General features: G+C 36.6%; 9 protein-coding genes across 16 annotated transcripts; 4 read left to right on the top strand and 5 right to left on the bottom strand.

Annotated features, from left to right (window-relative positions):
• Nucleotides 1-4,055: 4,055 nt before the first annotated feature.
• Nucleotides 4,056-4,746, top strand: LOC147565574 (histone H2B). The gene has a single exon (XM_086652073.1). The coding sequence runs from the start codon at nucleotides 4,128-4,130 to the stop codon at nucleotides 4,563-4,565; it is 438 nt and encodes a 145-aa protein (XP_086508199.1). The 5' UTR covers nucleotides 4,056-4,127; the 3' UTR covers nucleotides 4,566-4,746.
• A 10,854-nt stretch (nucleotides 4,747-15,600) lies between these two features.
• Nucleotides 15,601-16,296, top strand: LOC147565573 (histone H2B-like). The gene has a single exon (XM_086652072.1). It carries the CDS (start codon nucleotides 15,687-15,689, stop codon nucleotides 16,122-16,124), a length of 438 nt encoding a protein of 145 aa, XP_086508198.1. The 5' UTR covers nucleotides 15,601-15,686; the 3' UTR covers nucleotides 16,125-16,296.
• Nucleotides 16,297-25,050: 8,754 nt separating this feature from the next.
• LOC147565572 (histone H2B-like) lies at nucleotides 25,051-25,694 on the top strand. The gene has a single exon (XM_086652071.1). The coding sequence runs from the start codon at nucleotides 25,121-25,123 to the stop codon at nucleotides 25,556-25,558; it is 438 nt and encodes a 145-aa protein (XP_086508197.1). The 5' UTR covers nucleotides 25,051-25,120; the 3' UTR covers nucleotides 25,559-25,694.
• A 5,940-nt stretch (nucleotides 25,695-31,634) lies between these two features.
• LOC147565571 (uncharacterized) lies at nucleotides 31,635-41,264 on the bottom strand. 3 transcript variants are annotated; one of them, XM_086652069.1, is made up of 20 exons: nucleotides 40,879-41,264; nucleotides 40,642-40,783; nucleotides 36,348-37,843; nucleotides 36,188-36,256; nucleotides 35,896-36,100; nucleotides 35,660-35,768; nucleotides 35,334-35,429; nucleotides 35,148-35,229; nucleotides 35,014-35,073; nucleotides 34,748-34,800; nucleotides 34,484-34,650; nucleotides 33,847-34,048; nucleotides 33,676-33,733; nucleotides 33,484-33,540; nucleotides 33,130-33,369; nucleotides 32,919-32,983; nucleotides 32,769-32,825; nucleotides 32,595-32,688; nucleotides 32,306-32,446; nucleotides 31,635-32,216 (listed from the first exon to the last, which is right to left on the bottom strand). In XM_086652069.1, exons 3-20 carry the CDS (start codon nucleotides 37,803-37,805, stop codon nucleotides 31,965-31,967), a joined length of 3,465 nt encoding a protein of 1,154 aa, XP_086508195.1. In that variant the 5' UTR covers nucleotides 37,806-37,843; nucleotides 40,642-40,783; nucleotides 40,879-41,264; the 3' UTR covers nucleotides 31,635-31,964. The 3 variants fall into 3 exon arrangements, with proteins under 3 accessions (XP_086508195.1, XP_086508196.1, XP_086508194.1); XM_086652070.1 differs by having other exon boundaries at nucleotides 40,642-40,795; nucleotides 40,879-41,095; XM_086652068.1 differs by lacking the exons at nucleotides 40,642-40,783; nucleotides 40,879-41,264 and having other exon boundaries at nucleotides 36,348-38,296.
• A 16,692-nt stretch (nucleotides 41,265-57,956) lies between these two features.
• On the top strand, nucleotides 57,957-63,411 carry LOC147565570 (uncharacterized). 4 transcript variants are annotated; one of them, XM_086652067.1, is made up of 8 exons: nucleotides 57,957-58,069; nucleotides 58,629-59,867; nucleotides 60,857-60,975; nucleotides 61,264-61,857; nucleotides 61,986-62,289; nucleotides 62,455-62,620; nucleotides 62,808-62,907; nucleotides 62,994-63,411. In XM_086652067.1, the coding sequence occupies exons 2-8, from the start codon at nucleotides 58,728-58,730 to the stop codon at nucleotides 63,109-63,111; spliced, it is 2,541 nt and encodes an 846-aa protein (XP_086508193.1). In that variant the 5' UTR covers nucleotides 57,957-58,069; nucleotides 58,629-58,727; the 3' UTR covers nucleotides 63,112-63,411. The 4 variants fall into 4 exon arrangements, with proteins under 4 accessions (XP_086508193.1, XP_086508191.1, XP_086508192.1 ...); XM_086652065.1 differs by having other exon boundaries at nucleotides 57,957-58,306; XM_086652066.1 differs by having other exon boundaries at nucleotides 57,962-58,069; nucleotides 58,582-59,867.
• Nucleotides 63,349-70,406, bottom strand: LOC147565569 (uncharacterized). 2 transcript variants are annotated; one of them, XR_015230236.1, is made up of 9 exons: nucleotides 70,076-70,404; nucleotides 69,052-69,249; nucleotides 68,827-68,949; nucleotides 68,525-68,562; nucleotides 68,273-68,441; nucleotides 65,295-68,165; nucleotides 64,737-64,870; nucleotides 64,229-64,500; nucleotides 63,349-63,835 (listed from the first exon to the last, which is right to left on the bottom strand). XR_015230236.1 is itself a non-coding variant. In XM_086652063.1 (8 exons), the coding sequence occupies exons 1-8, from the start codon at nucleotides 70,157-70,159 to the stop codon at nucleotides 64,281-64,283; spliced, it is 3,837 nt and encodes a 1,278-aa protein (XP_086508189.1). In that variant the 5' UTR covers nucleotides 70,160-70,406; the 3' UTR covers nucleotides 63,977-64,280. The 2 variants fall into 2 exon arrangements, 1 of the variants encoding a protein (XP_086508189.1); XM_086652063.1 differs by lacking the exon at nucleotides 63,349-63,835 and having other exon boundaries at nucleotides 63,977-64,500; nucleotides 70,076-70,406.
• Nucleotides 70,407-87,290: 16,884 nt separating this feature from the next.
• LOC147565568 (O-methyltransferase family protein) lies at nucleotides 87,291-89,570 on the bottom strand. The gene is made up of 3 exons (XM_086652062.1): nucleotides 88,651-89,570; nucleotides 88,139-88,203; nucleotides 87,291-87,701 (listed from the first exon to the last, which is right to left on the bottom strand). The coding sequence occupies exons 1-3, from the start codon at nucleotides 89,372-89,374 to the stop codon at nucleotides 87,402-87,404; spliced, it is 1,089 nt and encodes a 362-aa protein (XP_086508188.1). The 5' UTR covers nucleotides 89,375-89,570; the 3' UTR covers nucleotides 87,291-87,401.
• Nucleotides 89,571-92,134: 2,564 nt separating this feature from the next.
• On the bottom strand, nucleotides 92,135-114,865 carry LUT1 (Cytochrome P450 superfamily protein). 2 transcript variants are annotated; one of them, XM_086652060.1, is made up of 9 exons: nucleotides 114,209-114,865; nucleotides 113,091-113,387; nucleotides 112,808-113,005; nucleotides 112,348-112,449; nucleotides 111,747-111,887; nucleotides 111,533-111,640; nucleotides 111,197-111,279; nucleotides 110,732-110,894; nucleotides 109,888-110,042 (listed from the first exon to the last, which is right to left on the bottom strand). In XM_086652060.1, exons 1-9 carry the CDS (start codon nucleotides 114,707-114,709, stop codon nucleotides 109,980-109,982), a joined length of 1,656 nt encoding a protein of 551 aa, XP_086508186.1. In that variant the 5' UTR covers nucleotides 114,710-114,865; the 3' UTR covers nucleotides 109,888-109,979. The 2 variants fall into 2 exon arrangements, with proteins under 2 accessions (XP_086508187.1, XP_086508186.1); XM_086652061.1 differs by lacking the exons at nucleotides 109,888-110,042; nucleotides 110,732-110,894 and adding an exon at nucleotides 92,135-92,228 and having other exon boundaries at nucleotides 114,209-114,838.
• A 1,595-nt stretch (nucleotides 114,866-116,460) lies between these two features.
• On the bottom strand, nucleotides 116,461-118,499 carry NCS1 (permease, cytosine/purines, uracil, thiamine, allantoin family protein). The gene has a single exon (XM_086652059.1). The coding sequence runs from the start codon at nucleotides 118,286-118,288 to the stop codon at nucleotides 116,552-116,554; it is 1,737 nt and encodes a 578-aa protein (XP_086508185.1). The 5' UTR covers nucleotides 118,289-118,499; the 3' UTR covers nucleotides 116,461-116,551.
• Nucleotides 118,500-136,328: the final 17,829 nt, after the last annotated feature.

Raw genomic sequence — 136,328 nt, 5'->3', positions numbered from 1 at the left:
GGAATGTGATTCCCAGGAATCACATTCCCGACTACTGTTTGGCTCGCGGGAATACAGGGGTATTCCTATTCCTGAAGGAATAGGATTCCCTCCAAATGGGGTAATAGCAAACCCAGGGAGGGGGGTGGGTTTGTGATTCCCATTCCTGGGAATGATTTGATTTAATATTTCTGGACAAAATAATCCTTAATAAAATATTAGAATGACTAATATTAAAATCGTCATTCTCATAATATTTTTACTAAAAAATTAAAAACCTAGGGTTTCAACCACCACCATAGCAACACACACACTCTCTCTCTCCCACCCTCTCGCTCGAACATAACTCTCTTCCTCTCTCTCTCTCTCTCTCCATATCTCTAGTTTTTTTCTTCTCTCTTGCTCTTTGTTCATTAAAAATCGATCTCATAACATTTAAAAAAATTAGTCGAGACCTTATTTATTTTAAATAAATCTTTATATACAAATTAAATTAGTATATTACGTTACTATTTCATATCTATAAATTTGAATATATAATACTAATTAACATATATATAACAAAGTTGACCTATAATTTATGTAGTTTAAGTAAAGGATATAACAGGACTTTCGTAAAAATTTACATTCCTCTTCCTACACAAACCAAACAACAAGTTAGGAATCCATCGGGAATGGAATTCTTATTCCTGGTTGAACCAAACACTAAACCAAAATAATCTGATTCCCGGGATTCGCATTACTGGAATGGGATTCCCGGCAATGACATTCCATTCCCGCGCGCCAAACATGGCCTAAATGTTTCTCTTATATTCGTATCAAGTGGTAATACATGTTCTTTCAACATAAAAAAAAAAGGAAAGAAGTGGTAATACATGTGTTTATAATACAACTATAACTACTTAGGGTAAATCTCTATGTAAGGGTTGATGCAACAACTATGCTTATCACTTAGTGGGATCGGTTGGAGCAAGTGGACCGGGTGCCAGGTGCTTATACCGGGTGGTCGGTGCTTATACCGGGTGGTCGGTGCTTATACCGGGTGGTCGGTGCTTATACCGGGTGGTCGGTGCTTATACCGGGTGGTCGGTGCTTATACCGGGTGGTCGGTGCTTATACCGGGTGGTCGGTGCTTATATGGATCGGTTTGCCGATCAATATCCCTAATAATCCCCCTCAAGTTGGAGACAGAATGTCGATGATGCCCTTGCCAATAATTCTTCTGAATGCGTCTGCACCAAGCGGCTCTGTAAAAATGTCATCGAGATGTTCAGATGAGGGAGTAAAACACAGAGAAATGAGGTTGTTTTTTACCTTTTCACGAACCAAGTAGCAGTCAATCTGATGTGTTTGGTTCATTCGTGAAAGACTGGGTTTTTCGCGATATGAATAGCGGCACGATTGCCACAATGAACATACATGGGAGAGGAGTGAATAATGCCAAGATCACGAAGTGGGGACTTGAGCCATTGAAGCACACAGGTAAGAATAGCGAGAGCTCGATATTCAGCCTCGACCGAAGAACGAGCAATGGTGTGTTGTTTTTTAGACTTCCAGCAACTTGAACCGAGCATGGTAAGATATCCAATGGTAGATCTTCTGGTGGTGGGCAACCAGCCCAATCAGAGTTGCATTACCTAGATATAAGTAATGCCCTTGAGGAAGATAAAAGAATTCCTTTGCCAATGGAACCTTTCAGGTAGCAGAGAACCCTGTGTGCAGCATCTAAGCGGGATGTGTGAGGATTCTGCATGAAATTGGCTAAGATTGTTAACTGCAAAAGTGATATCAGGACATGTAACTGTGAGATAAATAAGACGACCCATAAGGCGCCAGTATACGGACGGATCCGGGGGAGGTCGACCATCAGTAGGGCCAAGTTTGGACTTTTGATCCATAGGGAAAGGAAAAATCTTAGATGCAGTGAGACCCGAATCTTTTGAGATATCAAGGGCGTATTCTCGTTGACATAGAAATATCCCTTTAGATGATCTATGGACTCCAATAACTAAAAAATAATGGAGACGATCAAGACCTTTTAGAGAAAAAGTTGTGCTAAGAAAAGATAGAAGATAAGATACGGCCGCATCATTATTGCATGTGATAATGAGGTCATCAACATAAACTAAGACATATAAAGATGTGGATTGGTTTGTGTAAGAAAATAAACCAGAAAGAGACTGAACAAAATCCCGTTTGATAAGAACAGACGAAAACTTGGAAAACCATCGACGAGAGGCATGTTTGAGACCATAAAGAGTTTTTTTAAGGCGACAGACACGGGACTCCTCCTTGGGCAAAAATTCAGGGGGTAATTTCATACACACTTCTTCATCAAGGCCGCCTTGAAGAAATGCATTATTGACATCGAGCTGGCAGAGGGACCGACATTTCATAACTGCAATGGATAAAAGGACCATAACTGTGACTAGTTTGGGTACGGGAGCGAAGGTGTCGTGGTAATCGAGTCCCTCGATCTGAGTGTAACCCTTTGCAACGAGACGGACTTTGTAACGTTCAATGGAGCCGTCAACCCGAAATTTAATTTTATAGACCCATTTACAACCAGTGGGTCGCTTACCACGTGGTGAATTAGTGAGTGTCCATGTATTGTTGGACTCGAGAGCCTTGATTTCATTAGCCAGTCCTTCCCGCCAACGAGGATAAGTCATTGATTGTGTGAAAGAAGTTGGCTCGTAGGCAGAGAAAACCAGTCAAAAATATTCGATGAGAATGAGAAATGAGAAAAAGAGTCAACCGAAAGATAATCAGTGATAGGATATTGAACGTCTGAATTATGATCGGAAAATGGGACTGAGATGTTAGGCAAGGTGAGTCGGGGCCCATTATTGACGTGTTGGCCGATTGAGTGTAGGAGTGGCGAGTGGAAGTGTTGGAGTGGGTTCAGGTGTGTTTGTATGATGTTCGCAACTACTAGATGGGGCCAGGGCCCAATGGGGTGACCGAGTCAATCACAGGCACCACTAGTGTGAATGAAGAAGAAGCGGGAAGAACAGGCTGCTCGGTCATGGAAATGGGTTGCAACAAGCCCATTGGAGCAAGTGGTGCCGATATGGGAGGAAGCTTTATGGATTGTCGTTTTATGGACTCCGGTGTATAACTAACGAACCATCATCCAGAGTAAACAAGAAAGGAAGGGAGGAATAAGGAGAAACCGCCAGACGAAATGTTACATAAGGAAGCAGTTTTCTCAAAAGGTTACATTACGTGATGTGTAAATTTTATGACTAGCCAAAACAAAAATGTGATAACTTTTTTTAGCATGAGAATAGCCAACAAATATGCCAGGGGAGGCACGAGGATCCATTTTAGTTCGGACATTCGTGTTATGTGCACAACAGAGACATCCGAATACACAGAGATGATCAAGAGAGGGAGGAGAACCTAGGAGGACTTCATGAGGGGAAAGGCCAGTAAGAGCGGAGGTTGGGATTTTATTAATTAAATATATCGCCATCAGAACGCTCCCCCTAAAATTCCAAGAGTAAGTGGGCTTGAAACCGAACAGCCCGGTCCACATATAGTACATGAAAATAGGACCATCTCGATAGGAAAGTGATGTATTTTATACCATTAATTAAATATACTGCCATCAGAACCCATATCCACGTCCCTAATACTAATCCATGAAACCCTAATCCTTCCTTCCCGAATTACCCAAATCATGTAGTCCTATACTCCTATCATATAGGACCATCTCGATAGGAATGTGAGAGGACAAATAATTATATTTTAAATTTTACATCGGAGATGCTCTAATCTAGAGAGTCCCCGGTTACCCACCTTGACATGTTCTCATCCTTCCTTGCATTAAGTTAATACAACGTGGCAGTCGTTGATTGGCATTCATCTGACGCACTCGGATGGGAAATTCGAAACTATCAGAACAATAGAAAATCCAAACTCCCGCCAACTCCCACCAACTCATCCTTACCGTCCTTTTCAGTTCTCATAAATCAACGGTCAAAACTCATGATCCGCGTCAAAATAATCTGGCCAATCAAATCATAAGACCTAAAGCTATAAATACATTCCTCTCCGCTCAATCCACTCCATCCAACTACTCATCTTCCTCTCTCTCTAACTTTTACCAAAATCCTGTAACTTTCTCTCTCTAAGTTTGAGTAATGGCACCCAAGGCAGAGAAGAAACCCGCGGAGAAGAAACCAGCAGAAGAGAAGAAAGCAGAGAAGGCACCAGTCGCAGAGAAGAAACCCAAAGCCGAGAAGAAGATCCCAAGCAAAGATGGAGCTTCTGCAGACAAGAAGAAGAAGAAATCAAAGAAGAGTGTTGAAACATACAAGATCTATATCTTTAAGGTATTGAAACAAGTTCATCCTGATATTGGTATTTCAAGTAAAGCTATGGGTATTATGAACAGTTTCATTAATGATATCTTTGAGAAACTTGCTCAAGAAGCTTCTAGGTTGGCTAGATACAACAAGAAGCCAACTATTACTTCTCGTGAGATTCAAACTGCTGTTCGTCTTGTTCTTCCTGGTGAATTAGCTAAGCATGCCGTCTCTGAAGGAACCAAGGCTGTGACCAAGTTCACTAGTTCTTAATTTCTAGGGTTTCTGATTTGGGGGAGCGAATTTGGGTTCTTTTGATGTCTTTTGATGTGTTTCTGGGTAATCGTTTGAATTGCCTAATTTCTAAGTTTCTAGGATTAGGGTTTTAACGAATGTAAAGAAATATCAGTCCTTTGATTCTAGTGTTATTAATACAATTTCTCTGTTATTGAAATTATCCCCAATTTTTCTAAGTACCATTTCTGTTTTATGACTCTTAATTTTGAATTGATTTTAAAGAAGTAAAAGAAATTGGTGAATTGAAATTAGTTCTTTGTTGAAATGAACTTGATCCAACTGTGTTCATTGTCATTGAATCTTGATAAAAACATGATATTTGTTTTTAGTTATTTGAGAGGCTTCGTTGACTTGGGCCGTTGGATTGGAAGTCACACTCTTTTATAGACCTTTTCACCCAAAGTCAAATTAAGGTTATTAGTTTAATCTTAGAGAGATTGAGAAGTATAACAATAAGATGTTTTTAAAAGAATCAAACAACTATGGGTAGAAAGAAAGAAGCTGAGAGATGTACGAATACAAAAATAGTGAAGGAGATGGATGGGATCTTCTTGATATCAATCAGTTTAGCGGTTTGATCAGGAAACCCGTCCGGTCAGTAGGATGTATCTAACATTGGTGCTCCATAGAAACGGGAATTGGCAATGATCTTTTGAAAAGTTTCAGAGCCAAGTGGATTTGTAAAAACGTCAATCAGCTCTTGTCTGAGTCGATTTCAATGTGCTTGGCTTGTGCGTAGAAGACATGGTTGTGAACAATATGTAAAGTATCACGAATAACATAATCCATGGGCTTTGGAAAGGAGCTGTCCATATCGAGATTATTAAGTACGGGTTTGAGTCATTGAAGCTCAAATGTTAGAGTGGCTAAAACCTATATACCACTACATTAATTTCCACTTTGACCCCCTAAAGATGAGGGAAGTCACCAAAATGGCCTCCTATAAATGAAAAAAATCTATTTTGTGTTACAAGTGATGTGGCAGACCAAAACAAGTGATTACTCTATCTAACTAGTAGGAGGTGGAGTTTAGTATGAGGCGGTATGTTTACCTCATTTCCTTACAAGCTAAGAGATGCCGTGTCCAAGGGAAAGAATGAGAATGCATGTAGACCTCCACCTCACCTGCCCATGCATTCCATCTTATAGCTTATTGAGTATTAGTATAAATATTCATCTTGTTCTTCACATCCTTGTACAAAAAAGGAAAATAACAAATACTTGAGATACTTATAATACCATAGCCACTTTAATTCAAGCTTGTTTTGTACTTTGAATCTTACTATCTCTCCTTACCTAGTTTATTACACGTTATCAGCACGATAGTCTCTAGTCGTGATACAAAGGAGATTCCATCAAACTCAAGGAGATTATCAAATCTACAGGTAATTCGTAATTTTCAAGTTTAATATGTCGAGTCTGACAAGTATTGATTTTGCAGCCCTTGACTTATCGGGAAAGAATTATATCACATGGAAGCTTGAAATCGAAGCACATTTAGAAGCCAAACAACTTGATAAAACAATTTGCGATGGAAATAGTGAACCTCTTTTCAGACGCTCAGCGACCCTCATTGTAATTCGCCATCATTTATGTGAAGAACTCAAATCAGAATGCTTATATCAGAAAGACCCACTTGTATTATGGAAATGTTTAGAAAATCGATACGGTCATTTAAAAAAGGTTATTTTACCGAAGGCCCAGAATGACTGGATAAACCTGCGGCTACAGGATTTCAAAACAGTTTCTGAATATAATTCTGTCTTAGTTAAAATAACTACAAAATTAGGTCATTGTGGTTATCCAGTTTCAGAGGAACAAATGCTAGAAAAAACGTTTTCCACGTTTCATATATCAAATATGAATCTGCAAGAGCAGTATAGAAACATGAATTTTAAATGTCATTCGGAGTTAATTTCATGTCTTCTTGTAGCAGAACAAAATAGAGAAGTAATCATGAAAAATCAAGAAACCCGTCCAACGGGATATACTAACTTTTCAGAAACTTATTCTACATCCGTCTCTACTGAAAGACGGGAACAGAACCATAAGGGTCGTGGTCGTGGCAACTACCACAATAAAATTTTGGAGGAACATGATCGTAGTAACGATCAAAATAAAGATACCAGAAGTGGTGGTTACCGTTCTGGGGGGCGCGGTCGTGGCAACGGCCGAGGCCGATGGGCAAATAACTCGGGTAACAGATACAAGCCGTATAATCGGCAAAATAAAGGAAAGAAGGTGATAAATGAACCTTCTGAAATGAAGAATCAACCCTGTTTTAAATGTGGTATGACAGGGCATTGGCAAAGAACATGTAGGACTGCTAAACATCTAATAGATCTTTATCAAGCATCCTTGAAGAAACGTACTGCCAATGTAGAAACAAGTCATATGGAAATCGATGATTCTTCATATAACACAAGATTAGAGGTATCTGACTATTTCACTGACGATGTTGAAATATATCTTACTGATGTCAGGACCGAGTCAAAAATCACAGATTATGGGATTAATCTGAATACCGGCACATCTTTGTTGCAATACCCCATCGAAGAAAAGGATATCTATGGTAATGGATATGAAAATCTTACTAATAATGAATTCGATCAATTACTCGATGATGAGTTTGACGAAATGATTGATCGAATTCGTAACTCTCTCCTTAATAGTGTTTTTATAATATTTTCAGTTATTGTAAATTTTGTATTATATTAGTGTTTTACTTTTTATTGTATAGCAATGTAATATATATAAAACTTTACATGTTTTCTATCAGTATCTTATGTTTATTCTCATGTTCATTAAGGTATGGATTCTAGAAGTACATTTTTAAGAGATGATGAAGATATTTGTCTGGCAGACAGTGGAACTACAAATTCCATCTTTCGAAGTAAAAAGTACTTCTTGACTCTGAAATTGTTTAAGGCTAATGCGATTACTATCGCTGGTTCATCTAGTCTCATTGACGGCTCTGGTAGAGCAATTATAATATTACCAAGTGGTACAAAGTTAACCGTTGACGATGCATTGTATTCGAACAGATCTTTAAAGAATCTTTTAAGCTTTAAAGACATACGTCGAAATGGTTATCACCTCGAGACTAGAGATGAAAATAATGAAGAATATTTATATATTACTTCAACTGCTTCGGGCCAGAAGCATGATCTCGAGAGATTGGCGACTCTCTCCTCTGGATTGTATATTACAAGGATAAAAACAGTTGAATCTTATGTTGTCATAAACCAGAAGTTTTATGATCCAAGTGTGACGACCCTTTGGCATAACCGTTTGGGACACCCAGGATCTACCATGATGAGTAGAATCATTCGAAATTCTCAAGGACACCCACTACAGAATCCAAAGATTCTAATAAGCAAGGATTTTGCTTGTACACCTTGCTCATTAGGGAAATTAATAGTAAGACCATCTCATACAAAAGTTCATATCAAATCTCCTAAATTTCTTGAAAGGATCCAAGGAGATATATGTGGTCCTATTCACCCACCATGTGGACCGTTTTGATATTTCATGATATTGATAGACGCCTCTGCTAGATGGTCTTATGTTAATCTTTTGTCTACTCGTAATAATGCATTTGCAAGGTTGCTTGCCCAAATTATTAGATTACGAGCTCATTTCCCTGATTTTCCGATTAAGTCCATACGCCTTGATGGGGCAAGCGAATTTACATCAAAGGCTTTTGATGCGTACTGTATATCGGTTGGTATTGATGTTGAACATCCTGTAGCTTATGTTCATACACAGAATGGTATAGCAGAATCATTTATAAAACATATACAGCTGATTGCACGACCAATGTTGATGAAAACCAAGTTACCAGTTTCTGCATGGGGATCTGCAGTATTACATGCTGCTGCTTTGATCTGGCTACGACCTACTGCGAATGATCAACATTCTCCTTTGCAACTCGTTTTGGGCCATCAACCAAATATAGCGCATTTGCGTATTTTTGGATGTGCGATGCACGTGCCAATTACACCTCCTAAACAGACAAAATTCGGACCTCAACGGCGTATGGGGATATATGTTGGTTTTGATTCACCATCTATTATCAGGTATCTATAACCTACAACAGGTGATACTTTCACCGCAAGATTTGCAGATTGTCATTTTGACGAAACAGTTTTCCCGCCATTAGGGGGAGAAAATTCGTTTACAGTGAATAACAAACAAATTGAATTGTGTTGGAATACACAAAGTTTATCTCATTTTGATCCTTATACAAATCAATCTGAACTAGAAGTAGAAAGGATAATACATTTGCAAGGCATCGCAAATAATCTACCAGATGCATTTAATGATGCAGCAAGGGTAACAGAATCATATATCCCAGCCGCTAATGCTCGTGCACGAATTAATATTCTTGAAGGACCAGGAGAAACTGCTATAGCGAATGAATCATCTAAAATACGTCAGAAGCGTGGACGACCAATTGGTTCTAAAGATACTATTCCTAGAAAGAGGAAGAACCAATCACAAAATAATAGTTCTTTAGAAGAGACTATTAATGATACACCCACACTTTCTGAACAAATACCCCTTGAAGAGGGTAAAGTCCTTGATGAGGCAGAGATACAAAACAATGAGGAAGTCTCTATAAATTATGGATGTTCGAAAGAAGTATGGGACCGAAATGAAACAATTATCGACGAGGTATTTTCTTTTACAGTGGCAACCTCAATTCTGAAAGAGAATGATGATTATGAACCACGCTCTATTGAGGAATGTCGACAAAGACCTGATTGGTCGAAATGGAAAGATGCAATTCAGGCAGAACTAGATTCACTCAATAAGCGTAGTGTTTTTGGACCAGTGGTCCTTACACCCAAGGATGTAAATCCAGTTGGGTTCAAATGGGTTTTTCTAAGAAAGCGAAATGAAAATAATGAAATCGTTCGCTACAAAGCACGACTTGTGGCACAGGGTTTTCTACAAAAACCTGGGATAGATTATGAAGAAACATATTCTCCTGTTATGGATGCCATTACATTTAGATATTTAATCAGTCTAGCCGCTCAAGAAAGACTCGATATGCATCTACTAGATGTCGTTACTGCATATCTATATGGTAATCTAAATACTGATATTTATATGAAGGTCCCTGAAGGATTCAAGTTACCTGAAGGAGAACCACGTATCATGTATTCATTTAAACTTAATAGAGCTTTATATGGTTTAAAGCAATCAGGGCGAATGTGGTACAATCGTCTCAGTGAATACTTGACCAAGGAAGGTTATGTAAATGATCCAATTTGTCCATGTGTGTTCATTAAGAAATCTAATATTGGATTTGCTATCATTGCAATATACGTTGATGATATAAACCTAATTGGGACAGTTGAAGATGTCTCAAAAGCTGCAGAATATTTGAAGAAAGAATTTGAGATGAAAGATCTTGGAAAAACAAAATTCTGCATTGGTTTACAAATTGAGAGGAACACAAGTGGCATACTTATTCATCAAAATTTATATACTGAAAAAGTCTTGAAAAGATTTTACATGGACACTTCATATCCTCTTAGTACTCCAATGGTTGTCAGATCTCTAGATACTATAAAAGATCCTTATCGCCCCAAAGAAGATAATGAAGCACTACTTGGTCCTGAAGTACCATATTTAAGTGCAATCGGTGCTTTATTATATTTGGCTCAATGTACTAGACCTGACATTTCTTTTGCAGTAAATGTATTAGCCAGGTTCAGTTCGGCACCAACAAAAAGACATTGGATGGGTGTGAAACAAATTCTTCGATATCTTCGGGGAACTACTGATATGGGATTATTTTATCCAAAGAGTCCATCCAATGGTTCACAAGTAATAGGATACACTGATGCAGGGTATCTCTCTGATCCACATAAAGGAGTTTCACAAACAGGTTATGTTTTTACTAGTGGCGGTACAGCTTTCTCTTGGCGATCAAGTAAGCAAAGTATGCCTGCTACATCTTCCAACCACTCAGAGATTATTGCTCTTCATGAAGCTACTAGAGAATGTGTATGGCTAAGGTCCATTATTAGCCATATTAGAATATCATGCGATATTTCTGGAATTACAAAGGTACCTACCATTATTTATGAAGACAATGCGGCTTGCATTGCTCAAATCAAGGAAGGATATATTAAAGGTGACAGAACGAAACACATTTCGCCTAAGTTATTTTTCTCGCACCATCTACAAAAGAATGGAGAAATTGATATTCAGAAGATTCAATCATGTGAGAATTATGCCGACTTGTTTACCAAGTCTTTGCCTACTACGACTTTCAGAAAATTAGTACAAGGCATCAGAATGAGAAGCTTGAATAACCAGATGGTGTAAATCTACACCAGTCCGCGATATGATTTTCATCAGGGGGAGAATATTATCATGTGAAGATTTTCACATCACTAGTACTGGATACCAACGCTCTGTACTCTTCTTCCTTCGACCAGTTTTTGTCCCATTGGGTTTTTCTGGCAAGGTTTTAACGAGACAGCATTTTGCGTATCCATCGCCACTCAGTATCTCTTCCATTGAAGTCTCTTTTCTTTATCAGATTTTGTCCCGCAAGATTTTCAGACTAGATTTAATGAGACAATTATTTCATGAGATGGTCATCCAAGGGGGAGTGTTACAAGTGATGTGGCTGACCAAAACAAGTGATTACTCTATCTAACTAGTAGGAGGTGGAGTTTAGTATGAGGTGGTATGTTTACCTCATTTCCTTACAAGCTAAGAGATGCCGTGTCTAAGGGAAAGAATGAGAATGCATGTAGACCTCCACCTCACCTGCCCATGCATTCCATCTTATAGCTTATTGAGTATTAGTATAAATATTCATCTTGTTCTTCACATCCTTGTATAGAAAAGGAAAATAACAAATACTTGAGATACTTATAATACCATAGCCACTTTAATTCAAGCTTGTTTTGTACTTTGAATCTTACTATCTCTCTTTACCTAGTTTATTACATTTTGACCATTTTCTTTTCATATTTTTGTTACTTGTGTGTTTGTCAACTTTAACATTAGATTTTTTCTTTCTATCTTTTACCCTCGTATGCAAAACTAATAACCTCTCTTTCCTTGATTGCTTTCTTCGTCAAAAAGTTGTCTTCCGTGGATGAACGACAACCAACTGAAAGAAAAGAAGGGTTTTTTCTTCTTCTTCCTCCTATACCACTTGCATAATTGCCACCACATTTATCGCTTTTTCTCCTCTTATGTTTTATCTATCCAACTTTCCAAGTGATGAAAACTCGTGTTTTCTTGAATGCATAAATTGTTAAGAAATTCATGATAGGGGTAATTAAATCTCTCCTAGAAAAAACCTACATTAGGGATTCGACCTGTTCGTCGGCGAATGGGTTGAATCAACCAATCCCCAAACAAAGGGTTTGCTTGAATTAATTCCCCGTCTCAAAGTTGTTCAACCAAATCTAGAGTCTAGACTAGGGAACTATCCCCATATCTTGGATTTGGTTGGATAAATAGAGAGATAAAGAAAGACAGTGAGAGTGTTAACAAAGAGGTAGTCGTCGACTCCGAGGGGTCCAAATCGCACGTCAAGAAATAAAAAAAAGTCTAGTTGTTGACGGAAGTCAAACCGTAACTCATACTTATTTTAGAATCACCCACAACTTTTTTGGGCTTAACCTACGACAAGAAACATAACACACGTGACAGTAAGAACTTTGGACACCAGGATGGTGTCGGCCGAAACGACTCTGATGGTCAAGCCAGTAAACTTGGATGAGAAAATTATAAAACATAGGGAGAGCTAAGAATAGATTTGGATAGGATGGTGAAAATTATTTGTATAAAATGATCGATAGGAGATAAGGCGATACAGTGAATGCTTGCCTAACTCTTTGGCCGTTAGGAGAGATAAGCTAGTACAATGTGTTCTCTTGGGTCATCCGGAGAGAAAGAATAATAGAATGGCAGCCTCGCGCCAAGAGAATGATCATGGTATCCTTCATATGCAGTATTTGAGAGAAAATAAGGTTGGGTTCCTTTTGTATGTATGAGAAGAAAACAAAGTAGACAGTTGTTGTTTCTCTGGTTATCAATCGATAAGTAGATTTCTCTCTGTCTTGGCTTGATTTAGACAGAGTTTCCTTTCTCTAACTTATAGAGAGATAAACTATTAAAGAATAATGATTTATCAATATTCCTTCTTTCGGACTAACCGAGATAGATGTTAATGTAGTGGAGGCAAGAATAAATTCTCTTTCCTTAAGAAGTTTTACACCCCCCGTAACAGTACCAAACGTTAGGGTGTATGTCTTCGGGATACAACGACTTTCCTTTCAGAGTTTTAAGATGGTACTTCTTTATTCTGAAAGCGGACGAACCTTTGTAAGTATTATGAGCTCTTGGACTAATGCGGATGATCTTCTAGATACTTCGGAGATTCAAATTTCACTCGAAACTTCTTTCTTCCTTTTTCTAGATATTCTAGTCAAACCAGAACCTCTAGAAATACTTCCTAATTAGATATTCTAGACAAACCAGAACCTCTAATTGTTAGAAGGGAAGAGAAGAAGAGAATGAATTGAATTGATAAAAAATGAAGTGGGTTTGGTGGGTTTATATAGGAATTGAATAGGTACATTAGTTTGGGACACATCTCTTGAGTTTTGGGGACAAAACCCTTAGTTTTTGGGACACAACTCTTGACAAGGAGTTGGTTACATAACTGGGATTTTCGGCAAGGTTTTGGTACGTTCGATCTGGCTAAAAAACAAGGAAGAAACGCCCACCGTTGGATTTCCTTGGTTTGATCCCGAATTGTGCCCGAAGCGGTATGAACGCCCGGCGTTGGATCTGGCGCAATCCCGCGGAAGGAACGCCCACCGTCCAGATCTGAGCGCGTCCTTTTCGCGCAAATGCCCCCCAACTTGACTTGTCCTCTTTGACAACTTTAACCTTGAATTTCTCATTCATCCGGAATCGGATCTGAGTGATTCTTGGCTTTAAATTGAAGAGCTCGACGAGACGAACGCACTGGTACGCTCCGTTTCTGAGTTTGACGAGTCGGGTCGAGCCAAAATTGGCTCCGATTCCAACAGTTGTTTGATAGAGAACGGGATGCATCACATGTCGCTTTCCTCGTTGTTTTATATTGTCCTTTGATAGCTCTAACGCCCTTTTCACAGATATCTTGGTGATACCCATTATTAAGTTGTCGCCTTAAATGACAGTAGTACTTCAACGCATATAGAAGCTCGTGCATATATATATATATATATATGTTGTCAGTGGTCATTTTGAATGTGGATAACGGTAACACCTGCACATGATATACTGGCGATAGAGTGAATCGTCTTGGAGGATTACTATGAACTCGTTTAAAAGATACCAACTAACCTCTTCATCCAGGGGTGTCCTCCTCGTCCAATCTATGCGCACTTTATCGTATAAGTCGCCGGAATCTGGTGAAGATCGCCAGAGTTCTAGTTGAGGCAAAGGAGATGAAGAACAAATAAAAAATGGAAAGGGTGATGTTTGGAGGAAACAAAAAAAATTTGTTTCCAGCCAAAATTTATTGCCTCGAAAACTTTGCTAATTTCCCCAAAATACTAACCTTTTGTCTTTGATAAAAGTTTTTTCCTTAAAAAACACAATTCAGGAAAAACGGTCTTCACAAAGTAAAAAAGTTTTTATTAATTTTCAGTTAATCTAAAAGACGGTTTTCGAGAAAAAAAGGGTTTGGAGAAAAAAAAGTTTGAAGGGAAAATACTTTTTCGGGGAAAAAATCGGATTTCGGAGAAAAATCGATTTCTGGGGGGGAAAAACACAATTTTCGGAAAATCTTTCAAAACCCTTTTCGAATTTTTTTTTTCTTTGAAGAAATAATTATTTTGTAGAAGGATTTTTTTTTATTTTAACTTTGAAATCTAGATTTATTAACCCCAAATCCTAGCAAATCCTAGGGGGTAGGGTGGGGTTTTAATCCAGTACAAATTTTGGAATTAGGAATCCTTAGGATTCAAGAGTCTTAGGATTCTTGGTAGCCAAATAGACCAACGATTCTTGAATCCTACCAAATCTCACTTTTGATAGAAATCCTACTTAGGAATCCTGCAACCAAACACACCGTAACTTTTTTTATACTATTAAGGTTAAAATAAATGAAAAAAATAGAATAAAATGGAAAATAATTTGATGGCATACATCAACCTGCGTTGTTGTTCAACACGTCCAAACCGGTCCAACACCTAACCAAGATTGGGAGTATAATAGAATAAGATTTGTGTTTGGGGGAAGAAGGAAAAAATTTCGGGGAAAAAGTATAAATTTATTCTCCGAACACACTCTTGGAGTAGCCGAAAGAATGTCACCGGTCGGAGTTGGACGACGACGACCGACAATTTTTTCTTCTTCCCTTCCTCTCTTTTCTCTCTCTCTAAATTCCAACGAAGGAGAGAGTCCCTTTGTCGGGATTTAGAAACAGAAAGTGGGAGATGCTGGGAGAGAAACAAAAGAGAGAGAAGAAACCAACCGAGCGTGATCTTCAACTGGTTAAATTTAGTCACATCAAGAGAAACGCTAATATCCAGACAGACAAACTCGCTAAATAGACTTGAAGGAAGGAGAGATCTAAAAGCTTGGAATTGTATTCCTTATTTTCTTTTAAATATGTATTGTAGTGCCACTTCGAATGCTTAGTCTAATATATTTATCCTTAAAAATAAAAGTTAAAAAGAAAATGAGAAACCAACTAATTTTTTGTCTTATTATTTGTGGAAAATATCTACCTGGAATAAAATTGTTGTATGCTAAATGTCACATGACTTTAATACGACGTGGCAGTCATTGATTGGTGTTCATCTGATGCACACGGATGGCACAATCCGAACTCCCGCTGCACGTAAACTCATCCTTGCCGTTCTTTATGGTTTTCGTAAATCAACGGTCAGAACTAAGAATCCGCGACAAAAGGATTCAACCAATCAAATCCAAATCCCTAAAGCTATAAATATATTCCTCTCCATTCACTACTCACTACATCCAATTTCATCCAACGACTCGTCTTCTTCTTCCTACTCTTCTAACATTCTTTCAATTTTCTCTCTCTAAGTTTGAGTAATGGCACCCAAGGCAGAGAAGAAACCCGCGGAGAAGAAACCAGCAGAAGAGAAGAAAGCAGAGAAAGCACCAGTCGCAGAGAAGAAACCCAAAGCTGAGAAGAAGATTCCAAGCAAAGATGGAGTTTCTGCAGACAAGAAGAAGAAGAAATCAAAGAAGAGTGTTGAAACATACAAGATCTATATATTTAAGGTATTGAAACAAGTTCATCCTGATATTGGTATTTCAAGTAAAGCTATGGGTATTATGAACAGTTTCATTAATGATATCTTTGAGAAACTTGCTCAAGAATCATCTAGGTTGGCTAGATACAACAAGAAGCCAACTATTACTTCTCGTGAGATTCAAACTGCTGTTCGTCTCGTTCTTCCTGGTGAATTAGCTAAGCATGCTGTCTCTGAAGGAACTAAGGCTGTTACTAAGTTCACTAGTTCTTAATTATTAGGGTTTCTGATTTTGGGGGAGGAAATTTGGGTTCTTTTGATGTGCTTCTGGGTAGTCGTTTGAATTGCCTAATTTCTAAGTTTCTAGGATTAGGGTGTTAATGAATGTAAAGAAATATCAATCCTTTGATTCTAGTGTTATTAATACAATTTCTCTATTATTGAAATCATCCCCAATTTTTCTAATTAACATTTCTGTTTTATGAACTCTTAATTTTGAATTGACTTCAAAAGAGATTGGAGTTAGCTATTTGTTGAAATGAATTTGATCCAACTGTGTTTATTGTTATTGAATCTTGATTAGACTTGATTTATGTTTCTAGTTAGCTTGGGAGGCTTCATGGAATTGGATTGGATGGGAAATCACACTCTTTATGTCTTTTCTCCCTAAGTCATATTAAGCAAAGTTTGATCTAAGAGAGAATGAAAAGTATAACAATATGATGTTTAAGGAATCCAATAACTATGGGTAGAAAAACAAGCTGAGAACTAGAGAGAGAAATTGAGAGATGAGATAGATAGAAGACCTAAATAGATTTCAGGTATCACACAAGTATACAAGATGTATGTACCAATACAAGTATATAGCCTAAATTGGTTAAACCAAATCCAGACAAGAGAACGATCCACAGATCTCAGATTTGGTTGAAGAAAATAGAGAAGCGCTGACAGTGAGAGGTCAAATAGCAGGTCAAGAAGTCAAAAAAGTCTAGGTGTTAATTGGAAGTTGGACCGTAACTCGTACTTATTTTATGGTCACCGACAATGTTATTTGGCTTAACCTCTGAAAAGAAACATAAAACACACATGACCTTAAGAACTTTGGGATACAAGGGTGCTGGCGGCCAAAGCGACTCGGATGGTCAAGCTAGTAAACTTGGATGAGAAAATATAAAACATAGACAAAGCTATGAATATATTTGGATGTGATGAGGAAGATTATCTGTATAAAGTGATCGAGAAGAGAGAAGGTGATACGATGAAGCGTATACTTGCATAACTCTTTGATCGACACGAGAGATGAGGTAGTTAAGTGTGTGTACTCTTGGGTCGCCGGGAGAGAGAAAATAACAGAACGACATCCTCACACCAAGAGAAAAATTATAGTATCCTTCGTATGTAGTATGCGAGAGTAAACATGGTCGCCCTCCGCGGTAAATAAATTAAGGTAGTCTTGGTATGTATCAAAGTAAAAGTAAAGCTGTCCTCTTTTTGTATGTATGAGACGAAAAGCAAGTAGCTGGTTGTTTGGAACAGTCCAGGATGCCTCCTATATCGCTTTCTTTGTTATATATTCCTTTGCTATGAGGTCACCTTGGATAGGTGTAAATCCCCTTTCAGAAGATAACTTGACGATATTCTTGGGGCATTTCCAACGTGCATGGACTGGGCCCCTAAATTCAAATTTGGGAGTCCTAACCCAGCCCGAGAGTGCTCCAAACCGAGAACTGAATTTGGGAGCCCCAGTCCAACCCGAGAGTGCTCCAACCCGGGAGCTTGGGAGGCTCCCAACGGCTAGTTGGGAACTCTCAACATGTTATTTGGGGTGGGTCCCCAACCCCATTTAACCTTTTTTCATTTTTTATATGGAGTATCTATTTTTTTTTTTTAAAAATAATTGTTAAAATTTTTTTTTCCAATTCTCTCTCTAAATTTTTTTTTTCAAGTCTTTCTAAAATTCTCTATCTATCTCTAGAACAATATCGAATTTAAAAGATTCAATTTCTTTTGTTTCTTGCCCTAATTTAACATCTACAACCATCCTAGTAGAGTTTTTTGAATATAGCAGAGTGGTATAACCATCTTCATCATCCGACTAACCATTGTCAATTGTCACTGAGGGAGGAGGAAGTGGGTAAAGGTGGTGCTTTCTTAAGGTGATTTGGTGGTTCTTCATGCATAGTATGGCACCACAATTCATCCATTGATGAAGATCGGCGATTCCATTTACTATCAATCCATAGTCCACGACCCAACCGATTGCAAGTGCAAGAAAGAAAAGTTCGTGATCGCTTTTACAAATTTCAGTGTCATAGACTCGCTCGATCTCCATTTCTCTACTTAGTTTAAAATTCTTAAACGATGGAATGTTCTGGATTGACTTCCTACTTATGAATGAAATTCTGATTTAATTCAAAAAAATATCGAATTTAAATTTTATATTTCAAATTAATTCATAGTTTAAATCAAAGTCCGCACACGTACATTACACACATATAATTTAGATTTGGAAGCCCCTGCTAGAAGCTTGACTTTGGAGTTGAGAAAAGCCCCCGGACTCCCAAAATTTAGGGGCTCCCAAAATTGGGAGTCTGAGCCTCTACATTGGACTTGCCCTTAGCGAGTCAACGAATATAGAGGATCGTGCATATTTATTTTGTCAGTGGTCATCTTGAATGTAAATAGTCGTAACGCCTCCACATGGTAATTTACGGGTGGGAATCACGGTGGGCTCTTGTACTCGTGGGTTCCCCTTGTCTTGAGTCCGGGCGTTCAAGGGCACCTACACCTAATGCCTACGTACCTTAGTGAGTCGGTTCGGACCGGACAGATTTGAAAATTCTTTTTTTAAAGCCGCCATGGACACTAGTCCGTTGGTTTCCTGACGAGGTTCGGGGTGGGCCAGGCTCGAGCACAACACTACAAAGAAAATTAAAATTAAATTAAAACTACCTTTCACATAAAATGATTAAGTATCGATATAATAAAACAAAAGGGAAAATCATTGACAGGGACAAACATCCTTTTTTTAATAAAGAATATTGTCTAGAAGCCCTTCCCAAAATTTAAAATTTAGTCGTTCTTAGAAATAAAATAATCTATTAAAAAAATAGTTGTCTCCTTCTTAGAAATAAAATAACTAATTTAAGAAAAAAGAAAACGAAAGATATTGCAAGGGTTAAAAAAAGAAATGAAATCTCTCTCTCTCTAAAAACAAATAACCAATTTAAGAAAAAAATTGAAACAAAAGAAAATAATAATAAATAGAATACAAAAAATTAGGGTATTCGCAATATGACAATAATAAATAAGGAAAGTCGGGTGCCATGTTTGGGGAGATCGCTTAAAGCTAGCAATACTATGGGACGCCTATAGAAGCTCTGGGTTAAATTTGATTGGTACAATTGTTCGTGCCCTAGGGCACGAGATATACCCCAATTATTATAAACCCTGAAAGATTTTCTAAAAAAAAATCTAAAATATAATTTTAAAAAGTTGAGAAAGAGAAATAAATGTTATGAGGATCAAAACTAAACAAAATATCTATATTACAAAACACATCAATGTGACTGAGACATAATTAATACAAAACAATTTGACTAGGATAAGTGATTAGGACAAAATTAATATGATTACGACTACAATATGTGTGTGATTAGGACATGGATTAAATTCCTTTTAATTTCTCAGTAATTATCGACTCTCCATCTTTACATCTTCTTCACCCACTATCAATTTCTCTATATTTATTTTGCGTCTTAATTCTATGTTCTTACTCCTCTCATATTATTTCAGATTTGATTTCTATTTAGCCTATATTTCCCTTAATTTTTCTATTCTTGCAAAGCTGAAATTATTGTTGTTTGTATATTTTGTTATTAAGTGTTGAATGAGATTGACTCAAGATTATCATCCTCTACTTATCCAGGTATTTTCCTAATTCTCACACAACCTGTCCTGGAAAATTCCTAAAACAAGTATTCACAATTTTTTTTCTTATTACGTTTACGGTTATACGGATCTATGTCTCTGGTTCAATCCGAACAACTAATGTTGGAAACTCCGTTTTAGAAGATTATCATAACATCATCTGTTGTTATAATTTCAACTGGAAGTTATGTGATTAGCCCCTAAACTCTATAAAAGAATAATCTATCAAGAATTATTAGTTAGTAGTATTTGCTTACGTATTCTTGGAACGGTTATATATATAATTATGTTCCAACACACTAAATTATTACTTAGTAGTGATGAGCCAAATAATCTTCAACTCTTACAGAGTCAAGAAGTCAACAAAAATAACCGAGAAACAAATGTCGACTAGAATCCGAAACATGTGGGAGGCGAATCGAATTTTTAGCATGTAATGAAGTTTTCTCACCAAAAAACTTGAAATTCTAAACAAATTTCTTTCTTACCTCAAAAGTGGCGGCCAAGAGTTGTACCTCTCTTAAAAAATTTCCCTAATTTCAAATTGTTTAGTGGAATTGAGAAATTAGTTTTGTAAAATCATTAACCAGTCTTAGTATTTTCAGCTTTATTTTTTTTTTTTTTTTTTCATATTTACTTTTGCTTACAATTGACTTGTGTTTAATGTATACGTGTACTCAACTTCGTATAATATGGTAGACAAAACTATCTGAGCACTACCAGTATTGTCCTTGAACTGTCTGTCGTATGAGACATTGCCCCCACCCACAGGCTTCCTGACAAGGTATGTAGCATTTTGTCCAAATTTGTTGTTTCGGCGGCGCAAACACTATACTCACTGTTTGCTGATAAATATGTTGCAAGTTATTGTAAATTTATTGTTTTCCTGAGGCAATCAATCTACTCTTAGATTTGATGGTATGTACAATTATAAGAGTTTTGAAGTGGTTTTATTTTCATCAGTATGACATTCAGCTATTTGTTTGTTTCGTGCAGGCTTTACCTATACAAGTTAAAGAAATTATTTTAAAGTCTTTTTTTATCGGGTTTCATCCATTTTCAGGTATTTCGCATGGTTTTTATGTCATTTTAAATTTTATTTATTTGTTTGTTACTTTTTTTCACTTTTTTTAATTTTTGTTTTGATTGCTTTGTATAAATGTGTGTATTAGGCTGTTTCAATTTATTAACAAAAAAATTGTTTAAGGTTGGTACAAGCCCCACGACTTCGTTGTTTGCTAATAGAAAGAGTTGCAACGTTCATATTTTCATCCGGTTAAGTTTCTCAATTATGTTTGCCTTTTCGTGTTCACTAAAAATGTTTTACTTTACATCATTTTTTTTAATCATTGAACCTTAATTTGTTTAAGTAATCAGGGATATCACAAATAAGTCTTGTGCTATTAACTATCTATTTCATGTAATTCCTGCCATTATGGAGATGATTCTCCAAAACAAACTACTTGCAAACACTATACTCACTGTTTGCTGATAAATATGTTGCAAGTTATTCTAAATTTATTGTTTTCCTGAGGCAATCAATCTACTCTTAGATTTGATGGTATGTACAATTATAAGAGTTTTGAAGTGGTTTTATTTTCATCAGTATGACATTCAGCTATTTGTTTGTTTCGTGCAGGCTTTACCTATACAAGTTAAAGAAATTATTTTAAAGTCTTTTTTTATCGGGTTTCATCCATTTTCAGGTATTTCGCATGGTTTTTATGTCATTTTAAATTTTATTTATTTGTTTGTTACTTTTTTTCACTTTTTTTAATTTTTGTTTTGATTGCTTTGTATAAATGTGTGTATTAGGTTGTTTCAATTTATTAACAAAAAAATTGTTTAAGGTTGGTACAAGCCCCACGACTTCGTTGTTTGCTAATTGAAAGAGTTGCAACGTTCATATTTTCATCCGGTTAAGTTTCTCAATTCTGTTTGCCTTTTCGTGTTCACTAAAAATGTTTTACTTTACATCATTTTTTTTAATCATTGAACCTTAATTTGTTTAAGTAATCAGGGATATCACAAATAAGTCTTGTGCTATTAACTATCTATTTCATGTAATTCCTGCCATTATGGAGATGATTCTCCAAAACAAACTACTTGCAAACAGATACAAGATTCTATGTAGAAAAAGTATTGAGGCAAAACAAGGGTGGAACGACAACATTTAGAAACCCTTCGATAACTTATGCACATGAAACAAGGAGAGTATGTCGAAGATTAATTCTCAAAAACCCTAGAATAGCAAACAAGACACGATTCAAAAGTGAAAAAATAAAATAAGTTTTGATGGAATTTCTTATATCAGTGCTCCAAATTTCTCTTATGTCGAATGCTTTATCAAAGAGTCAAAATACCTAGTTGAACTTTCAGTTGATGAATTGAAAATTTCATTGTTGGTGGACAAACAGATAATGATTCTACACCCAATTGAGGAGCAAGCTTTGAGAGCAAGCTTTGAAGGCTTCTAACTCATGGTAAAGGAGAGGAACGAGAGGTTGTGGTACAAGTAGTGTCAATTAACTCGTAACAACCTTGAATATAATAATTGATTTTCTTGTATAACATGATATGAATTAAAAAAGGGAGATTTTATAAGCAATGCCTTTTATTGTTAAAGGCAATGTATTTTACTAGTTTGACTTGGTCAATTTGTCACGACCAAATGTAGTTAAAGGCAATGCCAACTTTGAAGGTTAATCTCACAGTCTCACCAAAAATTTGTCGCCAGGTAATCTATCTTCTTTCTTATTCTTCATCTTCATCCTTTCTTCTACTGCAGCTTCCTCCTTTCCAATGGTCTAATGAGTAATATGAGTATATGACGAAGAATTGTTTCCAAGTTCAACCATACTCGGGACAGAAAAGTTGAAAGAACCAAAACCTAAAATCTCCTAAAACATGAAGTATAGTAACCTAGTAAGGATCATATTAGCTTCTTCTTCTTCTTCCTTCCCAGTTGTCTAATGAGTAATATGAGAAAGAATTGATTCGAAGTTGAACCATTATTCAGGTAAAAAAAGTTGAAAGAACCAAAACCTAAAATCTTGTAAAACAAATCTAGGTAACATTTTCTTATATAGAAATAGTTGGCATAAACAAGCCTGCGGTCTGAAATTAATCTTGAAGCTAATCAAAACAGAGTACAAGTTAGGTTTTGACGCAAAGTTTATGAAAAGTCATTTGTGCAAGAAAACCCTAGAAGTAAACGTATCTAAACTTCTGTATACACACTGGTTTCAAAGGGCATGCCTAAATCGAGCAAACTTATGTTATATGATTCGAAGAAACCATCCGACAAAAGAATTCATCAACAAATTACCTGTAATAGAAGAGTAGATTCCCCTCAGACAACCGACAATTCAGTCAAGTCGCCGGGCAGCGACGACTTAAGTCAAACGTTAGTTGAGGCATTACCTCTTAAACACACATTGCCTTTAATTAAGATATGAATTGCCAAAAGATTTGCCTATTAACAACTATAGGCATTGCCTATAAAATTTCCCATTAAAAAAACCCAAAAGATTTGCCTATGTTTACTACGGTTAGTTCTCTACACTAATGTTATATAAAGAGATAAATAAAGATCTAAAAGAATTAAATACAAACCCAGATCTAAACATTCGTAGACATAAAAAAGATTTACATAAATGACTTCAAAAGATTTATATAAATACAGAAAAGAGAGAATCTCAACAAACATAAGATAAAGAAAGACAGAGACTTCAAATACAAAAAATTATATAGGATACAAATCTGAGAGATTAAATGTAGAAAAAAGAATGTACAAGAAATGTAGAAGATCTACATTTTTTTTAAAACTCGTAGATCTACATAAAAAGAAAATATGTACAGAAAATAGAAAATGGGGTGAGAAAGAGTACATTAAAAGAAAATAAGTACAAATGGCCTTCTTTATATCTACTTCGAAAACTAATTCGTTTCAACAAAATATGATTTTTTTTCTTCGATTTCATCTCTTGGTTGATGCAAAAATCTTGATAACAAATTTATTTTGACCCAATACAATTTGTACCAACTCTATAAGTCGCGGGGTGTAGAGACATAGAGCGAGGAGATTGATTCTGAGTTTGATCTCGTTATATACAATGTGTTGTATCATGGAGACATGATCGCGAGAAGTGTCGCATTTTAGGGAGTCAATCTGGAGTACTTGGATCAGCAAAAATATATCAGGATGATCCTATTGGGTAGAAATATTTTAAGCATTTTCACTTTCCATGTGTATCGACTGGCTGTTGCAAATTGGTGTCCACGCGAATGCGTGGGGTACATGAATGGTGAGCATATTTTGAAAAATAATTTGTGAAAAGTAAAATTTAGTTGACCAAAGTTGGTGGTCGTGTTAAATTGTTTGACCTGAGAAATTTAACAAGAATAAGGTAATTTGATCGACATAAATGAAAATATAAATATGTTATTTGACAAAGCAATCTCACACAAATTGGTGCCTTCAACTTAGAAACGACGGACCGAAATGGCACAAAATGTGTGTAAACAAGAGAGCATGAAAGGCAAATTTGGTGTCTGTATAAGATCCAATGAAAATATTTCTAACATTACCAAATCTATCAAACAATAACTTAATAAAAATATCTGGATTACCAGAAGCCCTCATTGGATTACATCACTTGACTTGTTAAATTACAGACAATGATATATTTCTAGACCAAAATTTGATCCATTAACTATAACTACTACTAACATGATTTAACCCAACACTTAGTGGTCAAAGTGATTGATATTTGAGGTATAAATACTGCATTTAAGTAAACTTTTCACCTTTTACTTCGCTGGACTTTGGACCAAAAGTTTAGGTCGGCTTTAGGCGTGTTTGTGTCGGGATTTAATTCGGTGGTCATCGTTGCAATAACTTTCTTAATTCTTAGTCACTTTCCACAAATAAAAGAAAAAACAACTAAAATGATCCTAGAAAGTAAAGAAACTAACTTACCACTAGTTAATTCCCTAATTGCTTAATTAATCTAACCGATTCACACACCTAATCAAGAATGGGAGTAGTCACTTGAGTTTAATACAACGTGGCAGTCATTGATTGGGGTTTATCTGATGCACACGGATGGCACAATCCGAACTCCTGCTAAACCAAAACTCATCCTTACCGTCCTTTCTGGTTTCGCAAATGAACGGTCAGAACTAAAAATCCGCGTCAAAAAGACCCAGCCAATCAAATCCAAATTCCTAAAGCTATAAATACATTCCTGTCTGCTCATTCACTCCATCCAACTTTCTCCAACTACTCATCTTCTCTCTCTCTCTCTACATCAACTTTCTCTCTCTAAGTTTTCAGTAATGGCACCCAAGGCAGAGAAGAAGCCAGCGGAGAAGAAACCAGCAGAAGAGAAGAAAGCAGAGAAAGCACCAGTCGCAGAGAAGAAACCCAAAGCTGAGAAAAAGATTCCAAGCAAAGATGGAGCTTCAACAGACAAGAAGAAGAAGAAATCAAAGAAGAGTGTTGAAACATACAAGATCTATATCTTTAAGGTATTGAAACAAGTTCATCCTGATATTGGTATTTCAAGTAAAGCTATGGGTATTATGAACAGTTTCATTAATGATATCTTTGAGAAACTTGCTCAAGAAGCTTCTAGATTGGCTAGATACAACAAGAAGCCAACTATTACTTCTCGTGAGATTCAAACTGCTGTTCGTCTTGTTCTTCCTGGTGAATTAGCCAAGCATGCCGTCTCTGAAGGAACCAAGGCTGTTACTAAGTTCACTAGTTCTTAATTTCTAGGGTTTCTGATTTCCGGGGGGATGAAATTTGGGTTCTTTAGATGTGTTCTAGGTTTAGGGTTTCATTAATGTAAAGAACTATCAGTATTTTGATTTTGGTGTTATGAATATAATCTTTCTGTTATCTGAATATTGATTGCTTAATTTTGTATTAATAGTTAGTTGGATCTGTATCATATCATTATAATACCCTTGAATTTCATTTGCTTTGTCGTCCCTATGGGAAGCTTCTCTTCGATTTGTTAAGTAGAATGAAACCCTAAAAAACTTTTTACTTGACAAGTGAATACATTTTGTCTTGGCAAAAAAATCCCCAATCTTTGAGATATTGAAGGTTTATTTTAAATTTCGATTTGGTTGGGCCAGAGGGGGAAACCGTGACACATTCTTGATTGTTCATCGTCAAATTCGTCAGGATTATGTAAAGCTGATAGAATATCCAAATGGTTGGGCGAAATTTTGTCTGCAATATCTTTCATACAAAAGTGACACAACCAAATGTACGACGGTCTTGTCAGTGTTTGAGTGAGTGGTTGTCAGAGCGTATCACATCTTATGATGTATCGAGTGCCAAATGTAACGACATACGTAGATCGTAGTCGACTTCAAAAAAAAAAAAAAGACAATCAAATTTTGTCGGCATTTAAATGAAGTTCGATTTCCAAGTATGAAGTACGGTTTACAAAAAGAAAAAAAAAAAGTATGTAGTATGGCTTCCCATGGCATTTCGTCCAGATTTCACCCATTTATTGGGCATTTAAATGTTTTATTTATAAATTTTGTCAATTTTTATTGTTGTATAAAATTATTTCATATGGTAGAATACAAGTGGTCAGAAAGAAACTTGAAGTTCCATGAAATCCATAATTATTTCCCTCCATTTCTTGAGGTTTTGGTTGGAAGGTCTTTGTTTTCGTGTTCACTATGCCACTCTGCCTTAGGATTTTTGTTTTTTTAAATTTTTGTTCTTGCAAAAACCTTCTTTCTTCTCCAGCCCTAACCACCACACCACACCACACAACCATAACCCCCCTCTCGATTGGTAAACAATTCTTGATTTTCCAATCACACCAACAAAGTTGCACAAATTCCATATCCATTTTTTGGATATATATTTTCATTCATTCACCAATTTGATTCAAACTGAATTGACGTGTTAGAGAAGAGAAGTGTAAATCAAGTGTCATCCCTAGTTGGTGTAATAGGAGTGTCATTTTGATGTGTTTGTTTTGTTTTTCTGTTTTGGGTAGTTATGAAAGTCTGTTACTTGCTTCACAAGTAACGACTTCCTCTAACTAACCTCTCTCATCTCATGTATAAATATGAGACTTCATCTCATTTGATAAATAACAGAAACTACACTTTCTCTCTCCACTTTCTTCTAAATTCACTAAAGCTTACATGGTATCAGAGCTCTAGGGTTTCAATTTGGTTTCCTCCATTAGAACGCAACTTTAGAGAGAGAAAGAAGTTGTCTGCTCATGGATTCATCTTCGCATTTAGGTAATTCGCATTTGTACTTCCTATTATATCTGAGAAACATCCTATTTTGGCGTCTGAGCTTTCAATTTCATCCTCTACCCAGTCTCAATTCTCAAATTCAATACCCACAGAAGGGCAATCCAGCTCCTCTACCTCATCCTCTTCTTCTCAAGAGCTTGTTTCCACTCATCAAATGGCAACTAGATCAAAGACAGGCAACTTGAGACCTAAATATTTGCCTTTCTGACTAACTATTCAGTTTGTCATCCTCTTCCTCAATGCTATTTGTCTATACTTGATCTTCCTTCTGATCCTACTTGTTACACTCAAGCTATCAAGTATCAGAATGGAAGACTGCTATGCAAGAAGAGCTTGAGGCCTTACATCATAATGCAACTTGGTCTCTGGTTCCTCCATCTGACTCTATGAACATTTTGGTATGCAAATGGGTGTTTAAAACAAAGCTTAAGGCTGATGGTACAGTTGAAAGATATAAGGCACGCTTGGTAGCTAAAGGATTTCATCAGCTTGATGGTCTTGACTACTCAGAGACATTCACTCCAGTAGTTAAGTCTTCCACCATTAGAGCTGTTCTCACCTTAGCAGTTACTAACAAATGACAGATTCAACAATTGGATGTTAGTAATGCTTTCCTTCATGGAGTTTTGGATGAGGATGTTTATATGGTCCAGCCTCCTGGATTTGTGGATGTCTCTAAGAAGACTTGGGTCTGTCATTTACACAAGTCCTTATATGGCCTTAAACAGGCTCCAAGAGCCTGGTTCACAAGGTTTGCTACATTCTTATTGGATTGGGGTTTTCAAAAGAGTGCCACTGATCACTCTATGTTTGTGTTTCAAGCTCATGGTGCTACTCTAGTATTACTCCTTTATGTTGATGATATTATCTTGACTGACTCTTCCACTGATTTGATTCAATCTTTAGTTCAGTCTCTTCAACATGAGTTTGCTATGAAGGATTTGGGCTTCCTTCACTATTTTCTAGGAATTGAGGTGTCTTCTCTTCCTTCAGATGGTCATCTTCTCACTCAGAACAAGTATACATTGGAGTTATTACAGAAGGCCGAGCTGCTTGATACTAAGCCTATTTCTACTCCTATTCCATTTGGTAAGAGGTTGTCTAAAGAAGATGGCATATTACTATCTGATCCAACTCTTTACAGAAGTCTTGTGGGAGGACTCCAATACTTAACAATGACAAGGCCAGATATCTCTTTTGGAATTAATTATGCAGCTCAATTCATGCAAGCTCCATGAGATTCACACTTCCAACTTGTCAAGAGAATTTTTCGCTATCTCAAAGGGACTCTTGGTGCAGGTATTGCTATTACACCAGGGGATGTCTCTCAATTAACTGCTTATAGTGACTCTGATTGGGCTGGCTGCCCTGATTCGAGGAAATCCACCACTGGTTACTGTGTCTTCTTAGGCTCAACCTTGGTGGCTTGGTGTTCAAATAAGCAATCGACAGTAGCTAGGTCTAGTACTGAAGCAGAGTACAAAGCTCTAGCAATAGCCTCTTCTGAGCTTCTTTGGCTTTCTTATGTTCTCACTGAATTGGGGATTTCTTCTCAATCTCCATTTCTTCTCAAATGTGATAATGTTGGTGCTCGACAACTTGCAACTAATCCAGTCTTCCATGCTCGAACTAAACATGTGGAGATTGATTATCGCTTTGTAAGAGATCTTGTTGCCTCAGGAAGACTCATTCTTGAGTTTGTGCCTTCTCTTCACCAACTTGCTTAGTGTTCACCAAGGGGTTATCTGATCCTCTTTTTCACTCTCTTCTTGTCAATCTGATGCAGTTTCTCTCTGCTTCAGCTTGAGGGGGAATGTTAGAGAAGAGAAGTGTAAATCAAGTGTCATCCCTAGTTGGTGTAATAGGAGTGTCATTTTAATGTGTTTTGATGAGTCATGAAAATGCCTCATTTGAATCTCTTAATTTGGGTTAGTTAGTCCAGTTCGAGCGGTTACTCTGATAATTTGTTTGATTTTCTTTCTCAGATGTCTTTTACGGAGTTTAGTGTGAAAAACAGACGAAATCGGGAGAAATTGGTGTTAGGGGCATTTTGGTCATTTGGTGACAAGGGTAGCATGGTAAGTTTGGATAATGTTGATGCTCAGATGAGAAGAGGGGTCCATGACGAGTCCGTGGGCGAAAACGGGAGTCAAATCGGAGTCCGGACGAGCAAATTAGCCAAGGTCAAAGTTTGGGTCAAAGACAGTTGACCAGATCAAATAGGACACGTGGCATTGATCTAGTTGGGTGGTGTGGTTCAATCTGACGGCAATGATGAAATCTTCGGTACACTATTGGGCATCAGTGGTACATATTCGGGACAGAAGAAGGAGGCCTATCTAATACTTTGCGCAACACCAAACATTAGTGATCCCGCACGATCCAACACACCAGAATGTGACACGCACACGTGCAAACACCATCTGACGGCCGACGCACTTTAATTCGGTAAATCGTACCACACCTGATCTTCTACTCTTAATAGCTCATGTCTCTCTCACGGGATTACCTCATCTTCTCTTTTCAATTTAGAAAAGATAGAGAATAACAGGGAGAGCTCTTCTCCTCTAAAACAGGAGTGAATATCTTGAAAATCAAAACCGAAAGGATTTAGAGAGAGACCAGAGAGAGAGGATTGAGGAGGAAAGTTGACCAAGTAAGAGATAGAGTGAGAAGAAGATCAGATTTTGGGGAGAACAGTCACGGTTCTAGAGAGAGAGAGAACCGAGATATTGGCTTCAATTCGAATCAAAACAGAAACAAAGGATTTTTCGGTTGGTTTTCCTATAAAAACAGAAGAGTTCGGCTGATTGAGGAGGATGAGATATATAGAACAGAAAGGAGAGAGATCGGTTTTACCACGGTTTAAAGAAGAAAGTAGAGAGAGATAGAGGGAAACCGAGAGCTTATAATTCGATTTGTTTTAATTTCTGATTTTTGTTTCTTTGATTTGTAACCTTAATTTCTTAGTGAGAGAGAGAGAGAGATTACAGAGGAAGAGAGAAAGTTAGAGAGAGAGACAGAGAGATTTTGTAGAGAGAGAGAGAGACTCGGTTGTGATTATCTATTCCACTTTTGTTTTTGATTTCTCTTTCTTTTTGTTTCCTGTTTAGTGAGAGAGCAAGAGATAACATAGATAGAGAGATTAGAGTAAGAGATAAAGAGAGAAACAGAAGGTTAAAGAGAGAAAGAAAGTTGAAGAAGATGAGAAAATAATTTTCTCAGAGAGGAAAATATTTCCGGGAAGACGAGAAAATCGTTTTCCCAGAGGGTGCGTTTGGCAGATTTCTCGGAAAATCAGAAGGAAATCACTTCCTTAGGCTCTGTTTGGTGGGAAAATCACAGAAAAGTAAGTTTCTTTCTTCTTTTTCTTATATTACTTCAAATATTTATCGTTTCTAGCATGAGTAGCTAAGTCTTTTATATCTAGGGTTTTAGATGAAGTCATAATAATTATTCTCCCGATAATTTATTAAAGTTTTTACCAATTTAACGATAAAATCTTCCTGGTTTTTAGACCGTTCATGGACTAAAACCTGAGTTATCTAAAGAACTCTCTAATTAGATCAAAATTAAATTGTCGTTAGAATTATTAGGAAGACGGATTCGAAAACCCTAGGTCCCCTTTTTCTGAATACCGACTTATTTATTTATTTATTTTATTTTTATTTTATTTTATTTTACCACCATCAAACCAATTTTAAATCTCAATAGTTTTAAGGTTAGAATTTAGTTTAACTTAGTCTCTGAGGAACGAACCGGTCTTACCGGAATTATTACTTGACGCCCGTATACTTGCGGGTGGAGACCTTTTAGGGTAACCTTTTAGGCCCATCATGTTTGTTTTGTTTTTCTGTTTTGGATAGTTATGAAAGTCTGTTACTTGCCTCTAACTAACCTCTCTCATCTCATGTATAAATATGAGACTTCATCTCATTTGATAAATAACAGAAACTACACTTTCTCTCTCCACTTTCTTCTAAATTCACTAAAGCTTACGTGACGGAATACTATCTTTGATTTTTGGAGATTTTTCATCATCCAAAAACTAGCCCTAAGACTTAAAGCATAAACTAACTACCAACTCCTTACGTAAACTAATCACAAACTCCTTCCGCTATTTGTTTAACCTAGTAGTCTCTTCTTCTTCGCCCATTGGGTTTTTAACTTTATATCACCTCAAAGCTAGCTAGAGGCCAGACTTTCTTTCACACTTACAAATTAATTTACCAACTCCTTCAACCATTGATGTGGGATTATCCCCAATAATCTCTTCTTCACTCATAATATTTTTTCAACTTCACTATACTATTGGGACAAAACTTGTTTCCTAAGGTGGTGGGTGTGTGTCTTCACCCTATATCACTTCAAAGCTAGCTCAGACTTTCCCTCTCACTTGTAAACTAACTTACCTGCTATTTCCACCACCTGTGTGGTACTATCATAACATATACATATTATTCATAAATTCAACACCATCATATGATCTAATCCTCGAATTTAAATAAGAAAAATATAGTAAATAAGAGCAAAGAAGCACCATAAAAACTGTCAAGAATGTACTATCCATGATATTGCAAGTACCAAATAAACCAAAGATCAATAACAGTTTACTAGTCAAAACCGATACTAGCAAATCTTATGAATAAAAACCAGTTCATAACTGAGTTAACTAAAAACCAATTACCTGAGTAGCGCCTTCTCAAGTCGAATAGATGTCTTATGTTTTCATCAAATTATTTGAAATTCTTCTAAGTTTCATTTGTATGAACTATATAAAATTATATCTCTCTATATCTCCTTCTGCTTCTATAAAATATCAAGATTGATTCAACAAGGGGGAAGCTTCTTGTTTCCATCTATTCACCAGGAGAAACCTCTACCCAGTATATTTGTATTCCCCAAAAGCGGTGCTAGATTCTGTCTGGTACCAAGAAACACCCATATCATGAGCTGACTCTGCTGAATTTCCAAAGAGATCAGTTACTGGAACAGGGTTCTCAAGCATAGAAGCACCAACATCAGCTGACTCTGCTGAATTTCCGAGGATATCAGTTACTGGAACAAGCTTCTCCAGCATCGAAGTTCCTTGAAACGTTGTTATCTGCCAATCCCTTTGATACTCCTTGAACTGAAATTCAAGATAAGATTGAGATTATATACAATTTATATAACAGTAGAAGAAGTATTAGTTCATTAGCATTAGAGAGTAAGACTGACCTTGTCACGAGGTAGTTTCTTAAAGCCGAATTTGCTTGTCCATATGGATTCCGCTTCTCCAGCAGCTGGAATTACTAGCTTCTTAACATTCAATGATCCTAGCAGACGCTCGATGCAAGAGAACAAGGACTGGAAGTATCCCTACTTGACAAAAGACGGGTTTATGATAAAAAAGAATTCGATAAATAATGGAGGTTGAGTCGATCGAACTATGCCAGTTATAAATTATAGAGACCATGATTCAATGGGATAATGAAATTATGATGTAATCTCAGTTTGCTATGGTCACCTGTCCTTGATTTTCGGTTTTTGTAGCAACCAATGGAAGTTCAGCGACTTCCTGTCCAAAAATTCTCAAAATCCCAGCCGATACAACAATTGAACTGCCGGTAAAAACAACAGACGAGATGAGACATTTTTACTCTGAAGTAAAAGCCGAAACTTAAGTGAAGATGATTCTTACTTTACTGTTAATACTGCACAATACATTCCTTGAAAATCTTGGTCCCTTGTATTCCTTCTGTAAAATATATTTCACATAGGAGAATTGAGTAAAGGTCATTCGATGAAAAAAGACAAGCAGATGTGATTCTATAGAAAGATATTTCCTTACCCATAAACCATCGTAGGGATGAGATCTCGACCTGTTTTTGGATCAATAATGGGGTTGAAGCGCTCCTGAGGAACGATGAATTAATGAGACGTAATTAGCAACAACAAAGACTGATTACTTCCAGTTTGAACAATATCAAATTTACCCTTGTATTCTAGAGTGAGAAGTAAAATTATCTTGCTTGAAACGTTAAGCATAAAACACGACTTACATGGAAGATAGCGATGACCTTAGAAAGCAATGCCCTGTGCTCAGGAGTTGCAAGTTTCCCTCTAAGAAGAGTCAATTCCACATCACCATTTTCATTTGAAAATTTTGCCATACCATTCATCTTTATAAAATGTGAAAGAGATTCATCAAGCTTCTCTGGCCCGCGAACTACTAACTCCTGCAAAGCCGAACGGATCTCGTTGCAATCAGTGCAACAAAACCAATCCCCCTTGGGCAACGCCTGTTATATAGGCAAATCAACATGTTAAACCAGAAACCATTTCCAGTTGACTGCAAGCAAATATATGTAATAAGGTGAAATTGAGAAATAAAATAATATGAATTATGCACAAACCGTTAGATTTGCCATTTTGTGATCCTTCAGACAGCCAACATGGTATTCTTTCTCGCACTGAGGAATGAAACGATGATGTAAAATATTAAGAATGTACGGTGCAAAATTCACGGATTATCAATCTTATGTGCTATGCTCCAAAAAGTCGCATCAAACGGAGTCATGGAACGAACTATCATAAAACTAATATACCTGATCACAAAGTAGAACCGTGCTTGGACCAAATCCTGTTTTGGTGAAATCATGGGTTCTACATGACAAGATAAAAAGTAAAGAAATGCCAAAGAGAAAAAGACTAGAAATCAGAAATTAATTAGCTATTAGATGTATCACATTAAATGAACGGAGGAAGTAATAGCTTACCTGCATAACACACAACCACCGACTTCAGAGTCTTGTGTTTTGACAGTTCGAATGCATCGGTTAGAAACTTGCTCTGTCGAATTGTCTCCCGAAACTCTCTGAGCTTCCACTCTATTCTTCTTCGGCTTTTCTGTTCCGTACAAGGGTTTGCAATAAATACAGTACCATTTACCTTTTGGGACATCAGATAAGTTCACACATTCTGCAATAATCAAATGGGACATCATAACATATTTAAGAAAACTTAGAGAAATCATCAAAACAATATCTCGATAACCATAATTGTTCATTCGTCCAGAGACCCCAGACAAATGACATTCACCAAACGGAAAGAGGAAGCAGAGAAAATGTCCATCCGTAAGTTGTCATGTTCCAATATTAATATTATTGACTATGAATAGAAAAATGTGAAAGAACCTATTAGTGGGAATGTAAAACAAACTCGTCACTAAGCTTAAAAAAAACATCTCATTACTCTATGATAACGAGGTACAAGTTTTCATTTCAATAATAAACTTGTCCTCTCCATATTGATATATCGTAACTTAACAAATACCAAACCTCTTGAAGTAGGGACAATTAAAGAAAAGGGGTTGATACAATTATACAGTACTCTGGAAGCGAAAGGAAAAATCACCTAAGTGAAAGCCCCTGGGGCATCCATCACAAAGCAATAGGTTCCCATAACCTTCACATGTGTTACAGAGGTCATCAGTTTTGCTGGTAGGAATGTTCCTATGTTTTGCCAGAGATATTGAAAGATCATGAAGTGATACCCCATCTGAGGTGAAAATGTTTAGGTAACTGGAATACACCAATAGAAATAATCAGTAAAATTGAACAGGCTTGTTTGAATTAGTAACAGAATTTATACTTTAAGAAGAATATATAATTTACTCACGGTTTGCGTCGTGAGGCCCAACCAGCATGACCTTCAAACTGTGAAGGGCTAAGCTGTTCAGCAAACATGTATAACATTAATATATGTAGTTACATCTAACTCGAGCACACCCGGGCATTTAGAACCGAGTGTTTTAAAACATAGTACAAGTTTGTGGTTTCAACAGCTTTAGTAGATGGGTTAGTGCTCATTATGGTGCCTGCTCATTCAATGATGTGCCTGGTGAAGTACCTAAAATGGTAATGTTTAAAAAGTAGTGAAAATACCTCTCTGTTGCAGCAACAACATAATATTCCGAAGCCCTTTTTGTAGCCATTAAGACATTTCTGTCAAAGAAAAGGTAATATTTATTAGAAAAGCGAACTTTTGGCAGAGAACAAAGAGAGAGCAATGAAACAACCTGCCCACGGCAATAGTACGCTACTTCAGCTCCGTCAGGCAAACCATTTTCCTCAAATACCAACTTATGCAATCCCAAATCCCTGCAACATCCAAAACATGTAAGTTTAAGGGATTTATCCTAAGGAGGGAAATAAGTACAGGAATATGTCAATAAATAAATTTAACCGAAAAATAGAATACTAACTTTCTTGTAAGCTTCCCTTTGGTACTCTTAGTTTTCCGAGAAAGAGATCTTGGAGCAACATCAGATAAATTTGGAGTTACATTCGAATCTATTGACCTGAAAATGCATTAGAAATGGAACAAGATAAACATAGAACGTCAGAGGGCGGTGCATTTTGTATTTGATAAACCACATGTAGGTCTCACAAGATTAACAAGACAAGAGAAAAAGTTTTAAAAATAAATAGGAGCATGGCAAAAAAAACTTAGCTAGAACAGAATACAAAAGATCGATATGTTTATAAGCGCACAACAGTAAGCAGACAAAACTCTTCGAAAAGAACTTACTCGGCATTAGCCCCTGGAGAACCTGCTTGGCTTGCTTGAGGCTTTTTCGATTTCAGGCATGAATTGCATAATACAGCGGTCTTGAAAGCTCGAGATGTAGGAAGAGGTCCTAAACTCGTTCAATACCCACAACAAGGAACACAATTCTTATCATTTAAAAGAAGACGAAAAATGAGTATACTCTATTATCAACTACCATAATTCTTTAACAACCAAGATAAATGTGCGGAGCTCACCTTTGCAATCCCTACATATAGTAGCTCTTTTACCAGAGGAAAACCCGATTGCTTTTGCAATTGTTTCTTCTAATGTATCCAAAGTAGCACCTTTGCACGCATTTATAACATCACGGATGCTATTCCCATTCTCCAAGTGAATATATTGGGCAGCTCGTTTATTCGCACTTCCAGCATGCCTCTCAAATGTCATAGGCGTAATAACCTAAATTGATGATATACATCATTTCACCATTTCCATATATCACTCACTACGCAATTAACCAAAAATGAAGCAACAAAAGATACATACCTTTTTCCAGTTGCATTCTGCACATGAACACATTATCCCACGATCTGAAATCATTCCCTTAAGTCCATTCTGCCGAAACAATTCATTAAAAAACTATAAGAGAAGAAACTACAATGATGGGTAATGAGGAAAAATGGACTAACAATATAACAATTTGTACCTTATTACGTTGAGTCATGTAACTTACAGAGAAACCCTCAAGCATACCAGTCTCAAGAAGATCCTTGACCTTCATTTTATTTTTGATTTCAAGCTTCTTTGATGAAGATGTACTTAAATGGCTGCCCATTTCCTCAGTTATCTCTTCCCCTTCTTGGGTTACAGAGCTTTCGCCAATATCATTCACAAATTGATTCTTGCTAGCATCACTAGACACATGACTTCCATTCTTGCACTCATCAACCGATTCCAGAGTTGAATTTTTGTAATCAAGATCAGATACTAAAGCTTCGTAGAAGCTATCATGATCTATTTCTAAATACCCATTCCTATTAACATCAGTCGTTACCATAGGGTATAGGGTTTCTGTTGGCATTTCATTGAGCTCAAAGGGCAAAGGAGTGTAGCATTCCAAGGGCTTCTTCCCCAATGAAGCATTCAACTCTGTTCTAGCATTACTGGAATCAGTTAAGTTTAGGGTTTCTCCTCCAGGAGCATATACAAAACTGGTGGTGGCCTCTTTGCTAGTCGAAAATTTCGATACATTCCCATTAACATCAGCTGTTACCATAGGGTATATGGTTTCTGTTTTTGGTACTTCATTGAGCTCAAAGAGCGAAGGAGTGTACCATTCCAAGGGCTTCTTCCCCAATGAAGCATTCAAGTATGTTCCACCATTACTGGAATCAGTTAAGTTTAGGGTTATTGCTCCAGGAGAATATGCCAAACTGGTAATGGCATCTTGGCTAGTCGAGAATTTCGATACATTCCTATTAACATCAGCTGTTACCATAGGGTATAGGGTCTCTGTTGTTGGTACTTCATTGAGCTTAAAGGGCGAACCAGTGTACCATTCCAAGGGCTTTGTCCCAAATGAAGCATTCAACTCTGTTCTACCATTACTGGAATCAGTTAAGTTTAGGGTTTCTGTTGTTGGTACTTCATTGAGCTTAAAGAGTGAAGGAGTGTACCATTCCAAGGGCTTCTTCCCAAATGAAGCATTCAACTCTGTTCTACCATTACTGGAATCAGTAAAGTGTAGGGTTTCTGTTGTTGGCACTTCATTGAGCTTAGAGGGTGAAGGAGTGTACCATTCCAAGGGCTTCTTCCCAAATGAAGCATTCAACTCTGTTCTACCATTACTGGAATCAGTAAAGTTTAGGGTTTCTGCTCCAGGAGCATATGCAAAACTGGTAATGGCCTCTTTGCTAGTCGAAAATTTCGATAAATCAAACCAAGAATCCTCACTCATAGTTGGTAAATAGAGATCATCATTTTGTTCCTCATTGCCAATAGAGTTGATTAAATCATACTGATTCGAACAATTGTTAACGAATTCATTCTCAGAACCAGTAGTTTTCCATCTCTTATAGCTTGAATCATCTGAAACTCCACCATTGTCAAATTCTCTTTTTTGAGTCCAACCATTTTGAGCAAAAAAATCATATTCACCTTCCATGGCTAAAGCAAGTTTCCTTTTCAGACCAATTTGAGTTCCTGATAACAACAGGAAACCCTCTGAATCAACAAATTTCATCATCAATAACAAAATTCACCAAAAGATTTATTAGAAAATTAGCATTTTAATGGCAAAATGATACCCAAAACAAGAAAAGCTAAATCCATTGATAAACATATTCAAATAAGATAAAGATTCAAAGGTATTCTTTAATATTAAGTAAAACCCTAACTAGAAATGAAAAGAAACTGGAAGAACACAAAGTCACAAACTAGGGTTTTGCTAGACCAGTCGATCAGAAACCAGTTGGTTTTTTGGAAGTGAATATAGAGAGATTAGAGAGAATCAACGAAACGATCAAAATGACGAAAAAGATCAGATTATATATTTTATTGACAAAAAAGTCCATCTTCATATAGAATGACAATCTGGTCATTATAAGCTTTCTCATGACTTTTTTAGTCATTCTTGAAAAGAATTCGAAAGGATACGAAAAGACAACTCTGAACCTCGAAACATGAAATCACTCGGCTTTCATGCACCCAATCGGCTTTGGGAAACAAATATTGGGTGACTTTAGTAATTTATTTTCAAAGCGTAAGGGAATTTTCGATTTGGTATATACGAGCCTATTATACTAAATTAACAAGGCGAATGGTGGGAGATTTGAAATAGACCGGGAAAACTCAACTAGATATTAACAAAAAGGGTTATTTCTCAAATGGCCCCCAACTTTGTGACCAGCTTCCTGCCTAGCCCCCTACTTCAGCAAATATTCCCATATGACTCCCTTTTTCTGTTATTTTTAACTTTCCGTTTCTCTCACTCCTCCATCTCATTTCTTCTCTCTGTCAAGTCACCTAACACGCCACATCATCGTCTTCTCCAGCGTGGGTCGCCGGCCGGTCAAATTTCCGGCCGGCGACCTTCAAACTTAAAGAAAAATTCCTTTTTTTTCTCTTCTTCTTCCTCTCTCTATTTTTTTTATTTCATCTCTCCTCTCTCTCTCTCTCTAAACTCCGGCGAAGGGGAACCCCCTTCGCCGGAGTTTAGATAGAGAGGAGAGATGAAATCAACTTTTTTTTTAGAGAGAGAGAGAGAGTGAGAAGAGAGAGGAAGAAGAAGAGAGAGAAAACATGAGAGAGAGGAAGAAGAGAGAGAAATCAGGAGAGAGAAAACAGGAGAGAGAGGAAGAAGAAGAGAAATTTTTTTTAAGTTTGAAGGTCGCGGGCCGGAAGTTTGGCCGACCGGCGACCCATGCCGGAGAAGACGATGATGTGGCGTGTTTGGTGACTTGACAGAGAGAGGAAATGAGATGAAGAAGTGAGAGTAACGGAAAGTTAAAGATAACGAAAAAATGGGGCCATATAGAAATATTTGCTAAAGTAGGGGGCTAGGCAGGAAGCTGGCCACAAAGTTGGGGGCCATTTGGGAAATAACCCTTAACAAATATAAGGATTGAGGTTGAGAATTTGAGAGAACGAGCAAGAACTATGGAGATCTTTATAGTCTTTTCATCTTTTGACTACCCTACCCCACCATTAGAGCTCAACCACGCTTCTTTTAAGTCGATGCATCTAGGGTTCAAGGGAGCTCAACCATTCACATGAATACTGGCCCAAACCCAGTTGTGTTTTGGGTTTAGAATAAAATGTCACGAATGGGTATAAATCACACAATTTTGTGACCTGCACAAAAGTTAAACTGAACGAGAAATGACAAAATTTTCTTTTAGAAAAAAAGTATACAGTGAATGGTAAGACTCAATGCATAAGTGGAATGTCGCAACTGTGTAAATCAACTATCCAACGACTATACTGGTTTGAGGGTGATTTTTTATCGTATAGACTATATTTCGAAGTTTACTGAAAGCAATTCTCACTGGAATATGTCGTGTACTCAAACCATATCAGAAACTTTTTTGAAGGTATTGACAACTCTAACAAATCACAAGAAAAATAAGTAAGTGAAAAGAATATGAGATTAGAGGGAATATCTGCAAACTTTAGATCGACTGGATTGAACCCTAATTTGGCCCAATAAACGGACATATGAAAACACATATTATATATGTATATACAAGGATTAAGGTCATTGTCTTTGCAAAGTTTTATAGCCCAAACAAGTTTGAATTTCTTTCAACAAAAAAAAACTAGTTTGTATTTTGGGGAAAGCATTCCAAATAATTTTTTTGTGTTAAAAAAGGGTTTGACTTTGTTTGCCAAACCATTAACATATCAACTCAATGAACCTATTCAACAAAAAAATATTCAACTAAAAAAACTCAATGAACCTAGATTTTTAGGTTTTTTTTTTTTTTTTTTTTTTTGTTGAACAGGTTTTTAGGTCTCTAGGAGGCTTGTTATCTTCATCATATTTCTCATTTCAAAATTGTCCAAAAAGGCCCATTGGGACCAATTAGACCATCAAAAGAAAGGAAGCACAATTTTAGTAATGAAAACATGATGCAGCATCTCTAGCATGAGAAAACAAATAAGTAATGGGATAAGTAAATATTTCTTACTGAAATTTTGGGTGATTCATATGAAGATTTACTTGACAAATCAATCAAAAGATTTAGCAACAATTTTTTTCCAAAACAATAATAATTATTAAGAAATTTTATGTATAACATAGTTTTCTCAATCATAATTTAGTGGGGAGTTTAAAATCGGATTTTTCAGATTGATAAAAATTAGGGAAGGGAGAGAGAAAGGCGATCAACTTAATGCATGTTGAAAAAAATGAAATCAAGACAATTATAAATCTGAATCGGAATGAAAGAAAAGAAAGGTATGTAATATTGATAGTTCAAAGCGATTTGGGGTTTTATTACCTTGTTATATATGTTGGTAAGACTATCTCTTATTTCCTCTCGAACTCTTATTTCTCAATTTATTTTTCAATCACGGGATCCGCGATTGAAATTTGAAGACTTGATAAACTCAGTAGCCCTTAGATGTGCGATGAATGTGATCCTGAAAAACCAACTTCAAATCAAGTAGATTCTAAATTTTGAATCGCAAAGAAAACAACCAAATGATATATGAATCAAGGATTGAGGGATTGGTACCTTGTTCTCAATCTTCAATATGTTGCTTGTATTCTTTGTACTTTCCTTCTCCAACTTCGTCTGTAAGTATCATTCACAGTTGAAACTCACAGACTTCCAGTTCTTAAAACTTTCAGCGCCGCAGAGTATTTGAGAAAGAAAGAAATCTTATTATAACCTAATTAGGGTTGTAATTTTGAGTTTTATGGTGGGGTGAGCTAACCTTTGGCTACCTAACTTAACATTTTAAGTTGCCTAAAATACACAAGTAATGCCACACCAACATTTCATTTGACCGTCACGAATACCCCAAACGTTATTATTGACATTTTAATACCCCAAACGTTATTATTGACGTTTTACGGAGATATGCATTTCCAATCGCAAAAAATATTAAAATCACTAGTATGGAGTAGAGTGTCAACAAAGAAATAAAATAAAAAGTTGGTCTAGCCTTTCCCAATACAAAGTCTAGCTGGTTACTTGGATCATGCCAAAATAATAGTAGACAAAACAGTGAGTGCTTATAAGTTTTTTGTTGATTTTCTAGTTCAATAGGTCACAGGGGAATTCTGTGAAAAATCCCGATTTGGGTGTTGAGACCCCGAGTTCCTTTGACTCTAAGCACCTTTGGCCTCGCCCATGTGCAGACACACAGGTGAGGTGGGTGTCTACGTTGCGAGACTCCGTCCAAATCAACAAATTTCACAACCAAGGCTTTCGCGCTCAGATGTGCCCAAGTCAAACTAGGCCGAGCTTAGGTAGGGGTGGAAACAGACCAGACGAGTAGTCCACGGTCACTTGCTCTTCTGGTCCCGGCGGAACAGACAAATTCTTAATTCGTCCGTTCAGATATCTAGAGAAATCGGGCGGGCACTAGACAAAGTTTGGTTACCCGTTCAAGCCCGCCTAAATTGTTCGGTAATCCGGCTACCAGATCGATCAGACTCATACACGACGATTATATTTTTTTGTTTGAGTGCTTATAAAAGGAGAGATGCTAGAATCACAAAAGATTTTGACAAAAAAAGGTTCCCAGCTGATGTGGCGGTTGTGATTTTCATCTCTCAACGGCCTAGATTTGGTCAAAGTTTGAAACCACACCCGCCACATCAGTTGGGAACCTTTTTTTGTCAAAATCTTTTGTAACTTTATCATTTCCCTTATAAAAGATATCATTAAGATGTCATCCAAACAAAATCCTTAAACGTAGTCCAAACAAGAGTGTTCTATCCCTTAATTCTTTTATAGAAACCCCAATCACTAGTGATGTGAGATTAAAATGCTGAGACCAAAATTTATTTTGTAACAATAACATAGTCTCACATTGTAAACTCTTTGAAATGAAAGGGATACAGAAATTTATGAATAAAAAACGTAGTTTTTCCATGAACATACATGTAAGCGTATAGCCTAAACGTTAACTATATTAATTGATTATAAAATTTCTATATACGAATAAATGTCTAAGTAAGTCGAAAATAACAATCAGTCGGACTCGGACGGAAGGCCGGTTAGAGCCTTTTCTCTATTATGTCCATCCGACTAAACTTGGCGGTCCAGACGAGTAGTGTCCGCCTCGGACGCCCACAGACACATCGTACTCGGGCAGTTTGAGCGGACCGGGTTGGCGAGTCTTTTTCCCACCCTAAGCTAGGGGGTTGTCACATGAGGAAGAAGCCTAACGAAAATTTGGTCAATACTCCCTCTAAATTTTTTGTTTTGGTGAAAAAAGATCACTTAACTTTTTTTAGTCTTCAACTCCTTGGTTATTTTCGTAATTTGCGACAACTTGCGGCAGTTTTCAACAGTTCGTAACAACTTTGCAAGAGGTTTGCAACAACTTTAAAACACCTTGAAATAAAGTTGCAAAAAATATTGCATTTTTAAGCAAATAAAATACCAATATTTGAGTTCTAAAACCAAACAAAATACAAATTTTTGGCTTTTTAACGAAATAAAATATAAGTTGTCTTTTTAACAATTTGGAAAAGCTTTGCAACAACTTGAAAGAGGGTTGCAAAAAATATTCAGTTTTAACCAAACAAAATACAAATTTAAGGCTTTTAACAAAAAAAAAAATATAACTTGTCCTTCTTACTTTTTTTTTATAATCGTGTCTTCTGTCAAATTTCCTAGAAGGGCCTGCCTCACTTGGGTGCCCGATGGGCCTAAGTTAAAGCCCCTTAGTCAGTGGCATAACCAAGATTTACTTTGAGGGGGTCTAAAAATCTCTATTAAAAATTAAAATCACAAAAATTTAAGCAAATAATAATATTTTATCCATAAAATTAATAACCACAAATAATTGATACCAAGAGATTCAAAACTTAATATTTTAGACAGGTGTAATACTTTAACAATCCATACATTCATAATTGACCTCTACGAGTTTTCATTGCTTGGAAGTTCTTCATAATTATCTCATTATCAATCTCCATAGATATATCATTTTCAATGTATACAAGCATACTATCACTCAACCATTCATCACTCATCCGATTGCGCAGTTGACTTTAGTAATGTTCATTGCTGAAAATGATCTCTTAACTGTAGCAGTTGCCACAGGTAACACCAGTGCCAAAGTCAAAAGTAAATAGACTAATTTATATACTTCATGCCTTCCCGTCTCTACCATTTTTTTAGCAAGATCGCCGATTCCATCTAATTGGGTAAAGTCATTATTAGAACGCACATCAACAATGTAATTTTCAAGTTGATCACCAAGTCGCATGACGTCAAATGCACTGAAATCATTTAGATAAAATTCAACAAGACGAATCAGTTTGTTCTTATCAGAAAGAGAGAATAAATTAGATGAACCTAAAGAAGCAATGAACAAAAAGCAACTCTGTGTTGGATTCAGTGAAACGAGCATTCAGTTCCTAAAGTTTCATATCTATAATAGTGCAAAATACCTCAACTCGATAATGATGTTATAAAGGCCGGGCCGGCCTGGTGTCACGGCCTTTTTGTCCCGTTAGGTCGACCCGGCGTATTATACTCGAAAGACACGGGTCGATAGTGCGGAATATCAAATCCTAACGTGCCGTGCGGCGTCATGTACTCAGTACTCCCTCCTAGTACATAACCAGCCTTCCCGAACATATTCGGAGCATCTCGACTATCAAGTCACCTTGGTTCCCATCCAATAATGCAGCATGACACCAATGTGTCCCAACCTACGAGTATAGCTCGAGCCGTCCCGTATAACGCTTCCTTGAGTCATAGACTCTCGTCCACTATAAAGGGATACCAACATATGTGCGGAGCACACCAAGCCGCATATGCGGATCTTGCCATCTAGTCTCAAGCATCCGGCACCTTACATCTCGGCTTACCATCCAGACATCGGGCATAGGAGCATCCATCTCTAATAAGCTACCTCATGCCCAACATAGCACATCAAGACTTGGCCCCTTGAATAGCTCAATCCTCCTTATGGAATATGCTAGCACGACGCACGCCTCGCCATGGCATGAGAACATGTAACACGACTTCCAAAGGAATCCGCAGTAACCTATCTCCAGGTACTGTCCCGAGCCATTTCTTATGACAAGGGAACCCGTGCAATATGCTTCTCTCGCATACGCTAGGCCGACCTCATGGGTTGCGCCACGAGGATGCTCACTTTCGTGCATACCATGCTAAGATGGGCGAACTCCCATCCACGAGGTCTTGGCTTATGCTGGATGCATATGAGGAAGGGAGACCACCCCCTCCTATAATAGCAAAGTTCTTGTTTAGCCTATTTCCACAAGGAAACATCAATCTTTCAACCAAGCATACTCGCTCTTGGCAAGATATGAATGCACCTCCGTGCATGGCTCAAGAAGCTTCTGGCACCAACGACCTCGTCTTTGGCCCTCCGGCCTATGTGCTCGTACGTGCTCTCGTAGCACTCGTCACGTCATATGCATGCTCAAGAATGTGCACGTGACCGGCCTGGGACCGTCCGTTCCGTACAGACCCCGCCTGGCCCGTACGAAAAACGGTCCTGGTCAACCCGGGTTTTATTTTAGGCCCGAGCTGGGCCTATGGTTTGGGCCCGACGGGCCAGACCTGTCAAAACTTGTTTTTTTTCATGCCTTATTTTTAAAAATTCCATAGATAAATTGAAAACTTCCTTTCCGAAAAGATCTATCCAACAAAATCATTCCTAAGAGATTCATTTCCATAAAATATTTTAAAAAAATCTTTCCTAAGTTGTTAACTTATCTATTTAAATCATCCTCGATATTATTTCCAAAACGTAATTTCTAAAATCACTTTCACGAAAATTTTTCAAAAATCTTTCTTAAACTTGTTAACCTATTTATGTAAATCATCTTCTATTTATGTTAATCATCCTATACTAATTATTTTCAAAATATAGTTTCTAAAATCATTTGCCAAAATCATTTGCCAAAATCTTTTCAAAAAATCTTTCCTAAACTTATTAATTTGTTTATGTAAGTCACCCTCTATTAATTATTTCTACAAAGTAATTTCTAAAATCAATTCAAAAAATCTTTCCAAAAATCTTTTCTATACTTATTTATGAAAATCATATCTTATCAACTAATAACTATTCCTAAAATCTTTCAAAAGTCATTTCTAAATCATGTCATTATTTAAAGAAAATCGTCTCTACACTTTTAATTTATATATTTTAAAATAAACTATAGATTTATATTTTTTTTATTTAAATTCTGGTTTTTCAAATTTTAAAAAAGGAAAAAAAATTATATAAAACCCGAACTGGGCCGACCCGGCCAGGCCTGGGTCTATACCCGTCCCGGGTTGGGCCCTTGTATAGCCAATCCGGGTTGAAACCCGGCCAGGGACAATTTCAACACGGGTTGGCTAGGCCTGACTCGATAACTGGCCCGGGCCGGCCATTTAAATATCACTAAATAAACGTCTTTTTCGCCCTCGAGTTATAAAGTTAACATCAATATCAGGAACATTAACTCCATGTTTAATGCAGAATTTAGAGACTTCGTCGAAAAAGGAAGTCCACCCATTCGCTCTTATTCTTGAATTCGTTTTTTTAAAACTTTTAGTAAATTCATGGCCTTACAATATCATGCTCTTTCTTTTGTAATGCTTTTGACAACTCATTTGTAATTTCGAGTAATATCCTCATTAAATGTAGATTAAAGACAAACTCAAAGGTTTGCACCGAGTCTAATAAGCTTCTCGCTTCTATTCGTTGATCTGAATAAGAAGAATCTGTTCCAATCATTTCAAGCACTTCCGTCAGTGCATCAAACATACCTGTAATGCTTACCAAAATATTAGAATCACTACAAAAAAAAGGCTTAATAGGGACGTACATTTTTACGCTTGTCCCTGATACATTTAAAATAGGGACAGTGTTTAGTATCCGTCCCCACAAAATTTACACGGGACAAAAAACGCGGAGAATTATTAATATTCCTTTTAAAAATTTAAAATTCCGAAACTCCGAAAAAAAAATTTGGAAACAAACGAGGCGGGCATATTTCCCGCAGAAAGGATTGGAGTAAGTCTAAATAAACCCTGAAATTTCCCTTTTTTATCTCTCCACGATTTTACTCCAATTTGACCTTTATTCTTCCTTCCTTCTTCATCTTCTTCTACAAACCAGAGAAATAAAATTCTTCTTCTTTTACAACTGCTACTATTCGGCAGGAGGGTTTTTAGTCTTTCTCTCAATATTTCTAGAGACACATATTTATAAGTCTTCATCTTACCCAGAGTGAAAACTAGGGTTTCAGACTTTTCTTCAAAAACCCCAGGAATGACCGATTCTGGAAGGTAAGAATTTCTCAACGAGGGTTTGGTTTTCCATCCTTTCTTTTGTTAAATATTTCGAAATTGGGGCTTCTGAACTAGGTTTTACTTTCCTACCACTTTATCTAGCATAGGAATTCATTGAAAAATTGTTAATTTTTTCTCTTTTTTTTTCATTTTCAGATGGGGTTTTAGCTCTTTTAATCTATATCACACAATGATATCTGGTTTTAGGTTTTTTTTTTTTGCTTCAATGAATGATAGTAAAGATGATTGTTGATTAGGTTATGTATGATTTCGAAGATAGTTAGCAATTAAATGAATGTGATTCATTGTTGAGTTTGATTTTGTAGGGGTTATCTATTAAACATTTGAGTTAATTTTTCTAAGTAATATCAGGTGGAGGTAATTTGATCAATTCTCAATCTATTACTATTATTCTGCTTACATCTACTTTGTTCTTTTGCTTTTTTATGGTTGTTGGTTTTAGATTAGGATTTGGAGTTGTTTCCTTTAGTCTGAAAGTTGGAGTTATAACCGTTCTGTTCTGGTAAGTACGGGTTGAGGTTAGGGTTTCTTTTCTATGTCTCTAGTTTGTACCATACATTATAACAGTAATCAATTGTTATAACCAAGAACAAAAGCAAGAAGAGCATGAACAACCAATACATTAAGTCATTTGTATCCTGCTTTTGATCATATGGCTGTTGTATTATTGTGCGAATTGCTAGACTGATGCAGTTATGGAATTTAAGAGTTTACCTCTTTGAACGCATAACCAAGCATCGAGAAAAGGTTGAAGTCAAACAAGAGGGTCCCTAAAGTGAAGGCCATTGAAAGGTGTTATTTTGGAGGTACGTTCTAGTTCTTCTAGATCTTCAAACATCTTAGGCCATCATTTTCTACTTCATTTGTATGTAATTCTTAGCATTGCATTAAATTTGATAACCAGTCAGATTGGCGCACAATAGAATCCTTAGTCATACTTTCTTCTTATTGTAAAGTAAGATAGAAAAATAAAATAATAGAACTATACAAGTCAGAATACTTAATGATGATATTTCAGTAGCAATTAGACTAAAAAATCTGTTAAATTTTTAATAAAGAGTAATTTAAGTAAGCAGAATCACATGAATTCAAATATCTACTGATGACACGGTACATGAGACGTCCAAGTAGTGTTTTATTCGTTTCACTTCTCAAAGTTATAATATGGTGCAGGGTAAGTCAGTTTTTTTATTTTACTTTATCAAATATTTTTGTTAATTGACATCTTGGTTTGTTATGTTTGTTGTAGGATGGTACGATTAATCATGCAGAGGGTTTTATGATGGCACAATTAAAAATAACAAAGGGTTGACATGTGGGTATTTTCCTACTAACTTCTAGTACCTTGTTTTATTTCTTCGTATATTAGTATTCGATTAGATGAATAAGAATATGTATTTTCATAGGCAAAGCCTATGGAATCATCCCTCTGAAGAGATAGGGATAGGTTTGTCGATCTTAAATCAAATTCTCAACCAATTTTTAGTAACGTGGATTGTGTGAGTGCCTTCCATGTTCTACACTCTTAACTAACGATTTAATGATGGGTAAGTTATATAGGTATCATCTTGATTCATGCTCTAGCAGAGGATGGAGATCATACAGAGAGATGCGGAAATGTCGAAATAAGTGGTAAACATAGTGCTAAGGAGGTTGTCTCGGAGGTGAAGAAGATAAAGGAACGCTCATCTCCAAATCGAACTGGCAACAAGGAGAAAATCCTTGACGTACAACTAATTTAGGCAAGATTAATGAGAATGGCATTGCCAATATTGTTAGTCTTAGCGAGCAGAAGTAATTTAAAGCTACAAATAAGAAATAGCAATGGCACAATCGAGCAGAGCAAAAAGTCTTTGTTATGGAAAATACAGGGATGGCGTTTTATGGTGGTGATTCAAGTAGATTGTACTGGCTGGAATAGGTATTAGGGGGAGCATGGGTATCCAAGTAATAAATTGGAGTTATAATAGTGTTTTAAACTTGTTTGAAGTGAATGTGAGTTTGTTTTTTGTATGGAACAGGAAATCTATGAATTCAATATATGTTATATTTTCTTAAATTTTGATGTGAATGTGAAATTTGTTTGCTTTTGAATGCAAATTGGAAATTTGTAAAATCAATATATATAATAGTTTTTTTCTCCTAATTAAATTTATCAGTGAATTGTCCCAAATAGTCCTGTGGAATAATTATACAAAAAAGAAACTGTTCCCAAATAATAATAATAAAAGAATCTCCTGGCAATCATTTTAGGGACGGAAGCCAGTCCAAAAGATTTGACTTACACCGACGGTGCCATTTGTCCCAAATACTTTGTTGGGACAATTTTCATCTGTCGCTATATTTCGCTATATTCGTCCCAAATACTATTTGGGACGCCGGTATTGGGGACAGACAAAATCTGTCCCCAAAACATTTTTGGGACGGTTATTGGCTATTAAGGACAGTTTTAAACCGTCCCTAATAGGCATTTTTTTTGTAGTGTTAATGCGAGCTCCATCGTGTATCACCGACTCGTTTAAGACTAGTCGTTCAAGTAATGAATTCTAGCCAATTGAAAGGATCTTCTGATCAATCCAGAGACCCTTTCGATTCCATTAGTAATCAGGATTCGGAATATCACACTTTGATAAAATGTGCAAATGTCGTAGCGGGGGCAGGGTCAGTCAAATCGTCTGCAGGTACATAAACTGCTTGAATAGAAGTTATGGATCCCTCTTTGGTAGAAGTTTCTTGATTTAAGCCTTGTCCTGTCGAAAGTTCTCCCAGCTCAAGCCCCTCTAATATTTTTTCAGCCTGCTTATTCCTAAGCATATCTCGACGTTTACATGATCCTCCAACAACGTTCAAAAGTTTGTTGGTTAAATTGAATAGTGAGGCAACCACATCATGATTCTTCGAAACAAATACTAGCGCTATTTGTAACTGATGAGCAAAAAAATGAACATGATATGCAAATGAGTTCTCTTTTAGTATAAGTGTTTTAAAACCATTATATTCACCTTTCATATTGCTAACACCGTCGTAACCTTGCCCACGTAATTTAGAAAGACTTAACCCATACCGACAGAAAACAATCATCAATTGATGCCTTGAGAGTAATAACACTAGTATTAGTGACATGTTCAACACCCAAAAAACGCTCAATAACTTGCCATTTTTTGTCCACATATCGAACAACAATCGCCATTTGGTCCTTGATTGACACATCACGAGCCTCGTCAATCAAAATAGAAAAAAACCATCATCCAAATCACTAATAATCAATTTGATTGTTTGAAAAGCAACTGCACTGACCACATCTTTTTGAATAGTTGGGGTCGTTAACTTTAAATTTTGTTGAGCATTTTATAGTGCAATTGCTCTAACATCCGAATTATTCCTAGCAAGAAATTTTAGAGTCCTTAAAATTTTTCAAGATTTATTGAATCTTCAGATTCATATGGCCTCGAAAAGCAAGTCCTCATTCCAACAGAAAACAAAGCACTCAATAGTTGCATTCAAGCGAGTTCGATAATCATTCCGAACTTGATCTGTCTGTTTATGAAAAAACATCTCAGGATGTTGATTTAACAAGTTTTGACATTTTCTCCATGCTTCATTGTGGAAGCTATCGACCTTTCTTACATGGTCATGTAAAAAGCTCTTATTCTTCCAATTTCTAAAGCCCTTACTAACAAAATAATCCCCACCAGACTATCCTCCTTTATCTATTTTAAAAAGATAGCAACAAAAACAATATGCGGCATCTTCACTAACACTATATTCTAACCAATAAGAGAGCTCTTTGTACCATACTCCGACAAATTTTCGATTCTGACCTGCAATTTGTGTAGTCGGGTAACTTTCCAGATGAGGTTGACAAGGACTTTTTATAAGATATGTTCAACGAACTTGGTGTCTCTCATTAGGATGATAGCTCATAATTGGAGGGCGTAATCCTGGATCTGAGGGAAGGTTTGACAAATTTATCTCTGATCGTTTTTGTCTCGATAGAGAAGAATCATCATTGTTCTGTGGAGGTGACGATTTTGTTTTAAAGAATCTCTCCATATGTTTGAAAATAAGTTAAAACTGTAAAAATATATGTTTTAATCAAATTAATGGTTAAATATGCTATGGACAATTATAACAAAGTAGTATGCATATTTATATTTAAGTGAATGTAAAATAAATAAAATAGCTATTGAGATTAGGGAAAAAGATGTACTAACCTTGTGCTTTTATACCAATTTTGAATAATGAAGAAGATTATAAGATTGAATAGTTGATGAAGTTCTTGAAATCTCTTAGTTTTGGTGGGCACTCTTGAGAGAAAGAGATAATAATTTATAGAACAAAGATATGGTGTTTCTGGAATTGAAGATTAGTTAGAATATATATATATATATATATATATATATATATATATATATATAAACTAGCCTTTCTAAAGTTAGAAAATTCTAAAATTAGCTTGAAAAATTCGACCAATTTTAGAAACCCTAAAAATTCAAATTAATCCACCACAAGAACAAGACTTTGAGACTTGAACCTGTGACCGAACTCTTCAGAACTTACCACTACGCCAACATTCAGGTTATGTTATATTGAGAGAAAGAAATAATAATTTATAGAACAAAGATATGATGTTTCTGGAATTGAAAATTAGTTAGAATATCTCTATAAACTAGTCTTTCTAAAGTTAGAAAATTCTAAAATTAGTTTGGAAAATTCGGCCAGTTTTAGAAACCCTAAAAATTCAAAGTAATCCACCACAAGAATAAGACTTTGAGACTTGAACCTGCGACCTGACCCTTCCGGATTTTGTCTTCAGAACTTACCACTACGCCAACATTCAGGTTCTGTTGGATTATGCACGAAATTTGGTTTATTATGCTTCTCCCAACAAAATAAAGAAAAAATGACTGGGGTTGGTCTCGAAATCGCGTCACTTAAGACATTAACCCCACCCTTTTGTCCATTGAGCAAATAACGACTATTGTTATTTAAAGCAACCTGAATGTATTTATTATATTAAGATATATATTTTTCTTATTACATGTCGTATATTAAACCGTACAAGTTTAGGGGGGGGGGGGGTCTATAGCACCCCCTAGACCCTACATGGATCCGCCACTGCCCTTAGTGGTGCCTCTTATTTGAGGGGGTTTTTATACACACCCGGGTTTTAATAACAAAATCTTTCGACCAAATCAAACCAAACTGAGCCATGCTGTCAACTGAACAAAATCTTTCGACCAAATCAATCCAAATTGACCCATGCTGTCAACTGAACTTGCTGATGTCGAAAATTGGCTCCCGGTTAAATCAGCATGGAAAAGGGAGTTGATGCATGACAATCTCCGTTATGATGTTATATTCTGTTTGGAGAGGAGATATTTCTCTGTTCAGCTTTGCTTCTCTGCTCCGACTCTGTTTCTCCGTTCCTTGCTCCTTGCTCCAGCTCCTGGTTCCTCGCTCCTGTTTGTATGTTCCCGTGGGGGGAAAACCTGCAAAGGGTTCGAAAACCGCTCCGACGCTCAAGACAGTCAGGGTGCTCTTTGCAGTAAAAGAATGAATATTGATTGATCTTTTTGAGGGCGAGTTATGAGAACCTGCTATTGGGGGGTGATCCTTCTTGATACGAAGGGATCGTATTTTAGAGAGAGAGTCTGTTTGTTTATCCTCCAGAGATCGTGTCCTTTGAAGGACGATGTGAGGGGCCTTTTATAAGCGAGCCGACTGTGGTTAGTGGCGGCCCCTCCCCTGGACATAAGAATTTATTTATCTCTCTTTGGCAAGCTAGCTTGAGGTGCCGCACTACTTCTGACAAACCATTTACTTGCCAACTTCCTCGAAACGGGCACTTCCAGATGGTTAGACCTCTCCGGCTCATTCTCTTCGACCAATTGAGGATCAAAAGCCTCCGTTATGATTGCTGGAAATTGTGATGCAAGCCTGTCGTGAGCCACGGGTGGTGCACGAGGACATTGCGCGCTAAAGGCCCTTCTAAGGATGTTTAAGCTAGGGCAACATCCTCGCATCATCCCAATGAAATTGCGAACCCCACGCTTTTCTCTCGAAAAATGCACCTGACGGCCGATTCGCTGGACTTGAAACGTTTAACCCTAATCCCTCGCCGGGCATTCCCGGGGCTTGGAACTCATCCATAAGAGAGTTTGACTGCTCGATTCACTGGGGCACCTCTATCAGACTGTCTCTCCATGACGGAAGGATAAACTACAGGGCCAATTGCATATGGCCCCTCTCCTTACTTAGAAAATTAACACAGAGAATTTCTTGATTGCAAAGCGGAGCATTCCTACGTGCTGATAGGTCATACGTTGGGCAGCAATCACAAACAACAAAAAAAGATGAAAAGACCGTTTTCCTCGTGTCATTGGCCGTTGCGAAGCTTACGGTTAGGTCACCCCCCTCAATGTAAACTCATCATATGAGGTACCAGACTCGAGTTTTTCTTTATAGAAGACGGGTTGACCACTGGACGATCGAGGAACTGAAACAGATATACGATTTCAACCCGGTTAGACGGATCTGGTCCAAACCCAGAAGAAAGTCACTCCCCCTTTCGTTGCTGAAGTGGCTTTCAAGTTCGCCGCTTTCGGAGACATTCTGAAACGTGGGTTTGAACCTGACGGAACGGAACCTAGAAGTAAGTAAGGCCGTTGCCTCAATAACTCATCAGCTGATCAGGTTCCCTACACCTGACGGCCTCATGGAGATCCGTGGAGACCAGGCTACTGCTAAGAGATGTTATGCAGCCGCCATGAAGCTAGGGTCTTCCAACCCGACCTCCAGCTCGGACCTGGTGCTGGAAGAGTTCGGGGAAGAAGACCAATAGCAATTACAGCCTGACTCCGTCCCACTTCCTAAGGCAAGCGAGGAGTAGGAGGAGTCCCCTTCGGTGGAGCCCATCGAGCCAGTTGACATAGGAAACGGGGGCGAACCTTGGATCACTTTTTGAATGGAGTGTAGTCAGGGCCTAAGTTCCTAAGTTCAAGGGTACTTTGTATATATCTTGCTGGAGTGATAGACTCTAAAGGAGAAGTTTCCTCCTTTAAATACGTGGAGTCCAATCGGACTTAAACACTTCAAGATGTGTAGCCGACTGAGATCTTTCTCGAAAGTCCGGGATTAAGTCATTAGGTTGCGCAGCGCTGATATGTCCCCAGTTTTGGGCGTAAGATATGGGCCGAACCTGTGGAGACCCCCCTTATTCCTTTAGAGATCCCAGGGCTGATCTATCCTTGTCGAGGGCATTTTGTGCTGAGCTGGGTTCTTCTGGCCGACCTCTCAGTTAGGGGAATGTGTGGTGGACCATCAGGGGTTTTATCTGTCATGCTGCCTTAAGTCGAGTCGTTCCAAGAGACTTCTGGTCTGATCTTTGACTCTTTAAACGTTAGTCAACGTCTGGACATTTTATGCATCATGAGAACTAAATTATGGCTGGTTTGATGTTGTTGTCAAATTTGGTAACCATACAGTTTGATTTGACTAATGGGTATGTGTAGGATAAGGTTTATTTTTCCACAGTATAAACTAAGTTTTTTTTGTTGAGGATAAGGTTTATTTTTTCCGCAGTATAAACAAAGTTTTTTTTTGTTGAGTTGTTTTGTGTGCCTCAAACCCTTAACTTCTAAAGAGAAAGACTAAACCTCTTACCACTCTAACCAAGAGTTGTTGGCATATAAACCAAGTTGTATTTAACTAAACGATGAAATGTCTTCTTAAGCTCTGTTTAATTTTATCTCCTTTTTTACGTAAACAAAAAAATAAATTAACATACCCACTAAAGAAAAGAGTCATAAAATCATTTTCCTAGAAATTTATCGAACAAGATTTGAAGGTATCCAAGAATGATATCTCTAGTAAGAAGCGGACACTAGCAAAAATCCCAATCTTCCAGTTTGCACCATCCCTTTCTGTTCGTCTTCCGTGCGTAGGGTTCCGTCAAAGTAGTGAAAAATCTAACTCGGACGAGATAGGGGTAGGTGAGATGGGGCCTGTATTTCAATTGGGTATGCCAATCCATCAATTGATCAACCCTCGGTCCATAGCCAAATAAATACAATTATTAAATAAATTCTAGCAGAAATTAATAGTACATCAATGAATACATATGATATTTTCACTTCTATAGGAACTGAACTTGATTTACATGACATTCATACACCTTAATTCGTAATATAATACGGAATATGTCATGAGTTGATGAGTATTATAACCGTCACCATTAAAAATTTGGGTCATGAGAAGAATATAAGAACCCAAAAAGATCAGGCTAAAGATCCTAAAAGTCCAAAAAAATTTATTTTTATTTTATTTACCTTAGTTGCATTCAATTACAAGAAAGTGAAAATGAGAGAACCGTCGACCTCTCCGAGAAGAAAGAGAGGGACTTATCAATCATCTCTCTGTAAAATTTTATGAATTTAATATCGAAAAACGTTAGGTTGAATTGATACCTATAGTAGTATGTTAAGATATTGATAACTATAGTACAATCATACAAACTTTTCCTCTTCATCCAATACCCATGTGACCATGCAGGTTCAATCATGCATGCAATTTAGTGTGATTAATCTTATTTTTGGCTCCTAGGAAATGGATTCTTGCTAAAACCCTAAATGATATATATGAAAGAGGGAACATTTGTACATGGACATGAATGAATGAAATTATGGAACTTAGCTAACACATTCTTCTCTAGTATTTTATATTCCAATGGAATTGTCCCTTTGTTCATCAACAATCACTTCTCAAAACTATTCCCTTGTCTTCTGCTCTTTCCACTATCCATTCACTTCCTATTCACATTTGGTTTCTCTCCTAATTCTTTTCTTGTTTACCAACTTCTCTCTCTCTGTCTAACAAGATATAGTAAATTACAAGCAATTCTTGGTTTAAGTGTCATATAATTTTCTTATATTTCTTTTCCTACTAGATCTTGGATCTAACGATTCTTTCTTTCGGTGTGATACACAATATGTTTCGATTGAATTAAAGTAGAGTTTAATACATCTTATGGGTATAAGTAGCTTCATCTTCACTTGATATAAAAAATATAAAGTACAATATAAAAATGAGAGGTAGTCCCTTTGGTGCCGTTGTAGTTCTCCTCTCCATGAGTTTATAATTTAACCCTTTTTACTCACACTAATGTAGTAATGTGAGTTAAACAAAATAAACGAAATGGAATTTGAACTATCATAGTTGTAGAAAATACTATATCTGAGTTTACGTCTAATCTATACCTCCATACTCGTCAACAAATGATTACAAACGACTTGTAACTTAGTTACACTGTATCTTTATCTTTTTTTTCCTCGAATTGGATGTTTGTATAACTTGGCCACCTTTTCTACATTAAGAAACAAATTTCTAACACAATAAAATTCAAGAACATTAAATTGTCAACCTCACAACAACACCAACAAAACATTTTAAGATGCAGATATAGAAACGTACAAATTTACTTAATTATGTAAGAAACTTATTGCTACATGAAAATATTAACATGTATACTGTGTCACGTGATCTCCATATGGTTCATGTTCTAACATGCATAGTCACATTTTCGCACGAACGGCAAACGTGTGGATATGTCAATAAGAAGAAGACATTCTTCCTTTGGCGGGCACATGAAAATAATTGTTGGCCATTTGAGACAGTATGGATGAATATATTTCTATAAGTTTCAAAAACAAAAATCACCCATGTTGTCCATGAATTATGAGTATTAGATAATAAAATTGTTCTCCTATAATTAATTTATGTTTTTCTTTTGTTATGATATGATTTCAGACCACGAAACTAGGTCTTATATAACTTGTATAAATTACTAGATTGATAGATTATTAGCACTATTCACATTGTATGGACATTAGAATTAAAAAGTAGAAAAGTCTTGAAAAGTTATTTACATTTGCAAATTCATTTTCAATGAGTTAGATTCAATATGATATAATAAAGTATCAGAGCTAGTGTTTCAAAGATAACTCACTACAATATAACCTTAAACAATTGAGATTGAGAGTGATAACTCTGACATTGAAAGATATTATTAGCATTATCCCAAAATAAGTCCTAGCCAATGATTTTATTACCAAGTAGGTTTCCAGTGAAAGTGTTAAGGCTCAATAGACTCTAACAAAATAGATTTGAGTGGGTTAAGGTCGATTAAAAGAGAATAATAAGTAAATTCTTAATTATCACGGTCTAGGGAGGAATGCTACCAAGTCAAACATTCCTCAGAGTTTTGAGTAACTCTTCCCCAAGGTCTATCATTTTGAGAAAGTTATTGAATGGTTACTTCTAATTTGCCTAAGTGAAAACTTTGGCCTTTATATCTGTCAAACATTTCAAATTTGACTTTCAAGACCATGATTTCGTTAGTCAATCTTAACAATAAGTTATTTCTTTTCTTTTTACCCTTTTGTTTTAAAATTATTTCTTTCATGTCTTTTCTCTACATACTCGCCAGAATTGGTCGCCAACAAGGGTCGTTGGCAACGACTGACTGACAACCTGCGACATATTTTTTTGAGCTCCCTCTTCTTCTTCCCACAACCACCATTCCATCCTCGCTATCTCTCTCAATCTCTTAGACGCCTAGTTTGAGATTTTTCATTGGAGCTCCAATCGGGGTTTCTTTACATAAACCCTAAATTGCAGTTTTCTCGATAGAGTTTTATCTTCCTGAAACTCCGACATGGTTTCTGGGAAGAAACTCAAATTTGGGTTTGTTACAGAGAGAGAGAGAGAGAGAGGGAGAGAGGGAGAGAGAGGGAGAGAGAGAGAGAGAGAGAGAGAGAGAGAGAGAGAGAGAGAGAGAGAGAGAGAGAGAGAGAGAGAGAGAGAGAGAGAGAGAGAGAGAGTGTGAGAGAGAGAGAGAAGAGGACGATGTGGGTGGTGGTGAGAGGAATAAGAAGAGATAAATTGGAAAAATTGTTGAAAGTCGTTCGCAGTAGCCGACGAGTTACAACGACCAATTTAGAGAGAGAAATGACGCGAGAGATAATTTTGAAACAATTAGTTAGAAAAGAAAGACATTTTTGCTGTTGGATTTTACTAATAATCATGCTTTTGAGGGCTAAATCAAAATACTAGACAAATATGGTATCCAAAGTTTACTCTTGGTCACACATTGGGGGTCAAATTGAGATTAACCTTGTTAAATTGCTGTTTGATTTCGTAACACTTTTAGCAAGCCACTTGTGACACTATGGTTGGTCGTAAGTTTTCTTCAAGAAAAAATGACATAAAATACAAAATAAGTAAAATAAATATTTAATATATTATTTTTAATTTTGTTAAATTACTAGGAGCGCCCTCTTTCTCTCTCTAAAATTTTGCTCATTTCTCTCTCTCTCATCCATCTTAGCACTTGGGATCGGCGGTGACGGTGCGTTGTTTCTCTCTCTCTCTGTTTATTTCTTAAAAAAAAGTAAAAAAACAAAAAATTAATCTTTCTGAATTTTCTCATCTGGTATTTATAATCTTATAACATCTCTATCCCTCTCGAAGAAAACTACATTTCATCTTCTCTCTCTCTCTTTTCCATTCTTAACATCTCTAGGGTTTCTTCTTCTTCTTCTTCCTTTTGTTCCTTTCTACAAACTCTTTCAAGGAACTTACCAAGGTATGTCATCATTCATTTTGCCCTAGATTTAAAACAGAAATGAAATTTGATATGTTAATATATGTTTCTTATAATTCAATTCCATCTTTGAATCTTTGATTTGATCAAACCAAATATACTCATGAAAGTTATAATCTTGTTGAAGAAATTGGGGTTATGCTAATTTTAAAATGTAATGATCTTACCTAATCAAGTAGATAGGGTTGGTAACTGTTTTGGAATTGGAAATTTAGGATTATTATTTGTTGATTGAAAGTTTTCCTTTGTATTTGTAGGTTATATTGTTGAAATTAAGATTGTTATTTGGTTTTGTGGGTGGTAGGAATGGTTAATTCTGTATTATGTTTTGAGTTCCCTTTTGTAATCACCGACGGATGTACGTGGTCGGGGAAGTAGTGATTGAGTTTGTTAGAGTGAGAAAATGACGGATTTTGGACCTCTGCAACAGAAGCAGGAAAATAATGATCCTCATTCTGAGTTCCAGAGGGGACTGGATCACTTGGTGCGAGGTAATTTGAATGATTGTATGTCATTGGGAACTTGTAGTTCTACTCGTGATCAAGATGATGAAGACGAGGATGGTGATCCACTTGTTAGACGTAGGAGAAGGTCGGATCTTGAAGGGGATGACTTGGCTGAATCTTCAGCTGCTCGTAGACGCCATTCACGGATATTGAGTAGGTGGGCGGCACGTCAAGCTGAGGAGATGATCACAACACTTGAGAGAAGGAACCGTGAAACAGAGCTTATGGCTCTTGCTGGTTTACACACGGTTTCCATGCTGGATTCTTCTTTCTTGAGAGAGTCACAATCTCCAACTTCAAGAAGACAAGGTGCTATTGAGAGGCCAAATACCCAAGCATCCTCTTTATTGCAAATGTGGCGGGAGTTGGAGGATGAACACGTTTTGAATCATGCGAGAGTTAGGGTCAGGGAGCAGTTGAGGCAGCAGAGGAGTATTGAGTCTACTACTAACCTTTCAAGCACTAATATGTCTGAAAGTCGGGGAAGTGGTGAGGATGTGAGTGAGAGTGAGAATGAGTATGGGACATGGTCCCAAAGTCAAATGGAGACACATAATGACCATGGGGATAACCAGACTTCTAGCCGAGAGCAATCTCCTGATCTTGGTGATGTAGAGAGGGAGAGAGTGCGGCAGATTGTTAGGGGGTGGATGGATAGTGGAGTAAATGATCAAACATCTAATGTTTCACAAAGGACTAGTCCTAGAGCTGAATGGCTTGGTGAAAGCGAACGTGGGAGGGTCAGACTTGTGAGGGAGTGGGTCCAAATGACAAGTCAACATAGAGGCACACATGGTGGAAGGAGAGAAGAGCAAAATGTGGTTGTCAGTGCTCAGACGAACCCTGTTCGAGATGAGTCAGTTGCAGATCACGGTGAAGGTCAACCTGAGCAAATCCGCAGGGACGTGCTTAGATTACGTGGTAGGCAAGCTGTTCTTGACTTGCTTGTGAGATTTGAGAGAGAAAGGCAGAGGGAACTGCAAGTTCTTTTGGAGCATCGAGCTGTTTCAGATTTTGCTCAGCGGAACCGTATTCAGGTTTGTTCTTTTGCTTATATACTCGTTAGTTCATATCGCTTTCCCAACTATTATAAATTACACATTTAAATCTGTCACACAAACTACCTTCGAGGACTACCGGACGGTTTGAGGCACTCTTTCCGCTGTGCCTTTGGGGTGTTAAAATGTTCCTTAATGTTTATCATTTTGATATAGATAATACTTTAGTTCAGAGTTGTGGTGTCTTTAAAAGAAAAACAAAACAATATCCAATAAATTTGGTGATTTCAATTTTGTTTTTCAAAAATGAGTTGGGGGCTACTGGAAACCTTAAAAACTTGCTGATGAGTTCAGCTTGATGGGGCAATTGGGTCGATCTGGTAATTTATACTAGAAAAAATGGTCTGACTTCTAATTGAGTTGGCTTTTTTTGGTTATTCAAACTAGGAATTTTTCCTTCATATTTAGTCAAAACTCAAAAGTACAGAGGAAGCATGGTAATACATCTCATTATTTAGCAAAAGAGATAGATGGCGCAAGTTATGCAAATTATTGGATATAGATGCACTCAACCGCGTTAATACACTATAGGCCTCTTAGCTTGGTATTGTACTTCACATTGAAATGCGAATCAGAGATAATGACTTACCTATAGAACTGGATATAAGCAATTTCGTGTTCCACCGGGTTGTCCTATTGAATTTACTTCTGTTAACAAGTTCTAATTCTTGTATCTGTGTGACTAGTAGATTCTATTTTGTAGTCGTAAAAAAGGATCCAAATAAATGATTGTTGATTACTCGATCACAGCTTACTGTTTATGCTAGTGATATTGTAAAAAAAAAAGTATTTAGTGAGTACTGTTTAAGAAGCAACTCTAACTGAAACTCTCTACAAACTTTAACTTCTATTTTGCTCTTGTTAATTGCATTTATATAATGCTTATGTGGTTTCAATTGCCAATGGCACTCTGAATTCTAATGCATTATGGATATGGTTTGACAATATTAGTTGTTTTTGTTTTCCAGTCATTACTCAGAGGTAGGTTTTTACGAAATGAAAGGACTACTGAAGATGAGAGAGCTCCTTCCTTGGCGGTGAGAGAACTGGGTCAGTTAAGACAACGGCATACTGTGTCTGGTTTAAGGTATGAATTTCTATATTCTTCGATTCTATATTCACTTTAAGCTGAAGGTTTTACAACATTGTGTACTTTGACGACCATTCTGACACCCCTTTTATCAGTGAAATTCTTAGCTAATGCTGATATTCTTACTTGATATTGTGCTTTTCTATTTATTTATTTCATCTGTATAAACATACTGCATTTTAGTTTTCTTATGATTTTCCATCTAGATTAGAAAATATTGTCCGCAGTCAAGTAAGAACCATGGTGTCTCTTCACTAGTCTAATGACAAATCTTTCTTCAATCAGGGAGGGTTTTCGATCTAGACTTGAAAATATAGTTCGCGGCCAAGTAGGCAACCATTCTGATACCCCTTCTAACAATACCACCAGTGTGTCTAGAGATGAGCAAATCCAAACAAACAATACACACGAGGTCCCAAATGAAAACCATGAACAACCTCAACCTAGCGTTCAGGAGAATCATGTTCATTTGTTGTTTGAGAACACAAGAGATTTGGAAAGTAGCAGACTTGTTGCAAGTAATACTGGGCAAGAACGTAGCACTCAAGAAGGGAATTGGCAGGAACAAGTTCCAGAAGTTCAGGTTCATGAATGGCAAGAGAGGAGTAATGAAGAAGAAATGGGTGGAAACTCGCAGGAGAATACGACTTCAGTCTGGCCCCAAGCAGCTCCAGGCAATGATGGTGGAGAAGACAATCATATTCAAGAAGCACCTGTGTGGCATGACAATGGGGCACAGGAAGCTATGAGTAGGTGGCCTGATGGGCCTTCAAATCCAACAAGAACTCGACGTCCTGTCCATATCAGAAGAAGCACTAGATTCCATCCACCCGATGATGATAACGTGTACAGCATGGAACTCAGAGAACTTCTTAGCAGGTTAGTAGTGGTCTTGTTCTCCCCAAACATTTTTCCTACTTTATCATTTCATTTGTTGAGCTGTTTATTCATCTGCCGTTTTGTCCTAAAAATAATATTCCTGTTAAACGGGATTATGTTCTTTACAGAAGAAGTGTTTCAAATCTGCTACATAGTGGATTCCGCGAGAGTCTAGATCAATTGATACAGTCCTATGTGGAAAGGCAAGGTCATGCACCCATTGACTGGGATTTGCACAGAACCTTGCCGACTCCTCCAGAGCAAGAACAGGGACAGCAAAGAGATGATCAACCTGGTGACCAGGTAGACACTGGTGCTAGGCCTCCACTTGTGCTGCCACCTCCTCCAGTTCCCCCACCACAGCCACTATGGCACCACGATCTTCATCATGCTAATTGGGCTGCCCGACAAAGCATTCATCGTTCAGAATTGGTGGGTGGTCTAAATTAAGTAAAATTTGTATCTAATTTCATCAGTAATATCAGTTACTTGATCTTAAACAAACATTAGCTGAAGAAATACTAAAGATCGGCCATTATTCTGTTGCTACTACATATCTGTAACATTTGGTTAATTGATCGTGAACATTTGATTCAGGAATGGGATGTCATTAATGATTTAAGAGCCGACATGGCTAGGCTTCAACAGGGGATGAATCACATGCAGAGAATGTTGGAATCCTGCATGGATATGCAACTGGAGTTGCAGCGTTCAGTAAGACAGGAAGTATCTGCTGCATTGAATCGAGCTGCTGGTGGACCAGGTATTCTACTACCATCTCTGAAACAGGCTGACTTACTAAATTGATTTCCGATCTTAGTTTTATGAGGTTAAGTCATTATATTATTTTACCTTTCTAAACTTGTGGGATCAGTTCGAACTCTATGTAATTCTTGTCTGGTTGTTTCAGTAAAGGTGATTTCTGATTTTTTTTTTTTTGTATGTTGCAGGAGTGGGTGAATCATCAGAAGATGGTTCTAAATGGGGTCATGTGAAAAAAGGAACTTGTTGTGTTTGTTGTGATAGTCAAATTGATTCTCTATTGTACAGGTATGTCCAATTAATAGTTTTGCATTTCCATCACAACCCTCTATGACATTATTTGTTTGGTATTGATCTCTCTTTCTCTGTTACAGATGTGGGCATATGTGTACTTGTTCAAAATGTGCAACCGAGTTGGTTCGAGGAGGAGGCAAGTGTCCGTTGTGTCGTGCGCCGATCATCGAGGTGATCCGAGCTTATTCTATACTGTAAAAATAACAAAGGATTAAAAGAAAATTAAGAAGAAAAAAAGGGCGAAAAGAAGAAACGAAGGAAAAAAGATGGGAAGAAAGATGAAATGGTTGGAGAATCTATTTTGCAGTTCTTTAATTCTTGCTTTCCGTGATGGGGTTAAGCAAGATTCTGATCTACAGAAGATTGTTTGGGTAGTTCATGCCATTGTTGTTCTGATTATTTTTATGGAATATGGTCAAATTGTAACAATTAATATAACAAAATGGCACCTTCTATTCGTTATTCTTGTTCAAATAAAATTTTGAGATTTTGTCCTTACTAGAGTACATTGTTCTTGCCATTTTTCACCCAATTCAATACCTTGATATCCTCGGCAAATTGAGGAAAGAATGAAAGAAAAGAGGTTTTACTTTCAACTTCAAAACTACCAAAAGAGAAAAATCGAAACGAAAGATGAGATTGCAGCCAGTCAAGTAGTTGGGATCGGCTAAGCCTAAGCCCATTTCAAGCCGTTCCGACCACCCACAGCTTAAGGAGATAAACCCTTCAGTTGAAATGAGCGAGTAGCTTAAGGAGATAAACCCTTCGGTTGAAACGAGCGAGTGACTTGGGGATAAGGATCAGCCGATACCAAGCTGCCCAGGAGCTAAACCCTTCAGTTGAAACACGCGAGTAACTTTGGGAAATAGGCAGATCCCAAGTCGTTCCAACCTCCTACAGCTCAGGGAGTTGAACCCTTTGGCTGAAACATTTGACAGAAAGAAGATTCTAAATCTTGGGTACAAGATAATATTATTATTTGAAGTCATTCCTCTCACTAGAAGAGACCCATAGAATGCTTTGATCAGTTCTAGTGAGGGAACCAGAGAAGAGTACATTGACATTTAAACAACCATTCGAAAGTGGAAACTATTTTATTGATGTAATTACATAAGACAATGCAAGGTTTTTTATAAGGCCTAACAACCTTACTACGTATGGCCTTATTGTGCCTATTTTACCCGAATTTTATGTTTACAAGCAGCCTTTCTTTCGGGACAAGTAAATGTTCTATCTGTACTACCCTCAACTTTAATAGCAAGTTAAAATCATTTCAAGTTTTTGATTTATAAATGATCGTCAAATTCTTACTTACTAATCATATACTTCAAACTGAAACTTGGACAAGGAGGGGAAGTATTCGGAGTTCATGAGAACCATCTCTTTCCATTGTTGAGAGATTTGAGCTTCATAACAAGCTTCTCACGCTCAGCTTCTACTTCTGCAAATTTTAGGCTCATGTGGAAGTATCGTTCACGTAAGTCTTTTAACTCTGCCTCTAATGATGCTGTTTTCCTCACTGCTACACCTTCGGACATTGATCTCTTTGGAGCGTTGGCATGACCATTTTGGCTGTCGATCAACAACCTGCATGACAAATATGAAATCTTTCAGCACTTCAAGTGGATTTGTTGATGGAATGACTACTGTATCCATGAAGAAAATCAAATCAGAGAAACGAATTAGATTCAGACAAGTTAGACTTGGGCGAGTCAGATTCAAACAATTACATAAACAAAACCACCTTAGCTCTACCCACCAACTGCAAGCTAACAGATGTGATAAGATAATGTGGAAGGGGTACGATTTATGTTTCCACTTACTTCTTAAGCTGCGTTTTGTACATTTCATTTGTTTCTAATGCTTCGGCAAGTTCAGTTTCAAGCAACTGAAGCTTTGGAAGAATATCTGCCCCTCCTTGAGGCGTCCTGTTCTGATCGTTATGCCTGTTATCAACCTGTACCAATACCACAATAACCGATTGATGAGATAAATCACAATTAAATGATCCGTACAATCAAATACCTTCTTAAATAGACACAGTATTAAGAATCATATTCGTGATGTGTCTTAATCTTATTGAAGCAACTTAATATTTTGGTTTATCTTCAGGAGTTGCACTTTAAAGTTCAAATAGATCTGTTACCCCCACAAAGTGGTGGGTTTGGCCACAACTGGAGAAGAGTGGAAACCTATTTCAGAATCAAGTGATCTGTTTGTGAGTGTCATTCGCTGGAGTTCCTCGTCCCCAATTGAAGGGTAAGTCTGGTTCTTTAGCCCGAGTATTGTTGTCAAGGTTTATCTTTTCCCGACCTTGGTTGTATTGTATAAATAAATTATTTTCTATTAAGAAAATAGAAATAGAACAGCTTAAGACATACCACTGGGAGATTTTCATGAGGAGCATTGACTTCAATATTTGCCTCATCTTTCTGCAATTTCAGTTCCTCTTCTAGGGCTTGAGCTCTTTTGGAGCACTCCTCTTTTTCCTTCTCAAGGCATTGTACTGTTTGCTGCATTTCGCGGTTTTCTATCTTGATCATGTTTAGCTCATTTCTCAGCTTAGTATCCTGATCACATAATAAATCTTTTGCAGTTTGATCACCCTCCAACCTCAGAAGTTTCTCTTCTAAAGCGATCTTACTACTTTTACAATCTTCCAGTTCGGATACAGAGTTCTGCAAACTAGATATCTTTTCAATATACAAATCTCTCTCTGCCTTCAATTTGTCAACATCTTCGGAAAATGACTGCAATAAAGCTTCCACTTTAGTCTTTTCAAAGTTCATCTCATATAGAGAGCTCTTTACAAATGATACTTCGTCTTGAAGGTGTCGTACCTCTCTTTGCAGGTTCTCAACTTCGACCTCCTTCTCCAGAACTAATTTCTCCCTATTTTCGTTGTTTTCATGAGCAAGAGCGTCTAGTTCTGAGTTGAAGAAATTTTCTTTTGAAGCAATATCTTCCTGTACCGAGCAAAATGCTGCCTCTAACATTTCAACCTTTTTGCAGCAGTCGGAAAAACCTCTACGAGAATCCTTCAATTCAGCCTCCAAGTGCATACATTTTTCTTCGAGTTCCGACAAATGAAGCTCTAATTTACCCTTACCACTTTCAAGTTCTGAAACATTCTTTTCAAGCATCTTATTAGCAGAAACATGGGAATCCAAACTGCTATTTAGAACCATCATATCATCTCTTACTTTATCCAAACATTTAGAAGTAATACTACTTTCCCTTGATAAAATTTCCAGGTTCTCCTCCAACTGAATTTTTTCTCTTTCAAGATTAGAAATCTGAGCTTCTAACTCAATTTGGAAATGTCTTAGAGCCTCATTCTCGTGTTCCTTCGCCAAAAGATCATTTCGAATGTCCTCGATCTGCGGTTTATTGATTTCTTCTGCTGGAAGATAAAGATCAGTATCCCTCAAGCTAAACTCTTCTCGCTTCTTAACTTCATTACGTTGAAGTTCAACTTGGCATTCCCTAATCTTTGCTTCTAATAATTTATTCAGATCAGCTGCTTTGTTTAAGATATCTTCAGCCAGCTCCGTTTGAGTAATCAAATCTGCCGAATTTGGATTACAATCAAAGTTATTTTCCGATTCCGTATCTGTATTATCGGAGACAGACCATGGGTTCTTCACTTGAGCTAAAGCCAGTTCAAGCTGTTTATATAGTTCTCGAGAAAATTCACGCATTTCTCTGGAGCTGTGCAATTCAAGCGTCTCAAGCCGCTCTTTCTCTTTTGCTTCTCTTTCTTCACACTGTTGCAATTGTTGTTTCAGTTTAGTAATTTCAAGAACTTGAGCCTCCGATTCGGACTGACTGTTGTGGAGTAAGTCATCAAGATGACAAGCTCTATCCTGGAAAGACTGCAACTGAGTCTCTAGAGTAGTACACTTATTCTGAAGATCTATCAATTCGGAGCTTAAGTCATCACAATGACTTTCTTTTCTCTTTATTTCTTCTTCTAGTTGATATATTTGTGAATTAAGTAACTGAACTTCAGATTCGGGGGTACTGGGAGCTGTTCCTGTCTGAAGCTCATTATATGAAGAACTAAAAGAAATTCCTCCTTCCTGGAGACCCTTTTTCGATTCTTTGAGTTTAAGTAAGAGCTCCAGGTTCTCATCTGTTAGCTCGTTGCAGTCCTTCTCTAGTTCTTCAACTTTTTCCTTCAATTTTTCAACCTCCTTCGTCAGATCAGTATTACTTCCATTGGCGGAACCCATTTCATGTGAACTTTGAGCATTTAGCAAAAGCTTTGCTTCCAGCTTGGTAATATCTTCATCTTTCTTGGATAGCCTTGATGCCCATTCGGCCTCAATATCCAAGACGCTTTTCTTCCTAAGCTTTTCTTCAAGCTCGAATTCCTTGTTTTTGTCTTCTATGGTTTCTTCCAGTATCTTCACAGTATCTTGTAATTCTTTATGTGATTCCTGCAATTCTTGTAGCTGTTGTTCCAAGATTGACCTGTCACTCGCTCCCAGAATTCTGGTATCTTCATTTTCCTCATCACTAGATTTTGTTTTGACGTCTGATAGATTACTCAATTCCAATTTTTGCTTCTCTATGGTCTCTTCGAGCTCCTGAAGAATCGAAACAAGCTCAAGGTTTGATTCTTGAGTTTTCTGCAGCTGCAGTGTCAAAACAGCATTTGATTCTTTCTGAAACTTCACATCTGCTTCTAATTCCTTCTGAATGTGACTTGCATCTTCTAGTTGAAAGTTTGAATTGTCCATAGACCTTTCTTTCATCTTCGATTCCTCGAGCAATATTGCCAGTTGTTCAATCTCCCTTTTCAAGCCATCGCGTTCAATCTTCACAGCAGAAAGCTCCAAATCCAGATTTGCATGGTTTCTTGACTGGTCAGCAAGTTCCTTCCTCAATATCTCCATATCAGCCATTACCTTCCGAGCATTTCCTTCCCACATCTTAGCTTCCGCACGAAGATCCTCAATTGTATCTTCGGCAGCTTCAAGAAGGTCTTTAGCTGAAGCATCACCCCTCAGTGGAGACATGTTAGGATTGCTCCTGGATCCAGTGAATTTTGAATTTAAAGGACTTGAGCGAGCAATATCCACAACACTATTGCCATAAATTCCAATCCTTGGGGAGTCAAATGATTCTTGTGCTCCAATCACATTTTCCAAATTTAAGTTGTTTCTGGGAGAAAAGTTTATCCTGTCCATAGAACCTTCGGCTGAATCAAAGCTATTACGTGACCCCGATGCTGAAAAACTCGTGTTCTGCACGAATACGAGCCCGTTGGTTAGTGGACAACGCTAAGATAAAGCATAAATAACATTCTACGTCTAAAATAATAGGTTTTATGCGTTAGTTACAGGTAGCTTACCCTACTCCCAGGCTCCCCTGGTTGAAAAGTGTTTGCTAAATAGTTACTTGAGGAAGAGCCAATGCTCCTTGTATAAGTACTATCAGACGTATCTGACTTCTTGTCCATTTCGTCATACTCTTCGTTCGTATTTTCTAAATGGGAAGTTTTTTGTTGTAATTTTTCGTTCCTGAAATTGTAAACCCACCTTGTTACAATAACTTCTGAAAATGTAGGAGACATACTTGATACTCCCATATTGAAATTACAAACCTGATATTTGTCGTTGGCGTTAGGCACTGAAGTTTGAACTGTAAACAAGAAAGATAAGAAACAATCTTGTCATTGATTGAATGATAATATAGATTTACAAGTTTAATACAACTAATACATGTTTAGGCTTCGGTGAATGTACAGAAGAATATATGGTTAGGCATCTGAAATTGTCGGATTTAACTCATATTGGAGCAAAGACTACATAAATTATCGTTATTAGAAGTGATACTATAATGCCACTCGTTATTATTACATAACAAGAAACCGAAGAACAGACTTAGAGAATATATATGACTGACTTGTATAGTCGTTCCATAGTTGCATTTCTTCAATGGCACTGAAATAGGAACAGAAGCCTTGGAACTTGCGTAATTTGCTAGGTTGATAATTGTTTCTCCTAGAATACCAGATCTGGAGGATCCCTAGAGTATAACAAGTTACATAGAAACCGATCAGTTCAATAATTCAGTCTAAATGTTTAAATAACGATCAAACTAGTAAATCACTCAACGAAAGTGCGATACCATCGAAACGACAAGCTTTCGGAGACTTTCTTGAAGTTCTTTTGAAGCATCATCTTGAGCGACCCAAATAGACTCCGATAAAGTCTCTGTCCATTGACATTTTCCATTCCTGGCTAATGCTTTACTTGACTTAGCAACTGTTTTACCAGTTTCCACCGACACCATAGACACAACAAGCTTCTCCCATCCTTTCGGAATCTGTTATACAAAATCAAAAATATTTATTCAAGAGATATAAATATTTTATCAATGCAAAAATATCAAGTAGAGAACAATGTTGAGTGGGGCACTGGTTAAGGTCCAAAATTAGAAACTTTTCAAGTACTCTTATACTCATCATGCCCCTAAGATGCAAGAATCTAGTGATTTGAACCCCGAACATGGTCCGATTAACTCTCGTGTATCCCGAGGGGAATAAGTCCTGAATGTAAAGCCTAATCGTGTAAAACATATATGTTGAAATTCATAGTCGTGCGGGTTGGATTTGGCCAGTTACTGAATTTAAAGCAACTAACATTGAATTGCTGCTACACAATTTTTGGTTGTACAAATAACCTTTCATTTCGGGTTAACTTCTTCGTAACGCAGTGGTTTCATATCATAGAGCGATATCCTCGTATCCTCCGCGCCGGAAATTCTAACCCTACTCTGATGTGAAGAGACATATACGTTACTACCCAACCATAACAGATTTAACTTTATTAGGGTTCCCTGACTAGGAAATCTACACTAATGCTTTGATAAAAGTCCCCCCAAATCACCCAATTAGACATTCTAAAATCCATTTCATCAAATTTAACATGGAGATTTTTTTATCATTATTACTTTACTATTTCCTTGAACAATAATCATTCTAGCAGGAAAAGTACACTTAAATCATCAAGTAACAGAATAGCATTATAAAGTCTAGAGAGAGAAGACGTGAAGAAAATCTGCGGAAATGGAACCACAATGTTCTTACAAATGGTAAGAGATCGGAGAAATCAAATAAAAAAGAAAGAAAAGTGATTGGGATTGAGATTACCTGAAGAGCATTGAAGTGAGAGAACTTGAAATCAATTCTTTCTCCTGACTTCTCAGACTTGTTATTTCTATGCAATCTGAACATCTTTTCTCTTCTTGCTTTACTTCAATGTCACCACCACCACCATCACCATATCCCAGTTAGAGAGAGAGAGAGAGAGAGAAAGACGGAAAGAAGAGAAAAGAGGGTTTTAGAGAGAGAAAGAAAGAGAGAGAGAGAGAACGTTAAGTTGGCATAGTAAAGAGAGTTTGATGAGAACAAGGAAAAGATGCAACAATTACAAGCCGTTTTGTCCGGGGATGTCAAAATTCAATAATGGCTTTAATTGCTTATTACTTTAGACTATGACTAATTGACTATGATACAACCAAGCCTACTACAAATACCATCTGATACAACCAGCCTACAATTCATGCAGTTTTTACACCCATGGGTGGTGAGACGGAATGTTGTGCTCTTCTTAAGAGGTTAAGCGTCTTTCACTAGCGAGACCTTTTAAAACCGCGAGACTTGAAAGTGGCAAAGCGGACAACGTCACTAGCAGCCCAGAAGGCTGACCCAAATCATCCTATAACATTTACGTTGTTTTTTTTCTTCTAATTGTCTGGGTTTGACTAGTCTGAATTTAGATCGTCTAAATAAATTCACAACTATCCATAATCAATTACTTAGGCGGGGCAGAGATTAACTATCAAATAAAGACAAATATTTTGAAATCTTATTCGAATCAATTCAGATTCCGAGCTAAATTCAATTCAATTTGAATCTGGCTAAGAAAAACAACAGGGTTTGGGCTATAAATTCATCTCACAACCACGAAATGGGCGAGATCCTGACTTCGAATTTGTTTTTTGAAATAACGTGTTTGCCCCTGCACATTTTCTACACGAGTCACAGAAAAATAAATGACGTGTTAGAAAATAATGTATTACGTACAAACTTTTGAATAGTATGGTAGTTAATAATGTGTTATGAAAATACAAGATTTCTAGACTAATTGTCTATTTCGAGGGACAAACTGCATTTTAGTTTTTGTTCTTAAAAAATAAACGCTATCTAAATCGAAGAGAAACATTGGGTTGGTAGTCACTTGTTTTTCTATGTAAATGTATTTACAGTAAAATAATATGCATAGAAATATGTAAAATAATAATAAAATGGATTTGATAGTTTATCATTTTATTTATATTTTGAACATGCAACATGAAAACATAAAACAATGTATTTATTAGCATCATTTATGTTACAGTATTTGTTTAAACTTTATTTTAGCTATAATTGAAGGTTCATGTTGTCTTGTCCTTGTTAATAATTGTTCTTGGCATTTAGTTGGGAATGGACCAACCATATGAAGAATGGATATCTCATCTAACTAGAGCAACTTAAATTATTTGCAAAGTGATGCAATTAATTTGCTTTTGAGCCTTGTACTATTTTATATGTTTGAGTTGGAAGGGTCCAATAATTTCACAGAACAAACTCTTTCAACAAGAGTTATTACCACCAAAATTTTTTAAAAGATTTTCTTTATATAAAATATATACATATATATGGGCAACATCACGTTTGAGATCCTCAAAACCTCGAAGTCCCCTTCAGAGACAATACCGTGCATCTCCGTTTATTTTATTTGACACTGTGAGATCGGTGTTATCAACTTTTTAATGTTCTATGCATATTATATTTACTTTTCTAGTTTGAGAGAACTAACAAAGAAGATGCTTACTGAAAAATTCAAAAAGCCAATTAATAATAATATCTTCGGTATCGTTGTCCACGAAGAATATAATATCCCTTCTCTAACGTCCAATTTTGTTATTTTAGCATTTAAGTACAAATATCTAATGATCCTACTCTACGAATGACTTCACTATTAAGATTTGTACTTTCACTTGCAAATAGAGAGTGTAATACATGATATCAATATGGTCAAGTTGGGTTTTCTCGGTTTTGCGTATCATATGGAATTGGATTCTCAACAAAAAAAAATAAAAATAAAAATGGAATTGGATAACAATTTATTACATATAATAGAGGTAGAGGTAGCCCCATCGATCGTTAATGTGCACGTATTTGAAGAATGTTGATCGAACTGTTAATAATTTTTGTCTTATCTGGATCGTCTTATCTCATTTCCCTTTGGTATTGGTTTACTATCTTATAGTACATTTTGATGTTTAAAAGATAACTAATGATGTTGACATTTACCCCCAATCAATTTAGGTGTCTTTTAGTCCAGAGGAATCAATTACTCAACTACCAAGGGAATGAGCCATATGACCTTTACTTGCAAAACCAACCATGGTCAAGAATGGGACCAAGCAGGTAGGCAGCCACTAAGTAGTCAAACAAAGAGCTGATTTTTTTTTTTGTTAAGGATCAAACAAAGAGCTGATAATAAAAAAATAATGATTTTTTGATAAATATGAGTTGAGTTTTAGAACTTTATTCATTCAATTACATAGTGTGGCGAATGTAACAAATCATACAAATAAATGTGGTGATTATCAATAGATTCATTATTGATTTTTTCGTAAATGTAAATTGACATTTATGAGGGAAGATGTTCGACCAAACCACGTCAAATATAACATTCATTACTTCATGGTCATCTCTCCGAAGATAACAATTACAAAGCTTTTGTTCATGTCTGCCATTCACACTAATTAAATTCTGAACATTATAAATAAGACATTTAGACAACGACACTATATTCGTAGTATTCCGGAGTAGAACGGTTAAAATTACAGTAAACCAAATCAAGTTAGTGGGGTAATTAGTGGAATGCTTAGTGAAAGACTATTGTTCTTGATGTTTTTGCGTTTCTATTTGTTTCTTGAACCGATGAGCAGGCATGGTCTTTTCACTAGTCTAATGACAAATCTTTCTCAAATGAGGAAGGAGGGGTTTCAATATAGACGGGAAATATAGTTTGTGGCCAAGGAAGCAACTGTTCTAATGCCCCTTGTTAGCCTTCTCCCAAAAATGCTCTTTCATCTCTCTGAGCTCATCAAGTGTTAGTAGCTCCAGTCTGCCAGCCTCAAGGGCGGTCCGGGCCCAAAGCAATCAAAGCGGTCGCTTTGGAGCCGACGTAGTCAAGTGCCTTATATACCGAATTATGTATATGCTATTTTCAGAAATTATTTTTTAAACGGATTTGTGACATGAATCAAGTTATAGTTTAGTGGTTCAAGAGCTTAGAGTTTGTAGGATAGATCAAGAGATCGAATCCACCTCCAAGCATCATTAGAATTTTATTTATTTATTCTAACAAATACTATATAGGGCCGACCATTAATAACTAGTTCGAACACCAGGAGCGACCCATATTTTAATTCCACCTGGGGCCTCACATGTTCGGGCCGGCCCGGCCAGCCTGCTTAGCTTGTCTCTTGTTTGTAAGAGTCCGTTAAACTCTAACAAAGTTGAGATATTAAGAGAGATGGAGAGGTGGGGAAGTTTGTAAGAGTCTCTAACAAACTTGAGATATTAAGAGAGACGGAGAGGTGGGGAAGTTTGTAAGAGTCTGTTAAACTCTAACAAACTTCTAACTACCATTTAAAAGTAAAAAACTATAAAATTTTAACACTCAGTTTACATCAACTCTCTTTGTTAAATTCACGATTATATAATAATCGGAAATATGGACATGAAATAACGACACGATAATTTAACGTGGTTCGGTCGAATACTCAAGACCTACATCCACGGAAAAATAACTCTTTATTAATAATTCACCACATTCAATTGTGGGTTGATCGGTTACATTGGTCAGACATAACTCGATGAGTTTGAATCCTAGAAAATCTATCTAATATTACCATTAGATAGTTACAAGAGATATTCTGAATATAAGAAACTAAATCTTCACATATCTTCAATATTCTGAATTCTTCTTGATCGTCAGATCTCGTCTTCTCGATCCGTCACGTACATACACGTGTTACGCACGTATATTATTTCTGCAACTTATCTTGACCGTCGGATCTCCTATTTTCGATCCGTCTTATGTGACGCATCCTATTAAAGAGAGAAGGAGAGGATTTAAAATTTTTTTTTTAGAGAGAGAGAGGAAAAAAATTAAAGGTTTGCCGGCCGAAAATTTGGCCGACCGGCGACCCTGCCGGTGAAGATGATGATGTGGCTTGCTGAGATGATGTGGCAGAGAGAGAAAATGAGATGGAGGAGAGAGAGTAACAGAATGTTAAAGATAACGAAAAAAGGGGGCCATACGGGAATTATTGCTAAAGTAGGGGGCCAGGCAGGAAGCTGGTCACAAAGTTGGGGGCCATTTGGAAAATAACCCAAATTAGAAAGAGAGAGATCGAGGAAGTAACCGCGGAGGAGAGAGCGTGGGCGTCGAAGAGAGAGAGCGTGTTTTGAGCGAGGGTGAGAATTCAGCTTTCCCACCTTTTTTGTGGGAAAAGAAATCAGTCCCTTTTCCAACTTTTTTCCCACGAGAAATCTACTTTCCCGCTCATAGGATCAATCAAACAGCGAAAAATTGATTTTCGTACGAAAATTAATTTTCTTACTCAGTTTTCCCATGTATCAAACAAACCTAGAAAAGTTAGAAAATAAAGGAGGTTATGATTAATATCTTTTTAGCTAAGGGAAAGATACAAAACTCTTACCATCTTAGCTACCACTACAACATGTTATTTTACGTAAGTTAAAATAATATGACATTTATAAGTAGACTAATTCTGAAGCAGGTTGACGAATTCCTCTTTCAAATTTGATGGAAGAAATAACAGAATCTGCAGCAGAACCTAACCACTTCTTCCGACCAACTTTACTCTGAGCTTCTCAGACAGATAATGCAACCTCATCTCATCACCCCCTCTCACCTCACTTAAGTAAAGAGCTTGTTGCCTGGATAATAATGCATAAACATGAAGTTGTTGTTGCTGATTATAATGTGACTGGAGTTGCTGAAATAACGGTTTATTGGAGTGATGTTGATCCGTTTTTGGTTCTTCAATGTTCTTCTTTCTGAGGCCCACTAAATGTGACTCTCAATATGGCGAGACTTTCTTCACGTTCAGAAACCTAGTTTCAAAGTAAATGAAAGAGGCAAAGCATGTTTAGCTTTTAAAATACTTGTCTCTCAGTCGATATATATGCATCCCAATATGGGTGGAGGGTTGTTGCTGCGGTCTCACCGCACCCACCCTTCTACAGCTGAACCATCAAATGAAGTGCTTGTTTCTGGTAGAGCTGCAAATCACATTGAAGGGTAGTTGGTGGATCCATCTCCTGCTACAAGTAAGAAGATTTATATTGTCTGTTAGGAAAAATAACCTAATTAACTTGTTCATGAATATATGTAAGAAAAGAGAAATGTAATGATTGAATTGATATTCCTAGTTATTACATAAGATCTTTATAAAGAGTTGTACAAGAGAGAAGTTTTAACAATTGCACAATGTGAGACTATATAACTATTCTAATATTCCCCCTCAAACAAATGACTTTTGTTAGTGACAAATTCATGAGTTTGCTAAAAACAAATTGTAAATTTTGACTTGTTATTGATGTGGAGACATCATTGTAAGGTTGCCATGTTGTTGTAGATGTTGTTGTTTGTTGTTGTTGTTGTTGATGTTGTTGTTGTCTTTTCTCTATTTGAAGAAAAGTTGGCACCATTGCCAGGTATTGTTGTTGATGTTGTTCACTATTTCACCATTTTACGGTTTTACTTTGTTGTTGTTTCTCTTCTCTATTGAAGAGGTGTTTGACAATTACCAACCATTGTCTGGTTTAGCAATTACCAACCATTGCGCGGTTTGACAATTACTAATCATTGCCCGGTTAGACAATTACTAACCATTGCCCGGTTTTAATAGCCTTCACATGATTATTAGTCCAACATCATCAATGCAATTGAAGCCTTTGATATACTTGATTTTATTCTTTGTTAAACATAAACACTAACAATCATCGTTCTTGATTTTTCTCACTTCTATTCTTCTTTTGTACTCTTTCTCTTATTCCTCTTCGTGTGATCTTATTGAAAAATTAATGGAACACAGTAGCTTACTAAAGGAACAAACATTTGAGAGTTCTCAACTTGGATATAAGAAGTATGAGCAAATCAAGCAAAATGATGACCTCCCTTGCCAATAACGAACCCACAAATATGTTTACAAAAAACATCAAAAGCAAACTCTCTTTGAGAATACCGTCATTTCTTTCACGCATTCCATCGAGCACTTGGTGTGCATTCTCAAGTAAATCAAAATTGAGAATACTATAAGTCTAGTTTCAAGATAAACATGGAGTGAATGTAATTTTAATAATGAACCCATGAATTCTTTCTCCTTTCTCATAGTTTTTCAAAGCTTCATTTAAATGACCCTTGATGCACATAGGTTTCATGTCGTGGAGAATTTAAGGCAATTGAAAATGCTTTGATCATTTAAGAGCTTATCTTTGGATTTCTTCAACAAATCACTCTTGTTTTGGTCTTTCTTCTTCTTAACAGTAGCGTGTGGTGGGGGGTGTAGGGTGTGCCTCCGCACAGGGCCCCCCACCACATGGGGCCCCAAGCAAAACTTCTTTGATACAGTATAATTCGGTTTATAGGTTGGGGCCCACTGTTACCCTACTTCCTTAATAGTTATTTTCCTTTTTGTGGACAGAAAAAATTCAACAAATAACAGCAATTACAATTGGTCCTACTTCCTTCATAGTTGACGGACTTATTAGCCATTACTTCCCAATATAATGAGAGTTGTAGCCTTATAGGTTAGGGCCCACCTCTACCCTACTTTCTCAATAGTTTGACCGACTCATTACTTCCCAATATAATTAGGGTTGTAGGTTTACTTTCCGAAATCTCTCCTCTCTCATTTAGTTCAGAACATAATATTGGGATTCAACTCTCGGATGAAATATTATTTTTATGGTTAGCTCATTTACAATTTACACTTATTATTTTTGTGTAAAAAAATTTTAACATGTAAAAGGCCCCATCAACATTTTGGCACCAGACCCCCAATTACTCAGCCACGCCACTGCTTAATATCATCATTATCAAATACTATTGAAAAAGTATTGAATAATGACTGAATTTGAAAAATAGAAGAGAATTACTCTTATTAAAAAAAACCTAAACTAGAAACATGAGCTGAAATCCGGCGAAAGTCCGGCGAACGATAGTCATTAATGGGACTACCACTGCCGGCTAAGCGGAAGAGTATGATCGACTAACTCAGTTAAGAGTCCTTCTATTATAAGGAGAGACCCCAACATTATCTTTGCACTAAATGAGGGTGGACAAGAAGAAAGTAGCTAGTTCATGGACGTAATAATAGCTCTTGCTCGGAGTTGTCTCCTGCCCCTACAATATTTTCTTAGTCTATATCCGACACAGATATATTCGTGCTCATTTTCTTTGTCACTTCCACCAGAAAGCTTTTTAGACTTGTCATTGTGTAATAATGAGGTATCAGATCCAACATTATCCTGTTCAAATACTAGTACAGTAATATTGAGTCTATTGACTAAAACACAGTCCAACAAAGCAGAAAACAAAAAAATATTTTTGTCCACAGTACCTTTGAGGTCGCTTCCTCGTGTAAAGATCCTCCCAGGTGAGTTTTGCCTAATTTTTCAAAAGGGACAGAAACAGGCCAACAGGTAAAATTAGTGCACAGAACTTAACTAGTAGCAGCCTTATAAGCTTTTTAAGGTACATTCTTTACTTGCATCAAATTTTGCTACATAGCAGCTAGTGGATCAGTGAAGTTAATTAAGAGAGGAAAATTATAAGGCCCAAAATTCGGGTCAAAATAGCAAATGAAGCCCAACCCGGAATAATAATGCAAAAAAAACCCAAAATTTGAAATTACAAAACATTTATGAAAATTTCTGAACAAAACACAATTTGCTCTCAACAATTTTGTATTTGCTCTCAACAATTTTGTAAATGTATGAACAAATTTGTTTTTGTTCACACATAATTATATATGTTGTCACAGTTTCAAAAGTGTTGTAATAGTTTCAAAAGTGTTGCCAACAGTTTAAAAATTGGGTTTTTTTTACATTATTATTCCCGAGTGGGTTTTTTTTCGTATTTGGGCCCAAATCTTGGGCTTTTCTTACATAGTTTCTTTACGGTTATTCAGACATTGCCCCCCAAACTATTTAGTGATACTAGGACTTCACCCCTAAAAAGAAAATGTGTATGGCGTTGATCCTCATTTTTAATTTTTCCGTTAAATATCAGTTAAGTGGTTTATGTGCCAACCACATGCTTGACTTATGACAAAAATGCCCTTCACGAAATATTTAGGTTTAATTAGATTTTGACTCCCAGTTATTTAGCAATTTTAGTATTATACCATCTGAATTAAAATAAGTCTAGGTTTGACTTTCATTCTCGATTTTTCCGTCAAACATCAGTAAAGTGGGTCGTGTGACAACCACATGCATTTTTTATATAATAAGTAACAAATCTAAAACTAAGGACTAGACTCTGTGTATAACAATTATATATCTGGGACCTTCTCTAATCTCTCTAATCAACCAGATTTATTGGACGGTCAAATACTCGGGTAAGCCTTTTTACATTTTTCCCATCGGTAGCTTATGTAATATATCTAATCGGACGGGTCGAATTCATTTCGGAATACAGGTAATCAATTTTCCTTAATATTTCTGACTCATTTGAATCCGATTCTCGAGCTAACTTTGAGTTCAAGGACCAATCGCTTTCTATACATTATGCAATTTGAGATCTTAGCATCTCATGCTATTAGATTAGGATGAATTTTTAATCATAAAAACTATCTTTGAAAACCTATAATAATAAGAGGAATATAAAACCGCAAACGAACTACTTATTTAATATTTGACGAAAAAATCGAGAATGAGAGTCAACCTTAAACATATTTTTGTTATGGGGGTGTAGTCTTAAATCAATAAATAGTTGGGAGTCAATTTCTAAATAAACTAAATATTTCATGAAGGGTATTTTTGTCATAAGTCACGCGTGTGGTTTGCACGTGAACCACTTAACTGATTTTTAAAAATCTAGAATGGGGGTCAACGCCATACATATTTCATTTTGGGGGTGTAGTCCCAATATCACTAAATAGTTGGGGGAAAATGTCTAAATAACCCGTTCATTTATAGTTGACTCTTAAATTTGACAGAGATAGATAAACCGAGAAACATGACACTTAAATAGCAAGGGCGGAGCCCACGTAAGGGCCCGTGGGGCATATGGCCGGGAAACGGTCCGAGAATCCGAAACCTGGCCCTAACCACCCGATCTAAGGCGACCGAAGGAAATCCGACGCGGGTTTACTCAACCCAAAATTTTGCCGGGCGTGGGCAGTATTCGGGTAGGGGGTCTTATCCGAGGTCCAACCCATACAGACCGCCCAAAATTCAAGCCCGATCCGCCCCACCGAACCATACCCGAGACCCGCCCGTAACTCTTACCCGTTCGCGACCTATACCCGTTACCCGCAACCGAAACCCGCAACCCATATCTTTAATCCCTTTATGATCCAACGGCTGATATACATCAACCGTTGGATCGAAATATCTAACCTATAAATACCCTCTCAAAAGACTACTCTCTCTCAAAACCTAAATTAAAACCGCCTCACTCACACTAACAGTCACTCACCGGCGACGACCACCACTCCACAACCACCGGTACGGTCCACCGTACACCACCACTACACCAGTAACAATAACACCACCACTCCACAATGATTAGTATTTTCTTTTATTTCATGAACATATGATATTATGATCTCTTACTCAGAGATTTGATTAAAAATTTTTCTTTTTTGTGTCTTTTACAGATGATCTGATCTGTTGATCAGTGATGTTGAATTTTTTATTTATTTCATATTTCATGAACATAATCTCTTAAGTCTTAATTAGAGATTTGTTTAAAAAAAATTCTTTTTTATTTCGTTTACAGATAATCGGATCTATTGATCAGTGATGTTGAGTTTTTTTTTAATTTCATGAACATAATCTCTTAATAAGAGATTTGATAAAAAAAAAAATTTTCTTTTATTTCGTTTACATATGATCTGATCTATTGATGAGTGATGTTATGAACATTTGTTTTTCTTTTATGAGATAGATATAAGATGGTACAAGAGATGTTCAATTATTTCAAGAGATGGTTCGAGAAATGGTTCAAGAAATTTAGAACATACTTGATGTCATATTTGTTTTTTTATGTGGGCAATGTTAAAGGATGTATGATGATTGTCATAGTGCATATAATAAAAGAAAGTAGTAGTCTTGTAGATTCATCTTGAAACAGATTTTGATCAAACAGAGCATCATCTGTTTCAGAGATGAATCAGGATTGATGTATTTTTTTTTTTTTTACTTTTTTTTCTCTGTTGATAGTGTATATGGTATTATGATCAAACAGAACATCTCTAAAACAGATTTTGATCAAACAGAACATCTCTAAAACAGATTTTGATCAAACCTATCATGTCTGTTTCAGAGATGGAATCACATATGATGTAATTTGTTTGACTCTATAGACATGATACATGAACTTCGAACGATTTATACGAACATAAACTTGTGGCTGATGATGATGTTTTGGACTGTTAAACATTAACTTTTAATCGATGATATTTCGACTCTTGAAGATGAACTTGGCTGCATTAGATTTATGTTCTTTTGTGACTGTTATTTAAAAAACCCGCGACCCGATCCGTCCGAGCCCGATCGGCTCTCGGGCAAAATCGGGCCGCGGGGTCGAAGAGTCTCTAGTTTACCCGGCCCGAAGTGTCCGAAAGCCCGATCGGGTAGCTTACCCTTGAGCCCGAACCCGAAAATAAAAAGCCCAAACCTGCCCGATTCCCACCCCTAATGGGGTACGTGCCCCACAACCCAAATGTGAGTCCCTTTCATACACATTCAAAAAGTGTGCCTAAAAATAATTTGGTTCTCAAGAGCACCCATAGCCCAACCCACTGTTCACTTTAAATTTCCGTCCTTTCTAATCCCGTAACTAACTGACCCTACTGGGGGGTGAGCCCACATAAGGGTCCGTTGGGGCACGTGCTCCCACGATCCAAATGTAAGCTTCCATTTTATACACATTCAAAAGGAGTGCCTGAAAATAAATTGGTTCTTAAGAGCACCAATAACCCAACCCACTATTCACTTTAAATTCACATCCCTTGTAAACTCGTAACTGACTAACCATACTTTGCCTATAATCTTTCACTGTTACCAAAAATCTATGCAAAATCATGATTTTAGTGTTTTCTAACACGTAATCTCATGACTTTATCAAATTTAACTTCCTATCTTTGACTTTGTTGGAGTTTATTAAAAAACAAAATTATTTAAAGCCAATTAACTATATTAATTTAAACTAAAGTTAATTTTTTTTTCTTTAGCTATCTCCCTTTCTCTTAAGTTTCAATTATATTGATTGAGTTTTTTATATATTATGTTTAAAGTAATTCCAATTAAGCAAAACTTTAGTTAATGTTATAAGTTTTTAATAACATATTCGAACAATTTATTTATTATGAGTTTTTAATAAAAACTTAATTTTGTTTTATTTGAAATTTTATAATTGATAAAAATAATTTTGAAATTTCTTAATTCTTTTATTAATTACCTTATAAATGTGCCCTCAATCGATTTTTTTTTTGCTTCACCACTCATTTGCGTTCGTGGTAGAACTTCCATCTCGTCTTACCTCTCCAATCTTGTAGGTGTTCCTGTAAATATAGAGTGCAACCTCGGACGAGGCCTCCGACCGAACTCTGTCCTTTCGACCCTTTAACCATGAATGATATGAAATCGTTACAACCACTTCTAATCTCATTTTTTAAAATTTCTTTTAGAAGTCTAGTGCCCTCATAAATGTTTCTAAACTGGACGATTTTCAGAAGATATTTTAAAAATCTCATATATATCTTCAAATCTAATTATTTACTAAAAAAAATAAGTATTAATTAAGAAATAAGTATTTATTTAATACATTCTTTTATTAAAAAATAATTATTTACTAAGAAATCAGTATTTATTACAAAATAAGTATTTTTTAAAATAAGAGTATTTACTAGACAAATAAGTATTAATTAAGAAATAAGTATTTATTCAAAAAATTAGTTTATTAAAAACTAATTATTTATTAAGAACCCAATATTTATTAAAAATAAGTTTTCTTTAACACAGAAGTATTTATTTAAAAGTAAATAGTTATTAAGAAATAAGTTGTTATTAAAAATAAGTATTTATTAGAAAATATGTGTAACTAATTACGTTAGACACATAAATTCTTATTTATTTGTGACCATATTGTATTTTTAAAATTTTGATAATTTCTAAATTATTAAAACGTAGTTAGCATGTAATTTGAATAACTTCACTGGACGGTTGGATTATACATTTATATATTTGGACCCTCCTCATTTTTTTTTTGAAATTAGACCCTTGTTTTGATGGAAACCCCCCCCCCCCCCCCCCCCCCCCCCCAATCTCATTTGTTAAATGGGGGGCGTTCACAGGTACAAATGGCAGGTGCAGTATATTTGTACACAAACGCAAGTTTTCATATTGTCTATTTCTTTCATATGTTGCAATCTTGCGTCTGCAATATAAACTCTTTCTTTCTTTTTTAATGACTGTCATTTTGTCTGGCTTAGCTGGTTAAACAATTTATATATCTAGCTTGATTTTATTCAGGCGCGGTCTTCGAAGGTGATTAGTTTGTCATGTCTGACTCGCGATGTCAGATCCTCGCACGAGTTTCTTAAGCGTCTTAAGCCATGCCCGACTCTAAAGCAAACCATGTCAGTCCTGGTTAAGGATGATTTTGGGTCTTTAAGCAGCAAGGGAAGTATGCCGAAATGCGCCTTAAGCCTGCCTTGTTGAAGGAAACGGGAAGGTGAATTTGGCTTACAATTTACCCATAAGCACTGACCTGAACTGAGGTCGGGGGCAAAGAAATCAACTAAACAACATGGTTCACCCAAGCTTCAAGCAAAGTATCAACAAAGATAGGTGACGTGAAAGACTAAAACATGTCAAAAGCCAAGTTTCTATATCCAATCAGCAAATCACTAGAAGATCTATCAAATCCGGAAGATGTGCAATCATGACAAGTTATACCTTCGTCGACCTGTAGTTCCATCTTAGCTGAGCTTTAATTATCATCGCATCATCTCAGCTGATCGTCCTAGTCGGCGAACAAAGCCTATATAAACATCAAGTTTGATTATTTAAAAAGTTTTGTCAGCAGTGAGGTGAATCTGAAAGAGTTTTGTCACTCAAACCCAGAATTGCAGGGGGTCGGCACGAGTAGCTAAGGAGCCTAAGCCCTGCTTTAGCTTTAAGTATAATCAGGAAGACCCTGGATTTTGGCGAAGTAACGGAGGTAAGTGAGGCTGATACCTAACAATCATGAAATATGGGAAGGTAAAAGCATACCTGATACTTCACCTAAGCCCATACTAGATCCAAGATTCAGGGCAGAAAATACCTCAAGAATCTAAGTAACTTAGGACACAATAGTTCTTCAGGAAGAAACGTTCCCTACGAAATCTACAAGGTCGACAATAATCAAATAGATGAGCTTATCTCATCACGAGTCAAAATAGTAGTTTCATCTTAAGCATGTGGATCGTCACCACCTCATCACAACCACTTATCAACTGTCGGTTAAACAAGCCTATACAAAACAATAGGTTCGCTCTAATCTGCGCAAGAAATAAATTGAAAGTTCAAACCCTAAACTCGGACTTTCAACTTAATTATTAACTGCAAGAACGCCTTACTGACTTGAGCGTTGGAGAAGTTTTCGAGTTTCTTTTAATCACAAGAAGCAGTTCGAAGTTAGAACAAAAATATTCTTATCTTGAATGATCCTAAACCCAAGTTTAGACATCACCATATTGACGCTAGAAGGAAGACAAACTCTAGCAAAAACTAAATCACATTCGATATCTCAAACCAGAAAATTCAATTTCTTACGCAATTCACTCCGCGATCACGACAACATTCCCCGAAGTGGAAATTGGAGAACCGTCAAATACCCAATCGATGGAAGGAGTTGTCACCCCATTGAAAGATCACGTAAGTTCTTATATATTTTCGAAGTATGAATTCGGTCGATCTGTGCCATGTACAACCGTACAACCTCACCGATATACTAAGACAATACAAGCATACCGAACCCAGAAAACCTATGTTGTTGGAGTTGTTGTCCACATGCTGGAACCGATGGGTCTCTTGGAACTTCGGTATGTCCCTGCCGAATTTAACTTATTGTTCATACTCTCTTGTTATTTGGAGTTCGATTCGGTCTGCTCTGACCGTAAAAAGTACTCCGAATTCAACAGATATATCTCAATTAAATTATTACCGCTCTTTTTGTAAACTATACAATGTGAAAAAAAAAATTAGATTTTGTCTAATGAGACCCAACTTTGTCTCGTTTTAGGCCTCCTAACAATTAGAACCGGCTCTGAGAGTTGTGACAGAGTATTGGAATAGTGGTGGTGGTGGTGGTGGAGTTGTACTGGAACCCTGAGGTGAGAGTTGCGACAGACCAGGTGAAATGGTGGTGGAGGTGGTGGAGTGGTTGTGGTGGCGGAGGTGATGAAATGATGGTGGAGTGGTGACGAATGTTGTGCAGATGTGGAGCGGCGACGTGGTTGCAATCATACATTGTGACTTCTGTTTTTTTTTTTTTTTGGAGAAAATTGGTATTTGTTGTTTAAAATAAGTTTTAGTTGTTTGAACCAATTGCATAAAATTTCAACAAACACTTAAAACGATCTGATAATATTAAGCGGAACCAAACGAGACCCCAAACAATGTTTGACGTACCAAAAAATATTATGACTACCAAAAATAACGACCTAGAATTGTGATGTAATACCTTACTTTAGCATTGGATTTAGTCAAAAATAAGATTCGTAGAGACTGTTTTGTATGTATATTATTTAATTTATGATTCTAATCCCTTACTCCAAACATGGTCCTAATATTTTCTCAAAGGTAGTAAGTTAAAAGAGATAAACTTGTTTGATTTTTTAGCACTTAGTAAGTGAAATCAATTGTAAGTGCTATGACGTTTGCTTTTCGTCGCTTCTAAGTGTTTTATATATGTTTTTATATTAATTCTTAATGTTATAAAAATGATAAATTGTCTAAGTTAACCTTAATGTATTTACACACTGGCATCTCATACTAATTCATTAAGTTCGCGAGTTTAGGTACAAGAGAATTACGGTTTATGAATACTATGTCAAAAATAGCAAATCATTAAGAATTATGAAGGAGAAAAAGCTTAGTTGTATCATAGAGTTTGGGTGTTCAATGATTAGTGAAGGAAGAGATGCGAAAAATAATTAGAATAAAAACTTAGATGAAGGATGAGTGAAGATGGAGAAGAGTCATCGCTAAAGTCGTAAAAAGATTTTGTATTTATCAATTAATTAAGATTTTCTTTTTAGTTATAATTATATTGGTAATTATAATATTAGGAGAAGGATAAAAATGACCTTTTTAGCACTTAGAAAGTAAGTGCATAAAAATAAGCTCCAACTCGGAGCTTACTTTTTTTGCACTTACTTTGCCACCTCTTAGAAGTGATTTTCAGTTATTAAGTGAAAAAACAAACGACCTAAATTACCAGCCCGCACTTAATAAGTGAAAATCACTTAATAAGTGCAAAAATCAAACACCCTCTTAGTTATACCAATTATTGTGAGTGCAATTTCAATTATCATTTAGGGTCCGTTTGATACGTGAGAAAACATGTGGATGTGCAAACGATTTCTTTGGGGGAAAAAACCATCTTTTTCTTGTTAGAATTACAATTTTTATTGTTTGATAAAGGGTGAGAAAATATGTTTGGAGTTTCTAAAGGCACTCGCATTTTTAACCTCATAGGGGTGCCTCTAGCGGTAAAATTCGTGCCTCTTGCAGTAAAGTCGGGCGCCTTCAGCACAACCTGTAATAAAGCCCTCTCCCCATTCGTAATTTTTTAGGGTTTATGGGAGAGGTTGATTTGGGAGAGGGGCCAAGAGGATCTGGAGAGGGAGCCTGAGGTTTTAAGATGGAACGACATCAAATTAAATCATTCTTCTTCAAAAACCCTCACCACTCTTTTAGTTCCATCAACATCTATAAACCCTTTCAGGTTTCATTGATACAATCTTTACCAGTTCCATCAACATCTTCCTGAAAAGTTAGGGTTTCTGGTGCTCCGACTGAGAATCCATCAACATCTATAAACCCTTCAAGCTCGATCAGTGAAGTTTTTCTTAGGAGTTCTGGTGCTCCGACTGAGAAGTCCAACTCTTTCTTGTCGAATTTGGATGCTGTGACACAAGTCTCATTCACGGCAATGGTGTAACCGAGTTTAACAGTTAGAAAGAGAAACAAGGTTGAGTGAATATGGAGAAGCAAGTTGAAGCTAAAACCAATTACTCTTGAACCATTCATGGCTGGAATCAGAAATTGAGAGGGAGGACAAAAATTGAGAGGGAGGACAAAAATTGAGAGGGAGGACAGAAATTGCGAGAGAGATAAAAACAAACGAGAGAAAGAAGCCTAGGAGGAGAGAGAGTGAGGTCGTGGGGAAACCGTTCAACATTTTTTTCCGATGGGAATTTACACTCCCTTACTCATGTGGCTTTATCAAACAGCAGAGAAATCGATTTTCTCAGATCACTTTCTCACGTTAAGCTAGAAAACCCTTTTAATTTTCAATTTTGACTTCCTTGAAATCATCAGCAAGAATTTTGTCAAGAACTTCGAAAAACTTTGATCAACTTTTGTCTTTTAGTGAAAATGAGTTATTAAGTCAAGAATTTTGTCAAGGACTTTGTACATGTAGCACTCCTGTATCTTATTGGCACAGGATCCTTTACACATATCTCACTGATTCCATCATAGACAATATAAACTATCAGAAGCAGACCGTGGACCGTGGATCGACATACACGTAAAGAGTTTTTTTTTGATGAAAAACATACACGTAAAGAGTTGGTGTTGAGAAATAATATTTAGAATACCGTGACAATAGTTTGTTTGATGGGAAAGAAATTTCAAATTAGATGGATTTGAGGGACCTACGTTGCACCTGCCTCAATGATCTAAATGTTGGATGCAGATGCAGATTTAAAGCTTACTTTTGGAGCTTGCCAATTTCAATTGTCTCACTTATGAACAGAATAAGTAAAATTAATTGTGACGAAAATATTTTTATTCTCAAACTAGAGTCTAACTACAATAAGAATACCAAATCCCTAATATTTCAAAAATAAAATAAAACAAAATGCCAATTTGTAAATAGGGTCTATTTTTGGAACTCTAAGAGAGTATAGAAATGATCGATATAAATAGATCGGAAATGGGGAAAGCCAGTAGAGAGACCAAGTTGTTTGAATTCTTGTTCCGTTCGATGCTTACCCTTAGCTCGATAGATAGTCATTACGAATATATCGCCTTCTAGCAGAGCTCGGGTTCTATGACTATCGTCTGATTCATGAGGCAGAACAGGCTCACAAGCGATTAACTTTCCACCTTTTGGTAGTGCATTGTAGCAGTTCTTCATTATTGTCTCGCACTCGTTGTCTGTCCATGTTGTTAATACCCACTAACACATTTCAAATAGAAAAAGTCTCAATAAATGTAAAGTAGTATGTCAACAACCATTATAATGAACATTGAAGACGAAATACAACCAAAATAGTGTTGGATAATTTCCGTGCCATTTATTATCAAGGATGATACATGTACAACGAGCTCACGACCTACTACATAACCTCAAATAAGACAAGGAGTAAAATTGTCAATGAAAATGTAAAACAGGCGGTGTACTAGGCAGTCAAAACGACTCATTGATAACTTTTCATTTATAATATTGCAAGAACCATATCTCATCTTAGTCATGCCTGACGTGTAACTTTTCTAACCTAATGGGCCCGAAATCTCTACTGACTCGTCGTCTGTATTGGTGTAAGCCTAGAATGGACCCATCATCACATGAACCAACAAACTAGAAAACAAACAAAAATTTAAGAATTTTTATACCTTCATGAAAATAGCATGGCCATTGGGAATTGATTTGAACATATCTCCACCGACATGCGTAACTCCTATGAAAAAAAACCAATTCACTTCATCACACTTGGCCCACATTCGCAATAAAAAAAACACAAACAAAAACATAAACGAGTGTTTTAAAGGCGCCCCTATAGATATTAAAATTCCGCAAGGTGAATTTGAATAAAAATTTGTGAGGGAAGGAAGCGCATGAGACATAAGGCTTTAAAACATCATAAATGAGTGCTTCATGACAACCTAATTTGCAACTAACATAGGCTCATAAAGTGTCCTATCTTGTCTTGTTGTATCAAGGGCAGAACTAGGGCTGATCGGAGGCGAAAGCCGCATCCATCCACCCCATTTCTATTGGGCGTCCTAACAGCATCCCAAGCATGTCTAGTACCGGGTCACTCCAAACGCACATTAGCATAGCGACTGACAAAATGCTAAAATGAGCACACATTATTATAATGAAGGGAAATGAAATTCATCTTTACCTGGAATCTTGGGAGCTTTTGAAACAACTTCAGGCAAATCAAAATTAATTCCTTCAATAATCTGAGGGTATTTAAGTAAAATCATCTTCAAACAATCACCAGCACTACCACCAACATCAACCAATCTCTTAATCCCATCGAACCCACCATCATAGCCGTTCAATATAGCTTTCATGAACGGTACAGATACACCAGACATAGCTTTCTGCATCAACTCATTCATCTCGGGATTCTCACCATAAAATCCATAAGCAGATCTACCGTTGGCTTTAACGAATGGTTCAACCGTTGGATCAATCACAGCTTCGTGTACGAGCGGCCAAGATTTAACAAGTGAATCTTGGTGGTGTTGGATAACATAAGGTGCGTAGGATAAACCATCTTCATCTGTAACTAGGGTTTTTCCTACCTCCGTCAACGAGTACCTCCGTTCGATCTCAGTCCCCGTAGAAGAAGAGGAAGTGATAATAATATGCTCCTCGAAGACATCGAATGTGGTGAGTAATCGAAGTAGACGTTGTAGATTTTCTGGATCTCCGGTGGGAAGTACACGCGTTAAGATCTGAGAAGAAGAGAGAGGAGAATTGGATCCGTTTTGCCAGATGGCGTCAGGAACGTTGAGGCGGACGATTGCGTTTAGAGCCATGGGTACACTTATCATGTTAGCTAGTTCAAGGATTTTTAGTCTGGCATCGTTTCTGATCTCTGAGGTTTCGTCCGCCATTTGTTCTCTACTTTGCCTCTCTCTCTCTCTCTCTCTCTCTCTCTCTCTCTCTCTAGAAATGATATGAAAGTGTATGTATTGGTGTAAACTGGATTCTTGTGTGTGGAGATAGAGAAGTGGTCTTAACAAATACCACGTTTATCCCAATTTTTTTGAGACAGACAAATGTCTTTTTCTATTAGTACTAGAAATTGCCAATTTTTTTGGTCTTATTATCTCAATCAAGACAAAAATTAATTACAAAATTTTCTAATGCTAAAGATAAGATTATTGTTTAAAATTATTTTTAGATGCAAATTAATTATTTGTTTATTCTCTAAAGTTTGAGAAATCAGATTGTCAGAGTCATGGTTTTTCTATAGAAATTGGTGGTTTTTCATTTTTTTATGAAGTGTTGCCGTAAACTAGTGTCAAGATTCATGTGATCATTTCTCAACAAACAAGATTCATGTGATCATTTCTCAACAAAAAAAAAAGATTCATATGGTCATCTCAAATGGTTTTTTTGTTGAAACAACTCAAATGGTTTGGTCCATGTGAATGTAACTCTAAGGAGAAAGCTCACTTCAATCTTGATGATTGCATTAATAATGAGGTGATATTTTTTTTTTTCGTGATGAAATAATGAGGTGATAGTTGAGTTCAAAAGTTAGAATTGTTTGTTTTTTTACCACCCCCACCCATATTTCCACTACCACCCCCACCCACCACCAATTGTCACTAATTCTAGCCATCACCAATCTCTCTTTTTCTCTTCTCAGCATTTTCCTTCTCTGTTCCTTTTTTTTCCGACGAGATAGTGGTGTCAACGTGTCGTGTCGTATCATGTTTCTTTATAAACAGGCCGTACCGATTTATTTTCGAACTGACATAGTTTCTTAGCCACCATGAAATGAAGAGTTGTCTCACTAGAATAACTGATCTGGGTTGAGGGAGAGCCCCAAACCTGATGGGGTTGCCCTAGTTTTGGGGATTTTCTTCTAACCAGAGCACACACAGAATTGGGAGAAAACCCCCAAACCAGGGGCAAACCGTTATGGATTGGACTTTTTGCCAAACCAAATACATTAATTTGACGAAGGAACAAAGAGAGCGAGGGAGAAAGAGAGAGAGAGGGAGACAAATAGTGGTACTGATCGGAGTAATTTTAGTCAAAATGGTGGTGATCGGAGATAAGGTTAAAGATGAAGATTAGACAGTAAAAACAAACAAAATAACCGTTAGAACAACAAGTTTTGTCCCCTAAATCAAATATAATTGACCAAAAATTTTGTACTCTGAAAAATGTTATGGATCTTCAAAAACTGCGACCAATAATAATTATAGTATAGTGGAGACAACGCTAGACTGCAATGATTTATTATATTTATATAGGGTTAATTCCGTTTTGGCCCCCAATTTGTGATTAACTCGCTGTTTTGACCCCTATATGTGTCCGGCAGTTCGTTTTGACTCCCAAATTCGATCCGGCATCTACTGCCCCGCTTGATCCCTGTTTGCTTCAAATTCGATCCGGCATCTACTACCCCGCTTGATTGATATTATTTGAACAGAGGTTGCGCTTTGAAATCAAGTTAGTTGTTTACTTGCTCAGCATTTTTCAAATTGTCTCTGATACCTGAGGTTTCATTCCCATTTTTGTTTTCTTGTATCTGTTTTCTTTTTTTGACTCTTTAGAAGTGAAATGAAAGATACATATTTGCGCTTTGTTGTGGTGATGGTAGTAGATTGTTATATTTGTAGAAGGAACCAAATTTGCATTTACCTTGGATGAGTGATAAATTTTATAGGAGATCATTATAAATCTCAATAGTGAATAAATAAAAATATGTTACTATACCGTAGAAGATATAGTGTCCATGTCAAGACCAAACTAGTTGTGTTGTGTCCAGCAATCAGTATGGAGAGAAGGTCGTTGTGACGTCTCAAACTATTTGTCTCGTGTCCATGTCACGACCAAATCGTCTATATTGAAGTTTTGAATTTTTTTTGAAATGGTCCACAGTGATCTTCGTGAAATTATGAAAATGAATTGGTGTGGTTGTTGGTATTGGATTTACAAAAGAATAAAATAAAAATATAAGTGTTTGGCATGCTTGAATATCTTGTTTATACATGAAGTTGGAGCACCCAAAACTCTTTTTGTACAATCACGAATTCATACCTATCAATATAGTATACTGTATACTAACAGAATTACATTGAGAAACACATAAAAGTAACTTTAGAAGGAATCACCTAGAAGCGAAGGCGATAGGTTGAACTTCTCCTTGACTCAATTTCATGTACAAACCCTGGAATATAAGCAAACGTGTTATCTCCGTTAAGAATATAAGAATGCCTTTTAGACTCTAACTCTTCAGTAGTATTGTACTAGCGAATTTAACTTTCTTCAGTACTTTTGGTAGGGCCAAGAAGAGTTCACAAGGTAAATGGCGGGAGGATGGTGGAAGCGCGATCCACCATAACCCGTGGGAACAGTCGAGGTGGGTGTGTGGGCCTATCAATAGCCCCAAACCCTTTAACAGATCTCAAGTAGGGTATGACATTTTGTGGCCTGTGCCGTGACACACCAACCATATGTCATGATCACCCTCAAGTTGATTTTTGCCTCTGATCTAGAGAGGAAAAATGACATACTGTTGGATAGTTAGGTACAGAACTACTGTGTTCAAAGAGATGAGAAACCTTAGGTGTGTTGTATGAATGGTAGCTCCAGTGGTCATGCTAATGTTTTGATCAGGAAGCAGTTTGAAGTTCATTCGTTGTAGAAAAATCGCAAGAGCTACAATTGCTTCCAACATTGCAAATTGATCACCGAGACTTTCGTGGACCTCCGCTGAACGGAATGAATCTAGAATAAACGATTTTACAAGTTAACAGTAAGCCAAAACCGAACTGGATATAGCAACACTAAGGCATCCGATGAGAAGACAGCTCTAAATGGGTTATCAGATGTTCCAAACACAACAACTGATAAGGTTGTTTCTGGTGGTTAACATATGGCATTGGGGACCTGGGCTGGGCAACTGCAAAAAAATAAAAAACAACACTGATCTGGTCAGGCCCGTTGGTCAGACCGGTTCGGCTGGCCCGAACAGATTAGCATTTGCAAAGATATCCTTCAAGAAATTAGAGAAAACGTGAACCTGAAATCAGTGTTCGTTTCATTAGGAATAGGTTCTTCCAAGTCAAATTTTTCGGGCAAAAAAATCTTCGGCTCTTTCCTACACCTTGAAATACAAGAACAGATGACAAACAAAATGATCAGATTGAACGCCAATTATATATGTATATATGTGTTCTGTTCCAGTGATGATAGTAGATTGTTACAAGTAGTTATTTTCAAAATAAAGCAAATTTCAATAGTACTACTTTTGACGAGTGATGAATATTGTATACGAGTGAGAGCCCACAAGTAGTGATGCTTCGGCTCTGGTCGGGTCAGGTAGATCTCCCAGGAAATGTACATCCATCTCTAGAGATTTGTTAATTGTATGTTATGGATCCACCAAAATGCGATAGAGAGCTTTTGAGTCTAAAATATATATAAATGAAATAACAAAGATTTGGTAATAGACGAGTGAAATTTCATATAGATCTTATACACAGATTGGACGCTAAGAACAAGATGCGTGTATATTCATACACATTTGTACATCTCCATTAGAATGACATTTCCAACACTCCCGTTCAGTTTCGATACCAATAAAAGTTACAATTGGTTCTATACTTCCATTAATATAGAAAAAAAGGAGAATCACAGTTTAAAGAACTTGCGCGTCTCTTTTTTTACGGTGTCTATGTTGGACTTGAAATTTTTCGCCCCTTGACTTCATATGTAATACCCCTAGAACATCTTAGTAAACTGAATGACCTCTTTCCTTCGTTCCTATTTTACTTGAAATTTTTCGCCTCTTGACTTCATACGTAATACCCCTAGAACATCTTAGTAAACTGAATGACCTATTGCCTTCGTTCCTATTTTTTCTTCCAGATCATTTAACTAGGACGAAGAGAATTCTGTTGGAAAAATAGGGTGCAACGACGCAGCAGAATAAAAGTCTCCACTCACTTGTGTTAGTTTATGAGAAAAATATGTATAATCTGGCAACAATAATTTGAAGAACTGAAAGTAAATAAGATAACGAATTTAACGTGGAAAGCCTCCTTAATATGAGAAGTAAAACCACGTGACTATAATCCACTCAATATCCATTATATCAATGAATGAGTTAAAAACAACGTCCTGCCGTTCCTATAGAATAACTTTTGAGACTCAGACCTCAAAGAAACAATCTCAAACACAAAAAAACTCACAAGAAATAATAAAATAGTCTAGAAATATGCAGTCCAAAATGATCTTAAGTTCACTAGGATTCCGACCACCAAATACCAATCTCGTCGTCCAAACACTAGATAAACAGGTCAGAAATACCTCTGCAAAATTTCAGCTACATCAGAGAAGAACTCAACGTTGGATTTCGGATTTCCCGAACACCGAAGACACTACGTGCTGAAAACAACCCTGCAACAAACCTCTTTCTCTCTTCTACCTTCTCTTGTGGGTCTCTTATTGTGCTGTGTTTTTCAAACTCGATTAAGGTAATATATATATATATATGGGTTATTTCCCAAATAGCCCCCAACTTTGTGACTGGTTTCCTGGCTAGCCCCCTACTTTATCAAAAATACGCAGATAGTCCCCTTTTTAAGATTCCTTTATAACACCGTTAACTAGTCATCATTTCTCTCTCCTCCATTTCATCACCTCTCTTTGCCACCTCATCTTCTCGCCACCTCATCGTCTTTACCGACAAAAATCGTTTATGTTTACTACATAATTCTTAGGGTGAGCAACGGTCGGCTAAACCGACCAAACCAAACTCGGCTGAACCGAAGTGAATGGTTTTTAGGCCGAACCGACCAGACAAAGATAGGTTTTTTATTTTCTATTTTATTTGTTTATGATCCTCAGATTAATTATTGTTTTATATTTAAGGTCTTATAGGTTTGTCCTCCTAATAAATCAAAGTCACCCATATTTGACTTGCACCGGACCCAAATCCACATAAGATATTTCGTTGGCCTTCATACTATAAATTGAATATGGTAATATGAGAAATATAATTTTAGTTGTCAATGATAACGATACTCCCCCTCATAAGTTGAATTTCTCGACATATTAAACCAAATAGGACAGAGGGAACATCAATACAACAACATTCTCACTCTATGAAATTTCTAAAGTAAAAATTAGAGGGCATTTTGGTTTTGAGATTATATCGAGGCACTGATGAAAGTTATATATCTCAAAGTCGTTATTAATTCGCGTTGACAATTAGTCCTACAACTTTCATACTTCGATATTTTTGAGCTACGTGGAACTACCCTATTGAGAAGGTACAATTGGACAGGCGCATACTCATTCGACCGAGTTTGTCCTAGTAGGCTCGCGTTTTGACGGTCGATGTCTGAGTGAGGAACTCACTCGAACTCGTCTAAAATCTAGTAGATCCAATGAGTGTTACCTATCATCAGACACGGACAACCACGAGCTTCATTGGACTCGGCCCTCGGGTGAATGTTTGGGACATGGGGCCTTTTCCCTCTTCGGGAAGATATAAATCATTAGCTGCATATTCAATCTACTTCCAAAAATAGTAACCAGCGTCAGTACACATTCAAAAAACAGGGGAATCCATCCGTTCTTCCCAACGAAACCCTAATTTTTTTTCCTTCAATTGTTCTTCTTCATCTGCACCTCCCTTTTAAACATGAACACCAAAAAACCTGTTACTGTTCCTATTAAATTTAGTCTCAAAGCCATCGACAACCACAAATTCAAGAAGAAGAAGAAGAGTAAGAGGAAAACGAAAGGTATTCTTCCGTTTCCTCGCAGAGTTTGTCTTGTCAACAACAAATTGAGAAAGAAGAAGAAAAACAGAGGTACAATTATTTCAAACCCTCTTATTTATAGTAATAGCATCTGTACTAGTAGTAGTAGTAGTGATAATGGTGGTTATCTAGGTCTGGATGAAGATGCATTAATATACGAGATACTGACTAGATTACGAGTTAAATCACTTATTCGCTTGAGTTCAGTTTGTAAACGATGGGATTCCATAATTCATAAAGATCATGACTTTGCTATTTCACACCTTAGGAGATCAAAATTACAAAACCCTAGACTCTTTATTATCGCGGAATCACCACCAATGCCAAGGGCAAGTGGAAGATTTAATGAAACCCATGATTACTTTTTGTTGAGAGCTGACTTTATTGAAAATGCTAAAGGAGCCCTAATTCATTCTGTAAACCATTTTAGTTCGAACTGTATTAAGGGAGCTACACAACCTGTCAATGGTTTGACTTGTTTCATTCACACATCCCACGATGCTGTTCAATTTTACAATATAACTACCCAAGAAAAATCTCCATGGATTGTTTCCAAGTTTTTGACGGAAGAACGGAGAGCGCACAAAGAAAAGTGCTCTAGCGCCATTTTAGATCAACGTAAATCATTCTATCAGTTAGGTTTCGATCCTGCCTCTAACGTACACAAATTGGTCTGTGTTCGGCGACTATATCGACTTGATATTGATTTGAAATATAGTGTTTGTGAGGTCTTGACCCTTCCCCGAATTGGAGATGATTATAATCTTAAAAGATGGAGAAGGATCGACGGTGTGCCACCGGTACCAATGTTAAATCCTTCTGTTTATGTGAATGGTTCTATATATTGGAGAAATCCTGCACTTAACAGGGGTGGAAAATGGAAGGGTAAAAATTTGGATCCTGTGTTTATAGTTGCATTTGATGTTGGAAAGGAGACATTCAGAGTTATTCCAGTTCCTCGTTTTGTTTTTGATAACCATAGATATCTTCACGGACATCTGCTTGTTGATTTATTAGAACTGAATGGAAGTATAGCTTTACAAATGATCCATTGTGGCATTGCGAGGATATATATATTTGATCATGACAAAAAAGATAATATAGCAACAACAATTAGCAACCAAAACTGGACTGAAGTGGCCATTAAGTTACCACCCTCATTTTGTGATGATGGGCTTCCTGATCTCAAGTCGGTATTTAATCAGATAATCATAACAGCTCATTGTATTCGATCGGAAGATAAAGAATTTATTTCAAATGGGTTTGAAGTGAACACGAAGTCTTTACCTTTTTGTTCTTACAATCTAACAAAGAATATCTTCGAAGAATTTGAAGTCAGTGAAGTTCCGGCACCGATTTCAGATGGTTATACTATTTGGGCATTTAATACGTTTACTGAGAGTCTTTTCCCTGTTTGCTTCAAATTGGATTCGGCATCTTTTGGTAACCCTGATCTAAAGATCCGCTACGAACCTTGGTAGAGGTTGATCTTTGAAATCAAGTTAGTTTTTTTACTTTCTCAACGTTTTCCAAACCTGAGGAAGATTGTCTCTAATACTTGAAGTTTCATTCGCCATTTTTGTTCTCTTGTTTCTGTCTTCTTTTTTTGTCCCTTTAGAATTGAAATGAAAGATATAAATGTGTGCTTTGTTCTGGTTATAGTAGTAGATTGTTATATTTGTAAGAGGAACCAAATTCACATATACCTTGGATGAGTGATGAATATTATAGGAGATCATTATAATTCTCAATAGTGAATAGATAAAATATGTAACTCTACCTTAGAAGATATAGTGTCTTTTTTCAGACCAAACTAGTTGTCTCGTGTCCAGCAACCAGTTGGAGAGAAGGTCGTTATGACGTCTGAACTGGATATAGCAACACTAAGCCATCCGATGAGAAGACAGCTCTAAATGGGTTATCGGATGTTCCAAACACAACAACTAATAAGGTTGTTTCTGGTGGTTAACTTATGGCATTGGGGACTTGGCTTGGGCCGGCCAACTGCTAGACCTAAAAAAAAAAAAACAACACTGATCTGGTCAGGCCGGTTCGTCTCTGGTCGGGTCAGGTATATCTCCCAGGAAATGTACATGGATCTGTAGAGATTTGTTAGTTGTATGTTATGGATCCACCAAAATGTGATAGAGAGCTTTTGAGTCTAAAATATATATAAATGAAATAACAAAGATTTGGTAATAGATGAGTCAAATTTCATATAGATCTTATACACAGATTGGACGCTAAGAACAAGATGCATGTATATTCGTACACATTTGTACATCTCCATTAGAATGACATTTCCGAAACTCCCGGGCAGTTTGGGTACCAATAAAAGCTACAATTGGTTCTATACTTCCATTAATATTGAAAAAGGAGAATCACAGTTTAAAGAACTTGCACGTCTCTTTTTTACTGTGTCTGTGTTGGACTTGAAATTTTTCGCCCCTGTAATACCCCTAGAACATCTTCGTAAAATGAATGACCTCTAGCCCTCGTTCCTATTTTTTTCTTTCGGATCATTTAACTAGGAGAAAGAGAATTCTATAGGGAAAATAGGGTGCAACGACATAACAGAATAAAAGTTTCCACTCACTTATGCTAGTTTATGAGAAAAATATGTATAATCTGGCTACAATAATCTGAACAATTGAAAGTAAACAAGACAACGAATTTAACGTGGAAGCCTCCTCGATATGGGAAGTAAAGCCATGGGACTGTAGTCCACTCAAAATCCACTATATCAATGAATGAGCTAAAAACAACGTCCTCCTCGTTCCTATAGAATAACTCTCGAGACTCAGACTCCAAAGAATCAATCTCAAACACAAAAAAAAACTCACAAGAAAGAATAAAATAGTGTAGAAATATGCAGTCCAAAATGATCCTAAGTTCACTAGGATTCCAACCACCAAATACCAATCTCGTCGTCCAAACACTAGATAAACAGGTCAGAAATACCTCTGCAAAATTTCAGCTCAATCAGAAAAGAACTCAACGTAGGATTTCCTGAACATCGAAGACACTACTTGCTGAAAACAGCCTTGCAACAAACCTCTTTTCGTCTTCTACCTTTTCTTGTGTGTCTCTTATTGTGTCAGTGTTTTTCACACTCGATTAAGGTAATACATATATATATACACACTCCCCTTTAACCCTAATTCCAATCACCGACCCACAACTTGGATTTAGGCTTAGTTTATATGACTAAACCCGTTAGGTTTCCCCACTAAGAGGAAAACCCAACAAATTCTATTAGCATTCTCCGCACCATGCCACCACCCAGCAACTGACTCTTTTGACTCGAAAAACTGCAGAGTTTTGAATCAGTTCGTACAATGTATAAAAAAGTATTGGACGCGTAAGTAAGAGTAGCTTACCCTCTCAATCATAAAGAGTTCACTTAGGTCAAGAAATTCAACTCTTAAAGGTATGACCCCGTCTCCAAAGCTGATGTTTGTGAGTCGAATTGGGTGCTTGGTAAGAATACTGGAAAGGATATATAAGTAACATTAGAGAAATAAAAAAATTCAGAATTTAAATTCACTCTCAAAAATTTGTGACAAACTACAAGAAATTTGACTATAATTTTGTGGGCCAACCCCAAATAAAGTAGTAAATTTTTGTATGTTTAGTACATAATTCTGAGGGATGAGCAACGGTCGGCTAAACCGACCAAGCCGAACTCGGCTGAACCGAAGTGAATGGTTTTTAGGTTGAACCGACCAGACAAAATTAGGTTCCATTTTCTATTTTATTTGTTTATGATCCTCAGATTAATTACTGTTTTATATTTAAGGTCTTATATGTTTTATATCTAAGATATTTTGTTGTCCATATATTGACTTTCATACTCTAAATTGAATATGGTAATTTGAGAAATATAGTTTTAGTTGTCAACAATAACAAAGCTCCCCTAATAAGTTGAATTTCTCGAGAGATCAAACGAAATAGGACAGAGGGATTATCAATATATAGGGGTGTACATCGGTTGGATAACCGACTTTTTGGGCCAATCCAAAGTCCTAACCGAAGGGCTCGTTTTTTCAAATCTAAATCCGAACCAATCTGTTTTTGGTTTGGTTCGGTTACCGATCCGAACTATGCATGAACGGTTTAGATCGGTTGGATAACCAAACCACCTGTGACATTTTACCCTAAACAAAAAATTGCATTTTGGACTTAAAAACATGGAACTAACTTAACTATCGAATTTAGCTATAATTCTCCGCGCCATTTACTTTCTGTTACACATGTATTAAGCTACAAGCCTACAACATCAACAAACATGGAACTAACTTAACAATTAAATCTCAGCCATCCATCATTCCCATCATATATATTTTTATATATAATGTATAAAAAATAACAACAAATGGTTTGGTTCGGTTATCCGTCAACCAAATCCACAAAACCGATCCAAACCACTCGGTTTTGTCATTTTGACATCTGGATCACTATTGGATCGGTCCCAAACCGTCCAAATTCGTTTGGATCGGATTAGATTGGTCGGTTCGAATACTAAATGAACACAGACAATATACAACTACATTCTCACTCTATGAAATTTCTAAAGTAGAAATTAGAGGGCACTTGGGTTTTGAGATTGTATCGAGGCACTGATGAAAGTTATATATCTCAAAGCTGCTATTAATTCACGTTACCAATTAGTCCTACAACTTTCATACTTGGATATTTGTGGGTTACGTCGAACTACCTTATTGAGAAGTGAAAGAATTATAAACTCTATGAAACTTTCTCTTTGATCTTTTATTTTATTAAGAGTAAGTACAATTAGTGATTAGATCACTTTATGTATCTAATACAAGTTGTTTAGAGAGAGAGCGAGTTTGTTATTTCTAGAGAGAGAGAAAAACAGGAAACTAATTCCTAACTAATATTTAACAGAATCTCAAAGTGTTAGTTATAACCCAAGTCTTAACAGACTTGATTATACTTACACCATTATACCGACGTCTATAGGAACCCACAATGCTTGAATCTTCACATATGCTTTCATAAACTATCTTTTCTCTACTATTCCCCCTCAAGCTGAACTTTCCTTAAAATGCATCAGCTTGTTCTTCAAGAGAGTAAAGGCAGGAGAAGGAAGGCCCTTGGTGAGTATATCAGCTAACTGTTGATGAGTTGATACATACTAATTTGGAGAGAACCATTGCTGACAAGATCTCTAATGAAATGATAAGCAACCTCTATATGCTTAGTCCTAGCATGAAAAATAGGATTGGAAGCTATATGCTTAGCTCCTTGACTATCACAGAATAGAATAAAACGTTTGTCTAGAGACAAATGCAACTCATCCATTAAGTAGTTTATCCAAAGAATTTCTATAGTGGCAACACGCAAGGCTTTATACGCAGCCTCTGTTGAAGATCTAGCAACAATAGGTTATTTCTTAGAAGATCAAGAGAGAAGTGTTGAACCAAGAAAAATACAATATCCATTGGTAAACCTTCTAGTATCTGGGCATCCTGCCCAATCTAAATCAGAATAAGCTTTAAGAGAAGATAAACTACATGGATTGATAGTGATACTGAGCCAACAGAGCTCTTCAAATATCACAGAATCTTCTTAACTATAGAGAAATGAGAATCCATTGGTTCATGCATAAATTGAGCAGCATAATTGACTGCAAATAAGATATCAGGTCTAGTAAGAGTCAAGTATTGTAATGCTCCAACTGTGCTCCTATATACAGAAGAGTCAAGAAGTATATCACCATCAAGCTTAGACACCCTTGAACCACTAGCAACTGGAGTCTTGCTTGGTTTGCATTCTAACATTTCCAACTTCTCAAGCACTTGAAGTGTGTACTTCTTCTGAGTAAGTAACAAAGAGCCAGACCCATTTCTTGTTACCTCAATAGCCAAAAAATAGTGCAACGATCCTAGGTCTTTCATTGCAAATTCAGTGCTTAATGTCTTGATAAGTGAAGAAATTAGAACACTTAAAGAACCAGTAAGAATTATATCATCAACATACAATAAGAGAACAAGAGATTCACCATTTTGAAGCAATATGAATATGGAGTGATCTGTTGAGCTCTTAACAAGACCTAATTGCAGAATGAAATTTGCAAATCTATTAAACCAAGCTCTGGGTGCTCGTTTCAGTCCATATAGAGACTTATGAAGTAAACATACATGAGATCTCTTATCTGAGCATATAAAGCCAGGATGTTGGGACATGTATACCCTCTCATCCAAAACACCATAGAGGAAGGCATTTGAGACATCAAGCTATTTTATCTCCCAAGCTTTAGTAACAACAATAGCAAGTACTAACCTTATTGTAGTGGGCCTTAACCACTAGACTAAAGGTTCTTTTGCCACTAGCATTGCTTTAACCCTTTCTAGGCTCCCATCAGACCTGAGCTTAACTTTGTAAGCCCATTTACATCCTAGCACATTCATAGACTTGTCATAAGGAACTAGAGACCAAGTCTTGTTTCTTTCAAGAGCTGAAAACTCTTCATTCATAGCTGTCATCCACTGAGGTGACTTTGAAGCTCCCTTGAAAGTTGTGGGTTCAGGATAAGTGTTTAGTAAAGCCACAAATGCTGATGAAATAGGATGACAGATAGTGTAATTTGCCACAAAATCAGGAATAGACTTTGGTTTATGAATACTATTTCGTAGTCTAGTAGTCATAGATGTGTCCTATGAGAAACATCTGAAATAATGGGTCTAGATGAACATTGAGAATAGATGGTATTTGACTGAATGGTAGGTGGAGCAGAAGAATTACTGGAAGTAGGATGGGTTGGTTGTTGTAAGTAATTGTTTGGTTACATATTAACTGGGTTGTAAGGATATTGGAAGTACCACAGTTGACACAGGTTTGGGTAAAAGTGATAAAGAGTTGTCACTAGCACAGTTCTAAAATAAGAAGCTATGTTTATCAAAAATAACATTTCTGAGATATGTAATCTCTTTGACTGAACTTCATAGCATTTGTACCCTTTGTGTAAAGAACTATAGCCTACGAAAACACATTTTGCAGATTTTGGACTCAATTTGTCCTTTCTAGAATGTGCAAGATAAGGATAACACAAGGATCCAAAGACTTTCAAGTAGGAATAGTCTGGACTCTTATGAAAAAGAGACTCATATGGTGACTTGTTATTCAAATAACAGTGGGTAACCTATTTATAGTAAAGGTTGCAGCAGAAAAGGCATCAAACCAAAAAAAATTAGGCAAAGAAGCTTGAAAGAGAAAGGTATTACCCATTTCAGTGACATGTTTGTTCTTCCTCTCAGCCTTCCCATTTTGTTGAGGAGTGTAAGGGCATGAGCACCTAAAAATGATCTCATTTTCATCAAGATACAACTTGAAATCCCCTTTAGCAAGTTCAGGAGCACCATCACTCTGAAATTTCTTTATCTTAACATTGAGGAGATTCTCATTTGAAGTCTTGATATGTTTAAAACAATATAAGCTATCAGACCTCGAGACCAGTGGATATATCTCAGAGAATCTGCTATAGTCATCAATGAATAGTATATAATATCTAAACCCATTTGAAGTAGTAATAGGTGTTGGACCCCAGATGTCACAGTGCACTAATTTAAGTGAAAAGTTTGATTTTGAAGCAGAAACAGGAAAAGGAAGACATTTACTCTTACCAAGCTGACAAGAGTGACAAAGCTTCTCAAGATTATGAGAGTTGAATTGAATTTTATTTTCCTGCTTGAGTTGCATTAGATTTGTCTTTGTTGGATGTCCTAATCTCAAATGCCAAAGTGTTGGCTCTTATCTTTTTGTAGTTGTATTTGCCTCAAAAGAAGAATCTGGCTTAGAGAAGTTAGTGGGATATAAATCATTTACCATTGGACCTTCTGCTAGAATCTTATTAGAATATGGATCCTTGATATTGTATCCCCGAGGTAGAAATTCCACTGAACATAAATTCTCTTTTGTAAACTTAGAAATGAATAAGAGATTCCTCTTTATATGTGGAACATGAAGAACATTATTTCGTTAAAACTGCTGAGAAGAAGTAGAAAGAAGAGTGTTACCAGTTTCTTTGATTGAAAGAAATTTGCCACTTCCAACCATAACACCTTCTTTGCCATTATATCCCTTTGGATTGCTAATGACAGACTGATTATTAGTCATATGACTTGAAGCTCTAGTATCTGCAAGCCATGGAATAGTTTCAGCTATAAGACATTTCTCATTTGACTCATTTAAATCATCATGCTCTGCTTGGGGTGAAGAATCACCAATAACAACAAGATTACATTCAGCAACAACAATGTCATCCTCATCTTCTTCAACAAAATGTTGTGATTCTGTCTCATCTATACCATCCTCTTCTTCTTCCATATGAAGACCAGCAAATTTTTGCTAAGGATTAGAATTATCATTTGGGGTAGCATACCTAAAGAAACAATTAGGTGCTAGATGACCCCATCTTCTACAAAGTCCACATGGGACATTTGTGAAATCGAAATTTTCTACCTTTTGACCCAATTTGGATCTATCTATCTGTGTTTTGCCTTTATTTGAGGAAGAAGTCCCCATTGTTGGCCTATCAATTGAATAATGACCATGTGCGATCTTATCCTTGTAATTTTGATATGATTTAGCCTAAGCTTTCTGTCTATCTTGTTGAGATTTATGTTTGTATTGTGCTCTATTTCCAAAGAATGCAATTTCTGGCTCATCTTGTGATTCATTTAAAAACCATTGTTCATCATGCAATAGTATTGATCGAAGTTCAGGAAAGGTAATCCTTCCTTCTCTATTATTAATTGAAATCACAAACTGGCGAAAATCTTTGCCTAATCCTAATAAGGTAATTCAATAAAGGTCTTTATCACTTACCTTATATTGACAGCCGATAAAGCATCTGCAAGAGACTTGATCTTTCTTAGGTATTCACTAATGGAAGACTTTCCTTTCTTTATAAAATGAATTTGAGCACGAAGAAGGTCTTTCTTGGCTTCAAATTCCTCTATGTAAATAAGATCGAGATAAGACCAAATCTGAGCTGAGGATTTTAAACCTAGCGCATCTGATTTCACTTCTTGTGAGAATGTCGCCTTCAAACAAGATTGAACAATACTATCTTGTTTCTTCCATAACAAAAACTCAGGATTTATAACTTCTCGATCATTTTCTGTAATAAACTTTTGTGGTTCTTCAATCGATCCATCGACATAGGAAATGAGATCGGCTCCATAAAGAATCATCTCAACTTGATCTTTCCAAACAAGATAGTTAGATCCATCCAACTTATCAGAAACAAAATTAGAAATATGTGAGATTGATCGATTATGATGATTGAACGAAGAAGAAGAAGAAGCTAAATTCGAGCGTGATTCATCTTTAGTTAAACTCTAAAATCTGATACCATGAAAGAATTATAAACTCTATGAAAGTTTCTCTTTGATCTTTTATATTTATTAAAAGTAAGTACACTTAGTGATTAGATCACTTTATATATCTAATACAAGTTGTTTAGAGAGGGAGAGAGTTTGTTATTTAGAGAGAGAGAAACAGAAAACTAATTCCTAACTAATCTTTAACAGAATCTCAAAGTGTTAGTTATAACCCAAGTCTTAACAGACTTGATTATACTTACACCATTATTACACCGACGTCTATAGGCACCCACAATGCTTGAATCTTCACATAAGCTTTCATAAGCTATATTTTCTCTAATAAGAAGGTACAACTGGGCAGGTGCATATTCATTCGACGGAGTTTGTCCCAGTGGGCCCGAATTTTGACCGTCGATGTCGGAGTGAGGAACTCACTCGAACTCGTCCGCTAAAATCTAGTAGATCGAACGGTGTGTTACCTATCATTGGACATCGACAACCACGAGCTCATCGGACTCGGGTGAATGTTTGGGACATCGGGCCTTTTCCCTCTTGGGGAAGATCTATATAACAAAACACATTGGTTGTGACTAGGACAAGCTGACTAGGATAAAAAAAAAGAGAAATATTGCCAACTGGATTTAGACCTTAAATTTAATTTTCATTACTTTGGTAGATGTCAGTCATTCAATTTTTACCCTAAATTACTCTAATGTATTCTTAACTACCGCATGCAAAAGCAACATAGAGAAAATACACTTATGCCAAAACTCTTCGTGTTCTTTCTCTTCAATTTGTCTCTTTACAGTTTTTTTTTTCCTTTCAATGGTACAAAAATTTATGATCAATTTCTTTAATCATTTTTTTGCGTAAAGTTAAAAAGGATTTTCCTTTTCAATGCAAAAAAACGGAATTTAATTTGGGTATTTTATTTCTGAAATTGGTGAGAATTGGAAGTTCAAAAGGTAATTCAATTTCGTGGATTTCACACTAGATCTTATTTAAGTTCCAATACACATTTTTGTGAACTTGAAAGTTAAAAATTACTTCAAAAAGAGTATCATTGGTGCTCCTGTCTATTTCGTCATTGTTCTTGAATACCTTACTGCAAAATTAAATTTCTTTTTATTGATTTGAATTTTTTCCACTTTGATTCTTAGATTTCTGATTTTCACTTTTGCGAATTATATCTTTCAAAATCTTCGTTAAGATCTTCCAAACGGGTATGTTCACTTCAAATTTTTTTAGTAAGCTTTATATACGGTTTCTTGTTTTCTGGAATTGATATACCAACGAACAATCATAAAGGGATTGATAATACAATTTATGGTATCGGTTCTTCATTTGTTTTCCTTTGATAAACTTGAAATTTCAACCTCAGAGTCTCTCTCCCTCCCTATAAATGTACATCGTTTATAATTATGTTTGTGTATTTTATTGTCCAGGATTATTAAAGAATCATGGTTGGCGTCATGCCAACTGTAAAGTAATACCAATGCGCACATATCCCTCTTCATTTAAGGATGAGCAGTTTGATTATCTCTTCAAACTATTTTTCTGCATATATATCTTATCCAAGTTGTTGGTGTGCACTCATTGTCAAAGTTGCCTCCAATTCTTTTTTTTTGTTTAAAGGCATGTGTCTAATTCTTGATGTCGATGTACAGACATGTCAAGTGTAATTTGTTGGTGTCTTCTAGAGTATAAACTTATGAGTGATAAAGTTTCTAACAAACTGTAATTGATTATATATAATTCAAAGCTCCTAAATGATATCATGAATTCCAAATTAACTTGCATATTGGATCAAACTTATCATAACTATATTATTTTATTTCCCGCTTACCTTTAGAAACTGTTTTGGTTTGGGTATATTTCATTTGTTTGCAACCAATAGTTTGTTTTCGAAATTAGATTATCAAATGTTTAGTTTGGTTTGTTTCTATTAAAAAAAAAAACAAATAATGATAAAAGGAGATCTACTAATCGAGTATATTTGCAAGTCGAGGTCATTCACCGTGGAAAATACAAGAGGACAAGAAAACCAGCAGAAACCTTAAGTGACTTGTTTTGATGCGTCTCTAATATTCTTAGAGCCGCTAAACTGAGAGACACGACAAGCCACAATAGATAACAAGTTTTGTGAGTGTCTAACAATTTTGACTATATTTTCTTGTTACTATACCATGTGGCTCCTTCATAAGAGATGATATATTTTTGTCAGAATTTTTGTTTCAAATACGTAATTACTCGACGAGAGCTTCTGTGCTGCAGGCACGGGTTATGCCTAGTACTGTATAAATCATTAGCTACATATTCAAAAAATCTGCTTCCAAAAATCGTAACCGGCGTGAGTACATTCAAAAAAGAGAGGAATCCATCCTTTCTTCCCAACGAAACCCTAATTTTCTTCCTTCAATTGTTCTTCTTCATCTTCACCCCCATCTTAAACATGAACACCCAAAAACCTGTTCCTGATCCTGTTAAATTTAGTCTCAACGCCATCGATAACCACAAATTCAAGAAGAAGAAGAAAAACAGAGGTAAAATTATTTCAAACCTTCCTATTTATAGTAATAGCATCTGTACTAGTAGTAGTAGTAGTAGTGATAATGGTGGTTATCTAGGTCTTGATGAAGATGCATTAATATACGAGATACTGACTAGATTACGAGTTAAATCACTTATTCGCTTGAGTTCAGTTTGTAAACGATGGGATTCCATAATTTATAAAGATCATGACTTTGCTATTTCACACCTTAGGAGATCAAAATTACAAAACCCTAGTCTCTTTATCATCGCCAAATCACCACCAATGCCAAGGGCAAGTGGAAGATTTGATGAAACCCATGATTACTTTTTGTTGAGAGCTGACTTTGTTGAAAATGGTAAAGGAGCACTAATTCATTCTGTAAACCATTTTAGTTCGAACTGTATTAAGGGAGCTACACAACCTGTCAATGGTTTGACTTGTTTCATTCACATATCCCACGATGCTGTTCAATTTTACAATATAACTACCCAAGAAAAATCTCCATGGATTGTTTCCAAGTTTTTGATGGAAGAACAGAGAGCGCTCAAAGAAAAGTGCTCTAGTGCTGTTTTAGATCAACGTAAATCATTCTATCAGTTAGGTTTCGATCCTGCCTCTAACGTACACAAATTGGTCTGTGTTCGGCGACTATATCGACTTGATATTGATTTGAAATATAGTGTTTGTGAGGTCTTGACCCTTCCCCGAATTGGAGATGATTATAATCTTAAAAGATGGAGAAGGATCGACGGTGTGCCACCGGTACCAATGTTAAATCCTTCTGTTTATGTGAATGGTTCTATATATTGGAGAAATCCTGCACTTAACAGGGGTGGAAAATGGAAGGGTAAAAATTTGGATCCTGTGTTTATAGTTGCATTTGATGTTGGAAAGGAGACATTCAGAGTTATTCCAGTTCCTCGTTTTGTTTTTGATAACCATAGATATCTTCAGGGACATCTGCTAGTTGATTTATTAGAACTGAATGGAAGTATAGCTTTACAAATGATCCATTGTGGCATTGCGAGGATATATATATTTGATCATGACAAAAAAGATAATATAGCAACAACAATTAGCAACCAAAACTGGACTGAAGTGGCTATTAAGTTACCACCCTCATTTTGTGATGATGGGCTTCCTGATCTCAAGTCGGTATTTAATCAGATAATCATAACAGCTCATTGTATTCGATCGGAAGATAAAGAATTTATTTCAAATGAGTTTGAAGTGAACACGAAGTCTTTACCTTTTTGTTCTTACAATCTAACAAAGAATATCTTCGAAGAATTTGAAGTCAGTGGAGTTCCGGCACCGATTTCAGATGGTTATACTATTTGGGCATTTAATACGTTTACTGAGAGTCTTTTCCCTGTTTGCTTCAAATTGGATTCGGCATCTTTTGGTAACCCTGATCTAAAGATCCGCTACGAACCTTGGTAGAGGTTGATCTTTGAAATCAAGTTAGTTTTTTACTTTCTCAACGTTTTCCAAACCTGAGGAAGATTGTCTCTAATACTTGAAGTTTCATTCGCCATTTTTGTTCTCTTGTTTTTGTCTTCCTTTTTTTGTCTCTTTATAAGTGAAATGAAAGATATATATTTGTGCTTCGTTGTGGTGATTCTTTTTTGTTGAAAGGCACCGATTTCAGATGGTTATACTATTTGGGCATTTAATACGTTTACTGAGAGTCTTTTCCCTGTTTGCTTCAAATTGGATTCGGCATCTTTTGGTAACCCTGATCTAAAGATCCGCTACGAACCTTGGTAGAGGTTGATCTTTGAAATCAAGTTAGTTTTTTACTTTCTCAACGTTTTCCAAACCTGAGGAAGATTGTCTCTAATACTTGAAGTTTCATTCGCCATTTTTGTTCTCTTGTTTTTGTCTTCCTTTTTTTGTCTCTTTATAAGTGAAATGAAAGATATATATTTGTGCTTCGTTGTGGTGATTCTTTTTTGTTGAAAGGCTTTGTTGTGGTGATGGTAGTGGATTGTTATATTTGTAGATGGAACCAAATTTACATATACCTTAGCCGGGTGATGAATATTATAGGAGATCATTATAAATCTAAAGTGAATAAATAAAATATGTAACTATACCTTAATGATATAGTGTCCATGTCAAGACCAAACTAGATTTCTCGTGCCCAGCAATCAGTATGGAGATAAGGTCGTTGTGACAGTCTCAAGCTTTAGTAGTTATTGATCTTGTATGGGTTCGAATATTACTATTTTGTTCTATACCAAGTTTGATGATATATATCCATATATTTTAGACAGGAATTGTCTCTCCTAACAAAAACCGATAGAATCTGGGAGGAATGTAGAACTCTAATTTATCAAAAATGAAAAGAATTAAGAAGTTAGGTGGCATATCATTTTAAAATGAACAGAGGCTTGTACTTTATTCTGGAGAGCTAACTAAAAGCACAAGTTTATTTACTGGTTATTGTCATCTGTACGTTTACGTAGCATTATCATAAAATGAGGAAGATAGCATCAAATTTATGTGGTAATCTAGCGGTAGTTTTGTCATGTGATTCGATGTAACAGCGAGAAGAACAATTTAGCGGAAATGTTACCATTCTTTAAATGTACCACTTCTCCACTAAACCATTTATCATTGAAATTATGAAAATGAATTGGTGGGGTTGATCAATTGCATATGGCTTGAATATTTTATGTATACATGATGTTGTAGGACTTGATACGCTATTTATAGAATTACAGAGAGACAATAATTGCAATTTTTCATATCTATCAATGTAGTATATATATAGTAACAAAATTACATGAAAACCACATAAACGTAACTTTAGAAGGAATCACCTAGAAGCGAAAGCCAGTGTAGGTTGAACTTCTCGTAGGCTCAATTTCATGTACAGACCCTGTAACATAAGCAATCATCTTATCTCTGTTAAGTATATAAAACATATTCTATACAATAGATGCTTAAAAAGTTACATAAATTAAAAACAGAAGACGGCTTAAGAAGAGCTCCAGTTTTTCTTCCGAAAGGCATAGATGAAAAATACACATATTCAATCTACTAGAACACGATCCAGTGATACTATTTCAGACTTTTTATTATAACATTTACTATGCGTTTTTAATATAGAATGAGCTACAATTGATTTTTTTAGTGTATTTGATATCCTTCGTAAGAAACACAGATCTAAATGATTCTAATCCATAACAAGTTAAGAATCTCATTTATTGCTCAACAAAGAATATTTCTTGACTCTTCAAAAACATTCGACTAGCAAATTTGACTTTCTTGAGTACATTCGACATAGGCTAGGAAGAGTTCACAAGGTAATTAGCGGAGAAGGCGGGGGAACGAAAAGTCAAGAGGATGGTGGAAGCAATCACTCGAGGGGAGTCGACAAAATCAGATTCATGGGATTTTTACCATATGTGGTATTTAATAATGGGCCGTGCCAGACCCACCATAACCCGTGGGAACAGTCGGGGTGGGTGTGAGGGGCTTATAGATAACCCCAAACCCTTTAACAGATCTCAAGTGGTCATGTTAATGTTTTGATCAAAACTACTGTGTAAAGATGAGAAAGCTTACGTTTGTTGTATGAATGGTAGCTCCAGTGGTCATGCTAATATTTTGATCAGGAACCAGGTCGAAGTTCATTCGCTGTAGAAAAATTGCAAGAGCTACAATTGCTTCCAGCATTGCAAATTGATCACCAAGACACTTTCGTGGACCTCCGCTAAACGGAATGAATCTACAATAACGATCTTACGAGTTAGCACTAAGCCCAAACCGAACTGGAAATAGCAATACTAGGGAATCCGATGAGAAGAGCTCTAGATGGGTTATCAGATGTTCCAAAACAACAAAATTATCAACTAATAAGGTTCTTTCTGGTGGTTAACATACGCCATTAGGGACTTGGCTCGGGCTGGCCAACGGCTAGATTTTCAAAATACAAAAACTGATCTGTCCTGGCAAGTTGATCGGCCTGAACAGATTGACATCACTAGCAATGGCTAAGATATCCTTCAAGAAAATAGAGAAAAGGCGAACCTGAAATCAGTGTTTGTTTCATTAGGAATAGGTTCTCCCAAGTCAAATCTTTCAGGCAAAAATTCTTCGGCTCTTTCCCACACCTTGAAACACAAGAATAGAAGACACACAAATGATCAAAACAAATGCCAATTGAATTGGTAGATAGACTCCTCTAATTTATTCTGGGTCTAATTCTAAACAACTGAAAAATCTTTATACCAAAAGCCAATCGGTCCATATCTTTAAACAAATTTTGAAACTTTATATGTACACATTTGTGTTTTGTTCTAGTGATGGTAGTAGATTGTTATAAGTAGTAATATTTGTAAAATGAACCAAATTTCAATGAACTACCTTCGACGAGTGATGAATATTGTATACGGAGATCATTATATCTTGACCAGCATTAACCTTGTAATTGCCTGGAAGGACGTCAGGGATTTGAGCTCTCCTTATTAAGACCTAAAATACTCAAATCCGGGGACTAAAAATAATCATCTCCAGTAGCAAAATCAAAACTTGGGCGATTAACATAAATATAGGTAAAAAATTTGAGACTGTAACATACAGGTGGATGTGGGTAGAGACGAAGCGATTCATTTATGCAACGAGTCAAGTACTTGAGCTCCTTTGTATCCTCATAGGTAGGATTTCTTCCTTGCAGAACCCTATCAACTTCTTCTTGTGCTCTCGTCAAAGATGATGGATTCTAACAAAAAGGAATATGAGCAGAATGTCATAGCTAAAGAAAATTTCCTGCTCATAATATGACACAGTAACTAATTGTTATAGACGAGAACTATATGGACTTAATTGATTTAGACAAGAAAAACGGCAAGAGGCAAAAGTGAAGTTTCCGATCACGTGAAATATGCATCGTTGATGGATAACATGTTTCTGATCAAGATCCATATCTTCATCATGGGCTTTGATGTTTCCATCAACTGCGAATTTCGCTTTATTCTGACATCAGAAAATTTCAATTTTCCATCAAGTCCATATAATTCTCAACCAATGCCACTACACCACTCATGATGCTTAAAATGGCTTTCAGACTCGATTTTCTCTACTCTTTGAAAGCCTATGTTTTGGGCTTAGTTCAACAAAAAAAAATAGTACAAAAAATGAATTAAGAACAACAGTGAATGGATACCAAAGTGAGACGATACCTTACTTAGAAGATATAGTGTCCATGTCAAGACCGAACCAGTTGTCTCGTGTCCAGCAACCAGCATTGAGAGAAGGTCATCTCGTAATTGTATGCTTGAAACCTAGAATGAATGAGAATGCGTTATTATGGACTTATGTGGTGACTATAGATACGAAGTGAGAATAACTTATGTGGTGTTTTTTTTAATTTAGATCTAGCTCGGGATGGATTCAGAATGTTTGTAATTTTGTTTTACTCGTGTGTCTGACTCGTCTGAATGGCAGACTTCAGCTGATAGTTTGTCCAATTGAGTGAGACAGTAAATAAAGTCTAATGGTGAATTCATCGTCTGAAATGACTATTGTACGCCTAAGGAGAACAAGTCAGTCAGACGGAAGAAACAAATACCACCTTAGAAAGGTAACAACAAAGAATAATAAGAAGAAAATTCGAAAAGGCATCCAGAATTTTGGACAAACCTCTTCCCTGCTAGCAAGCAAGAATCTTAGGATGCTAGGGTCGGACTCATTAACATATTCCTCCCCGTCAATCTTCTCTCCTTCAGCATCAACCATCTTTTTACACTTCACAATAAGTTCCTCAACGGTATTTCTGATTATAGTAACTGCATTTTCAGCCTTTATTTGCCTTGGAATTATTTTGCACAACGGTTTAATCTGCAAAATTGTAGAATAGAACCATGAGAAACTGTATAAGAGAATTAAGAGAAGATTGTTAGAACGGGTTGAGATAAAAACCTGCCTTCCAGTAGGGTAAAAGATCAGTTGAACGAGCTTCCGCCTCTTTCAATGCAGTATAGACAGCATCAATAACAGGACTATCAGCAGTAAGTGCATCGAAATTGTAGTTGAAAACCGATAAACCAATAACATCTAAAGTTAATTGAGAAAACTTTGCTTCCATATTCACAGGAGAACCATTGACTGCATCTTTCTGAAGCTTCTCCACTAATCTTTCAGCACATTTGCAAAATACCCTTTCGACTATTATCGATAAGTACTTCTTGTGAATCGATGGAACCACAGCTCTTCGCCTTGCCTATAAAAAAAATCATATTCTTGCTGAAGAAAATAATGTGTTTAAGAATGTAAAAAACCCACCATTAGATTCAAAAACTTAATAATTGATAACAATTTCTGAAGAAAAATAGAATAATATGTGGAAGACAAAAATATTGAAGCTAAACATTGAACTTGCATGAAAACATAAATCGGGTGGTTTAGACAAGTATACAACTACCTAAAGAAGTGTTAAAACTCATTGAGCCTAACTCTCCTTGAAAACCGAGCTTGAACAGAAAAGATTGCCCAAGAGCTATCTGCTTCACAACTTCTAATGCCAATGCAATTTCCCCACACATGGGCTAAGGCTAAGAAGTCCCAACCATGACACGCTAGCTCTAATACCACGTTAGAGCCCATTTGGCCTAACCTTCCTTGAAAAAAGACTTGCAAGGAAAGGATTTCGCAAAGATTTATCTACTTCACAAATTCTAATGCTTACGCGACGTGGGATAATGGTAATATAGACAACTCCCACAAAATGATTTTTCTAAATTTGATTTAACAAGTCGGGGATAATCTTCAGTGAGGAGTGTTTCTTGATAATTCTAGTCAAAATTGGCCTATTTGGTACAACTAGAACAAGACGAATTCGATATATGATAGTTAAGAATGTGAATGACTAAAGATCCACCAAGTTTAAGAAAATTTCCACTTCAAAGTGTTGATTGACATCTAATTCCACTACTAAGTATGAAATCCAGAAATTGATTCAAGAACAAGTAAGTTTCTTGAGAAATTACAATAAAATAAAACATGGGTTGCAATCAAAATAAGAGAAAGAGGGAGAGAGAATACAGTCCAAAGAGGGCCTTCAGCAATGGCAACACCAGAGCCAAATAAGAACTCGGAAACCTCAGCAACAAGACCTTTAGCATACTTGCCATAATTCTTCAAAACATGTTTGGCAATGGCAGGATCACTAACAACAACAAAATTACGAGGTCCAGCTGCAAGACGATAAATTGGACCATATTCTTCCATCCATTTAAACAATGGAAGAAAAAGTGCTCCTCCTAATAGTTCAGATACATCTTCAAGTTTAGGACTAGCAATGGGTATACCTGAATCATCTTTACTACTATTACTAAGAGTTCTTGCTATAGATGTAAGCCAATCTGGACTTACCCATGATCCATTACTACTACTACTAGAAGAAGGATCCTTTTTAATGGAGGATTTGATGAAATTAGATGGGTTTCTTGAGGAAGAGGAGAAGAAGAAGGTGGGTTTTTTGAGGAATTGGTGATTAGGGTTTGATAGATAAGAAAAAGAAGAGAGAGAAAGTGAAGATGCCATGGCGGGAAGCAGAAACAGTTAATTGAAGAATTTTTTATGTGCTTCCATTATAATTTGGGTAAGCCAAACAAAGAATGAGAAAAAGAGCGTGTCCAAACGCTATCCGTTCTCTCTCCTTTGGTTCATCATGCTAATGAAATGGTTATCAAGAACCAGAACCAGAACCAGAACCAGAACCAGAACCAGAACCAGAACCAGAATAACACTTTGGTTCCTACAAGTATTGGTTCCAGACCTTTTAACAAAAAAAAAAAAGTATTGGTTCCAGACTTTCAGCACCTAATCTTTTCTTTTCTATGTTAATTGGATATTTTGTGGTTCCACTTAATTTTTGCCTGCCCAAATCTAGGGCCATGACCCAAAATTGCTCTAGGAGCCCAAGAGTGTTTGACCGTAGTCGGTTCTGGACACTTATAGGCGCCCCCTCTCAGACTGACCAGTTCAAGGTCCAGTTTTGCCTCTGACTGGGCCAAGTTCGAGAGGGCTCAGACTGGCGAGGCAATGCTTTGGGCCTCAAACTGACCAACCCAAGACTTATCGAAGTGACCAGCTCGAGACCTGTTAGACTGGCCTGTCCGAGACCACTATTATAACCATTGATGTTCATACCCAATTCTATCGATTATTTCATAAGCAATAGATCTTGAGAAAGCAGTATGAATTATTTTTTCTTCAGGAATTGTGTATGTAATTAAAATGCAAAAATGAATTCTTTTGAAAAATGAAAAATAAATAGACTAACATATTAATTTTTCCCCAGGGATACTCTTTGGGACGCCCACGTATCCATATCCAATCCATATTGTATCAAGAAAGTGTATCCGCTAAGGAATAAATATAAGGATAAAGAATAAAATAATAAAAAAAAATGATTCATTTTGAATAATACATGTCTTTATCATCCAACTAATTTTATATTTTGAAGAATTAGGTCTAAGCCGATGAAGAATTTTCGTTTTAGATTGTGAAATTCAAAGTTTTAGGGTTCGTGAGAAGTTTCAAGATTTTGGGGTGGATAAATTACTAGGTAAGTTAAATATAGCTCAGAAATCAATCGTTAAAAAGAGTATTGTCTGGGGTTAGATCGGGTGGTAATAGGAGGTGTTTTGTAACTGGACACATCAAAGTACCATTTTGCAATGTAGAAAGAGAAACAAGAAAGAAAGAAGAGAGGGGTTGGGGGGCGCCTCTTAGGCCGTATGGGTAGGTCCCAAGAGAAATTTGGGGTGCACCTATAGACACACAACCCTATAACTATCGTCATTTCTTCATCTTTTCTTTGTTACAAAATAAATCAGGGTGCCAACAACTGGTAATCAAGTTGGTAAGTGCATCTAATCTACAATGCAGAGGTCTCACGTTCGATTCCATGGAAGTGCAAATTAAGGAATATTGAACTTGGGTGTAAATAAAGTAGTTTTTGTGATCTTTAGCCCATTAATTTCGTCGGTCTTTAGGCCAATAATAATTCGGCAGGTATCGTGTTTATCACATTGTATCGATGCATCAATGCCTTTGTAATGACCATTGTAGTCAATATTAAAAAAAATAAAGTAAACCAAGGTGAAGGATATGATGAGATGATGAAAAACACTGAACTTGAAAATGATTGAAAGACATCGGAGCCCTTAATCGTACAACACAATGTATATTGATGGCAAGCCCTAGATCCAAAAAAATTATTTGTATTGTTCATTCAATGACATATCTGTTGGAAAGATCAAATATAAATCACAAAGAAATGAAATTAGTTAAGCCAAAAATAAAGTGATAATTAAAAAAGTTATAGACCAAATACATGAAAATGAAGTTACACGAATAAGAAAATCTATTTCTTTTAACTTAAGATGAAGAAAACAACAAAGGATCTTCATTTTCACAACTCTTTTGGGTTCCTTTCAAACATGACAATATCCAATATACAAGCCCGGCCGAGAAGAAACTAATGAACCAAGCATTATTATATACAACAAGGAATATATCAGAGACCGAATTTAGTACTCCAACCTTATGTAAGAACCCGGGAATCACCGGGGCAATGCCGATAACTAAAGCAGCCATTGCTACTAAATTGTACCCTTTAGTGTAATAATAAGTTCCAAGGGGATTAGATGAATATAATGCATTAACATTCAACTTAGTTTTCCGAATGATGTAATAATCGGCGAGAATTATTCCTCCAATGGGACCTAGTAAAGCCGAATACCCAACAAGCCAAGTATAAACAAAGCTTTCACTTGATTTAAGAAGCCTCCATGGTTGACAAACAATACCTAGAAGTGCAGTTAAGAGAGCTCCTCTTCTGAAAGTAAAAATGGAAGGACTCAGATTGACCAACACATTTGCAGGAGCAACCACATTTGCCGCAATATTCGTAGTAATAGTAGCTAGACTTATGCCTATAATCGACAAGATCATAGTAGTTATACCACCAATTTGGCCTAGAAGTTGAATCGGATTTGAGATTACACGACCGAAAATTACACTAGTAGAAGATGTAACTGCAAGGCCAACAAATGTAAATGCGCCCATGAAAATCGGAAGCCCGGATTGCCCAAGGACTTGATCCGTTTGGGATTTTGCATATCGGGTAAAATCGGGTATGTTAAGTGCAAGAGGAGCCCAAAAACTTATATTTGCAGTGAGAGAAGGGAAAAAGAGAGCCCAAAATTGAGAACTAGATAAGGTAGAAGATAAGGTAAACATATGGTTGAAACCACCTGCATTGATATAAGCCCAAACAAGTAGGCAAGAAGTTAGAGTTATAAGGATTGGGGCAGAGTATTTTTCGAGTTTTCGAATTCCATCCATTCCTCTCCAAACAATACCCAATTGAGCTAACCAAAACACAATGAAACAAGCAAACTCAAGTGGAGAAGTACCAAGCCAAGGAAGAGATTTCGCGAAAATAGATTCTTTAACCGATGTCGGTAGTAAAAGAAAAATAGCTTCACCACCAATCCATGTTTCGATTCCATACCAACCACAACCAACCAAAGCCCGAAGAAGAGTCGGGATATGGGCTCCGTAAATACCAAACGATGAACGGGCTAGGACCGGGAATGATATACCATAACGGGTACCCGGGTACCCAGTTAGGACTAATGGGAATAAAATGATGATATTAGCTGCAATTACAGTAGCAATTCCTTGCCACCAAGACATTCCAAGATCAACCAAACTTCCTGCTAAGTAATAAGAAGGAACACCTACTACTAATCCTATCCAAAGACTTGCCATTTCATATCCTGTAAAGGTTCTTTCTTCTTGTGTTGTTGGCTTTAGATCACTATTGGTAAGACTTGAATCTAGTTCAAATTTAGATTCAACTTCTTCATTTTGGGTAGGTCTATTTGATGCCATAATTGAAGTCTTTGAAGAAGAAGATTTACATCTCTTAGATAACAAGTTGGGTAGATGATGGTATTGGGTGGTAGTGATTGCTTTTGTAGTTAAGGTATTTCTAGAGATCAGAGAAAGTGAAGGTTTATTTGATGAATTTGGAGAAAAAGTGGAAAGGTTTGGAATCTTGGGATGGAGATGATGATGAAGATGAAGAGTGAGAAACTTAGATACCATCTTTGATGATTCTGTTGTTGCTTTACTATGAATGGTATTTTTGGGTTATTCAGTGTGTGAGAGGAACAGATTACCAAATAAAATGAGAGGTGGGGCTTTTTATTTGTGATCTTGACTTTTATTGAAGTTATGAATATTGTTAATCATAGAGAAACTTCAAGGTAACCAAACAAAAATACAAAATTAGTGTTTAGTGTTTGATTAGTATATTATTTACAGCTAAGACCAAAGATGACAATTGACACCCATATACACATGATATTTTGATATTAAATATGATTTATAGAGGAATTTGCAGGTGTTTGTTTTTGGGCCTTTAACTCATTTGAATCTGCATTGTCACGCTAGAATAGACTCCATTTTGATCCAAATCAACCGTTCACGCAGACAAGTTAGACAAAAAAGAAGCATTCTAACATATGAATAGAGTCAATTCATGTCTGAAGATCAGAGTTCATGTCACAATTAAAGTAAACGTTGTGTTTTTAGCAAACATTTTTAGGTTTAATTTGGCCTTCAAGCTTCTCGAGTTACTTCTAACAATGTTTCTAGGAACATATTGTTGGGAAAAATAACCTAATTAACTTGTTCAGGAATATGAAGATAAACGATGCGAAAGTAAAAGTAGAGACACCAAGATTATTTAACGTGACAAAAAAAAACCCTCCAAACTAGAAGGTAAAAAACCACGGGACCTAGTCCAGAAATCTTCCACTATAATTAAATAATGGATTACACAATTCTTCAAGATGTGTAGAAACACTCTTGGACAACTCTTCACCAAACCTATGGTGGATAAACTGAACAAAGAAACAAAGAAATAAAATCTCTTACTCCTTAGGATTTGAACAAATCCTAGATTCCTAAAGGTTGAAGAAGATAACCACAAACTAAATTGCTTCACAAGATTAATAATCTTCTTTTCTTCAAACCAATATTCTGCTCTTTCAATCTCTCTTGAAAGAACCACTTCAGAAATCTCTCTTTCTCTGACTTCTCTTTGTTCTGGAAGTTGTTGTGTATAATCTCTTCCCTTTCATTCCCTTTTATAATGATAAATAGGGAGGTTTACCAAAAGAAATAGGAATTCCTTTTTAGGCTTGAAAAAATAGAAACTTCTATTTTTTCCCCAAACAAGGAATAAGGGAAATCCTATTCCAACTAGGAGTCCTTTTATTATAAGGAGGGACCCCAACAAACTCCCCCTCCCGACTTATGAAGAGGGACCTACCATCCCCAAACCTGCAACACTGCTACATAGCTCATGTTTGCCTTTGGGTAATGGTTTTGTCATCATATCTGAACCATTGTCGTCAGTATGGATTTTCTCGATCTTCAACACCTTTTCTTCAAGAACATCTTGGATCCATTGGTATCTCACATTTATATGTTTGGACTTTGAATGGAAACTAGAATTCTTACTGAGGTGGATGGCACTCTGACTGTCGCAATGAATAACATAATTATCTTGTTTCATACCAAGTTCTTCTAACAGTCTCTTCATCCATAACATGTCCTTGCAACATTCTGTAATGGCAATATATTCTGCCTCTGTAGTAGATAAAGCTACACACTTTTGTAATTTAGATTGCCACGACACTGCTCCCCCTGAAAATGTAAATAGGTAGCCTGATGTGGACCTTTTAGAGTCTACATCTCCTGCCATGTCTGCATCTGTGTAACCGACTAATACTGGTTTATCATTACCAAAACATATACGAGCTTTAGACGTACCTCTAAGATACTTCAGAATCCACTTCACTGCTAACCAATGCTCTTTGCCTGGATTAGCAAGAAATCTGCTTACTACTCCAACTGCAAATGCAATGTCCGGTCTTGTACACACCATTGCATACATCAAGCTTCCTACAGCTGAAGCATAAGGAATTTTCTCCATTTCTTCTTTCTCACTTCTAGTTGATGGACACTGATCACGAGTCAACTTGAAGTGACTGGCTAATGGACAACTCACTGGTTTTGTCTTGTCCATATTGAACCTTTCTAGAACCTTCTCAATGTATCTTTCTTGTGATAGCCAAAGTTTTCCAGCTTTCCTATCACGAGAGATATGCATGCCAAGAATTTGTTTTGCTGGACCCAAGTCTTTCATATCGAAATACTTGTTTAGTTCCTTCTTTAACCTGCTAATTTTATTAGCATCCTGACCAACAATCAACATATCATCAACATAGAGTAGAAGTATAATCAAATCTCCATCAGGAAATTTATGAACGAAAACACAATGATCTGAAGCCGTCATGTGATACCCTTGATCCTTCATGAATGATTCAAACTTTTTGTACCACTGTCTTGGTGCTTGTTTCAGCCCATATAAACTCTTCTCTAACTTACAAACCAAGTGTTCCTTACCTTTAACTTCAAACCCTGTTGGTTGTTCCATATACACATCTTCCTCCAAGTCACCATGAAGGAAAGCGGTCTTGACATCTAGTTGTTCAATTTCTAGGTTCATACTTGCAGCCAATCCCAATACTAACCGTATAGAGGACATCTTCACCACCGGGGAGAAAATCTCATCAAAATCAATACCCTTCTTCTGCCCAAATCCTTTCACCACTAGGCGTGCCTTATACCGTGGTTGTGAATTTCTTTCTTCGGTTTTGATTTTGAAAACCCACTTATTTTTAAGAATTTTCGTATTCTTAGGTTTTTCAACCAACTTAAAAGTGTTGTTCTTATGCAATGATTCAATCTCATCTTGCATAGCTTTCAACCACTCCTTCTTGTGTTCATCATCTATGGCTTCTTCATAACACTGTGGTTCTCCACTATCTGTAACCATCACATACTCGTGTGGAGGATACTTGGTAGATGGTGCTCTATCTCTAGTCGATCTTCTCAATTCAGCTGGTGGTTCATGTTGAACTTCCATTTCCTGCTCAACATCATCACCCATAGGAACATCTTCATGAGCTTCATCTTCATGATTTTGTTCTTCACCTGCATTATCATGCATAACCTTAGAAGAGATATGTGGATCTAGATCAATGAGATCATTACTATGATTCTCATGCTTCTCAACTTTCCCAAAGTCCTCAATAGTTTGATTTTCAAGAAAGACCACATCTCTACTTCTAATAATCTTCTTATCGACTGGATCCCATAACCTGTATCCGAACTTCTCATCTGCATACCCTAAAAAGATGCATTGCTTGGCTTTATCATCAAGCTTTGCTCTTTGATCTTTAGGTATATGCACAAAAGCCCTGCAACCAAACACCCTTAAGTGTTCATAACAGACTTCTTTCCCAGCCCACACTCTCTCAGCTACATCTCCATCTAATGGTGCTGAAGGTGATAAATTAATCAGATAACATGCAGTACGCATTGCTTCACCCCAGAAGCTTTTAGGCAGCTTTGCTTCTGAGAGCATACATCTAATCCTCTCCACAATCGTGCGGTTCATGCGTTCTGCTACACCATTTTGTTGTGGAGTTTTGGGAACTGTCTGTTCATGTCGAATACCATGGGTTGTGCAATACTCTTCAAACGACCCGATGTATTCTCCTCCATTGTCAGTGCGAATGCACTTCAATGATTTTCCTGTCTCCCGTTCTACCATGTTGTGGAAATTCTTGAAAACTGCAAGTACCTGATCTTTGGTCTTTATGGCATATGCCCAAACTTTCCTGGAAGCATCATCTATAAAAGTAACAAAATACAAAGCACCACCAAGTGTTTTGACCTTTAAAGGTCCACAAACGTCAGAATAAACAAGCTCCAAAACACTGGATTTTCTTTCAGATGCATTCCTTTGAAAGGATACTTTATGTTGCTTTCCTACTAAACAATGAGAACAAGTGTTTAAATTTATACCTTTTACGTTCGGTAAGTCTTGTCGTTTAGCAAGGATTTGAAGTCCTTTCTCGCTCATGTGCCCGAGTCTTCTATGCCAAAGATCAGTGGAAGAATCTTTTTCAACTGCATTCAATTCTCCTTTACACAGTTTAACTTGAGTTCTGTATAAAGTACAACACTTCTTCCCTCTTGCTATCACCATTGACCCTTTTGTGAGCTTCCACTTTCCATCACCAAAGTGACTGTGGTACCCTTCATCATCTAATACTCCGGTAGAGATTAGGTTATATCGAAGATCTGGTATATGCCTCACATTCTTAAGAATCAATGTACTCCCTGTGCTCGTCTCAATTTTCACTTCTCCAATTCCTACGATTTTTGAGAAACCTAAGTTTCTGATGGGACATGAAAATGTCTCATCTGAATCTTTTAACTCGGGTTAGTTAGTCCAGTTCGAGCGGTTACTCTGATGAGTTGGTTGATTTTCTTTCTCAGGTCTCATTTACAGAGTTCGATGCGAAAACATCGTGATAAAGACATACTTGAGGGGCATTTTGGTCATTTTAATGACAAGGGTATTCTGGTCAATATTAGTGCTCGAATGAAAAGTGCATTTCAAGACGAACCTGGAGGCGAAAGTAGAAGTCGAATCGGAGTCCGGATGCTAAAGATAGAGCTAGTTAAAGTTTGGGTCAAAATCGAATGTTTCTGTAACACGTGGCACAAATCTAGCAGATGGGCGGTTATGATATAGTTTCGGTACATGCTCGGGCTACGCGGGACGGCATTCGGGATTTTATACAGGACGTGATCTGGTGTATCCCACATTAGGGCTTCCATGCTCCTCTCAGCAATCTAACGGACCTAAGACACGTGTTGTGCGATCAAACGGTTGGTACATCCTCTTATGTTGCTCCATGGTACAGAGAATCATCTCCTTAAATCTCCAACAACTCAAAGATCCACGTTAATTGGGGCCAAAGATATTGTTTCTTTTATGTTTCCATTTCTCCTAACTCTATTAATAGTAAATAGAGAAACAGAGAGAAGGAAAGATATTGGAAGTTAAGATGATATATTTCTCTCAAGATTGGCTTGGAGTTGGAAATGGATATAAACCGAGATGGAAAGAGCAAAGTGAAGGAGATCGATTTCGAATAATTTTGACAGCGAGATTTCTAAAGATAGATTCGACTGGTTGGAGACTTTAGAGAGATTGATGAAGATAATATTATTTTTAGAGAGAGAACCGAGAGATGGGTAGTAGAAAGTTGTTTATAAATCAGAAATAAAAGAGAGAGAAGGAAATTGAAATCAGGAGGGATTGATTGAAGCAAGCATACTTTCCATTATCATATGATATTGCCAAAGAGATTGTGACAGTGAAGATTGGAGAAGATATTCTCTCTCTAGAAACAGACTTGATTGGTTTTTTTAGAGAGAGAAGGGATCGACTGGTTTGGTGATTATAAAACAGAGAAAGAACAAAGTTGGTGATCATCTCTGGATCGGGGGTCAAAAGCTCAATTGAATCGAAATATTAGAGAGAGAGAGAGAGAACAAATCATCTCTCGGCTGGGGAATAAAAAAAAAAGGCTCTCCACGGTTATAACAGCTTTTGAATAGCTAGAGAGAGAAACAGAGATCATCTCTCCACTCAAACATCATCATCCATCTTTCATCTTCAATTTCTGAATTTCTTTTAGTGACAAAGAGAAATTAAGAGAGATTGTAGAGAGATTAGACAGAAACCAGAGTTTAGGATCATCACGGGTTAGAGAGAGAGAGAGAAATAGAGACAGAGATTTTCATCATCATCATCTTTTCTTTTTCTTATTTTTCTTTTGTGTAATCTTTGTTCTTAGTGAGAGAGAGAGAGATTACAGAGAGAGATAGAAACAGGGAGTTGTAGAGAGATTTTGTAGAGAGAGAATACAAAAGAAAGAAAAGAAAAGAAAGTTTCTGGATTTGTTTATCTTTGTTATTACTGTACTGTTCTCTTAGTGATAAATAAAAAAGAGAGAATATAGAAGAAAGAGAGAGAGAGAGAATCAGAAAGTTAGAGAGAGAAAGATAGTTGGAGAAGATGAGAAAATAGGTGAGAAAATAATTTTCTCACAGGGAATCCGTTTCCGGGAAGACGAGAAAATCGTTTTCCCAGAGGGTGCGTTTGGCAGAACAGTGGAAAATCAGAAGGAAATCACTTTCCTAAGGCCCTGTTTGGTTCTGAAATAGCGAAAAAGTTAAGTTTTCTTCTCCGATTCTTTACTTTATTTTCCAATTTCTTTTATATAATGCCCATGAGTAACTAATTCTCTATCTAGGGTTTAGATGAAGTCGTAATAATCATTTTCTCGACAATTTATTAAAGTTTTTACCATTTTAACGATAAAATCTTCCGGGTTTTTAGACCGTTCATGGACTGAAAACCTGAGTTATATAAAGAACCATCTAATCAGACTAAAATTAATTTGTCGTTAGAATTGTTAGGAAGACGGATTCGAAAACCCTAGGCTCTCCCCCATTTGAGTTCCTTGTATCATTTGTAATTATTTTCTTTCTGTAATTTTATTTTATTTATTTTAATTTAAAACCAAAACTAAAAACCAATTTCAAAATCAAAACCGAGTTACTTCCAAGTCTTAGAATAGGTTTCACTTAGTCTCTGAGGAACGAACCGGTCTTACCGGAAATATTACAACTTGACACCCGTGCACTTGCGGGTGTAGACCTATTTAGGGTAACCTTTCTAGGCCCATCAAGTTTTTGGCGCCGCTGCCGGGGACTATGTTTTAAATTTATTCTAATTTTGGAAAGTTTTTATTTTTGGTAAGTTTTGAATTTTGGATACTTTGACTTGCTTCTCTGTTTTTGGTGTGCAGAACACTAAGGAGCTGAAGAGGAGGCGCAACAAGGAGGAGGACCTCAAAAGAAGAAATTTACTGTTTTTATTTTTTTGTATTTATTTTGGTGAGGAGAGACTTAGACTTTTTAGTACTTTCTTTTGTTTTGACCCTAAATTGGAGGGCTTTTATAAATTGTAACCGAAAAACCAAAACGAAGCCTCGGGTTCGAACACTCGCGGGGAGAGTGGCCCGGGTCGTCTGCAAAGGTCGTCGCCCGTCTCGAACGGGAGGTAACTTTCTCTAATCACCCACGAATCCCCTGTTAGTGGGTACTTTTTATAAGATCTTCGTAGTGCTTCCTCGGTTTTCGTGTTAAAAAAAAAAAAAAAAAAAAAAAAAAAAAAAAAAGAGACCAAAAGAAAGGAGTCAAGTTTAGTTACATAAGTGTCAATTCTCATTTTGTGATCGTGCCTGACCATCATGGCACATTTTTCCAATGGTTGGACGTACCCTGTTGATGATGATGACCTTGATCTAAAGGGACCCGTAATCAACCGAACTGGTATGACCCTAGGAGAGTACCAACAGATGTGTAGAGACGAGCCTAACCGACCGGGTATGACATTTCAGGATTATAAACGAATGTCTAGAAACAGTCCGATTAGTGAGTGGAGTAGACCATATGAGCCTGATCAATCTCATATGACATTAGGAGATTATCAACAAATGTGTAGAGATGGTCCGATTAGCGATGGATATGGTCCGACGCCAAATATATATGAGAGACCTTATTGTCCACACTATTCTGAGACCAATGACTTTAGAGACAGGTATGATCCTAATATGTACGGAGGAAGTTATTATCAAGAGTCTACGTTTAATTACACTAGCGAACCTTATTACGAGGAGACTCTTGAAGATAGATCTCGATCAGAGTCCGAGAGTCGTCTTATTGAGATTATGTCACAATTTGCGACTCAAATGCAGCAGGATACTGAGTCCTTGGCTCAACAGATGAAAATGTTTAAGTCGCAGTTATTCGCCGACGAGGAAGGGGGTTCACCACCCCAAACTCAGGAAGGTACTAGGTACGATGACGAGGTTAATACGTCTAACCCTAGTACTAAGTTAAATGTCGATGAATTTACTGATAATACCCTAGAGCCTGAAAGGTCTGATGACCTTGTTGTCTTGCTTCCTCCACCTATGTCATCTCACCATGATAGGACTACACTAGACATTGATATTCAAGATGATGGCTCTATGAGCAAGTTTGGGAATGACACTATTCTGAACTTTCCGACATTTGAGATTTGTAAGGAGTCAGCCTTAGATGAAATTCTAGGAAGGCATGATATTATACCTGACTGCGAGGCTTCAGATGTCTTTGAGGACATTGATAACGTTAGAGACATGTTAGATACTTTGTCAGACTGTGTACCTAAGGAAACCATGGACCTTGACTTGGTCCCCGAGCCTGTTGCCTACCCTTAGAGTCTAGTTTGACCGTTCACATGATCTCAGACTCGGTTGTTGACCCCTTTTGGGACACTCCAGATGTCTCCTCGGGAACGTCTATGGAAGTAGTGGATATTTTATCCACTAAGCTTGCAGATGACTTTCTGCCTTCGACGGATATATTGACCCTTCATTGTTATGTCGATCCTTTTGATGACTTTCTAGTCATTGGTCCGAGTATTTATAGTTACTTAGTGGACTGTGCATCCACTAAGTTTGGGGATTGCCCCTCTTCTTTGATAGTCTCACATGCACTCTCTGCAATTCAAAAAAATGTGAGACTATCGTTCACCGATAACTTTGTGTTTTGGGTGGACCCACAGATGTATCGATTATTGGTTTACAGTTAATCACATATCTGTAATCCAGTAGGTATAATTCTTCTATTTTTTCGAGTCATCTGTTTCGTCTGGCTGAAGACGTTAAACTTAGCGCTTTCTGGGAGGCAACCCACGCTTAGGACTTCCGAATCAGGTAATATCTCTCCCTTCATCCTGTTACTTTTGCATAGTCTTCAGAACATTGAGGACAATGTTCGGTTTAAGTTTGGGGATAGGGGAATGAATTTTTGCTAAGTCCTTATTTCAAAAACTCAAAAGGGTTCAAAATTTCAAAATTTTTGGATTGAAAATGTGAGTCTAGTTGTTTTTGCTTGTTAATAGTTATAGAGTCTAGTTGGTTGTACTACACTTTTGCTAAAGGTTTTTCCACGAATTTCGAGTCTTGAAGTTGTCTGTGCACTAGCCATGTGAGTGTTAGATAGGTGAAGAGTGGACATTTCTAAGAGAACTTAATCGATCATTAGTGGAGACTTAACCTATGTGAGATTCTGAGCCTTTCTTTTTGTTTTGAGTGATCTCTTCTGAGCTAACTCTGAGTAGAATGAAGAGCTACTCAACCTCGCAATATTCATTAGAGCTCAGTTGATCTCTTGAGTTCAAATTTTACAACCACTAGGGATGTCATCAGGAAGTAAACCTTTCTCTTGTAGTCTGAGAAACTTGAAAACAGTGTCAACTAGAGGAAGATAGAAATCCATTTGTTAGAACCCTGAGAATAAGGCATGAAGCAAAATGAAGAGAATATTACCAAGGAAAGAATAATGTGAAGAAAGTAGTATTTGTATTATGAGTCGTATAAAAAAAAAAAAAAAAAAAAAAAAAAAAAAAAAAAAAAAAAAGAAGAGAAAAGAAATAGAAAAATCAAATAAAAAAATGTTTGTTTAGTTTAAGTGTTTATCCCAAAGTAGTTCTTGAAGATTTGAAGACGTCGAGTTCTCAGGAGTTCTAGTCACATCATCATTAGTGTCTATCGACCTCTAGGAAACACTGCTAGATAGTTGATCAGGTGAGAAGAGTTGGTTAGCTTCCCCATTCCGTATTAGTGGTTGTTTCCTTCCGATGAGATCAGTCGTTCATAAAGAAATTTAGTCCATCTTTTGTAATGTGTTGAGTTTTCTTTCATACTCATACTCGCACATTGAGTGAGCCATTTCTGAGTGACTTTAATTTTTGAGTGTATGACCGTGAGGCAGTAGTCGAGGCGAAATGTATCGAGACGGTAATCAAGGTCTTGTCTTTTCAGAACCGAAATGATACTCATATTGGCTGGTCACGTGCACTTCGTGTCTTGATTACTAGTGAAGAGATTTTTAGCATTTGTATGGTCTGGTTGACTTGGATTTTATTTCTATTAGCTTTCAAAAACTTATCTCAGATAAACATTTTTAGTCCATACCATATTTAGACCCTTCTGGATTTTTGAAATTTTTGAATTTTGTGGGTAAATTCACTGCAAACCCTCACGAGACAAAACTCGTCCTCTAGGGGTAACCTAGAGGTTTAACGGCTTGTTGCACGTGCTAAGTGTAATCGTGAGTCCCTACGAAAGTGGTGAACTGGGTTTACTTTTATTTTTGCTCGAGGACTAGCAAAATCTAAGTTTGGGGATGTTTGATGTGACATGAAAATGTCTCATCTGAATCTTTTAACTCGGGTTAGTTAGTCCAGTTCGAGCGGTTACTCTGATGAGTTGGTTGATTTTCTTTCTCAGGTCTCATTTACAGAGTTCGATGCGAAAACATCGTGATAAAGACATACTTGAGGGGCATTTTGGTCATTTTAATGACAAGGGTATTCTGGTCAATATTAGTGCTCGAATGAAAAGTGCATTTCAAGACGAACCTGGAGGCGAAAGTAGAAGTCGAATCGGAGTCCGGATGCTAAAGATAGAGCTAGTTAAAGTTTGGGTCAAAATCGAATGTTTCTGTAACACGTGGCACAAATCTAGCAGATGGGCGGTTATGATATAGTTTCGGTACATGCTCGGGCTACGCGGGACGGCATTCGGGATTCTATACAGGACGTGATCTGGTGTATCCCACATTAGGGCTTCCATGCTCCTCTCAGCAATCTAACGGACCTAAGACACGTGTTGTGCGATCAAACGGTTGGTACATCCTCTTATGTTGCTCCATGGTACAGAGAATCATCTCCTTAGATCTCCAACAACTCAAAGATCCACGTTAATTGGGGCCAAAGATATTGTTTCTTTTATGTTTCCATTTCTCCTAACTCTATTAATAGTAAATAGAGAAACAGAGAGAAGGAAAGATATTGGAAGTTAAGATGATATATTTCTCTCAAGATTGGCTTGGAGTTGGAAATGGATATAAACCGAGATGGAAAGAGCAAAGTGAAGGAGATCGATTTCGAATAATTTTGACAGCGAGATTTCTAAAGATAGATTCGACTGGTTGGAGACTTTAGAGAGATTGATGAAGATAATATTATTTTTAGAGAGAGAACCGAGAGATGGGTAGTAGAAAGTTGTTTATAAATCAGAAATAAAAGAGAGAGAAGGAAATTGAAATCAGGAGGGATTGATTGAAGCAAGCATACTTTCCATTATCATATGATATTGCCAAAGAGATTGTGACAGTGAAGATTGGAGAAGATATTCTCTCTCTAGAAACAGACTTGATTGGTTTTTTTAGAGAGAGAAGGGATCGACTGGTTTGGTGATTATAAAACAGAGAAAGAACAAAGTTGGTGATCATCTCTGGATCGGGGGTCAAAAGCTCAATTGAATCGAAATATTAGAGAGAGAGAGAGAGAACAAATCATCTCTCGGCTGGGGAATAAAAAAAAAAGGCTCTCCACGGTTATAACAGCTTTTGAATAGCTAGAGAGAGAAACAGAGATCATCTCTCCACTCAAACATCATCATCCATCTTTCATCTTCAATTTCTGAATTTCTTTTAGTGACAAAGAGAAATTAAGAGAGATTGTAGAGAGATTAGACAGAAACCAGAGTTTAGGATCATCACGGGTTAGAGAGAGAGAGAGAAATAGAGACAGAGATTTTCATCATCATCATCTTTTCTTTTTCTTATTTTTCTTTTGTGTAATCTTTGTTCTTAGTGAGAGAGAGAGAGATTACAGAGAGAGATAGAAACAGGGAGTTGTAGAGAGATTTTGTAGAGAGAGAATACAAAAGAAAGAAAAGAAAAGAAAGTTTCTGGATTTGTTTATCTTTGTTATTACTGTACTGTTCTCTTAGTGATAAATAAAAAAGAGAGAATATAGAAGAAAGAGAGAGAGAGAGAATCAGAAAGTTAGAGAGAGAAAGATAGTTGGAGAAGATGAGAAAATAGGTGAGAAAATAATTTTCTCACAGGGAATCTGTTTCCGGGAAGACGAGAAAATCGTTTTCCCAGAGGGTGCGTTTGGCAGAACAGTGGAAAATCAGAAGGAAATCACTTCCCTAAGGCCCTGTTTGGTTCTGAAATAGCGAAAAAGTTAAGTTTTCTTCTCCGATTCTTTACTTTATTTTCCAATTTCTTTTATATAATGCCCATGAGTAACTAATTCTCTATCTAGGGTTTAGATGAAGTCGTAATAATCATTTTCTCGACAATTTATTAAAGTTTTTACCATTTTAACGATAAAATCTTCCGGGTTTTTAGACCGTTCATGGACTGAAAACCTGAGTTATATAAAGAACCATCTAATCAGACTAAAATTAATTTGTCGTTAGAATTGTTAGGAAGACGGATTCGAAAACCCTAGGCTCTCCCCCATTTGAGTTCCTTGTATCATTTGTAATTATTTTCTTTCTGTAATTTTATTTTATTTATTTTAATTTAAAACCAAAACTAAAAACCAATTTCAAAATCAAAACCGAGTTACTTCCAAGTCTTAGAATAGGTTTCACTTAGTCTCTGAGGAACGAACCGGTCTTACCGGAAATATTACAACTTGACACCCGTGCACTTGCGGGTGTAGACCTATTTAGGGTAACCTTTCTAGGCCCATCAGTTTCCCATCCTGACTTTGCCAAGGTCACCAGTTCTGTAAGAGTTAAAGAAATCCTTACATGGAATAGCATGATACGAAGCACCTGAGTCAACCAACCATGTCGTTTCTGGTTCTGACTCAGCCATACTTAAGCAAGTGTCTCCACAACCTGAGAGTAAGATAATGTCATCACTTGAGGCAACTGCCGCAACATTATCTTGTTTTTCATCATCCTTTTTATTTTCCTTCTTTGTTTTCTTGCAATCACTCTTGTAATGACCCATTTTTCCACAACCAAAACATCTAACTTCTTTCTTTGGTTTTGATCTCCCCCTTGACTTATCACGGTTATGAGGTTTTCTACTTTTACCTCTCCCCCGTCTTTCTGTAACAAGTGCCTCTGAATGAGACTCGTCTGACGATGATTTCCTTCTTGTTTCTTCATTCAACAAACTACTTGTTACGTGATTCATACGCATTATGCCATCAGGAGCAGAATTGCTAAGAGACACCACCAATGTCTCCCAACTATCTGGTAAAGAATTTAGAAGAAGTAAGGCCTGCAACTCATCATCCAAAACTAACTTCATTGCAGAAAGCTGGTTTACTAGACTTTTCATCTCATTCAAGTGTTGAGCAATTGAGGTTCCTTCTTTATATTGTAATTTTCCTAGCTTTCTGAACAAGTAAGCCTTTTTGGCAGCTGTCTTCTGATCATACAATTCTTCTAATTTCCTCCATAGACTATAAGCGGAAGTCTCCGTCGATACATGATGAAAAACACTGGGTTCTACCCATTGTCGAATAAATCCAACAACCTTACGATCTAATACCTTCCAGTCTTCTTCATCTATCTTCATCGGTTTTGTACCGTGATTTTCAATGGGTGCAACTAGGTCTTTGCAGTATAACAAATCTTCCATTTTTTGCTTTCCACATCAAGTAGTTTTCTCCATCTAAACTAATCATGCGATTAGTATTCACTTCCATATTTCTGAACAATAAATCCAACCTTAGCTCTGATACCACTTGTTGGGAAAAACGGACACTTAGGCGCAGCGGAAACAAGAGTTTTTCCCTTTGTGTTAGTTACGAGGATAATATAGAAGAATGTGTGTGAAGCACCAAAGGGGAGAACACAATTAGAAACGCACAAGAGAAGAAGGGAGAGAAGGAGGTTGCCGAGAAGAGCGGGGCAGAACTTTTTCAGCACGCGCAGTCTTCGTTGTTCGGAAAATCCAACGGTGAGTTCTTCTCCGATTGAGCTGAAATTTGGCAGAACTGTTCTTGACATATTCATCTAGTATTTGTACGGAGGGATCGTTGATTGGTCGCCGGAATCCTAGTGAATAAGGAGTTATATCAATAGACTTAGTGAAGAACAGTGTTTTGAATGAGGAAACTAGAAGGCAGACAAATCCTAATTTTTCGCATTCAGATTTGTTGGTTACTGAGTTGAGGGGGAGAAGTTCAAATAGAGAGTCCACGAAGAACAAGAGCAGGAGCAAATCTAACAAATTTGCGAATGTGGAGTGTCATTATTGTCATAAGAAAGGGCACTTAAAGAAGAATTGCTGGTTGTTGCAGAAAGAGAGTAAGCAAGGAAAGGAGCAAGAAGAAAGTAAAAGTAGAGACACCAAGATTATTTAACGTGACAAAAAAAACCCCTCCAAACTAGAAGGTAAAAAACCACGGGACCTAGTCCAGAAATCTTCCACTATAATTAAATAATGGATTACACAATTCTTCAAGATGTGTAGAAACACTCTTGGACAACTCTTCACCAAACCTATGGTAGATAAACTGAACAAAGAAACAAAGAAATAAAATCTCTTACTCCTTAGGATTTGAACAAATCCTAGATTCCTAAAGGTTGAAGAAGATAACCACAAACTAAATTGCTTCACAAGATTAATAATCTTCTTTTCTTCAAACCAATATTCTGCTCTTTCAATCTCTCTTGAAAGAACCACTTCAGAAATCTCTCTTTCTCTGACTTCTCTTTGTTCTGGAAGTTGTTGTGTATAATCTCTTCCCTTTCATTCCCTTTTATAATGATAAATAGGGAGGTTTACCAAAAGAAATAGGAATTCCTTTTTAGGCTTGAAAAAATAGAAACTTCTATTTTTTCCCCAAACAAGGAATAAGGGAAATCCTATTCCAACTAGGAGTCCTTTTATTATAAGGAGGGACCCCAACACATATACTTTTCAAGAAAAATACACTTCTACTATTTTATAAAAAAATACTTTTTATATGAGATTATCTTTAGCAATTGGGAAATTTGGTTAAAACTCGCTGTAAGTTTTTGTTTTGGTGAAAAAAGATCACTTGTATTTTTAAGTTAAGTAATTTCTAACTACTTGCAAGATGGTTGCAACAAGATCGTAAAAAATAAGATTTTAATCAAACAAAATATAACTTGTATTTTTAAGTTAAGAAAAACTTTAAATTGGGACGAAAATTCAATTTCCTGATAGCAATAATAGTGGCGCCTATAGAATTCTCAAAACAAGAACATACTTGTATTTCACAGCAATAGGCCAATAATCCCTTAAATTTGGGCCTAGTGAACCTTTTGTCGCCATACATGTTAAGCCCACTAAGATCCTAATACACAATTTTGGAAATTCTATAGGCACGCCAATTAAATTCAAACATCTTGACATTTAATGTCTGGACTCCATGCATGGGTGTGGGAGAGGGGTGTCATCGGTGCGGCCACGGTAAACCCCCCTTAAACAACAAGTGATTTTCAGAGAATGAAAGACCCCTCAAATAACTAATTTATGAATTTCCAAAAATCCAAATCATTGCAAGAACTTAGGTTGTAGTTTAATTGGTAAACAACTTTCTTTATAATTTTGGTCATGATTTCAGTACTCCTTTGATACATTTTTAATTGTTATGTTTTTAGGCTAATGATGACGGGATTTGAAATTCAATCAGACGTATTTATATAAAACTAAATTTTCTTTATATTTTCGTGAAAGAACGTAATCCAACTAGTAAGATTTGTGTTGTAAGTATTTTGGAGCACTCCTTCACAAAAAAAACATGTTTTGGAGCACCAAAAAGGCGCCAGATCAAATTTCAGACCGGACCTCTTGTTTTTTTAGGCACGCCACCGACCCCATCCCCATACAATAAAATTTGATAATTGAGTGCTGGAGCGGACCCACTTAGGGGCATGTAGGGGCACGTGCCCCCACAGGCCTAATGCTATTTCACTTTGAAATTTGAACAGAGGTCAACGTCTTATATAGGAATGTAAGTTTATCTTAAGAGAGCTATTGGCGTGTTGGTGCGTGAAGGTATTGGACATGTTGGAGGCTAGAGTTGGAATCCCGTCCATCACTTTTTTTTTTCGTTTTTGTGTTTGGTTTTGTATAGATAAATTTGTTTCTGCCCCCTAGTTTTTAACCAATTATCGTTTGGTCCATAAATTTGATAATATTTCATTTCCCTTTTTACTTTTTTAGAACTATTTTTTTCCATATTATTATGTCTTCTTATTTTATTTTATTTGTATATATATATTACATTTTTGACTATTTTGTAACTTAATACGCTTTCTCTATTCTTAACTTCTCTGAGAACGTACAATGTAGTTAACAAAATTTAAACATTAATTTTTATATAATTCGAATATATGTAAGACTAGTTATTTTAATTGAGATTATAGTTAATGCATCTCACAAGTTAACAATAGTCGAATTGGTTGAAAGTTTAGGTATAAGATACCAAAATCAATTGATAGAACGTCATATGGAGATTTTTGAACAATTAAAGTTTTTTTATAATTAAAAGTGCCCCCACAAAAGAAAATTTATGGGTCCGTCACTGCTTGAGTAAAGTGATGAACAAATTTATGGGCTATGCATAGCACTATAGTGTCCCATAATTTCAGCTATGAACAAAATTTCTCGAAAATTGGTAGTAGCCTAGAGAATTACTAAAAAAAACGTGTTATGCATAGCCCAATTGGACTCGGCATACGCCATGCCACTAGTTGTAACATTTGGGTGCATCTGACCCAACTCCTAGGGACTCCGGGCACCTATCCTCCATTTGGGTCTGTGTTGGATTTTTCGAAGGGGTTAAGTCTATATTTACTTTTTTTTTTTTGTTGATCTGTAAGTTTATATTTACTTTTTTTTTTGTTGAGAGGAAAACTAAACAAAACCACAGAGCCTAACACAGAAACGAAAGAAAAGATTCTGGAAGATCCGAAAAAGCCCGCCATATCCAGGTACCCATATTCCTGCGACTCCATTTAGCTAAGATGTGCTTTCGCATTACCGGTCCTATTGATGTGAGTGTATATAACTTCGATGAAATTTCCTTCTAGTTGACGCACTTTGTCAATGAGCTTGCCTGCTTGCCAACTAATATCTGTCTGTTCCCTGTTGAGAGTTTGTACAATATTACTATCGTCGCTTTCAATATGAAGATAATCAATATTCTTTGAAGTCGACCATTGGAGAGCTCTGACAATTGCCCAGCATTCACATTCTTCTGCATTTTGGCCTCTATAATTACATGCCGAGGCCGCGAGAAAGTTTGCTTGGTCATCGAACATGATACATCCAATCCCCGCTATTTCTTTTCCATCCATAAAAGAGGCGTCGACGTTGATCTTAATGTAAGGAGCTTTTGGAGGAGACCATTGGATATTCCTTTCAATTGGTTGAGATGGCAAATGATGTTTGAGGAGGTTCGGTGTGCTATTTACTTGATCAATTACCATCATGGGTAGAATTTTAGCATTAGAGAAGCATCTATCACACCTCGCTTTCCAAATCTGCCAAAGAATATTAGCGAAAAGACCACTAATCTGCTCATCAATATCTTTCCATGAAATAATCCAGTCAATAAGATTAGTAATGTTGCCTGAAATGATATTAAAATAAAACCATACCACTGTAGCCAAATCACAATGTAAAAGAGCATGAATCAAAGTTTCAGGGGCTCGACAGTAAACACAGTCAAAATTATGGCCAATAAACTGCCCAATTTTACCTCGAACTGGTAAGCTGTTCGTACAACATTTCTAAAGGAATAGTCTGATTTTTGGTTGGATAGGTAGATTCCAAATGAAGTTTCATTCCTTAGTCTCATAGTCATAATGTTCAGTACGTAAATAATAATACATAGATTTAATGGTAAATTTACCTGATTTGGTAAGCGTCCATCGAGCAATGTTATCCATTTGTTCCTGTAAGTTTATGCTCAAAATAGAGTTACATATATCATCATTAAAGCATTGAGTTATTATAGTCGTATTCCAATGGTTATTGATAATAAGTTGAGAAACCTTAGTGAGGTTACTATTAGTGGTGTTACATATAGGAGGAGGATGATTAGGGATCCAATAATCATACCAAATGTTAATATTGGTACCTTTATTAACATCCCAGAACGTTAAATTGGTAACTTTGTCAACATGTTTGGAGATGGATTTCTAGAACCATGAGTGATGATTCTTAGCCTTCTTAGGTTTATGATCTTTGGTGAAGTATTTCGCTTTAAGAATATTAGCCCAAGGAGAGCCAGGAT

This window comes from Eschscholzia californica, unplaced genomic scaffold, assembly GCF_041429995.1.
Source record: "Eschscholzia californica isolate CP2 unplaced genomic scaffold, dmEscCali1.0.p SCAF_1, whole genome shotgun sequence".
In the NCBI taxonomy this organism is placed as follows: domain Eukaryota; kingdom Viridiplantae; phylum Streptophyta; class Magnoliopsida; order Ranunculales; family Papaveraceae; genus Eschscholzia; species Eschscholzia californica.
This window is presented reverse-complemented; position numbering and strand designations above follow the sequence as displayed.

Bases quoted from the DNA above. Each gene is read 5' to 3' on its own strand.
- LOC147565574 (XM_086652073.1), top strand. From the start codon at position 4,128: ATGGCACCCAAGGCAGAGAAGAAACCCGCGGAGAAGAAACCAGCAGAA.
- LOC147565573 (XM_086652072.1), top strand. From the start codon at position 15,687: ATGGCACCCAAGGCAGAGAAGAAACCCGCGGAGAAGAAACCAGCAGAA.
- LOC147565572 (XM_086652071.1), top strand. From the start codon at position 25,121: ATGGCACCCAAGGCAGAGAAGAAGCCAGCGGAGAAGAAACCAGCAGAA.
- LOC147565571 (XM_086652068.1), bottom strand. From the start codon at position 37,886: ATGATGAAATTTGTTGATTCAGAGGGTTTCCTGTTGTTATCAGGAACT. The intron at 33,541-33,675 runs GTATATTAGTTT...TTCATTCCTCAG, and splicing joins CGGTTCTACTTTGTGATCAG to TGCGAGAAAGAATACCATGT. The intron at 32,217-32,305 runs GTCAGTCTTACT...CTTGAATTTCAG, and splicing joins AGAAACTACCTCGTGACAAG to TTCAAGGAGTATCAAAGGGA.
- LOC147565570 (XM_086652067.1), top strand. From the start codon at position 58,728: ATGACGGATTTTGGACCTCTGCAACAGAAGCAGGAAAATAATGATCCT. The intron at 61,858-61,985 runs GTTAGTAGTGGT...TGTTCTTTACAG, and splicing joins CTCAGAGAACTTCTTAGCAG to AAGAAGTGTTTCAAATCTGC. The intron at 62,621-62,807 runs GTATTCTACTAC...TGTATGTTGCAG, and splicing joins TCGAGCTGCTGGTGGACCAG to GAGTGGGTGAATCATCAGAA.
- LOC147565569 (XM_086652063.1), bottom strand. From the start codon at position 70,159: ATGTTCAGATTGCATAGAAATAACAAGTCTGAGAAGTCAGGAGAAAGA. The intron at 64,871-65,294 runs GTATGTCTTAAG...GTATTGGTACAG, and splicing joins CTCATGAAAATCTCCCAGTG to GTTGATAACAGGCATAACGA. The intron at 64,501-64,736 runs GTAAGTGGAAAC...TTTGTCATGCAG, and splicing joins TACAAAACGCAGCTTAAGAA to GTTGTTGATCGACAGCCAAA.
- LOC147565568 (XM_086652062.1), bottom strand. From the start codon at position 89,374: ATGGCGGACGAAACCTCAGAGATCAGAAACGATGCCAGACTAAAAATC. The intron at 88,204-88,650 runs GTAAAGATGAAT...TTTTTTTCATAG, and splicing joins AAAAGCTCCCAAGATTCCAG to GAGTTACGCATGTCGGTGGA. The intron at 87,702-88,138 runs GTATAAAAATTC...GAAATGTGTTAG, and splicing joins GCCATGCTATTTTCATGAAG to TGGGTATTAACAACATGGAC.
- LUT1 (XM_086652060.1), bottom strand. From the start codon at position 114,709: ATGGCATCTTCACTTTCTCTCTCTTCTTTTTCTTATCTATCAAACCCT. The intron at 111,641-111,746 runs GTATGTTACAGT...TGAGTATTTTAG, and splicing joins GTCTCTACCCACATCCACCT to GTCTTAATAAGGAGAGCTCA. The intron at 111,280-111,532 runs GTAGTTCATTGA...TTGTGTTTCAAG, and splicing joins ATATTCATCACTCGTCGAAG to GTGTGGGAAAGAGCCGAAGA.
- NCS1 (XM_086652059.1), bottom strand. From the start codon at position 118,288: ATGGTATCTAAGTTTCTCACTCTTCATCTTCATCATCATCTCCATCCC.